At 51.5% G+C, this 141,876-nt stretch overlaps 1 protein-coding gene across 1 annotated transcript; it reads right to left on the reverse strand.

Annotated features, from left to right (window-relative positions):
• Positions 1-51,595: 51,595 nt before the first annotated feature.
• LOC131092453 (uncharacterized) lies at positions 51,596-96,834 on the reverse strand. The gene is made up of 17 exons (XM_058039137.1): positions 96,825-96,834; positions 93,553-96,245; positions 86,912-87,076; positions 86,643-86,755; positions 85,833-85,898; positions 85,103-85,244; positions 84,819-84,933; positions 83,441-83,520; positions 75,513-75,632; positions 73,582-73,716; positions 71,943-72,142; positions 69,843-69,910; positions 67,440-67,672; positions 65,750-65,850; positions 64,368-64,503; positions 63,756-63,818; positions 51,596-51,745 (listed from the first exon to the last, which is right to left on the reverse strand). The coding sequence occupies exons 1-17, from the start codon at positions 96,832-96,834 to the stop codon at positions 51,596-51,598; spliced, it is 4,590 nt and encodes a 1,529-aa protein (XP_057895120.1).
• Positions 96,835-141,876: the final 45,042 nt, after the last annotated feature.

Consider the following 141,876-nt stretch of genomic DNA (forward strand, 5'->3'; position numbering starts at 1 on the left):
CAATGCCAATTTCTTCAGGTGAAGGTGGAAACCTCCAGGAACACATGCCTTTGGATGTGCTGTGCTTCTGCAAAGGGAAAGCAGAGCACCATGTTGCTTTTGGAAAAGCTGAGCAGAGCTCGATGAAGCTGAGCAGGAGCCTCAAGTGGCACCTAAAGGCCTCTCACTGCTTCTGCTCCATCACTCTGATTGCAGGGCTCTTGCAGAACCCGGTTCCTGCAGGGCCAATGCCATTAATGAGAAGTGATTCCAGCATAAAGTGCAGAAGGCTCAGCCCCTGAGCTTTGGCTGTGAGCTGCACAAAGGGAGCCAAACTGGCTGAAAGAGGCAGAGATTCCTACCAGGAGCCAAGATGAACCAAGGAGACACAGGGTGTGCTATAGGCAAAAGGCAAAGCATGAGAGCAGGTAAGAACTGTACAGCCCTCAACATTCCAGTCAATCCAGAGCTTTCAAGAGAAGGAAACTCCTTTGGGATAGACACCATCAACGCCTGGCCAAAATCTGGGGACAATTCCCAGCACAGGAAGATTTCCACCATCTTGCAGAAGAAGGTGCCGAGATATTTTCTTCTGCATGTGCTGCAGCAGATAACTTGCTTTGCTGTACACTGCGGGAATGAGAGCACTCTCCTCTTCCAGCACAGCGTTAAAGCTCTGGGTGCCAGCACTTACCTTGTCCTTATTCCTGAGAGACAGCACCATTTCCGAGACCTCCCGAGCGACAAAGTCCTGAAATACCAGCTCTGGTGGGGAAACCCCAAACCAGCTCTGTTTCGGGGCAGCTGACGGCAGCTGGAGAGGAGAGAGAGCAGGGAGAGCTTCAGCTGCTGGGAGGAAGGTTCATGCAGGAGAATCTTCCTCTGATCCCCAGTGAAGTACAGACTCTGAGGGAGCACGTCTGCCCAGCCCACACTGGGCAAACAGTGGCTCACCCACCTCTGCTCTGAGCTCATCCACAGCTGCTGGGCCACACAGAGCAGGCTCAAGCCAAGCTGCTCTTTCGGCATGGATTTCTCCAGGTTTCTTTCTCCAGAATGCCAGGCAGCACTTTCCTAAAACACAGCCCTGTGCCCATGCGGTCACAGAGCTCTGGGGCACTGACTGAGCACTCATGGAGTAAGTAAAACCCATGAATTTACAGGAGACTCCATGGGAAAGGATTTGGGATGTCTTTTACTCTGAGACAGGGAAACCGAGGCCCACACAACTGCAAATATCTTTTTTTGCTCTAGAACTTAGACATCAGTAAGAAGAGCACAGGACCAGAGCAGGTGTGAGAGATGAGGTGACATTTGGCTGAAGCCAAAAGGTTATTAAGCAAAAGAATGGAATTTGTTGGTTCTGTGTGTTTTTTTTTGGTTTGGATTTGTTCAGGTTGGTTTGTTGAGTGTCACAGTGAGAGGGACAGGGTTGAAGACCTGACCAAAAGGAAGGAGGACGAGAAGGGAGCGGACAGAAAAGTTGGTGCTCAGCAGAGAATGGAAGCGCCTGAGTACCCATCCAATGGCAAAGGGCACAGGCACCGCCCCAGCCGGGTACAAAGGGGATATAAAGATTGCCATTTTCTCAGAGGGTGTGTGTGTGCGCTTGGCTCTCAGGGAGGGAGACACCCTCAGCTCAGCTGAATCGTTACTAAGAAACACTTTCCTTTTGCTTTGATGATTTTGTTCCTTTTCATTGTATTTAAAAGTTAGTGTGTTCCAAAGAGAGGAAAAGGCAAAAATAAAAAGACAAATGAGATGAAAAGAAAAAGACAAGTGAGGTGAATGCTGAATGTGGATAAGTTTCAGTTATTTTCTCAGCAACTTGGGTAAAAGCAGAGTTGGTATCTCCTTTTTCAATGGCCTTTAAATGGGTGCTCTCTTGTCATTACTGCAACCTTATTTCATGCCATTGTAGAGGCACGTCTGGAATGACACAACAACAGCAAATGCTTCTGGAGCAGAGACATTGCTTGGAGAAAACTCTGCCCTGCTTTGTCTGCCTTCTCCAGCCACACTGCTGTCACTGCAGAGACACAAGCAGGTCTCCTCTGTGACTTCACAGCAGACACATTCTGCTGAAGGGAGTGGCTGCAGCACACTGTCCCTTAGCTGTGCCCTTCCCTGAGGTGTTCCCAAGGCCCCTCTCCAGGACAATCCTAAACCTGGATTGTGTTCCGTGTCTCTTGCTGCCAATTTCCTGCTCAACAGCCCACCTCAGTCACCTACCCGTTTGGACTGTGCTTTATACTGAGCTAGTCCTGCCAGAAAAGCAGCTTTAAACACACCTCTGAGTAGGCACTGATCCAGACAAAGAACATCCATTCCCCTCTGCCCAGGGCCAGTCCCCTGTACATCTGGCAGCCTGCAAAATCTAACACCCCTTCAGGGTCCAACACATTGTTCCAGCCCAAAGCAGTAATGACATGTGTTTTGTTCAATCTGAAGTAATTCCTGCAGATCCTTGGCCTTCAAAGGCCAAGGCTGCCACTCTGCAGGGAATCCTGGGACCCCGAGCATTTGATGGTGACCACACCAAAGCAAGAGGTGGCTCCTTCAGCAGGAGAATGGCAAAGGGCAATTTTGGGCCTCTGTGTCCCCAGCCTTCCTCCCATTGTTTTAGCAATGGCAGCTGCACTCCAGCACACCCCAGCAGCTTCAGCAGAGGGTATTTGTGTTGGCTTAGTGCAGATCAGGACTCCCAGTCCACCACTCCCAGCACCTTGCAATGACAGCAGGACCTGGACACTGAGGCATTTTGCTGGAGGCAAGCCTGTCACAAACACACACCCTCTTCAAACTTCATGTGAAACAGAAAGGAAAAGAGCAGGAAAAGGCTACCTTTGGGCGAGTCTCACTCCTGTCTAGAAGTGGGCCAAGTCTGGGCAGAATACTCCCCCCAGTGCTGGCCTCCTTCTTCCTGCTGAGAAACTTCTCCCTCTGGAACTTACAGGGAAGCAGCTGAAAGGCAAAAGTAAACCAGCTAGAGCCTCAGAGTTGTGCTTGTTCAGAAAGGCTTTTCTTCAACAAGTGACACTGGTGAATAACTTGTGATCACAGCCACTAGGACATTCCTGGAAGCCCTGGGAGTTTCCTGCTGAAATACTTAGCATCAGGGAATTAATAATACACAGTGGAACACACATACTCCAGCCATATGGCTCGGTCCCATTGGCTTCTCCATGACTGGATGGGACATGGTTGGGCATTTCTGCTCTTTGGGCATTTGTTTCCTCTTACGTTTCATTGGATTGAGGCAGTGACCTTTCCAGAGAATGGGGAGGGGCTCTCAGAACTGCCTGAACTCCATCCCTGCACAACGCTCAGAACTCACAGCAAGGAGATATCGCTGCTGGATGAGTCCAAGAGATGCAAGAAAGGAACACTGTACCAAGAGTGAGGTGCACAGGAATGTCTCTAGGTTTTAGTTCTCCCTGTGAATTGTTTTTTCTGTCTGGGCTGACAGAGCCCTCCACAGAAGAAAACAGAGGCATCTCCTTGACAGAGCCTCAGCAGTGGGGCATCTTCAGCCAAGTGAGCTGCAGACAGCAAGGGACCTTTGTGGCCCTGGCTCCAGCGCTGCCTGCAGGGCTGCATCTGTGCCCACACAGGAGCTGGGAGAGAACAGCTGCTTTGGAAGCTCTTCCAGCTGGGACCAGCCGTGGCTCTCAAGGCTTTGGGCAGAGTTTGAGCTTCCCCCCCCCAACACGCCCAGGTGCCCAAGGGCAGCATGGTCAGAGCAGCACAGGTGAGTGGTGCCCAGCCTGACAGAAGGAATTCCTGTGGCACAGGGAAAGGGACAGAACACATGCTCAGGGCTTCAGCTGTACATTGGTTTCACTTGGCTCTGCTGGCACAGCCAGGCAAGACACAGCTGAAGCATCCCACAGTGTTCCCTATTGCACCAGGACAGCCCCAGCAACAGCAGCACAGCACAAAGGGCTGGGCAGGGGCTCTGCAGCTTCACAGCACTGCTGGACAACAGGGGCAGGGAGAGCAGGCACACCAGGGCAGTGCCAGCCTTAACACAGCCCCAGTGGGTACTCACAGCATTAGGCTTCAGCCCTTCCCTGGACAAAAGACGAGGTGTCGGTGTCTTCTTTGGCAATCCAGACGCCATTTCCAAGGGACGGTGTCGCAGGTGAGCGACAATGCCTCAACAAAACTGGAAGGAGCAACAATGGAACTCTGAAAATCCACAACCCAATTCATGGCAGATTCAAGGTATATTCTGGTGCTAAAAATGTTACATTACTTGAAAGTAGCTAAGTGCTTGTTTGGTGTAAGCAGCTAGTATAGTTAGGCCTCTAGTTGGACTTTATTTGAACTCGATGGCTACCTTGTGCAATTCAAAGTTAGATCATACTGAAACCTGGAGCTAAAAATCTGAACATTAATAACAGTTCAAACAGACAAAGCTGTAGCTTGAATATTACTCAAAAATAGCTAGAGTGGGCCTCCTCTTCTTTAGGCTAAAGCACCCTTGCTCTCTCAGCTGCTCCTCACAGCTGAGAGACTAATGAGAGACTGGAATATTATGGCTAATGGCTTAAATATCATTATAAAGGACTTTCTGCCCATTGTGACAAAACTCTATAAAGAAGCTGCGACCACCCAAGCCCACCCTTCCCTGAAAATGCCTCCTGACTGGAACTTGGCACTGTGAATTAAGCTGCCTAAGGGAACTTGAGACAAGATCAAGGTGACACTATTGTCCCATTAGCTCAGGTCTGGGGAGAAGTAAACAAGGCTGAGGAGAAAAACCTATCCACAACAAAGCCAAACCCAGCAGCTGTCCTGAAAATCAGCTCTGTCTGCGTTCAGGCTGGGGAAGTCACAGCCACTGACTCTTCTGCTGAGGCCAGCTTTGCACACAAACCTCCCAGCAAAGACCTCCGCAGTGCCTCCAGACCCATTCCTGAGGCCTCGCACCAGACGACTGCAGGGCATGCAAGCTAACAGAACAAATCTGAAAATCCAGAACCCAACTCATGGCAGACTCAAAGGATATACGGGTGCTACAGATTTTATATGATTTGAAAGTAGCAAGAGACAGAGTCCAACTTGCCCCACTCCTGGGAGGTACCTGGGCAAGGTATCACCTTGCCCAAATCTGCATTAATCCATTGGAGTCTTACATTTTGCCAGACCTCACCACAGAGAAGACCAGAAGAGGATTTAATGGTAGGCCAATGGGATCCATGAAATGGTGATATTTTCTACTAAATCTCTCTCTGTCACTCTCTTTCTCCTCCCCCCCTTCCCAACCTCCATCCCCCTCCCACTTTTTCTTTTCATTCTCTCTCTTTCTCCCTCACATTTACTGTTCCATAAAATCCAGACCATTGACTTTGGCATATGCTCTCCTTTGCACCTCAATACAGAGGCATCTCCCTAAAAGTTTTAAAACCCAGATGATAAAAACCCACTGAAACTTGAACAGAACTCATTCACCCTGCATTGCAGCCAGCTGGCCTCTCCTCCTCAGCCTAGTGTGACCCTGCTGCACGGTGATGGACACATCTCGAGGGGCCGTAATGACCAGCATCGCACGGCGATCAGGACACAGGATGCGTCAGACACAGCCCTGTCGGGGCAAGGGGGTCAGTGACGACAGGGGGCTGATTATCTGCAGGGTGCTAGCTGGGGGATGAGTGGGGCTCTGTGTAGTGAGCTGGGTAATGTGGCATGGGTATTTTGCGTCTGGGGTAAGAAGGAAGGGGCAGAATGGAGCAGGAGGACTGGCACATGGGGCAACTGAGCTTGGAGCCGGAGTTACGTGGGAGAATGGCCATGCCCAGTGTGGGACAAGACCTTGAGTCCTGGTGCGCTGGGGCCAGCACCTGTGGCAGCTCACCCTTGTCCTTCACCGCCCAGGCCCTGCCGCCTCAGGAGAGCACCGGCCAGGCACAGCTCCTTGACAGGTCTCATGGGCCCCAGGGCTCGAGCAGCCTCTCCAGCCCCGCCAGACATCAACAACCCCCGGCCAGCTGGAAAGGACTCAGCGCCCAATGCTCGGCCTGGGACATCTTGTCCGAAGCGAGAAACACCTGTGACAATGTCATAAGGAACTTGACTTTTTACTTGTATATAAGAACTAAGTTAGTTGTATATAGTTATTAGGTTAATAAAAACTGTTAAAATTATGGGCAGAGCCTTGTCTCACAGCCTGTCTCTCCCCGGGCTCCCTGGTGTTATTAAAACAAATTCGGTTAATATTTTTTTGTGAGAAAAAGTTACAAAGAGGCAGCCAGATCACTGGCCCTGCCCAAGTTCTGTGTGTTTTGTTATTGTAATCACGGGTCGTTGTGGCTAATTGCTCCTTTTGTATTAGCAGAGCCTTGCCCGAGGCTAAGTTTTACCTTTCTCAGAATAGGGAAGACACCTGAGAAGGTGGGGGGGTTATGCAAAGTGACTCCCAAGACCAGAATGCTTTGTGGGACCCCCGACTCCAAACTCACGGAGAAACCCCAAAAACAACGAGCCACCTAAGAGTTGAGAGACTAGAGTGATGTCTGGATGTGAGGAGCAGAGTGCTGGGCCTGCAAGAGATGCTGGAAACCTTCATCGTTCCTCACCCTGTGTTCGAGATCCCCCGGGCCAGGTCTGGGAGGGGAGCGAGACTCAGACCGAACTAACATCTGACGGAGATACCACGCCCTAAAGGCTCCCACGAGGACCGGATCCCCCAGCTCTGCCCCCAGTGGACAGAGCTGTGCATATCTTCCTCCTCTGAGTCGCCCTGGCAGACAACGGGACGCTGCAGACATGCCCGTCGAGACGCCCAATGGTGAGCTGATCACTTTTAATAAAGGCATTAAAAAAGGAGAAGAAGTCTCCTGGCCCTGTTTATTTCACCTGGTGCACCTTCAGCTCCTTCCCCCCTGCTGTGTCTCTGCCCCCGGGCTGAGCAGATGGAGCCCCGGGCCAGGCCCTGAGGCCGCTGCTGCTCCCGTGGCGCCTGCGGGGCAGCCCTGAGGCTCCGGGCCGGCTGTGGGAGCAGGAGCCGTGCTGCAGAGCCCGCGGCCCTCACGGGCTGCGAAGGCACGGGCAGATGGCCATGGGGCCTGGGTGGCAATGCCGGCGCTGCTGCTCTCGGCTGCCGCCTGCAATCCTTACAGGCAGCCCTCATGCGGCTCAGGAGCCGCTCGGAGCCGTGCCCGAGGGCTGGCACCGACCCGCGGCCCCCAAGGGCACTTGTCCCTTCATCTCTGCACTGCCACATTCCGAGCTCATTTGTCAGCTCCCTCCTCCCCTTCCTTTCTGCGGGGCAGCGTTAGGGGCCGGCCCAGCGGCTTTCCTCCCACACAGCCGGCAGCCCCCGGCCCACAGCTCCCTGGCGGGAGCCAGAGCTGCTTTCCAGCCGGGCAGCCCCGCCGTGTCCCACAGCCCAGGCCGGCTCTTGCCCGCCACCAGCGAGGCCCAGCGGCTGGGCCCGGCCATCCCGTGCCAGAGCAGCTCCCTGGCCGGGGGAACACAGCCGGACATGTGAGGACACACAGCAACACAAAGGGGACACACGACGGGAACCGTTTCCCGTGTCCCCGTTGCCGCAGAGCAGTGCTGTGTGCGGGGCTGGCATAGACAATGCAATGTCTGTGCTGTCACCGGAGAAAGGACACGGCAGGGGTGCTGCTCACGGATGAGGGTGCTTGGGGCTGGAGGGGCTCTCCGACCTTCTCACACCTGCGCAGGTCGGGGCAGTCTCTGTCCCTCTCAGCCCTGGTGTGACCCCACCATCATCGGGGTCAGAGGGACAGAGACACCCGCAAACCCCCAGAACGGCAGAACCTGGGATTTGGTTTGGGGCTGAGGATTTAGGAAGGGGCTGGAATTGGGGCTGGCTTGGAGTTGGGGCTGAGATTTGGATTAGAGCTGGGATTGGGGTTAAGACTAGACACGGGATTGGCTTTGGGCTGGGGTTGGGTTGTGGTCTGGGGCTAGACAAGTTTGGAATTGGGATGTGATTAAATACAGAACTGTGAGTGTGTCTAAATGTGGAGTGAGATTGAGACCAGGATCAAGGTCAGGTTTGGGACTGAGCTCACCCAGAGCGGGACAGAGGGGATGTCACTGCAGGATGTCCCTGGCATCATCCTAGCCCTCCTCAGGCACCTCCAAACATGAGGGGCAGCTGGGTGCCCCAAGATCCAGGTGCTCTCACGCTGCCCCTCAATACCAGGCAAGCATTCCCTGAGGGCAGCCCTGACTGTGACCCTTAGGGCTCTGGGATCAGCCCTCACATCCCTGTGGGAGCAGCTGCAGACAGGATGAGAGATTTCCCCCCCTCTTCCCTGTGGAAAGATGAAGCCCAGCTGCCCTTTCCTTCTGGTGCCTCCTCCTCTCCTCAGCTGAGGATGTCAAATTTCCCAGGAGCAGGAAAATCCCCATTCCCTGTTTCCTTGTGGCTGCAGCTTGGAACACCCACTCAGAATTAAGGACTTTCTGACAGCCCTGCTAAATGACACTGGGAGGAGATTTGTGAGAAAGGGAGGAAATTGTATTTCAATAGTAAATAAAAGGTGCAAAATTATTTCTTTCTGTAACATTTGTTTTCAGTCAGTTGCACTTCTGGTCCCAGGCCAGAGAAAAGGGTGGGGCTGGGGGCTGGGAAAAGGTTGCGTTGGTGCTGGATTAAGAGATGCAGGGGGGTGTGGGTTCTCAGGAATGGGGGTGCCAGGGGGGTCTCAAGGTCATGGGAATGGGGGGGGGTGGGCAGGGACGTGGAGAGGTAGAAGGGAGTTCCAGGGGGTCCTTGAGCCCAGGAAAGGGGAGTCCAGGTTTTCCCAGAAAGGGGGGACCAGAGTGGGGACACCCGGGATGTTCGGAAAGGGGGAGTTCAGGCTGTCTCTGGTTTTGCAGAAAGGTGTGCCTGGGAAAGGCAGGAATGGGAGACCAAGGCGTTCCAGGTTGTCCCAGAGTCAGGCCTACGCCAAGTCTGGAGGCTGGGAGCCACGGGATGGCCGGGAAAAGGGGAGCAGCGGGACCTGATGTCCAGAACAGGGCGATTCAGGGGGTCCCTGTGCAGGCTAAGGGGAGCAGGGGGGTTCCGGTGCTGGCAGTGGCGGTTCAGGGTCCCGGTGCCAGGGGTCCCACTCGCCCCTGGCCGCCCAGGAGCGCCCTCAGCCCCAGCGCTGGAGCCATCGCGCTGCTCCTCCTCACTGCCAGTGTGATCCCAGGATGATCCCAGTAGAACTGAGTCACCCAGGAGCTGCTCCCAGGATGATCCCAGTACAGCCCAGTCACTCCCAGTCCTGGCATCCCCCCAGGCCTCTCTGCTTTCCGGCCTGTCCCGGCTCCATCCCCGCCCCTGCCGGGGGCTGCGAGGGCTGCGGGAGCGGGGGAGGAGGAGGAGGAGGAGGGAGGAAGAGGCAGAGCGGGGGAGGAGAGGGGGAGCCAGGCGGCTCCCGCGCTGCCTGAACTTGCAGCAGCCTCTTGTCCCCTCCTGTCAGGGAGTTGTGCAGAGCCAGAAGGTCCCCCCTGAGCCTCCTTTTCTCCAGGCTGAGCCCCCTTCCCTGCTGCCTCAGCCCCTCCTGCTGTTCCAGCCAGGGTCGGATACTAGTGCTGCAAAGAGCAATGTACAGCCCTGGCATAGGTGCCTTTGTCACCACATTTTAACCTTTCATTAGTTACAGAAAGACTCTTGGGAAGCCCCAAACTGCAGTCAGTCGCTGCAGTGCCAATGTCCTTTGCAAAGCCCTGCGGCCCGGCCCGGCCCCGCCCGGCCCCGCACTCGGCGCCGCGGTTGCCCGGTAACCGCGGCCGGGCCCTCAGCGCCTGTGACAGCGGCGCGGCCTCAGCTGCCTGAGAGCGCGGCCCTGGCTGGGTGTGCGCAGCCCGGGCTCCTGCAGGCGGCTGCACCGGGCCCTTCGCCAGGTGAATTGTCGGCGTAGAGAATTGCTAAAGGTGCAGAGCATTGGCCTCTGCGAAAAGCTCCGCAGCGTGCAGAAGACTGGTGTCTGCTAGGGAGTCCTGAATTTCATTTGAAGGTAAAGACCGACTAAAGTTGAACTTTTTGGTTTTGTTTCATCTGTGATCTGAAAGAGATTGCCAAAGGGAAATAGAGGATGTGATCATGCCAGTGTTCTGGCGCAGTAGTTCACTGACATGTACGCCTGAGAGGATGAACAATAAATGGACTACTGATTGTGCTTTTTTTACTGAAGAAATGCAACATTTTCTAAAAATAGTAGTCTATACATTTTTTTCCTATGGTAAGTGCTTGAACGACTTAAAGGTGAATGAGTTCTGTTCAAGTTTCAATGGGTTTTTATCATCTGGGTTTTAAAATTTTGAGGGAGATGCCTCTGTATTGAGGTGCAAAGGAGAGCATATGCCAAAGTCAATGGTCTGGATTTTATGGAACAGTAAATGTGAGGGAGAAAGAGAGAGAATGAAAAGAAAAAGTGGGAGGGGGATGGAGGTTGGAAAGGGGGGGAGGAGAAAGAGAGTGACAGAGAGAGATTTAGTAAAAGATATCACCATTCCATGGATCCCATTGGCCTACCATTAAATCCTCTTCTGGTCTTCTCTGTGGTGAGGTCTGGCAAAATGTAAGACTCCAATGGATTAATGCAGATTTGGGCAAGGTGATACCTTGCCCAGGTACCTCCCAGGAGTGGGGCAAGTTGGACTCTGTCTCTTGCTACTTTCAAATCATATAAAATCTGTAGCACCCGTATATCCTTTGAGTCTGCCATGAGTTGGGTTCTGGATTTTCAGATTTGTTCTGTTAGCTTGCATGCCCTGCAGTCGTCTGGTGCGAGGCCTCAGGAATGGGTCTGGAGGCACTGCGGAGGTCTTTGCTGGGAGGTTTGTGTGCAAAGCTGGCCTCAGCAGAAGAGTCAGTGGCTGTGACTTCCCCAGCCTGAACGCAGACAGAGCTGATTTTCAGGACAGCTGCTGGGTTTGGCTTTGTTGTGGATAGGTTTTTCTCCTCAGCCTTGTTTACTTCTCCCCAGACCTGAGCTAATGGGACAATAGTGTCACCTTGATCTTGTCTCAAGTTCCCTTAGGCAGCTTAATTCACAGTGCCAAGTTCCAGTCAGGAGGCATTTTCAGGGAAGGGTGGGCTTGGGTGGTTGCAGCTTCTTTATAGAGTTTTGTCACAATGGGCAGGAAGTCCTTTATAATGATATTTAAGCCATTAGCCATAACATTCCAGTCTCTCATTAGTCTCTCAGCTGTGAGGAGCAGCTGAGAGAGCAAGGGTGCTTTAGCCTAAAGAAGAGGAGGCCCACTCTAGCTATTTTTGAGTAATATTTAAGCTACAGCTTTGTCTGTTTGAACTGTTATTAATGTTCAGATATTTTTAGCTCCAGGTTTCAGTATGATCTAACTTTGAATTGCACAAGGTAGCCATCGAGTTCAAATAAAGTCCAACTAGAGGCCTAACTATACTAGCTGCTTACACCAAACAAGCACTTAGCTACTTTCAAGTAATGTAACATTTTTAGCACCAGAATATGCCTTGAATCTGCCATGAATTGAGTTGTGGATTTTCAGAGTTCCATTGTTGCTCCTTCCAGTACCTGCGACACCGTCCCTTGGAAATGGCGTCTGGATTGCCAAAGAAGACACCGACACCTCGTCTTTTGTCCAGGGAAGGGCTGAAGCCTAATGCTGTGAGTACCCACTGGGGCTGTGTTCAGGCTGGCACTGCCCTGGTGTGCCTGCTCTCCCTGCCCCTGTTGTCCAGCAGTGCTGTGAAGCTGCAGAGCCCCTGCCCAGCCCTTTGTGCTGTGCTGCTGTTGCTGGGGCTGTCCTGGTGCAATAGGGAACACTGTGGGATGCTTCAGCTGTGTCTTGCCTGGCTGTGCCAGCAGAGCCAAGTGAAACCAATGTACAGCTGAAGCCCTGAGCATGTGTTCTGTCCCTTTCCCTGTGCCACAGGAATTCCTTCTGTCAGGCTGGGCACCACTCACCTGTGCTGCTCTGACCATGCTGCCCTTGGGCACCTGGGCGTGTTGGGGGGGGGAAGCTCAAACTCTGCCCAAAGCCTTGAGAGCCACGGCTGGTCCCAGCTGGAAGAGCTTCCAAAGCAGCTGTTCTCTCCCAGCTCCTGTGTGGGCACAGATGCAGCCCTGCAGGCAGCGCTGGAGCCAGGGCCACAAAGGTCCCTTGCTGTCTGCAGCTCACTTGGCTGAAGATGCCCCACTGCTGAGGCTCTGTCAAGGAGATGCCTCTGTTTTCTTCTGTGGAGGGCTCTGTCAGCCTAGACAGAGAAAACAATTCACAGGGAGAACTAAAACCTAGAGACATTCCTGTGCACCTCACTCTTGGTACAGTGTTCCTTTCTTGCATCTCTTGGACTCATCCAGCAGCGATATCTCCTTGCTGTGAGTTCTGAGCGTTGTGCAGGGATGGAGTTCAGGCAGTTCTGAGAGCCCCTCCCCATTCTCTGGAAAGGTCACTGCCTCAATTCAATGAAACGTAAGAGGAAACAAATGCCCAAAGAGCAGAAATGCCCAACCATGTCCCATCCAGTCATGGAGAAGCCAATGGGACCGAGCCATATGGCTGGAGTATGTGTGTTCCACTCTGTATTATTAATTCCCTGATGCTAAGTATTTCAGCAGGAAACTCCCAGGGCTTCCAGGGATGTCCTAGTGGCTGTGATCACAAGTTATTCACCAGTGTCACTTGTTGAAGAAAAGCCTTTCTGAACAAGCACAACTCTGAGGCTCTAGCTGGTTTACTTTTGCCTTTCAGCTGCTTCCCTGTAAGTTCCAGAGGGAGAAGTTTCTCAGCAGGAAGAAGGAGGCCAGCACTGGGGGGAGTATTCTGCCCAGACTTGGCCCATTTCTAGACAGGAGTGAGACTCGCCCAAAGGTAGCCTTTTCCTGCTCTTTTCCTTTCTGTTTCACATGAAGTTTGAAGAGGGTGTGTGTTTGTGACAGGCTTGCCTCCAGCAAAATGCCTCAGTGTCCAGGTCCTGCTGTCATTGCAAGGTGCTGGGAGTGGTGGACTGGGAGTCCTGATCTGCACTAAGCCAACACAAATACCCTCTGCTGAAGCTGCTGGGGTGTGCTGGAGTGCAGCTGCCATTGCTAAAACAATGGGAGGAAGGCTGGGGACACAGAGGCCCAAAATTGCCCTTTGCCATTCTCCTGCTGAAGGAGCCACCTCTTGCTTTGGTGTGGTCACCATCAAATGCTCGGGGTCCCAGGATTCCCTGCAGAGTGGCAGCCTTGGCCTTTGAAGGCCAAGGATCTGCAGGAATTACTTCAGATTGAACAAAACAAATGTCATTATTGCTTTGGGCTGGAACAATGTGTTGGACCCTGACGGGGTGTTAGATTTTGCAGGCTGCCAGATGTACAGGGGACTGGCCCTGGGCAGAGGGGAATGGATGTGCTTTGTCTGGATCAGTGCCTACTCAGAGGTGTGTTTAAAGCTGCTTTTCTGGCAGGACTAGCTCAGTATAAAGCACAGTCCAAACGGGCAGGTGACTGAGGTGGGCTGTTGAGCAGGAAATTGGCAGCAAGAGACACGGAACACAATCCAGGTTTAGGATTGTCCTGGAGAGGGGCCTTGGGAACACCTCAGGGAAGGGCACAGCTAAGGGACAGTGTGCTGCAGCCACTCCCTTCAGCAGAATGTGTCTGCTGTGAAGTCACAGAGGAGACCTGCTTGTGTCTCTGCAGTGACAGCAGTGTGGCTGGAGAAGGCAGACAAAGCAGGGCAGAGTTTTCTCCAAGCAATGTCTCTGCTCCAGAAGCATTTGCTGTTGTTGTGTCATTCCAGACGTGCCTCTACAATGGCATGAAATAAGGTTGCAGTAATGACAAGAGAGCACCCATTTAAAGGCCATTGAAAAAGGAGATACCAACTCTGCTTTTACCCAAGTTGCTGAGAAAATAACTGAAACTTATCCACATTCAGCATTCACCTCACTTGTCTTTTTCTTTTCATCTCATTTGTCTTTTTATTTTTGCCTTTTCCTCTCTTTGGAACACACTAACTTTTAAATACAATGAAAAGGAACAAAATCATCAAAGCAAAAGGAAAGTGTTTCTTAGTAACGATTCAGCTGAGCTGAGGGTGTCTCCCTCCCTGAGAGCCAAGCGCACACACACACCCTCTGAGAAAATGGCAATCTTTATATCCCCTTTGTACCCGGCTGGGGCGGTGCCTGTGCCCTTTGCCATTGGATGGGTACTCAGGAGCTTCCATTCTCTGCTGAGCACCAACTTTTCTGTCCACCCCCTTCTCATGCTCCTTCCTTTTGGTCAGGTCTTCAACCCTGTCCCTCTCACTGTGACACTCAACAAACCAACCTGAACAAATCCAAACCACAAAAAACACACAGAACCAACAAATTCCATTCTTTTGCTTAATAACCTTTTGGCTTCAGCCAAATGTCACCTCATCTCTCACACCTGCTCTGGTCCTGTGCTCTTCTTACTGATGTCTAAGTTCTAGAGCAAAAAAAGATATTTGCAGTTGTGTGGGCCTCGGTTTCCCTGTCTCAGAGTAAAAGACATCCCAAATCCTTTCCCATGGAGTCTCCTGTAAATTCATGGGTTTTACTTACTCCATGAGTGCTCAGTCAGTGCCCCAGAGCTCTGTGACCGCATGGGCACAGGGCTGTGTTTTAGGAAAGTGCTGCCTGGCATTCTGGAGAAAGAAACCTGGAGAAATCCATGCCGAAAGAGCAGCTTGGCTTGAGCCTGCTCTGTGTGGCCCAGCAGCTGTGGATGAGCTCAGAGCAGAGGTGGGTGAGCCACTGTTTGCCCAGTGTGGGCTGGGCAGACGTGCTCCCTCAGAGTCTGTACTTCACTGGGGATCAGAGGAAGATTCTCCTGCATGAACCTTCCTCCCAGCAGCTGAAGCCCTCCCTGCTCTCTCTCCTCTCCAGCTGCCGTCAGCTGCCCCGAAACAGAGCTGGTTTGGGGTTTCCCCACCAGAGCTGGTATTTCAGAACTTTGTCGCTCGGGAGGTCTCGGAAATGGTGCTGTCTCTCAGGAATAAGGACAAGGTAAGTGCTGGCACCCAGAGCTTTAACGCTGTGCTGGAAGAGGAGAGTGCTCTCATTCCCGCAGTGTACAGCAAAGCAAGTTATCTGCTGCAGCACATGCAGAAGAAAATGTCTCAGCACCTTCTTCTGCAAGATGGTGGAAATCTTCCTGTGCTGGGAATTGTCCCCAGATTTTGGCCAGGCGTTGATGGTGTCTATCCCAAAGGAGTTTCCTTCTCTTGAAAGCTCTGGATTGACTGGAATGTTGAGGGCTGTACAGTTCTTACCTGCTCTCATGCTTTGCCTTTTGCCTATAGCACACCCTGTGTCTCCTTGGTTCATCTTGGCTCCTGGTAGGAATCTCTGCCTCTTTCAGCCAGTTTGGCTCCCTTTGTGCAGCTCACAGCCAAAGCTCAGGGGCTGAGCCTTCTGCACTTTATGCTGGAATCACTTCTCATTAATGGCATTGGCCCTGCAGGAACCGGGTTCTGCAAGAGCCCTGCAATCAGAGTGATGGAGCAGAAGCAGTGAGAGGCCTTTAGGTGCCACTTGAGGCTCCTGCTCAGCTTCATCGAGCTCTGCTCAGCTTTTCCAAAAGCAACATGGTGCTCTGCTTTCCCTTTGCAGAAGCACAGCACATCCAAAGGCATGTGTTCCTGGAGGTTTCCACCTTCACCTGAAGAAATTGGCATTGTTTTGCAGTTTCCCAAGAGAGCTGAGAGGGAAAAAGTTGAAAAATGTCAATTGTGTTCCACTGTAAAGAGGAAAACTTGAGACCATTTGAATTTCAGTCCGGGAAACATTTTCTCAAGTGAGGCTTGTGCCAAGAGTGGGCTGGTGGGAGGAGACAGGAGGGAGTCCAAATCACCTGGTTTAGACTTTTGGAGAGCATTTTGGTGCTCAGGGGTTGATGAGATCAGTGTGCTAGAAAATGCATGTGTGCTGTGCATGTAGTAGCCCAGAGGGCCGAACCTGGCCTGCTGGCTGCAGGCAGGAATGCCCAGCAGCCCAGCTTGCCTGCACAGGCAGCAGGAAGCCCTGGAGAGCCAAGACTGGCTTTTCATACTGGAACCACACTGTCAGTCAGTGCTGGTCCTGTTTCTCCAGGCAGAAAATGCCTCTGAAGCCCCAAGGTCAATAGACACCGCCTGTCTGTGTTTCTGTCACTTCTGGCAAGCTGGTTGCTCTCATGGTTTTATGATTCTTGCTTGCTGCTTTACTGCCCATTTAAATTCTCTTTGCCATCTCCTTGTTTTCGGAATTGTCTTGCTGTGTTCATTCCTTCTTTTGCTTTTCAGGTTTGCTTTTATTCCCAGTGAGACCACAGTGTTTGGTCTCCTGTCTTGCTGCTCTGCCTGCCTGCCTGACTGTATCCCCAGAAGGTCCCTACCCAAAGCTGATCTGCTAGAAGGGAATTTCTTCCTTCCCCCACAGAAATGGGCTGGTTTGCTTTTAGGTAGCACATTCCCCCTCTGGAACATGACCACTTCATGGCTGTGTGCAGGCAGAAGCCAGCAGGTTTTTTGGCCTTGTTGAATATGCAGGTGACTTGGTTCAGGTGCTGTGTCTCCATGCTGCTGGTGCTGACCTGCTTGGCCCTTCCTTCCCAGCAGGCAGTGCCCTATTGCCCCTGGCCAAAATGCTGGAGCCAGAGAGAAGGGATTCAAGTTCAGCCTTGTGAATGATGTGCCTGTGCCTGCTCAGCTGAAAGTGCTTTGGAAAAGGGGCAGGGGAGGGATGTTAGCAGGCCATGGACAGGTCTCCTCTCGTCCTGTTTCCACAAGTGGCAAAATCATAATTTCATGTCTTTGCTGCAGTTTCTTCACGTGGTGAAGGTCTCCATGGAGAGCTCACCTTACTTCCAGCTGGTGAGCTCCAGCGATGCGTACCGTGCCGTGCCGCCGGGCGCCTCTGTCCCTGTGCGCATCCGCTTCACCCCCAGCAAGAACAAGGTGAGGCTGGAGGAGCCAAAGCACACAATGATCTCCACAGCCATTGTTTTCCCTGCACTCTGGCTGCAGCCCATTGCATGCTGTGAGCTGGGCTCCAGGCGTGGGCAGGCAGCCTGCAGCCAGTCACACCTTGGCACTGCTGGCAGGCACTGCGGCCAGGCCTGACAGGCTCTGCTTCCCCTCCCTGCACATTGCTGAGCATTGCCAAGGGAAGATGCGCGGGAAAGAGGATGAAAATGACAGAGGGCTCTTGATAGATGTTGGGCCATCTCTAGGTCCAGTGGAAGGGGTTTCATTCTGATGGAAAACACCAGAGGAACAAAGAGGTCAGAGAGCTTTCCTCCTTCCTGGACTGCAACAGCTTCCCTGCCTGCCCCTGGGCTGGAGCAAAGCCGGTGCTTTTTCACCCCCTCTGTTGTGCAGCCTTGCAGCTGTGCTGTCCCAGAGCACAAGTGAGCATGGCACAGCTGCAGGGCCAGGGCAGAGGATGTGCTGTGCCCGTGAGCCCGGCCTGGCACAGGCACGCTGGGCCCTGGGTGCCCTTGGTCAGCAGGAGGTTGCTGAGCTGCAGGGCACTTGGACACCTGCCTGAAGGAGCTGGTGTAGGGCAGGTACAAGCTGCAGGCAGAGCTGTGAGCCCAGAGCCCGTGGCAGTGACACTGCTGGGGCTCTGTCTTCATGCCTGTCCCTGTGCTTGCTCTGTCAGCTGGCACCCATTCCGTGCCAAAGGGGCTTTTGCGGGGAGGTTTGAACAGCAGTGCTGAGGCCCTGGCAAGTCTGATCTCAGTGCTGGGATCTGGAGGGTTCATGTTCTGATCTGGAGGCTTGTTCATACAGAAGGGTTGAGGGCATGGCATGGAAGGGAGGAAGCCTTGCAGGGAAACAAAGAGAGGCCCTTTCCAACATAATCCTGCTACCTCTTAGCACCGTTCTTCTCCTGACTTGGTTGGACAGGCAAAGTTAGAGGGGAGTTGTGAGCCAACTGATGTTTCTGCACCAGGCCGGAGGTGCAGGATGTCTTTGGGTGCAGCTGTTTTCTCCTCTTCCTTTTGCTGCTTAGAGTCAGTTGAACACTTTGTCCTGTTCTCAGAGAGTGGGAATATAGAAGCCTAAAGAGCAATGTCCTGTGTTCCCCAGCTCCAAGTTGCTTAGAAAGGGCTTAGGAATTCTTTAACATCATTAAAGTTTAGAGTAAAAATGATGGTGGCCTAGGGCTGTTATCTGTATGAGCCAAGTGACACAAGAGCTGAATGCCACTGAGACAGATTTTGCCAAGTGCGCTGGTGCCTTTAAAATGTGACATAGTAGTAGAACTTAGTGTTCATTTGAGGGTGCAATAGGTAAATTGATGCCCTTGGAGGGGTATAGGAAATGGTTTTTCTTCTGCCATGGGGATGGCACTAAATGTCCTGTGCTGAGCCAGTTTCTTTTCCTGCAGGATTATTGCCACGAGCTGGTGTGCCTCACTGGAAGGGAAAGGATCGTTGTGCCAATTCGGGCCATTGGTGCCCGAGCTGTGCTGGACTTCCCTGCCCAGCTGGACTTCTCCAAGTGTCCAGTCAAGGTCAGCACCCAGCAGACTCTGCTGGTGCGCAATGTCGGTGCCCGGGCAGCTCGGTACCAGCTGGGCACTCAGAGGTGAGGCAGCTCATCTGTCCCTGTGCAAACACCTTTGGTTGAGAGCGGAGTTGGGAAAGAGCTACAGAAGGAACCAAGCACCGGATCTGCTGCCCTGCAGCCTGGCTGGAAGTGAGCAGGATGGAAGGCATCTGCTCTTGCTTTCAGTGGCCTTGGAGCTTGCTGTGTCCCAGATTTCCTGGAGGCTGCTGGAACATGTTGGGAGCTGGCTTGCACCCTGCTGAGCACAAGCAGCTTCTGAAATGCCTCCTCAGCACTGTCAGGGCTGCCTGCTGCCCTGTGTGGTAGCGGGGAGCATGAATGACTCCTCCCTGCAGGGATCTCCCTGTGCCTTGGGCCATGGCAGGCAGTGGGATGGATCAGCTTTGGGCAGCAGCTGCTCTGGGATGTCCCACCTGAACACCCAGCAAGGCCCTCAGGGCTTTGCAGATGGGCCAGCCTGGATGATTCTGCAGCTGCAGCAGTGTTTGTAAAACCTCTTGTGAATAATCCGTGCCAGATGGGCAGCAGCAGCCTCAGCTCACCTCTCATGGCCATGCTGTGGGGCACAAGCTGTGCCCCCAGCTCCTGTGCACAGAGGGCTCTGGTGCCTCCTTTGCACAGCCAGCAAAGCGCTGATGTGGGAGTCAGGAACTGTGCCAAGGACTTGGGCACTGTCCCGTGGGCTGGTGCCATGGCAAGAGACAATCCTGGCCCAGGCACAGGGAGAAGGGCGGATCATAGGGGAGGCAGAGCTCAGTGCTCAGCACCACAGCAGCGTGAGGCCTTGTCCCTGCCAGCCTGAGCCATGTGCTGCAGGATAATGGAGTGGAAGCAGGAGAGCTGATGCTGGCTGCTCTGCAGCTTTGGAGCTGGGCTGCTGCTCCTGGGTGGCACTGGCTCAAGGCAGTGAAGAAATGAAAGCAATCTGCACTGGATGATAGCAAAGAGATAAGGGAGATGGGTAAAGAAGAACAAGGGAGTTATTCCTTAGCAAGAGAAAAGTGGTGAGCAGGTGCGCCCATAGTGGAGAAACAATGATGCTGCCTTTGTTTTTGGAGGAAAAGTGCTGCTTTTTTCATTTGGAAATCAAGAGGGAACCTTTCACCATCAAATAATTGATTCTCCTCTGTCCCTCCCCCAAAATGGCCATGGGGTGTTTCTGCATAAGCAGCTTTCTCCTTGAGCAGGGGCAGGTGTCTCTTGTTGAGATGTGCAGAGCAGAGCCAGGGGCAGTCCTGTGAGTACAATAGAGGACACAGCTCACTGGTTCTTGATTTTGAACCAAAAGGCAGAGTGGGCACTGATTGGCATCAACCATGAAATCAACTGGTGAATGTTGTGCAGCTTCAAGTGCTGATTTCAGTGGATGTTGGTGGCTTTTGGAGTGTGTCTGCTGAGTTCAAGGGCAGGTGAGGTGCTGTGCTAGATTCAGGACAGCCAAGTTTGGTTGTTGAAGCTCTTGCTCTTGGCTGTGCCAGCTGGTGCACTGCTGACAAGCTGGTCCTTTCCTCTAGGATTCATCTGTGCCCTGGGTAGAACTGTTGCTGCTCTTTTCAGAGGATGTTTGGGAATGCCCTGGATTGGTGTCTCAGAACAGTGTCTGTAATGATTGTGTGGGTCAAACTCTCTTGAGAAAGCTCCTCCATGGGAACAGCAGTTGCAGCTCAGAAGGAGCAAAGCAGGGAAGCTGTGGCTGGAAGGGCTGCTTTCAGAAGTTAGTGGGGACACCTTGATGTCCATGCCATTGCAGATGGGGAAACTGAGGCACGGAGCCATGTCTGGGTGTGTGTTCAGGGTCCTTCATGGGACCCGCAGCAACCCGGGGGCTTCTCCTGCCTGCCCTGTGCCCAGAGCCCATCAGGGGCTGTTGGCTGCTGCCCCTTGGCTGGAGCTGCCTCCTGTGCCCAGGGCCCTGTGCTGAGCACACGGGGCTGTGTTGGTTGGAAACCCAGGGTGCCCTGAGCCCGGGTTTTGTGCCCCCGAGCCACGACAGCCGGACCTGTGCAATGCCTTTAACCGAGCCATTGCCTGCTCTGTCCTCGGCCTGCAGGGGCAGCGTCACTGCACCGAGTTTACACTTCGACCTCGCTGAGCTCGACTTCGGGGACATCTCCTTTGGTGAGTGTTCCCTGGGCTGGGACACAGCCTCAGGGATCTGTGCCTTCCAACAGAAAAGCATCCCTCACTCCTGCTCTGCCCCAGCAGCCTCTTCAGGCTGTGAACTGCAGGGCGGCTGATGCTGCTGCTGCTGCTGCCTCAGGGGGCATCTTGCCATTGTGAGATCCAATGGAAGCAAGGAATAGAAAGGCAGAATTTTCTGATGTCTCTGTGCTGCTTTAAAAGACAGATGTCTGCCAAGGAAGGTGGGAATCTTGCTGCAATGGAAAGATGAGCCCCTCCCTCCAAATGATTATCCCTTTGAAATGACAGGGCTCCCAGGCAAAACTGTGGGAAAAGGAAGACCAGTTCTTTGCTAGACTGTCTCAGGAGAGCACAGACAAGAAGGCAAGAACAGACATTTCCCAGATGCCAAGTCCTGTTTTTCCCCTTTGGTGGAGGTCTGGTGACAGCAGGAGGAGCTGTGGGCTCTGGCAGGGCAGGGATCCCCCCCAGCCGGTGCGGGAAGGGAAGGGAAGGGAAGGAGGAAATGCTCCTTTTGCAGAGCCCCAGAGGGCAGGGGAATGCGGGCAGTGCCCAGCAGCAGCAGCAGCAGCAGCGGGGCAGGCAGGCAGGGTCGGTGCCAGCGCTGAGCTGCAGCCAGGGCAGCCCCGGGCCAAGCACAAACCCTCCCGCAGCAGCAGCGGCCGAGCTGCGAGCCCCGAGCGGGAGGAAGGGAAGCTCCGCTCCCTGCCCAGCCTCAGCTCCCACTGCACAGCCGCCCATGGCATCACGCCACAACTCCCAAAAACCCCCCAGGGAAAAGCCCAGCCCAGGGCCAAAACCGCCCAAAACCCCCCAGAACCCCTGTCCCCCTTCCCAGAGCCAGGGCAACGTTCACGGCCAAGCCTAAAGCCACAACAATGAAGTTCATGAACTTCTGAAGGAAACTCATTGCCTTTCTTGAGCTGCTTCTTCCCCAGCCTGCATCACCACGGAGGCGCTTGTCAAGTTGACTTTGGAAGGAATGAAACAAGAAAGGCAACAGATGGAAATATGGGTCTCAAGCAGGAGACTGATCCTGCTGAATCCACTTTCATGCCTAAGGGCTCTTCGGCTGAAGGCAGCTGTTGTATCTTTGCTTCTTTGTAAGCATTGACTGTTGTCTGCGTGTGCTGGCCTCAGTCTCGTTGGAGGTTTTGACATCTGGGTTTGTCCTTTTTGTGCCTCTCTTGCCTCCCTGCTGGAGTCCCTGCTGGAGCTGGCAGTGGTCACTTGGATGGGCACAGAGAAGCTCTGGGCTGCAGCTGCAGTTGTTTTTCCTCCCCATCTGTGTCCCAGTGACTCTTGGTGAGCAGGCCTGGGGAGAAGTCTCCTCCCCACAGAGCTGGCCAGCCCAGCCAGATGTGCAGTGCAGAGCAGGCTGTGGCTGCTCTGCGCGCTCTGCAGGACATCCCCTCCATGAGTGGCTCTATCTCTGGCTTTGCAGGATGGAAAGCAAATCTCAGAGCCAAAGTGGGGTAAACCCTTGCAGGCAGCACCCTCAGTGCGCAGCACGGCTGTGATGTCCCTGTGTGTGGGTGAGGTGGGACCTGGTTCCTGATTGCTAATCTCAAAGCAAGGCTGGGCTGTGCCCCCAGCTGAGTGGGCTCTGAGCTGTCACGTGCTCAGTCTGTTTGGCCCAAAGCAAGAGATGCCCTAAGGATCCTGCAGAGAGAAGCTGCATTAGGGTGCTTTGCATCACGTTCTAGTTCCTGATCCCATCCTCACTTTCTTTTGCTGTAGCTTCTTCTCACTGACAACTCACTCTTTATATGTGTTGAAAAAGGTGGGAGTGTTGGCAGGCTGAGCAGGGAATTGGACAGCTTGAATTCTCAGAGTAAATGCTGGCTCTGGGTGCACACTCATCACTGAGAGAGAACTGGTGCTGGTTTGGGGCAGGTGAGGGAGCTGGTCCCCATCACAAAGAGAGAAGCTTGCAGTGTTCAGCAGGGCTAGGAGTGGGCATTTTCAAGGCTGCAGTCTGGAATCTGTGTCAAAGGGAACTAAGTGACAATTAATTCCTCACGCAGCTTCTGGGTGAGCTGTAGTTCAGATCATAAAGAGCTCAACTCCAATCCCACTTTGATCCTGCCAGGATCTTGCCCCCAGGATCATGCCCTGCTGGGTGCCTGAATGGCTGTTTGTGTCCTTGCCCAGGCTTTCCCTACACGCAGCGCTGCCGCCTCACCAACAGCTCCGCGGTGCCCCTGACGTTCCAGCTCCGCATGTCGGACGATGGCACGCAGCCGGCTGTGGACAGCGTGGATCAGATCCGCAGGGACAGCGACCCAGCCTGGAGCAAGGGAATCCATTTACATGTGGAGCCCAGGGAGTTCACCATCAATCCCAGCAGAGGCACCATCCTCCCCCAGGGACACCAGGACATCGAGGTACGGCAAGAGCCCGGCCACAGCCGCTGCAGCACCAGGGCTGGAGCTGCACTGCAGGGTGGGAGGGCTTTAGCTCTGGTGCCAGCTTGGAGCATCGTGGCACTGAGAGATCTGCACTGCTGGGAGGCCTCTGCTGGCTGGCTTAGTCGGGATGTTCCTCAAGGAGCACTGTTTGCTTTCCAAAATCATATGCTGAGCTCACAGACCTTATGGTCAAGGCGTGAAACCATTCTTGTGTTTTTGAGAGCAATGGATTTGATTGCAGCGGGGCAGAGCAAGGATGAAGGCAGAAGGTGGCTGTTAGAGAGATGTCATTGTATCAAGCAGTGAGCTTTTCTTCTTGGTGTCATTTCCCCCCTCCTGGGGAGCAGAATGATTTGTGTTCACTGCAGGAAGCTCCAGTGGAGACAAAAAAATCTGCAGCCATGTGTAGCGGTTCAAATTTTTTGTATTGATTCCTTGTTAAGTGGTTTGTTCTGTTGTACCCCGTGTTGTCCCCGAGTTAGTTTACCCCTGGGTTTTACCCTCCCTCAAAGCTGTCCCTCATGCCATTCCCTGCCCCTTGTTCCAGCTCTTTCCCTGCCTGTCAAACCCAGCCCCTTTTGTTCCCCAACTTTCTTTGCCAATTTAACCTGGAGCCAATCCCTGTCTGCAACGCCCCTTTGGAATTCCCCTGTTCCTGGAGGCCCCATTGGCCCAAGTGAGCCATCCTCCCCACCCTCCAACCCAAAGTGGCCCCAGACACTTGATGTAATCCCCTCAGTGCTCCCCTGAGGATTCCCTTTTGGTTTGCTGTTTGTATCCACCTCCTGATTTGTGTCTGTACAAAAGCCCTTGCACAGGAGTGTCCAGGGCTCTTTTGTCTCTGATCCCTTTGCTTGGAATAAACCCTTTCTTGTGTAATTTCAAGACACAGATCCTCCTCCTTTCTCCTCTGCCTGGTCCCATTGGTGGCTTGTCACAGAATCACAGAATCACAGAATTTTCAAGACTGGAAGAGACCTATAAGTCTCTTGCAGTGTAGAGAAAGAGGCTCTGAGGGTTCTGCCTGTAGTCATTGCCCACCCTGGGCCAGTTCTGAGGATTCTGCCTGTGGTCAATGCCCACCCTGGGGCAGTTCTGAGGGTTCTGCCTGTGGTCATTGCCCACCCTGGGGCAGTTCTGAGGGTTCTCCCTGTGGTCAGTGCCCAGCCTGGGGCAGTTCTGGGGGTTCTGCCTGTGGTCAATGCCCAGCCTGGGGCAGTTCTGAGGGTTCTGCCTGTGGTCATTGCCCAGCCTGGGGCAGTTCCCCACTCCTGGCGTGGGGCCGGAGTTCTCAGAGCCAGCCCGGGCTCGGGGTCCCAGGGCAGCCATGAACTGCCCAGCACCTGCTGGGCCACACTTTGCCCTCAGCCTCCTGCTGTAAAGCTGAACTCGTTGTGGTCAAGTCAGATTTCCTCTGCATGGATGTCTTTGTAGTCAGATGAGAAATTGGCCCCTTCATTTGAATGCAGTGGTGCATGGAGCTGTAGTCTAATGTTTTAATGTAGCTGACCTGTGCCCTGATAGCAAGGTGTGTTTAACAAATGTGGTATTGCCAGAAGGCTTTTGTTACTCTGAGACTGTGCTCTACACATGGAGCAGCCGAAGAATGAAGGGCAAATCCTCCCTCAGGAACTGGAGGATATCACCCGTGGGTAATGAGCTTTTGGAAGGAAGCATTGACTGTTCTTCTCTTCCACCAGGTGACCCTGTGCTCCAACACGGTGATGGAGTTCTACCGGAGGTTGCTGGTGGACCTGGAGGGTGTTGGCAAGGGAGTGGCAGCCCTGATCATCACAGCCAGGTAGCAGCCCTTGCCTGGCCTCCCCCAGGCACTGCCTTGCCCAGGCTGTGCTGGCTGCAGCTGCCAAGGAGAAGTGCTGCTGAATGCCCTCATGTTGTGCCAGCTGGACACGAGAACAGCAGTGCTTGGGCAGCAGCCTGTAGTGAAAAGCACGTTTGCTGCCAGCCCAGCACGGTCCTGGGCCCTCTTCTAAAGGCACCAGGAATGATATCATTGATTGGCCTTGTTTTTGGTGCTTGAGGTGGAACAAATTTCCTGAGTGGCTCCTCTCCTTCTGGCTGCAAGAGGTGGAGTTGTGCTGGCTGTGAGCACCGTGCACTGGTTTGGGCCACACCAAGCAGCTGCTGAGAGTCAGGCTCTGGCTCTGTCCATGAGGGCACATGGCAGGGGGGAAGTGGCTCCCAGCAAGAGTGGGGAGGGCAAGGTCTGACAAGGGGAAAGCAGCCCTTGATGTGGCAGGTCAGCTCCAGTTGTTGTCCTTCCCTCTGCTTCCCATTTTGAGCTTTAGTGTTGTCAGAGTTGAGAGCAAAAGTCGTTGTTGCTGCAGCAGAATTCCATGCTGCTGTGCTGCTGTGGGTGTCAGTGTGATGCCCAGAGGGATGCAGCTCCCTGGTGCTGTTCCCTGTGCCAGGCAGAGCCATGCAGGCAGTGCCTGGGCTGCCACTGTGTACAGCAGGTGGAGCTGGGGCCAGGCAGTGCCTGGAGCTGTGCAGTGAAGGAGCCAGGGAGCTGCAGGGCCTGGCAGGGGCTGATCAGCCCCTCTGTGGGGCAGCTGCTGTCTCGTGCCCTCCAGGGCTGGGGCAAAGAGCTGAGTTCTCAGGCAGGGCAACAGCACCATGGCAGAGAAGGGAGTCATTTTTACTGAGACCCTGGAGCTGTGTGTTCCTTGAGCCTTAGGGAGCACTGATCCTTGTTGGGAAGGCTTCCCCAGAGCTCGTGGGTCACTCGCACCGTTGCAGGAGTCCTTGCAAGCCTTCTTGGGTAAAGGAGGGGCTGAGGCAGCTGTGGGGCAAAGTGCTCTGCCTGGGGCACTTGGCAGCCTCTGGGTGCTGCCTCTCAGGGTTTGCCCCTCCTTGACAAGACATGTTGGAGTGGGAAGAGGTAGAAGGCAATTTATCCCTGTAGGGCTCTTCAGTGTGCATTTGACAGTGACCAATGTGTTCTGCTCCATTTCACAATCTTTGCGGGTAGGCATTCTCCATTCTCTCAGGATCTCTGATTGTCCTGGGCTCATCTCTTTGCCCAGGTGTCTCGTTCCTGAGCTCCAAGTGTCCTCCCCAGTGCTGCTGTGTGATGAGTGCCACCTGAAGGTGCCCTATGAGAGGAAGATCCTCATTAGGAATCCCAGCCACCTTCCTGGCTGCTACGGGCTTATTCCCCAGGTTTGGCACCACATCCACCTCCTCCTGTCAAATCTTCCTGAGGAGATTATTAGGGGAACAAAGGGTTTGGATAAGACCTTGCTGGTTTCTATTCAGTCTTAAAGATCTGCTGAGAACAGGATCCTACCCAACTGTAAACTTGAGGAGGCAGTTTAAGCTCCTGAGGAAACAGTTGATGCTCTAGTCCTCAGGCTGTTTTCCTGTGGGAGATCTTAGAGGGTTGTGAAAAGCTGCTGCACCCACAGACACCAGTGCCTGTGCTGGCAGCCTCCTTGCAGGATGCCCTGGGAGTGCTAAGCCTACAATTCTTGCATCTTGTTTGTGCCTTTGACCTTTGTCCTGGGGAGCTTTAAAGGTGTGTGTAAGTTGCTGTTGTGGTGGATGTTAAGGAGCCTAAAGTTTCTGGAGAGGTCCCTCTGAATCTGCATTTCATTGTGTCCCTTCCAGAAGCGCAAGGAGGACTCTGCTGTGCTCTACTCCAGCCCCAAGCCCTGTGGGACTGTGCAGCCCCAGAGCACAGCAGAGATCCCAGTTGTGGTGGCAGTGCAGGCCCTGGGCACTCATCGCACCGACGTTCTCATCGGCGTGTTCGGGGATGAGAGGAACCCCCTGGTGAGGGCAAGGGGAGCTGTGAGCCTGTGTGCAGCTGCTCCTGGCAGGGTGCACGGGGACAGGGATTCTGCCGGGGAAAACAGGCACAGGCTGCTGGGGAGAAGGACAGGAGGGATGGGGGCACAAACAGCTCCTGCCTTAGAGGTGGGAATCTCAGTGTCTGACACAGAATGGAGTTGGGCTAAGCTGGAATCCAGGGGGATTTCAGGTCATTTTTCTTTCAAATGCTGTTAACTTTGGAAACATCTGTTTGACAATGTCATCTCTCTGAGCACAAGAGAGGATGTCAGAAGTCTTCTGGGAACCTTGGGCTTTCTGTAAAAGAAAGGAAAGCTGGCACTTGAAGAGTGGTTGCAAGGACTGAAGCTTCGATTAAAACATATGGAAATGGCAATGCCAAATTCCCTGGATGGCACCAAACATCTGAACCCGGGCCATCGTGGCACTGCCTGTAAATCAGTGAACAGGAAGGAATGGCAATGCAGGCTGTGCCAGGGAGCCTGAAGTTTGACCAAACAGTTGCTTTTAACTATCAGGCTGCTTCCCTTAAAGAGGAGGGTTTCTCCCCACCAGAAGAACCAGTTGTTTAACTGTCAGGCTGGTCTTACCTAGAGATTTCTTGCAAAGATGAAAGCTTTCGGACAGTAATTTTTAGTTTGAAAGGTTCTCTTACCTTAATCCTTTTCAATTTGGAGGTGAACATGTAATTTTCTTTTTCCCCAAAAGCCCAGCATTTCAGCTGGAGAGTGGTAGCTGTCCCTAAAGAAATAACTTGAGCAGGGTTGAGCTGTTGAAGGTTTTTTAGGTTTCTCTGTTGTGGTTTGTTTTGGGTTTTATAAACTCTTTCTTGCTTGCTTCCTGGAACAGAGAGCACAATTACGGAGCTCAGGACGGCTGGCAGAAATCTCCCCAAGCCCAAGGCTGGCAGAGCTTGGCAGGATCCCAGCACCACAGCCTGTGTATGTATGGATGGAAGGATGGATGGATGGATGGATGGATGGATGGATGGATGGATGGATGGATGGATGGATGGATGGATGGATGGGGAATGCGACCTGAGTCACCTGGGAGTGTTGTAAAATGTCAACCAAGCCCCCAGCGGTGTCAGGGGAACATTGCTGATAAATCCCTGGTGGAGCTGCAGAGTTTCTGGCCTTGGGCACTGGGTGGGCTGTGCTGGCTGGGCACTGGCTGGGTCTGCCCCTCGGTGTCTCAAATCTCACCTTTTTGCTGCCTTCTCTGTCTTTTCCTCTCCCACTGTGCTTTTTGCATCCCCACCAGGTGTAAATGCCTGTCCTCTGTAATTGCTCAATGCGAGCAGTTGCAGCTGCTGCAGCCCCTCAGTGCCATCCCTGGGCTGCCTTTAGAACAGACCTGCCCCAGCCTGGATTGGGATGGGCTGGATCAAAGCATTTCTCAGTTCAAGGAGCCAGCACCCAGCCAGGGGCTGCATCCTGGCCAGGAGCTGCTGGTGCAGGTGTCCCTCCCTCCCTCCCTCCCACTGCAGGTCCCTGTTGATAGTTATTTATTTTCCAGAGATGAGCTCCACCCACCTAAATTCAAACCCCAGCCACCAAAGGAGATGAGAACCAGTCTGGATTGCTCGGCAACTCGATGGAGGCACTTCAGGACTGGACAGGAGGAGGCAGCCAGGGCCCTGTCCAGGTTTACACCAAATTTGGGGAAGAATCCCCCGAAGCAGCTCCAGTGGGAAAAAAGCAGATCCAATCGGCCCCTCCCCCCTACTGGTGCAGCAGGAAAAAATACCTCCCTGGAGAAAGGTGGAAAACAACCTGTTTGTTAAACAATAAACCCAAAACAATATCAAACAATGAGACCCCTTGCCACTCTAAAAGAGATGACAAACTGAGAAAAGCCCCTCCCTGGGTTGCAACTCACTCAGTCTCTGATCAGTCCCTCCGGTGCTGGAATTGTCTCAGGCCAGGCCCGGCCCGGTGGGCCACAGGTGCAGCTGCAGGTGCTCTCCTGGGTGTTCAGTCCAGAGCAGGTTTCAAGAGGTCCAAAGAAAAGAAAATACACAGTCCAGGGAACTTCTTTGCCTCAGCTAGCTAACACTAACTAAAAAGCCAAAGAAGAGCTCTGTCCCGCTGTCTTGTCCACAGACAACAGCAGTCCAGGGGCAGGAATGTGGGGGAGTGGAGTGCAGTGTATGAAAACAAACTGCGCGCTTCTTCTCTCCCCCCTTCACTCTCTGGAACACTCTTAAAGGTGCAAAACTTATTATCCAACATAAACAGAATGAGACGACTGGGGATAAAAGCATCATATGGTCAAGCCAGGACATTCCACCCCTTATCCCCATATCATCTGCTCACTACTAAAACTAATATAAACTCTAACTCTACAAGTACATACATGATACATCCATTATACAGCTATACACAGACAATGGTCATAACATTCAGCAAACAGTGATATTTACAGAGGTTTTATCCAACATTCAGATCTCCCTGAGGTACTCATCGTGTTCTTCCATCTTTTTGCATTATCCACCATGTGCAACCCCACGAATGGGTTTGTCTGTATTCGAGGCAGGATTAATCCCAACTGTCTTCCCTAATAAACCTCTGACATGTACCACTGGGACTTTGTCTCCATCTACTCTCTGCAAAGGCTCAGATTGGGCAGGGCCCACTCGGTTAGTAGAGCCTCGGGTGTGAACTAACCAGGTGGCTTTTGCCAGAAGCTGCTCCCAGTTTTTGAAAGATCCCCCACCTAATGCTTTCAATGTGGTTTTTAACCGTCCGTTGTACCTCTCTGCTTTTCCTGCAGCTGGTGCATGGTAGGGGATATGGTACACCCCCTCAATGCCATGTTCCCTAGCCCAGGTGTTGATAAGGCTGTTCTTGAAATGAGTCCCATTGTCTGACTCAATCCTCTCAGGGGTGCCATGTCTCCACAGAACTTGCTTTTCCAGGCCCAGGATGGTGTTCCAGGCTGTAGCATGAGACACAGGGTAGGTTTCCAACCATCCCGTGGTGGCTTCCACCATGGTCAGCACGTAGCGCTTGCCCTGGCGTGTCTGGGGCAGTGTGATGGAGTCAATCTGCCAGGCCTCCCCATCCTTGTACTTGGACCACCGCCCACCGTACCAGAGGGGCTTCACTCCCTTGGCCTGCTTGATGGCAGCACACGTCTCACAGTCATGGATAACCTCAGCAATACTGTCCATGGTTAAATCCACCCCTCGGTCTCGTGCCCACTTATAGGTGGCATCCCTGCCCTGATGGCCTGAGGCATCGTGGGCCCATCGAGCTAGGAATAACTCTCTTTTATGTTGCCAATCTAAGTCTATCTTTGACACCTCTATCTTTGCCGCCTGGTCTACTTGCTCATTGTTTTGGTGCTCCTCATTGGCCCTACTCTTGGGAACGTGAGCATCCACATGGCGGACTTTCACAGGTAGCCTCCCTACCCTGGGAGCAATGTCTTTCCACTCTTCAGCAGCCCATATTGGTTTTCCTCGACGCTGCCAGTTAGCCTGTTTCCACCTCTCCGGCCATCCCCACAGAGCATTGGCTGCCATCCATGAATCAGTGTAGAGGTAGAGCTTTGGCCACTTCTCTCTCTCAGCAATGTCCAGGGCCAGTTGAACAGCTTTGAGTTCAGCAAGTTGGCTTGATCCACCTTCTCCTTCAGTGGCCTCTGCCACCTGTCGTGTGGGGCTCCATGCGGCTGCTTTCCACTTCCGGTTCATTCCCACAATGCGGCACCAACCATCAGTAAAGAGAGCGTATCGTGGATCTTCTGCTGGCAGTTGGTTGGATGGTGGAGCTTCCTCAGCCCGTGTCGCTTCTTGTTCCCCTTCATCAGTGAGACCAAAGTTTTCACCCTCCGGCCAGTTTGTAATTATTTCCAGAATCCCAGGGCGATTCAGGTTTCCAATACGGGCGCGCTGTGTGATAACAGCAATGCATTTACTCCATGTAGCACTGGTGGCATGTTGCGTAGAGGGAACTTTTGCTTTGGACATCCACCCCAGTACTGGTAGTCGGGGTGCCAGGAGTTGTGCTTCAGGGCCTATTACCTCTGAGGCAGCCTGGACTCCTTCATAGGCAGCCAAGATTTCCTTCTCTGTGGGAGTGTAGTTGGCTTCAGAGCCTCTGTAGCTTCGACTCCAAAATCCCAGTGTTCGGCCTCGAGTCTCCCCAGGCACCTTCTGCCAAAGGCTCCAGGACAAGCCATGGTTCCCGGCTGCAGAGTAGAGCACGTTCTTCCCCTCTGGTCCTGTCCTGACTGGGCCAAGGGCCACTCCATGAGCGATCTCCTGCTTGATCTGTGCAAAGGCTTGTTGCTGCTCAGGGCCCCAGTGGAAAGTGTTCTTCTTACGGGTGACCAGGTAGAGAGGGCTCACGATCCGACTCTATTCGGGAATGTGCATCCTCCAAAAACCGATGGCACCTAGGAAAGCTTGTGTTTCTTTCTTGCTGGATGGTGGAGACATTGCTGTGATCTTGTTGATGACATTGGTGGGAATCTGACACCATTCATCTTGCCACTTCACTCTTAGAAACTGGGTCTCTGCGGCAGGTCCCTTGACTTTGCTCTTCTTGATGGCAAAGCCAGCTTTTAGGAGAATCTGGATGATTTTCTCCTCTTTCTGGAACACATCTGCTGCTGTCTTCCCCCACACAATGATGTCATCAATACATTGCAGGTGTTCTGGAGCCTCACCCTTTTCCAGTGCAGCCTGGATCAGTCCATGGCAGATGGTGGGGCTGTGCTTCCACCCCTGGGGCAGTTGGTTCCAGGTGTACTGCACGCCTCTCCAGGTGAAGGCAAACTGAGGCCTGCGTTCTGCTGCCAGGGGAATGGAGAAAAATGCATTGGCAATGTCTATAGTGGCGTACCACCTTGCTGCCTTGGACTCCAGCTCGTACAGGAGTTCCAGCCTATCCGGCACAGCAGCGCTCAGGGCTGGAGTCACTTCATTCAATGCACGATAGTCCACTGTCAATCTCCATTCTCCTTCAGGTTTACCCACGGGCCAAATGGGGCTGTTGAAGGGTGAGTGGGTCTTGCTGAGCACCCCTTGGCTCTCCAGCTCACGGATCATTTTGTGCATGAGGATCACAGCATCTCGATTCGTTCGGTACTGTCGGCGGTGCACTGTTGAGGTGGCAATGGGTACTCGTTGCTCTTCCACCTTCAGGAGACCTACTGCAGATGGGCTTTCTGACAGTCCAGGCACGCTGTTCAACTGCTTGACACCCTCTGTCTCTACAGCAGCTATTCCAAATGCCCATCTGAGTCCCTTTGGGTCTTTGAAATACCCACTTCGGGGGAAGTCTGTGCCTAAAATGCATGGGGCCTCTGGGCCAGTCACAATAGAGTGTTTCTTCCACTCATTTTCAGTCAGGCTCACCTCAGCTTCCACCAAAGTAAAATCCTGTCATCCCCCTGTCACACCAGAAATAGAAACAGACTCTGTCCCCACATGTCTCGATGGGATTAATGTACATTGCGTACCAGTGTCAACCAAAGCTTTGTATACTTGCGGTTCAGATGTGCCAGGCCAATGAATCCACACAGTCCAAAAAACACGGTTTTCCCCAGCCTCTACTTGGCTAGAGGCAGGGCCCCCCTAAGCCTGGTTATCCTTCTTTCCCTAGGCATATGCCTTGGAGGGTCCTTCAAGGGGATCAAAAATATTGTCATTATCATCATATGTGACAGTTCGGTTACTGGCCACTGGAGCTGCTTCCCTTTTGGAACTTCCTCTCTGAGTCTTCAGTTCACACACCCATTGTGCCAGAGCAGCGGTAGGTTTTCTGTGCCATCTCCCCATGTCTTCTCCACAATCACGCAGGTAGAACCACAGCTCAGCTCGTTGGGTGTTCCTTCTCTCGCCATCTGGGGAACGTCTGCGTTGGGTACCAGAACCTCTGATCTGTACTGCCGAGATTTGGAGACAGCCCTCTTTAATCTCCTCCCTCAGTTTCTTGTGACCCTCCTCCGTCTTGTCTTCTAATTTTTGCAGACATGTTTCCACTGCTGTGATTCTGGCATGTGTTGGGCCATGCACAGCACCTGCATATGCTCAGAGCTTCCTTGCCATATCCAGAACAGTCTCCTCACCATCATCCTGCTTCATTATTGCTAACGCAGAAGCGTATTCTCGTGGCCCAAGTCGTACAAGTTTTCTCCACATCAGAGATGTGCATGGTACCAAGTCTGGATTTACAGTGTTTCCATCATCTGAGAAGACAATCTCGGCCACTGCCATTTCCCTCAAGCGTTGAATCCCTTGCTCCATGGTTTTCCACTGGGTTTGCTGCATATAGAGATCGTCTGCGCCCAGGTATCTTTGTGCTACACTCCTTAGGACCCGTTGCCCGAGGCTGTGAGGGTTAGCCCCGCTCATCATTCCTTGGTCGATGACAGGATCCTGTGACGGGGATCCCAAATGCTTGGCTTCAGTGCCATCCAGAATTGTAGCCTTGCCTGCAGCATCCCAGAGACGGACCAGCCAACAAATTATGGATTCATCAGACCTTCGAGTGTAATCCTTCCCTTGGCCACGAAGGTCCTTCAAGGAATAGGACTCAATATTTGCGTCTGATCTTGCACCTGCTGCTTTGACTCCTGATTTTATGTCAGGAGGCATCAAGGCTTCTTCTCCTGTATCACCATCATCATCATCATCCACTGGTTGATTAGTTTTTTCTGTGCATTTCCCACTTCTAGTACTGGTAGCAACAGCCATGGGTTTAGATGCTGGCTTAGGCTCACTATCTGGTTTGGCTGCTGGCTTCAAGCCTGGGCTGTTGGCTACAGCTCGAGTGACTGGGATAGCTGATTTATCTCCCTGCCCCCCTGCCTCTGTCTGCCGCCCTACACTATCTCACAGAGTGTGATAAGCATAGGGCAGGGCCCAGCTTATTGCAATGAGCCTTTTCTCCTTAGAATCGTCATGGCACTTCTCTTTTAGGTATTTCCCCACCTCAGCTGGGTTCTGAATTTGTTCCCATGGAAAATCTCGGTCTACAGCATCAGAAAATTCCTTCAGGGTTTGTCTTATATTTTCCCATTGTCCACAGCACTCAGGATTTTTCACGCCTGCATCTGCTTCTGGGTCAGGGGAGGGAGAAATAGGAGAGTTTTCCTTGGAGAAGCTGACTCAGATCCTACAGGCCTGTACTGAGTGTGGGATTTTTTGCCTTGTTTCCTTCCCCATGTAAGATGAGGCTTTTCTCTGCATCATCATGGTAACACCTCCAGCTTCCCTCCCAGAGCAAGCTGGGATGATCCTGGTCTCCATGGAGCCTCTTCCCAAGGCAGCCAGACTCCCTGTTTGCAGGGCTCTGCTTTCACCCAGAGCTGCTGTTGCACTGCTGGCCCTGGAGCTGTCTGACAAAGGCAGACTTTGCAGAGGGGCTGTCTCTTCCTCCCAGCATAGAAAATGGCTTGTTTTTCGGGTGCCAGCACCAAGTCCTGAGCACCCTCACCTGCCTCGAGGCTTGGAGGGATTCAGGTGCTCCCTGGACGTGGCGCACACTGCCCTGGGAGCGGAGAAGGCAAGAGGGAATCTGTCTCCCTTGCCCATTGTCAGTGTGGCAAGCAGGGCTGGAGCTGCCAGTGCCACTGGGGGCCCTCAGCATTGGCCACAGAGGGGCCTCCCATCCCTGCAGGCCCATCACCAAGTGCTGCTGGAGCAGCTGCTTGTTGGAGAGGCCGTGCAGGGCATGTTGCAGGGCTGCCCAAGGACGCTGTGCAGCACCTGTGGAGGGCACTGCTTCCTCTGCAACTCCTCAGGAGCACCACAGGAAATTTTTGCAGGAGCTTTTGCTGTAGCACCTTGAGAAAGCAGCATTTAAATCAGAGAGAGAGGGGAAGAGCCTCAGGAGTCAGATGAGCTGGGCTGGACTCCTTCCCTCAGCTCCAAGAGCTCTCACTCTGAGTCTCCTCCTTTTCTAAAAGCAGGAAGTTTTGAAACTTTGTAATGGCAAGTTGTGCATCAGAGAGAATTTCTGCTGCCAGGAGCCATCCCAGTTCACTTTCATGTGATGTACTAATTAATGCATTGACCCGTGAGTATGGGAGAAGATTTTCCCCATGGTCCCTGCACTGGTCAATGGCATGGATGCAGGATGAGGTGAGGGTGATTCTGGCGGTGTTTGGGGAATAGGCCCCTCTGGCTACAGCTGCAAGATGCTCTTCTGCATCCATTTCCATGCTCAACACCTCAATCTCTCCTGTCTTCCATCCAGGCTTTCAATATCCTGCCACTGCCAGGTGTGCTGCAGCCAGGAGAGAGCCAGCAGGTCTCCTCCACCTTCTCTGGCCACCTCACCACCACCTGCAATGTCCCGGAGCTGTGCCACATGGAGGGAGGCTCCACCTCCGAGGTGCCGGTGCCCGGGGAGGCCTCACGTGTCAGCTCCTCCCTGAGCCCCCAGGAGATCAACTGTGGCTCTCAGGCCCCTCTCAGGGACAGGTGAGTCAGCCTTCCGTGGGTTCCTGCTCTGCCATGGGTTATTGTCCCTGCAGGGCTTCCCTGCTCCAAGGCCTCTGAGCTCAGAGGAGCTGCAGAGCAAAGGCCAGCAGCAACACAGGGATGGCCACTCTGAGCTGCCTGGCTGCCAAGAGAGGAAGGACCTTCTTCTGTTGAGACAGAACATCTTCTTCTCTATTTGAGTGCTGAGCCCTGCTGGCTTAGCTGCTGCCTGCAGGGAGCTGGGCTCTGGGCTTGCCTTGGCACCGCCTCTAGAGGTGTCTTGAAGTCCATGGTGTTGAGTGGCATCGTCTTCATCACCTGCCTTCTTCACCAGAACAGTGGGATTGTGGTATGGGCAGGCGTGGGGCACAGAGCAAACCTTGCTTTGGGTCCTGCTCCTGCCACAGATGAAGTCCTTGCACTGCTGGTCTGCCAGGGTTCTCCTTATGGTGGCACAGCAGCCAGAAAAGCTCCTGTGCTTTAGGCTCCCCTGCAGCTGCAGCCGTAGGCAAGCACAGGAGAAGCTCAGCTCCAGCAAGGCAGCCCAGCTCAGGACACACAGGCCAAGTGTGGAGCTGGGAGTGGAGGCTGCTTAAAGCCAGCCTGTGCATCAGGACTTCTTCAGGCCAGGCTGAAGTTGGTTTCATGGGGAGGAGAGGGACGAGGCTGCTTCCAATGGTTTCCATGGCAGCCAGCACTGGTTTGCTTGGTCCCAGCTGGGTTCCAGCAGGAAATCTGCCTGACAAGAGCCTGTCTTGCAGGAGAGGAGTTCCTGCAGCCTTTGCTTTCTGACTGATAGGATTGTTCTCATGAAGGAGCAGGCTAGGAGTCGTTAAAACTGAAGATCACGGGCAGAGACTCTCTAACTAATTCAAGTTAGACAGTGGGATGTTTATTAACACTGGGGGGTGGCATCAGAGCCGTCCCTAAAAGGCGTGACCGCGCTGTCCAAGGTTCTTTGCCCTCTCTTTATTTCCCAAATCTTACACACAATACATCTGCACAACCCCAGCACCTCCCATCCCTGCTCTGTATTCAAATGAGGTCATTGGTCCTTCACTCCTGTGCACTTCTTCCCTTGAATTGGGTTGGTGGTCTCAAATTGGGTCAGTGGTCTTAAGGGATGAGGTCAGGAACGTCTTCATCAGGTCTCTGTGACCCTCTGGCACCATCCAAGGTCCCCAACATAGTGATTGATTGACATCAAGCCCAGGTGCTAACCATTGTTCTCCTGGTTTCAAGATGTTCTTATCACAGTTCACTTCCTCCACTTCCTTCTAGAAAGAAGCTCCTAATGGTAAACAATAGAACAATCAGCTCCAGCTTAAGCATCTCATAACCATTAACCTATGGTCTCCCTATCTAACTTACATCCTGATCAATGGGAATTGCTTCTAACCCTCAGCTGAAATCTGAACTCTTTAAAATCATGCTTCAGCTGTGCCCAGGGAGAAGGGGGCTGAATGAGTTGAGTAAGAACTGTAGGAGAGCTAAGCAGATGTCAGCAATCAGTGCTCTGCTTTAAACTGGGAAGCCAAGAGACAAAGGGCGTTTCCAGGCACCAGCGCAGAGAGCTGCTGGATCAGCCTTTGGCAGGAGCTGAGGGGTCTGGCTGTGCCTTCAGAGGGAGCGTGCACAGTCAACACCTTATGATGGCAAAGCTCAGGTTTGGCCGGTCCTGGAGGTCCCCTTCCACCCATGCCCTCACTTGGGATGTTCCCAACCTCTGTGGGTTGAGGAGAATTCACGGAAATGGCCTCAGGGTCAAGGAATGAAGTGCAGGGCCAGCCAGGACGAGGGAGCCCAAGGTTCTGGTGGGACTCTCAGCAGTGTTTTCTGTTTTGTCTGCACGAGAGAGCTGAAGGAGCCAGCTCAAAATGTCGAGGAGGAGGCAAAGGCCTTACAGGAGGAAGAGAGGAGGAAGGAGGATGAGAGGCAGAAGAAGGAAAAGAAGAGTGTCTCTGTTGGGAAGCAAGCTCCAAAACCAGCGAAGGGGAAAACCAAGCCCCGGGAGAAGAAAGAAGCCCATGCGAAAGCATCAGAGAAAGGAAAGCAGAATCCCAGAGAAGAAGGAAAGCAAAATCCCAGAGAGGAAGGAAACCAAAATCCCAGAGAAGGAAACCAGAGCACCAGAAAAGAAGGAAACCAAAGCCCTAAAGAAGAGCAAAACCAAAGCCCTAAAGAAGAAGGAACCCAAAGCTCCAGAGAAGAGCGAAACCAAAGCCCGAAAGAAGAGCAAAACCAAAGCCCTGAAGAAGGGGGGAACTGCAATCCCAGAAGACCCAGCTGAGCTGGAGAACTCTTTACTCTTTATTCACAAAACTCATTTTACACAGCTTGGCAGACCTCGTGTGCAACATTAGTTAGTTCATGGATTTCTTAGCAGTTCTTCTGTTATTGGTTAATAAATTAGATTTTACTTGTGCATCAAACCTCTCTATTGTATTGTTTACCTCTTCTCTTCACTGATTCTCATGGGACAAATCCCCTGATGCAGGTGCATTTGTTTTTCACCCTCAGAATAGATTGTTCACAAAGTCTCATTCTCAAAATAGCTTCACATGGGAACTTGTAACTGCTTAGCTGCACTCAGAATATGTTCTGCCATTATATGCTTTTAATAAGGCAGAACAAGGCCTGATTTCAAAAGGCCTTTCTTTTACCATTATTCTACCTGTCTACGACATCTCCCCCTTTTTGTTCATTTAAAAAGGCTCCTATGTTCTGATGTTGAAACAGCTCACTCTTGTGAGGGTATTATCTCATCACAGTTGTCACTGGTTATCTGTTAGATATGGGATAAGATAGACAAAAGACCAATTACAATCAACAAAACTTAGCAAATTCTATCAAGTCATTGACACAGGGTTTTGCAGCATGAGAAAACAAAAGAATAATGTCCAATGTCTCTTAGGGAAATGGAAAGAAATGACCATTGTTTCCAATGAGTTGAGAAGGATGAGAAAGTCTATGAGCTGAAAATGTTGATCTTTGACATCACTGAATGTCCTCCTGGGCGCTGGAACAGGGAATAACTGCAGAAGGTTCGTAGGAGCACTGTACCATGAGGATGCCATGAGGCTTTTGTTGGCAAATTGCCTCTGTCAGTTTCCAGCCACAGCCATGTCTTGGCAGTCCTCCTTCTGCTCCTGCTCTGGCCACAAAGGCTGCAGGGTGATGAGGTTATTTCTCCTTTCACTGGGCCTCATGTTTTCAGAGCTGATCAGTATCTGATGGAATGAGCAGGTGACTGCTTTGAACTGCTGATGATAAAACACAGGCACATCTTCTCCTGAAGTTAATGAATCAAGCAGGCTTCACTGTGGTACACTCAATTGGGATTTAGATGTGATGCTCTTTTTTCCAAATTTCTCATGTAAATATTGCATTATTCAAAATGATTAGTTGTCCAGATTTCTCATGTACACATTGCCTTATTTGAACGTTCTTAAGGTGTTCATTCCTCTTCTATTTTATTTTTTAAGAATGAGATGCATGTCTTTTGTTATGAGTATGAAACAACACCATTGCAAAATCTTACATGGAGTGGACAAGAAACTTACAGCAATTAGGAATAATATGGATACAACAATCTGGAATATTTCAAATAGTAGAGAAAGCTAACAACATAGGTGGAATTAGGTAAATAGCAATCTCTGAAATAATGTACCATCACCTCAGAGTCTGCAAACAGCTGACAAACCTCGATTCAGTGGGGACTTGGATAATTATTTCCAGATAATAATTCCCAAGCTCCCTTTAAAAATGGTTCAACTGTCATGTCTAGAGGGTCAAATTGCCAAGTCAAAGCAACTCAAATCTAGCTTTGATGCAGAAAACATCTGGGTCTGTTGGCAAATTCCCATCCAGGTAGAGCTAAGGCCTGGCCACCACCCAAGCTCTAAGTGGGAGAGAATTCCTTAAATGTAATTTTAAACAAGGCTCTTGAGAATAGCACTTAGGAGTAAAGGTCTAGGGGTGACAGACGAATGAAGCATCCAATAGCTGTCTCCTCCAAAATTTCCTCAGCTCAGAGATGCTTTAAACCCAGCAAACTGTTGGAGTGGTTCTGTAATAATAATTGGGGCAGCATCTGATTATTTAGAGTAGATGCCACAATACCATCAGTTTAGAGGAGACTTCCGACAAAGCTGAGATCTCATTTCTTGGAACTGTTAAAAATACTTAAAAATGATGAGACAGCACTGGGTCAAACCGCAGAGCCACAGTGTGAAGCCCAGCTAGAGGGGTAGTCTGGTCTGAGAGATACATAAGCAGCTAGGGAACAAAAGGAGGATCTTGAAATGACACGTGTCTTGTAGATAACTACACCAAAAGATGGTAAGGCATATGGAAAGCTGGCTATAAAAACAGTAATACAAACATTTATATATTTATGACAGAATAAATGCATCATAGGAAAACACTGAACACCTCACTATAAAATTGATGATACCTCAGATTAAATAACACTCAAACCTGATAGAAATTTATTTGGACAGCGCTAGAGCTTAACAAGAGGAACCTAAACTCAGCCTTAAAAGGATTTCAAATTAATAAACATCATTTCATTATCACCTTAGTAGAACAAAAAGCGCGCTCAAATGAACTCAAAGTTAATTCCTATTAATACCAAACATAACTGGATCCATAAAACCTGGAATAGAACATTGTTCAAACTTAGTAATACTGAAACTTAACAGAAATAAAATCTACCAAAATTAACCAAATAAAACTTTGCCTTATTTAATTTAACAGAACAAAACTGAGCATTGCAATATTGGACTTTAATTTAACAGAGTTAAAATGAACATCCTTAAAAGGTATAGGTATGACATGGTGTAATTTTGTCTAAGGTTATTAACACAAAAAGACTACTTCAAGATGAATAAGCCATAAGTGAAATAACAGCATGATGGTGTACTAGAGGGATTCAAGGTGTTACAAGCATATTAGAATTAAGTAATTATTAATAAATCAGTTATGAGAAAACCCATGGTAACTGCAAATTCCATGGAAACAGAAATTCAGTTAGACTTTTTAAAGTGCAGGGTTACTGGAAAATAAATATAATAACATGCAATTTAACATATTGCTGAACAACCCAACAGCTTTTTGTGACTGTATCTGGCATCATTTTATATGGCAAATTTGTTAGCATTCTTGTTAAAGAAATCAGACCATGTTAAAATTTGATAGGTAATAAGGCATTGCATTTACTGCTTTTCAATATAGTTGATATTTATCCATAGGGATAGTTACAGGCTTTGTTAATTGCTGATATGTCTTTTTGGTATGTGTTTTTTGCCTGGTCAATTTCTGGCCAATTGTTTTTCAGACGTCTCAAGTAAAATTTGACTCAGGATGTGGCCTTGGATGACTCCAACAGGTCCAGTTCTTGGGATTCCTCTGGAGCATTGGGCAGCATTTTTGTGCGCCTGTCCCAAGTATCTGCCAGGTATGGTCTCTTACCTGTGGTGCAGAGGAGCTCCGAGTTATAGACAGGCCAGGCATCTGCTGCAAAGGTGTCACGGTTTGACACAATGCCACTTTGGCACAATGCCAGTGCCCCCAGGAAAATACATTCTCCCTGGTGTCTGCTGTGAGATGGGACCAGGAATAGAGCAAAGCAGGCTCCAGCTTAGGAATAAAAAGCAAAAAAAACAACTTTATTAACTTAGAATATATAAGAGAAACACACAGAACTCAGGACGAAAACCTTCCAAATATTCCTCCTCCCCCCACCAAATTCCCAATACATCACAGTAAGCAAAACCTTGGATTCTCAATTCAGATACTACCCCTCAGATCGCCAACTCTCAGACCATCACCACCCTTTAGATAATCAATTCTGAATTCATCAAGAAGAGAGGAGTCCCTCTTGTGCCATAGGCTTCCCCTGGAAACACAGTTGAGACCTCTTGTGTTTCCATGTTACACATGGCACCGCCTGGAGATCATTTGCCATCTTGACATCTTCCTTCCGCGCCCAGTGCTCTCACCACTGCACATGGACCTGAGCTGCTTCCAGCGTTCCTCTTTTAAGGATGCTTTGCCCAGTTCCAAAAAAAGCACAGTCTCTCACTTTTAGGACACCTGTCAGCCCCAAATTCACCCCCTGGGTCCGATGGGTCTTGAGAACAGAGATCTTCTTCCCTGAAGACAGAGGGCACCACCACCCTCCTCACCCGTCGTCCCTGTTCACGCCACTCCTTCACATAACAACACCACACTTTCTTGGCTCCAAAATTGCCGCCCCCAAAATGCAGTCTCTATGTCACAGGAGAAATGCTTCTGTCCATGGCTATACAAGAGAAGTCCAGCCAAAGGCCACTCCATCATCTCCTCCCACCTAGGATTTTTCTCAACTCTTCTGATATCTTTCACTTGCACGGACTTTCATCACACTTGTCCATTTCCTTCTATTTCATCTCAATCTCTCTTGTCATTCAGATCCAGAAGGATCTGTATTTGTAAGGTTTCATCATCCAAGAAAGAGTTCAAATCTCAGGCTCTGCCTGTCCAGGACTCCCTGCCGTGCACCTGCTTGCCGCACCCTTGCTGCACGCCCCCCTTCTCCTTCAGCCGCGCTGCCAGCACATGATATCAAATTTCAAGGTGGCACAAGCATAGGCACAATCTCTCTCTCTCTCTGTCTCGGGGGCCGGGGGGCTGCCTGCTGCCTCTCAGTGCTCCTCCACCCTTCCATCCTGCAGGGGCCTTCACCTCCCCTGTCTGTACAAGGCCCCGGCCTACCTCACCCGGCTCCATGGCTTCCTCTCACCCGCCCAGCCCGCAGCTGGGCAGGGGAGCTCTGACCTCTTTCACCCACTGGAACCAAAAGACAGTTTTCTTGGCAGTTCTTTGCTTTTAACCCCCTGTGTTCTCAGAGGCGTATCCATGTCCTCAGTGGCCACACCACATGCCAATATTCAAATCTGAGCACCTATTAGTTTGACTACAGCATATCTCAGAAAACTTACTTCCTTTCAAACCACGACAGGTCCATTTACATATTGGGATTAATTGTCCAATTACAGCCTCAGGTTATGCAATCCCATCCTTCCGGTTTGCTCTCCTCAATTCACTGTTTTTGGTGCTTTTTGGGCCTGAAGCTGCAACAGTGTCCAGTTCTGGGTCTGGAAAAGAATTGTTTTGTCTAACTACACTGTGAAGAAAACTTGCTAACACTCTGTATGAAGTCCAGAGTTAGAGACTAATGCAGTACAGAATCTGGAAATATGCCAGCTAAAACTGAAGGCATCAGCCTGTTCCATGTTCCCTTGGTTCCATGGGGATCCAGAGCATCACAATGGCCGCTTGTTCCCATGAGGCTCCCGAGTGTCACCGTGGTGTCCTTGGACCCACCTGGTCACAACTGACCCAAGGTTCCATGAGGTTCCCCAGTGTCACATGGTCACTGTCAGAGGCTGGATGTGATCAGTGTCCTGAGACAGCCTGGGATGAGCTGTCAATCAGTCACACAGTGGGGACAGTGCTAACCCAGCCCTGATTGCCTGAGCGATCAGAAATCCCACCTGGGGGAGGCCCACAAGGGTCGGGGGCTTAAAAACACAGAGCACAAGGTGAGCCCCTGGTATGGACTCTGCCTTCTCCTGGGGTTTGTGTCTCACCCACACTGGAACCCTAGGAACTGATAGTCATGTGCGTGTCTTTCTATAGAGCTTCTGTCTTTCTGTCTCTCTCTCTTTCTTCTCCTTCTAATGGTCTTTATATGCAACATTTTTTGGTACCTCAACAGCTTACATATTTAAAGGTTTTTAGGTTAAATGAGCTAAGTTAATGAAGTTGCTGCTATGAAAAGTGTTTTCTGTGTAATTGGAGGTTGCATTAAATCCTCTTCCAAAGTTTCTTGGTTTTTTGCACTTTGCCAGTAGAATTTTGTGTCATTTTGACCTCTTGAAAATATCTGGCTGGTGTTTCTCCTGTGCACCAAACTCGAGTAAAGGAGCCTTTGGTTACCTCCAGCATTTCAGTGTTCTGGGCTGTTGCGCCCCACAGGCTCACAACGGCCTCTTGTTTCCACACTGGCCCCTTGGTTCCATGGGCCCCAACAGTGCCACGATGATCCCCCTGGTTCCGCAACGTCCCACAGTGTTGTAGAGAATTCATTGTTAAAGGAGTTAATATAAAGTTCCAATGATAGTTATAGATTGTTTGCTTAATGTTTTATAGTTATGTAATGTTCCAATGTTAGTTATTAATTGTTTGTTAAAGGTTTTATAATTATGTAAATCCCCTTACCGTTGGGTATTACCGCCGCTGCTCCCACTCTCCTCTAAAATGGCAAACCATCCAAGACCATAAAGAAGATGATTACGTCACCTAATAGGCAAATATGAAACTCCCATAAGACTTAGCAGAAAAGGATTACATAACAAAAACCTCTAGAACAATGAAGCACCATGCAAATAAAGAATCAAACTAACACCTCTAAACAGAGAGAAACTTGAGACAATATCAAAGACACAGGTCAGAACTTTTTGCCTACGTCACCCTTACCAGAGTGGGCCAAGAGCAGTATAAAGATTATGAACCTGAAACCAACAGCCGTCGACTCAGAGACTCTTATGAGGAAAGAAGACCCAGCTCTGCTGGACGACGGAGTTGACCTCCTCCTCCTCCTCCACGCCGTCTCGGGAGGAGCGGTGGTGTGCGCACACCCCCATGGGTCCCCTACCTAGACTGTTTCCAGTAAAGCTGAAATCACTAAAGAGCTGGACATGTGCCGTTCATAACAGTCTTGGGGACTGGTCCAGGCCAGACCACACCCGAAGAGGACTGAGGGCCTCCGGGATATCTGGCCCTATCTGGACCGGTCGGCAGCAGCCTAGGACCAGTGTGGAGGAGCATCGGTGAGTAAAGGCGGTGGCAGAAGTAGGAGGCAAGCGAAAGAAGTGTGTGTGAGACGGGGCCCAGCAGCTCGGAGCCCGAAGCAGCTGTGGCCCTCCGAGTACCACGGTTCCGGACTCCTGCGAGGAGACCGGCCAGAAAGAGAGGGAAGCAAGAGAAGCCTGAGTGAGTGAGACGCCTCCCAGGGGAATGAGGTGGGCCCCCCGTCTGGGCGTGGGGAGGAATAGAAAGGTGAGTGGCACACAAGGGGTCGGCCTTTCCCCTTAAGACTTGGTAGGTGCCCTCAGGGTGTGCTGAGGGTGGCAGACGCATTGGTGAGCTGGCACGCAAACCCCGAATGGCGCTCCGGGTGCGTGGAGGATCGCGGCAGTGTGAGTCGCGCACAATCCCTGCAGTGGGGGGACACGGGTCCCTAGCAGGGTTTAGGGTGCCCCGAGTACAGCAGCAGCACTGAGTAGAGCCAAGAGGGCCCCAGTGCCCAGGGTGGAACGGCGGTGCTGGGGGTTCAGTGTGCCGCGGTTCAGGTAGAAACCGTAAACCCACTGGAGGCCCCTGGAGGGATTGGGGTCACAGGGCAGGGCAGGGCTGGGCTCACAGGGCAGGGCAAGGCTGGACCTGCCCCTTCCTCCCCCACACACAAATGTTTAGAGCCAACAATCTCCTCCAGTCTGTCACAACAGGCAGTGTTGGAGGTGAAATCCCATTTGTGGCCATGGGCACCTGGCTGAGAAGGACAGTTCTTTTCCATGGGAAGGAAAACACAGAGCCCCAAGGTTTGGAAGGCAGGTGACAGCCTCAGCAGGCCAAGGCCAGCTAGACTTGTCAGTAATAGCATAGTTTGGATTTAGGGAATTTTGGAGGTGGAAACCCAATCTCGGCCACGGGCACCTGGAAAAGCAGGACAGTTCTTTCCCATGGGAAGGAGAGCATGGAGCCTCCCTCAGTGTTTTGGGGACGGATGAGAGGTGACCCTTGTGAAACCACTGCCAGCCAGACTTGTCCTGGCAATATTCCTATGGGAAGAATCCCTGGATATAAAGGAAATTTGGAGGTGAAATCCCACTTCTGGCCATGGGTGCCTGGAGCAGAAGGACAGTTCTTTTCCATAGGAAGGAAAGCACAGAGCCCCAGTGTTTCGGCAGCACATGAGAAGTGACACTCAACATGCAAAGGTCAGTTGGACCAGTCAGGCAGTCCATGGGAGGCCAAACCAGCCAGAGCTGTTCTGTGTTCCCTTGGTTTTATGGGGCTCCATAGTGTCACAATGGTGCCTTGGATCCATGGGGCCCCGCAGTGTCATAATGGTGACTTGATTCCATGGGTTCCAGCAGTGTCACAATGGCCCCTTGATTACAAGAAGACCTGCAGTGTCACACTGGCCCCTAGGTTCAATGGGGTCCCACAATGTCACAGTAGCCCCTAGGTGTCATAAGGCCCCGCAGTGTCACAATTGTCCCAAGGATTCCATGAGGCTTTGCAGTGTCACAATGGTCTCTGTAGTCCCCCAGGCCCCACTCTGTTCCATGAGGTCTGCAGTGTCACAATGGACCTTTGGACCCTGGGGGTTTGCTGTGTCTCAATGGTCTCCTTTGGTTGCCCAGTGTCACAATGGACCATTGATGACAGGAGGCCACTCTGTGTCACCCTGGAGCTTTGATTCCATGTAGCCCTGCAGTGTCACAAGGGTCTCCTTTGGTTGCCCAGTGTCACAATGGACCACCGATGACATGAGGCCCTGCAGTGCACAATGGACCTTTGGTTCCATGCAGCCCTGCAGTGTCACAAAGGCCTCTTGGTTTCACAAGGCCCCACAATAGCACAATGGTCCTCCCAGGGTCACAATGGTCTCACTGATTCCATGAGGCCTCACAGCGTCACAATGGTCTGCATGTTTCCATGAGTCCCCTGAGTGTCACAATGGTCTCTGTGTTTCCGTGGTGCCCCTCAGTGTCACAATGGCCCCTTGGTTCCATGAGGCTGTAAAGTGTCTTAATTGTCTTTGCATGGTTCCATGAGGCCTTGCAATGTCACAATGGACCTTTGGTTCCATGGAGTCTCGCAGTGTCACAATGGCCCCTTGGTTCCATAACACCCCACAGTGTCATAATGGTCTCCATGGTTCCATAAGGCCCCACGGTGTCGATGGAAGGGAACCAGGACATCAGTCTGATCATCACAGGCTTGATTTTATTGATCAGTACGGCAGGTTAAATACAGTTAATAATGAGCTTCATACATATTGCAAAAGTTGAGCTCAGGATTGGTCAGTTACATATCAGCACCTACGCCTACTTCTGCATTCCTATGGTTCTACTTTTGATACTTTCTACATATTCTTAGGATATATTCAGGACTAATCTCTACTCCCTATCCTCATGTTGCAGCAAGGTCACTGCTGACTTTTCCTTTCAGCTTGCTGACTGCTGACTTTTCTCCTTCAGCTTAACCAGCGGCATTATGTCAGTATGGCCTTTCTCAGCTAACCAATTATTAATAATACTCTCCACATTTCCCCCGTTTTCTTCTTGTGCAAAGAGATTAGTTTGCCATGTTTTTGCTATTGTATGGCTGACCATGTTTTGAATACAGTTAAAGATACATGGCAAAATAAGCAAAAACAGTAAAATTACACCCAGAAGTCCTATAGCATAGATCACAAGGTTCCTCAGCCACGGTCCAAGTCCTAAGCCTTTAAGCCATTCGTCAATTCCTAAACCGTCTTCTTCCTTAAGTTTGTGAAGTCCCTGTTGCAGATCTTTTATCTTAGTGTGAATGGACACCGAATGATCAGACAGATTCATGCAACACATTCCCTCAAACTCTTCACATCCATGCCCTTGTGCTAAGAGCAAAAAATCTACAGCAGCTCCATTTTGCAAAACAGCATGGTTAACACTTTGCACATCTGCGGTTAACATGTCTAGAATTTGTGATGTCTTGTTCAGCTCACCCCTTGCCCAGCATCCTAATTGTTTTGCTAAATTCATAGCTTTATTGGCAGATCCTCCTGGCAAGATAGTTGAAACCACCACCTGTTTGAATGTCCCCAACACCGTGGATCTCCTATCTGGCTGCAGTCTAAGTCATGTATGCTACGTTTTTTCCTGTTTGAATTTTGACTCAGCTGCATTAGCAAGGACACATTAGGGTGAAACAGTGACAATTTTCCCAAAAAACAGGGTCCACCCTGTGGTTTAGCTGGTATGCCATTCCACGCCCTGTCTCCACAAATCAAAAATATTCCTGTGGGTAATTTCATTGGTGCTGTGATATTTGTGCCGTTACATTGACTGTAATGCTGTGGAGAGAATTCACTCACATTCAGGGATGAATCTAGGGTGGCCCATGTTTCTTTAGGTTGGTTTAAATTCTGAGCACCCGAAAGTTTGAAGCTAAACCATCCACCAGCTGTAGTGTTAGATATACTGGCATTTGTACTTCCAAAAAGATCCAGTTCCTCAGGAGGAGAATGCAAAGAGGTGTTAAGTGATTGGATTAGTAAGCATTGACGATAGCCATCACTCTGACCTGCAGTATACCCTTGTTGTACTGGCAATGTGATGTTTGACATGTTAGACATGCATGAGGTTTGATTGTTTATCAAACTGCAAAATTCTCCAGGAGACCACACCGGAAATCCCACCAGGCATGTTCGAAATGGGTTAGTGACTCCTCCAAGACTAAGACAAAGTGATGATTGGTTAGTTTGATTAGCAAGTATCACCCATAAATTTTCCCTTGGTTGACTAAAGTGTGTTATTCCTACTGCTTCACTTGCTACAGCATTGAGCATTATAACAAAAACAAACCTCATTTTTCTTTCTGCTTGCTTTGCTTCTCTCTTTCTTCCTTCTGCTTGCGTTGTTTTTCCTTTCTTCGCTGTCTTTTCCCTGGTTTGCTAGATTGTCTATTGTAAGGCTGAGTCAATTTTTGAATATACTGATCTAATTCTAAAACAGCATCCTTGCTCACAGGTATAGCATGAGGTAAGTTTGAAGGCAAATCAGCTTTACAGCGAGCTGCTATGATGTGTGAGGCTTTATTAATTTCAAATATTCTAAGGTTTTCCTGCAACTTCCACCTAAGATATGCTATAACCACTTGTTCTGCACTCTCAAAGAGCTGTAATCCTGTCCGTCCTGGCAGGCCAGTACTTTGTTCAAGAGCTCTAACCCAGAAAAAATTTCGAATCCACCTTCCAGAACAAGGTGCACACCATAAATAATCTACTGACCTCTGTGAATACCAATAAACCTGATTACAATCTGCACAATGCAAAGCTACCCATGCATAGCACTTATCATTATCCCTTTTGCAAACATAACAAGGAAGTGAATATAAGTAAGGACCAGTATAAAAGTCTGTTTCTTCAGTCCAAAGCAACCAATTCAATGGTGGTGATCGCAAAGCCTCTTCAGCTTTTTTACTATATGAGGCTAACAGCTCAAGGTCTTTCTTTAACACAAGGCGTATCTTATTTCGTAATCGTAGTTCTTGTTCGTTATCCTCCTCAACAACTATATCCTCCTGAGGGTCCCACAACTGTAAAAGTGTTCTAATCATAGAAAATTAATTAGCAATCACTGATATCCTTGTTCAAATGAGACCGTTCCCTTTTTACCTTCTTTTTCTTATCTATCTTCAATCTTGCTGCTCCTGATTTTACTAGTCCTGCCTCTTGCAAACTTAATTTTTGCAACTTGTCAATGCAGCAATATAATGCCCTATCAGGATCCCCTTTGAAGGCTCCTACAATTGAATGCTGTGTTAAAGGCACTAATGTCCTACACCTTATAGAAACTATACGTGATTTACTTTGAACCTTAATTCTATTTACAATACATTGTACTTCCCATCGATAATAAGCAAGAATTTTCTGTTCAGGAGACTCATAAAGACTTAAAGCTATATATGCGTTTTGCCCTGTTTGTCTCCTTAATTCATCTTGCCAGCTTTTGCCCCACGTGTGCTCGTGTTCACAAGTGTGACACCACAAGTCCCACAATAATGATTGTTCTATCCAAAAAGTTCTTTCACGACCTCCACAACGTAGAGCTATCCAGGCAGCACAATGTGGATTGTGACAGTCAAGGCAATGTAGTTTCGCTGGATTTGTTAAGCGAAAAGTTGATAATGAGTCAATGAAACGAATCAACTCCTGGGCCGTCCGGTAGTGACGTGTCAGTGCTCTGTCCACCGCTTCCGAGTGCCCCTTCAATTGTAACAGTAGTGGTCATAGGACTAGAAGCAGTTTCTTCCCCAGTCCCTCCCTGTCCTCCTCCATAAGGCAATCCACCAGAGGCTGCATCAAAAACAGGTTTAGTCCACTTAGCAGGCACCCACAAAGGCCCTGTAGGTGAGGAAACACAAAGATACCCCCGACCCCAATGTAATACCTTTGCAGGTTTTTCCCATAGTACGGTACTTGGGTTCTTATACTTATCCCAGACCTCTGTTTCCTTAGTATTTTCCTGACCTGACCTCGGATGATGTTTCATTGCAGGAGGGGTATCATCTTCCCCAAAAATGCATAAATGATTAATCACATACAAAACCATAGCCAAACATGCTTGTGGATCTGCCAAATCTTGATGTTTTTCAATATACTGCTTAAGGGTACCGTTTGCTCTTTCCACTATTGCCTGTCCAGTAGGAGAGTGTGGAATACCTGTCACGTGCTTAACAGACCACTGATTCAAAAATTTCCGAACCCTAGCACTTACATAAGCTGGACCATTATCCGTTTTAATAGTCTTTGGAACTCCCATAACAGCGAAACAACTTAACAGGTGTCTGATAACCTGTATAGCTTTCTGTCCTCCCTGAGCCGTAGCCCATATGTAATGACTATATGTACCTATGGTGACGTGCACATGCTTGACTTTACCAAATCTGGCTATATGTGTGTAACATCCATTTGCCATTTCTCATTTATTTCTAAACCTCGAGGATTAACCCCGATGCCTAGACCTATCCCACCATTATGATAACTACATGTTGGACATGCTCTGACAATGGCCTTGGCTTCTGACAAACTCAGCTCAAAGTGTTTTGCTAAACCTCTTGCATTTTGATGATATCTACTATGTGCTTCTCTGGCCAATGTGTGCTTGTCAATAGGACAAGAATTATCAATGGGTAGGGTAACCAATTTATCTGCACGTTCATTCCCTTCTCCTAAACCTTCAGACCACTTATGACTCCTAATATGAATCACAGAATATGCTGCATTTCTCTCTCGTAAAGCCTTCCTTAACTGTATCAGTAACTCATACAATCGTTTATTATTCACTTCCTTAATTGCCGCTTCCTTTATTTGTTTGACTACTCCTGCAACATACATAGAGTCTGTGACCACATTTAAAGGTTCCTGTAAGTTGGACACTGCCCATACTTCTGCTAACAATTCCAGGGTTTGTAAGCTATCCCTGTGTGTATTGTTCCTTTACCAATTCATGGGCATGCATAAGACTCTCCCCTCTTAATGGCCATTGCTTAACCATCACCGGTGTATCCGTTTTCCAGGTGAGTGGAATGGGGAAAGTCCAAGCAATGGCAATTACCCCAAAGGGTGCTGATTAGTTAACACCACTCCCAATTGTGTTAAAATGTCCCTTCCAATTAAGCAGGAAACTGTAGGAGGCAGTTGAACAATTGAAAACACAGCAGACACTTGTTGATTCTCAATGCACACAGACAAAGACGGTGATCTGCTTGCCAATGTAAATCCTCCCACTCCTGTGAGCATGTTTGATGAAGGAAATAGGGGCCAATGTTGTGGCCATGCTTCTGGAGAAATGATGCTGGTATCTGCTCCTGTATCCAGTAATCCATAAAGGGTTATGCTTTGATGCCCATAGGTAATTTCAACCTTTTGCTTTGGTCTATTTTGTAAATCCGCAGTTAAAAGTGTAACACCAGTAGAGCCAAAACCTTTTTCATCCCGTGTTTGCCCAGTAAATGATTGTATTCCTGATGTCATTTGTGATAGTGGTACCAATTGTGCAATGCATTGTCCCTTTGTAATTTTAATCAGAGGATAAAGGGTGTAAGCCATGATTTGTATTTCCCCTGTAAAGTCCGCATCGATAACACCAGGGAAAACAAATAATCCCAACATAGTTATAGAGGAACGTCCCAGCAATAATGCTCCACATGTTTGTCCATTTAATATAAGAGGACCCTTTACTCCAGTGGGTATCCTCTCAGGCCGGTTCGTCATTAGTGTGACGTCTACTGCTGCTGATAAATCCAAGCCGAGGCTCCCGGTTGTTGCGGGTTGCAGACAGGAGGTGGCAGCGATGTCACGGCAGCTGCTGGTGTCTCCGATGTCACGGCGGCAACTTGTGTCTGGGCACGGCCCCCGAGATGCGCGCTCCGCGGATGGTTTCCCGACCGGCGCCTACAAGCCGTAGTGTTGTGGGAGCTGGATCGGCAGTGTTGACACCATACGCCAGTCGCTCGGCACGTTCGGCGTGTGTGTCCTTCGTTGCCGCATCGGTAACACTTGAGGAATGGCTTCGAACCTCCTTGCGTGAATGCCAGTGAGCCACTTCGGAGAGGAGCAAGAGCAGCTAACACCTGATTCTGAGTAGACTCTGCTTGCTTTTGCAACCCCAATCCTAATTCCTTTAAGGCTTCTGGTTTAAATGCCTGTGAAGCTGTTGGCATTAATGCCATTCGCTCTAGTGCTTCCTCAATAGTCTAATTTGCCCCTAAAGTAGCTAACACTCTTTGAGTTGCTGGATTGCTATTTTGCAAGGCATACCTGCCAATGTGCATTAAACAATAACTGCTGATGCTGAGTGAATATCAACCGAACTATTCCTCTTAAATCATTAGGACATAAAACCTGAGTATTAAAAAGATAATCTAACATTTGCCTAACAGGTTCACTTTTTACTCCAAACTGACTAACCGTAGAATGTAGCTGAGTAAACAGCTTCCAATCTAAGGGAGTATATTCTGCTATATTATGCGTAAGGTTCCCCTGTGCATCATACTGTGGTGTGTATGTGACTGGACATGCAAGACTAGAAGCTATTTCCACCGCTTCACCATCCCCCATTTGCATTACTTCCTTTGCCAAAGCAGCCCAAGCTTCCCTCCTTTGTTTAGCCATCTCCCCCCATGGATCACGGTGTTCCCCTGGGATGGGATCTGACTCTTTAAGGGTGCTATGCTGCTGGTGCTTCGGTGCAGACACCGAGGTTTCGCACGGGGAAGGCAGTGAAGCAGGGGCTGGCTCGCGCGGAGGAATCAGCCCCCCCGCTGAAGCCGTAACCGGAGCCGGCTCGCTGAGGGGAAGCGGCGTAGGCAAAGCTGGCGGCGGAGGCGAAGCTGGCTTGCTCCCACCCCCACCATCCGACCCGCCTGAAGCTGGTGGCGGAGGCAAAGCTGGTTTGCTCTTACCCCCACCATCCGACTCGCCCTCCCCCTCTGACAGGAAAGGTGCAGACAGTTCCACTGCGCCTATAGGAAAATCCTCCACACCACTTTGCTGGGGACTCTTAGGCATAAGTACCTTAGTTACAGAAGGTGCCAAGGGATCATCTTCACGACCATACCCTATATTCCTCTTATGAGCTTCTGTCGCCCTTTCTGCTGCCTTTCTCTCAGAGACCTGCTGAAGTAACATGTTATACACCACCCGCCATACCTTTCCGAATTTCTTTGCTGACTTATCATCATCTAGCACTGTATCCCACAGTATTTCCCCAAACTTCTTCCACTCTGCTAGCTCATGAACTGTATGAGGGTTAGAAAAGATACCCTTAGCATGGCCATAAGCTAATAACCCTGGTAACTCCTTTTTTAAATCTATCCCTTTTATCCCACACCGCTCTAAATAGGCGGTAAATAAATCATATGCCGCTTGCCTATCCATACCTATTAATCAGCGCGCGCTGTTGCAGCTCTCCAGGCTCCAGCGGACACGTATTGGCTTGAGTCACCGTTGTGAACCTCAAGGGTGCTTCGAATTCCTGCATCGTCCCGGCTGCAAGGACCCAAACACAACTTCCTTGACCGTGGTGTAATCCCTTTTTCTTTTAATCCAAGAGAAAAGGGCAGAGATTCAGCTTTGCCCGCATTCTCCACCATTTGTCGATGGAAGGGAACCAGGACATCAGTTTGATCATCACAGGCTCGATTTTATTGATCAGTACGGTGGGTTAAATACAGTTAATAATGAGCTTCATACATATTGCAAAAGTTGAGCTCAGGATTGGTCAGTTACATATCAGCACCTACGCCTACTTCTGCATTCCTATGGTTCTACTTTTGATACTTTCTACATATTCTTAGGATATATTCAGGACTAATCTCTACTCCCTATCCTCATGTTGCAGCAAGGTCACTGCTGACTTTTCCTTTCAGCTTGCTGACTGCTGACTTTTCTCCTTCAGCTTAACCAGCGGCATTATGTCAGTATGGCCTTTCTCAGCTAACCAATTATTAATAATACTCTCCACACCACGGTGCCACAATGGACCCTTGGTTGGAAGGGGCCTCTCAGTGTCACAATGATCCCTACATTCCATGGAGCCACACTGCATCAGTACAGTCCCCTTGGTTCCATGAGGCCCAGCAATGTCACAGTGCTCTCCATGATTCCATGAGGCCCCACAGTGTCACACTGGTCCCTTGGTCTCACACGGCCCCACAGTGTCCCAATGGTCCCTTGGTCTGACATGGCCCCACAGTGTCATAATTGTCCCTTGGTCTCACAGGGCTCCACAGTGTCACAATGGTCCCTTGGTTCCATGGCCCTGTGCTGCTGCATTCCCCCCTCCCCTTCTCAGGCCGCCCTGCCAGCTGAGAAATGCTCCCTGGGCGTCGACCTTGGCCAACAGCCCCTGGGCTCAGCTCCTCTGCAGCTCATCACAAACACTGTCTGCTCCAGGCACTGCTGCTGCCCAACCAGCTCCTGGTTCCTTTAGCAGCAGCCCTGGGAACTGTTTTTGTTCCCTCCGTGGCACAACAACCCTGTTCTCACACTGCCAAAGAAAGCTGTTGGTGCCAAGTGCGGCCAGGATGAACCATTGCTGGGACTGAAGCCCCTCTCTTGGGGCCCTGCAAACAGCGCTCCAAAAGGAGCCCTTGGAGCTCTCCTGGGCCAGCGGCTCCCTCTGAGTGGGGCCTCTCCCAGCCGGGAACTCTCCCGTTTGCAGCACCCGGGCATCCTGAACAACGATGGAGCCTGGGCCGATCCCCCCACTCCTCCAGGCTCAGCCCTTTGCCCTTTGCTGGGGAGATGCCAAAGCATCAGCAGTGAGCATTGCCTGCCCTCAGGGGAATTGCTCACTGCTGCCGTGCACTGACTCTTTGTGTCTGTGTGCACACAGGAGTGCCTGTGCTGGGGAAATGTGGCAGAAATGCCACAGAACTCTGAGGGGTTGGAGTGCCTTGGATAGCTGAGTCAGTCAGGCCTGTAGCTAAATTAAATCACACGATCTACGTGAAGATAAATGCTGCTAAGAGTTGTTCTTAGTTGCTGAGTTGTTACCTTTAATATAAGTTATAAGATAAGTATTGTAAAGTGTTATTCCTCTGTTAAATTGCAAAGTCATAGGTTTAAGTTAGGTTAAATGCCGTTAGACTCTGCTCTTTTGCTAAATTGTGAAGTTGAAAATATCAGTTAAGGTTAAGGTATCAGTTAAGTCCTGTTGAGTTTGAGCTCTGTTAAGCTTTTAGGCCGTATTCCTTTGATCCTTGCGCTCACTGTCCTTGTGTCACACACACACGCAGAGGGACAGTTCTGGGTTAATTTCTGGTTTGATTGCCTGGATTCTGTTTGGCGTTGCTGTTGCTTTGTTTCCCTGGTGTGCCTGAAGTGTCCAGTCATGAGCAAAGTGACTCTTGCCAAGGAACTCTGTGCTGCTGTCCCTTAATATTCAATCTGGTTTTTGCTGCTCCCTTGCTGGGGATTTTTTCAGCGCTCTCAAGCCCTTGTTCGTACCAGGGTGAAGGAGCCCTGGCCCAGGCTCTGGCCCTGGGGCACACGGGGACGCTGCCGGGGGGTCCCTGTCCCCCTGTGCCACCCCCAGGGCCCCGGCCCCCGTCCCCGTGTCAGGCTCTGGGGTCAATCTCGTGGAACATCCTCTGGGGGAGGCTGCGGGGCCGGGGGACCCGGGGGGACAGGGGACCCCACTGTGCACGAGCAGGGTTGGACTGCTCTGGGGGAACTGTGAGGGGGGCCGGGGCAGAGTGACCTCCCCGGGATGAAGCAAAGTGAAAATTTTCCAGGGTAGAAATCCATTTTAATTTAGGTGAAATGTACATTTTTGAGTTGTGTCTGTGGTAAGAAATCGTAGTTATTTAGCCAGACTGCAAGGCCTAAGCTCAGTGAAGTTACTTCAGCGAAGGACAGAGATAAAGGGGAGGAGACAGAAGATGATAGAGAGAGACAGGGATGGCTGTAAGGGCAAGTCAGCCTGACCTCGGAATTCTTGCTGATAAAAAGGAACTAGTGGTAAAAGTCGCACAAAACCTATAAAAATGAATATGTATGAACCCATTGTGAAACTGTATGCATATGTATTGGAGAGGGGGATAAAAGGAGATCTGAAGTTCTCAGAGGTACGCAGGCCTTTTTGAGGAGAGTTTTCTCCGCATGTGTCCGGCGCCCTAAATAAACATACCGAGCTTTACAACTTTTATAAAGTTGTGAGGTTTCTTCTTTTCTCTGCAAAACGGGGGACCTCACACTGCCCCTGTGATGTCACACTGCCCCCTGTGATGTCACACTGCCCCCTGTGAGTTCACACAGCCCATGTGATGTCACACAGCCCCCTGTGATGTCACACAGCCATTGCTGTGATGTCCCACAGCCATCTCTGTGATGTCCCACAGCCCCCTGTGATGTCACAGAACCAACTTTATGTCACCTTGTGATGTCATACAGCAGTGCTGTGATGTCACACAAGAGTGATGTCACAAAGTCACCCTGTGATGTCACCATCTGTTCTGTGAGGTCACAGCCTGCTCTATGATGTTCCACAGCCACCAGGTGATGTCACAACTCACTCTCTGATGCCACAGAGCCACCCTCTATGATGGCAGACTCTGCTCTATGGCCTCACACCCTACTCTGGGGTGTCACAGCCAGCACTGTGATGTCACCACCCACTCAGTGATGTCACAAAACCCTCAAGAACTCACTTCTATTGAAACACTGAAGTTCCTTGTACTTTGAAGAGATCCCTGTCAGGGACACGACTGAGAAAGTGTCCCCAGGCCCCAGGCAGAGCAGAGAACTGGAGGCAGTGATGACAGGTGGGGACAAAGAGAAGCCAGTTCTTGGTGCCCTGGGGCACAGCAGGGTCTGTGCCACCAAGGGCTGTGAGGACACACCTTGTCCTGAGGCCCTGGGGCCTCCTGGCACAGCCCCAGCCAGGCTGGGCACGGTCAGCCCCTTGTCCTGCCCTCAGCATCCCCCCCTAGCCCATATCCCAGTGGCCTCAAGGATCTGCTGGAAGGAGTCCCTGGGGAGCCTTGCTCAGCAATGGCCCTGGGGGCTCCTGAATGCTCCCTGCAGGGACTGCAAGTTTTTCAAAGGACCTTTTTTGGGTTTGGCTTTTGCCTTGGAGTCTCTGAGAGGTTTGTGCAATCATGGCCTCCAATTTTCTGCTGTAATTAGTCCCTGGAGAGGCTGGGCCCTGCCCTATGCTTATCACACTCTGTGAGATAGTGTAGGGCAGCAGACAGAGGCAGGGGGGCAGGGAGATAAATCAGCTATCCCAGCCACTCGAGCTGTAGCCAACAGCCCAGGCTTGAAGCCAGCAGCCAAACCAGATAGTGAGCCTAAGCCAGCATCTAAACCCATGGCTGTTGCTACCAGTACTAGAAGTGGGAAATGCATAGAAAAAACTAATCAACCAGTGGATGATGATGATGATGGTGACACAGGAGAAGAAGCCGTGATGCCTCCTGACATAAAATCAGGAGTCAAAGCAGCAGGTGCAAGATCAGACGCAAATATTGAGTCCTTTTTCCTGAAGGACCTTCGTGGCCAAGGGAAGGATTACACTCGAAGGTCTGATGAATCCATAATTTGTTGGCTGCTCCGTCTCTGGGATGCTGCAGGCAAGGCTACAATTCTGGATGGCACTGAAGCCAAGCATTTGGGATCCCCGTCACAGGATCCTGTCATCGACCAAGGAATGATGAGCGGGGCTAACCCTCACAGCCTCGGGCAACGGGTCCTAAGAAGTGTAGCACAAAGATACCTGTGCACAGACGATCTCTATATGCAGCAAACCCAGTGGAAAACCATAGAGCAAGGGATTCAATGCTTGAGGGAAATGGCAGTGGCCGAGATTGTCTTCTCAGATGATGGAAACACTGTAAATCCAGACTTGGTACCATGCACATCTCTGATGTGGAGAAAACTTGTACGACTTGGGCCACGAGAATACGCTTCTGCGTTAGCAATAATGAAGCAGGATGATGGTGAGGAGACTGTGCTGGATATGGCAAGGAAGCTCCGAGCATATGCAGGTGCTGTGCATGGCCCAACACATGCCAGAATCACAGCAGTGGAAACATGTCTGCAAAAATTAGAAGACAAGACGGAGGAGGGTCACAAGAAACTGAGGGAGGAGATTAAAGAGGGCTTTCTCCAAATCTTGGCAGTACAGATCAGAGGTTCTGGTGCCCAACGCAGACGTTCCCCAGATGGCGAGAGAAGGAGCACCCCATGAGCTGAGCTGTGGTTCTACCTGCGTGATTGTGGAGAAGACACGGGGAGATGGCACAGAAAACCTACCGCTGCTCTGACACAATGGGTGTGTGAACTGAAGACTCAGAGAGGAAGTTCCAAAAGGGAAGCAGCTCCAGTGGCCAGTAACCGAACTGTCACATATGATGATAATGACAATATTTTTGATCCCCTTGAAAGACCCTCCAAGGCATATGCCTAGGGAAAGAAGGATAACCAGGCTTAGGGGGGCCCTGCCTCTAGCCAAGTAGAGGCTGGGGAAAACCGTGTTTTTTGGACTGTGTGGATTCGTTGGCCTGGCACATCTGAACCACAAGTATACAAAGCTTTGGTTGACACTGGTACGCAATGTACATTAATGCCGTCGAGACATGTGGGGACAGAGTCTGTTTCTATTGCTGGTGTGACAGGGGGATCACAGGATTTTACTTTGGTGGAAGCTGAGGTGAGCCTGACTGGAAATGAGTGGAAGAAACACTCTATTGTGACTGGCCCAGAGGCCCCATGCATTTTAGGCACAGACTTCCCCCGAAGTGGGTATTTCAAAGACCCAAAGGGACTCAGATGGGCATTTGGAATAGCTGCTGTAGAGACAGAGGGTGTCAAGCAGTTGAACCACTTGTCTGGACTGTCAGAAAGCCCATCTGCTGTAGGTCTCCTGAAGGTGGAAGAGCAACGAGTACCAATTGCCACCTCAACAGTGCACCGCCGACAGTACCGAACGAATCGAGATGCTGTGATCCCCATGCACAAAATGATCTGTGAGCTAGAGAGCCACGGGGTGCTCAGCAAGACCCACTCACCCTTCAACAGCCCCATTTGGCCCGTGGGTAAACCTGAAGGAGAATGGAGATTGACAGTGGACTATCGTGCATTGAATGAAGTGACTCCAGCCCTGAGCGCTGCTGTGCCGGACAGGCTGGAACTCCAGTACGAGCTGGAGTCCAAGGCAGCAAGGTGGTACGCCACTATAGACATTGCCAATGCATTTTTCTCCATTCCCCTGGCAGCAGAACGCAGGCCTCAGTTTGCCTTCACCTGGAGAGGCGTGCAGTACACCTGGAACCAACTGCCCCAGGGGTGGAAGCACAGCCCCACCATCTGCCATGGACTGATCCAGGCTGCACTGGAAAAGGGTGAGGCTCCAGAACACCTGCAATGTATTGATGACATCATTGTGTGGGGGAAGACAGCAGCAGATGTGTTCCAGAAAGAGGAGAAAATCATCCAGATTCTCCTAAAAGCTGGCTTTGCCATCAAGAAGAGCAAAGTCAAGGGACCTGCCGCAGAGACCCAGTTTCTAAGAGTGAAGTGGCAAGATGGATGGTGTCAGATTCCCACCAATGTCATCAACAAGATCACAGCAATGTCTCCACCATCCAGCAAGAAAGAAACACAAGCTTTCCTAGGTGCCATCGGTTTTTGGAGGATGCACATTCCCGAATAGAGTCGGATCGTGAGCCCTCTCTACCTGGTCACCCGTAAGAAGAACACTTTCCACTGGGGCCCTGAGCAGCAACAAGCCTTTGCACAGATCAAGCAGGAGATCGCTCATGGAGTGGCCCTTGGCCCAGTCAGGACAGGACCAGAGGGGAAGAACGTGCTCTACTCTGCAGCCGGGAACCATGGCTTGTCCTGGAGCCTTTGGCAGAAGGTGCCTGGGGAGACTCGAGGCCAACCACTGGGATTTTGGAGTCGAAGCTACAGAGGCTCTGAAGCCAACTACACTCCCACAGAGAAGGAAATCTTGGCTGCCTATGAAGGAGTCCAGGCTGCCTCAGAGGTAATAGGCCCTGAAGCACAACTCCTCCTGGCACCCCGACTACCAGTACTGGGGTGGATATCCAAAGTAAAATTTCCCTCTACGCACCATGCAACCAGTGCTACATGGAGCAAATGCATTGCTGTTATCACACAGCGCGCCCGTATTGGAAACCTGAATCGCCCTGGGATTCTGGAAATAATTACAAACTGGCCGGAGGGTGAAAACTTTGGTCTCGCTGATGGAGGGGAACAAGAAGCGACACGGGCTGAGGAAGCTCCACCATACAACCAACTGCCAGCAGAAGATCCACGATACGCTCTCTTTACTGATGGTTGGTGCCGCATTGTGGGAATGAACCGGAAGTGGAAAGCAGCCGCATGGAGCCCCACACGACAGGTGGCAGAGGCCACTGAAGGAGAAGGTGGGTCAAGCCAACTTGCTGAACTCAAAGCTGTTCAACTGGCCCTGGACATTGCTGAGAGAGAGAAGTGGCCAAAGCTCTACCTCTACACTGATTCATGGATGGCAGCCAATGCTCTGTGGGGATGGCTGGAGAGGTGGAAACAGGCTAACTGGCAGCGTCGAGGAAAACCAATTTGGGCTGCTGAAGAGTGGAAAGACATTGCTCCCAGGGTAGGGAGGCTACCTGTGAAAGTCCGCCATGTGGATGCTCACGTTCCCAAGAGTAGGGCCAATGAGGAGCACCAAAACAATGAGCAAGTAGACCAGGCTGCAAAGATAGAGGTGTCAAAGATAGACTTAGACTGGCAACATAAAAGAGAGTTATTCCTAGCTCGATGGGCCCACGATGCCTCAGGCCATCAGGGCAGGGATGCCCCCTATAAGTGGGCACGAGGCCAAGGGGTGGATTTAACCATGGACAGTATTGCTGAGGTTATCCATGACTGTGAGACGTGTGCTGCCATCAAGCAGGCCAAGGGAGTGAAGCCCCTCTGGTACGGTGGGCGGTGGTCCAAGTACAAGGATGGGGAGGCCTGGCAGATTGACTCCATCACACTGCCCCAGACACGCCAGGGCAAGCGCTACGTGCTGACCATGGTGGAAGCCACCACGGGATGGTTGGAAACCTACCCTGTGTCTCATGCTACAGCCCGGAACACCATCCTGGGCCTGGAAAAGCAAGTTCTGTGGAGACATGGCACCCCTGAGAGGATTCAGTCAGACAATGGGACTCATTTCAAGAACAGCCTTATCAACACCTGGTCTAGGGAACATGGCATTGAGGGGGTGTACCATATCCCCTACCATGCACCAGCTGCAGGAAAAGTAGAGAGGTACAACGGACTGTTAAAAACCACATTGAAAGCATTAGGTGGGGGATCTTTCAAAAACTGGGAGCAGCATCTGGCAAAAGCCACCTGGTTAGTTCACACCCGAGGCTCTACTAACCGAATGGGCCCTGCCCAATCTGAGCCTTTGCAGAGAGTAGATGGAGACAAAGTCCCAGTGGTACATGTCAAAGGTTTATTAGGGAAGACAGTTTGGAGTAATCCTGCCTCGAATACAGACAAACCCATTCATGGGGTTGTTTTTGCTCAGGGACCAGGTTGCACATGGTGGATAATGCAAAAAGATGGAAGAACACGATGTGTACCTCAGGGAGATCTGAATGTTGGATAAAACCTCTGTAAATATCACTGTTTGCTGAATGTTATTACCATTGTCTGGGTATAACTGTATAATGGATGTTTCATGTATGTACTTGTAGAGTTAGAGTTTATATTAGTTTTAGTAGTGAGCAGATGATATGGGGATAAGGGGTGGAATGTCCTGGGTTGACCATTTGATGCTTTTATCCCCAGTCGTCTCATTCTGTTTATGTTGGATAATAAGTTTTGCACCTTTAACAGTGTTCCAGTGAGTGAAGGGGGGAGAGAAGAAGCGCGCAGTTTGTTTTCATACACTGCACTCCACTCCCCCACATTCCTGCCCCTGGACTGCTGTTGTCTGCGGACAGACAGCGGGACAGAGCTCTTCTTTGGCTTTTTAGTTAGTGTTAGCTAGCTGAGGCAAAGAAGTTCCCTGGACTGTGTATTTTCTTTTCTTTGGACCTCTTGAAACCTGCTCTGGACTGAACACCCAGGAGAGCACCTGCAGCTGCACCTGTGGCCCACCGGGCCTGGCCTGGCCTGAGACAATTCCAGCACCGGAGGGACTGATCAGAGACTGAGTGAGCTGCAACCCAGGGAGGGGCTTTTCTCAGTTTGTCATCTCTTTTAGAGTGGCAAGGGGTCTCATTGTTTGATATTGTTTTGGTTTTATTGTTTAACAAACAGGTTGTTTTCCACCTTTCTCCAGGGAGGTATTTTTTCCTGCTGGACCAGTTGGGGGAGGGGCCGATTGGATCTGCTTTTTTCCCACCGGAGCTGCTTCGGGGCATTCTTCCCCAAATTTGGTCTAAACCTGGACAGGGCCCTGGCTGCCTCCTCCTGTCCAGTCCTGAAGTGCCTCCATCGAGTTGCCGGGCAATCCAGACTGGTTCTCATCTCCTTTGGTGGCTGGGGTTTGAATTTAGGTGGGTGGAGCTCATCTCTGGAAAATAAATAACTATCAACAGGGACCTGCAGTGGGAGGGAGGGAGGGAGGGAGGGACACCTGCACCAGCAGCTCCTGGCCAGGATGCAGCCCTTGGCTGGGTGCTGGCTCCTTGAACTGAGAAATGCTTTGATCCAGCCCATCCCAATCCAGGCTGGGGCAGGTCTGTTCTAAAGGCAGCCCAGGGATGGCACTGAGGTGCTGCAGCAGCTGCAACTGCTCGCATTGAGCAATTACAGAGGACAGGCATTTACACCTGGTGGGGATGCAAAAAGCACAGTGGGAGAGGAAAAGACAGAGAAGGCAGCAAAAAGGTGAGATTTGAGACACCGAGGGGCAGACCCAGCCAGTGCCCAGCCAGCACAGCCCACCCAGTGCCCAAGGCCAGAAACTCTGCAGCTCCACCAGGGATTTATCAGCAATGTTCCCCTGACACCGCTGGGGGGTTGGTTGACATTTTACAACACTCCCAGGTGACTCAGGTCGCATTCCCCATCCATCCATCCATCCATCCATCCATCCATCCATCCATCCATCCATCCATCCTTCCATCCATACATACACAGGCTGTGGTGCTGGGATCCTGCCAAGCTCTGCCAGCCTTGGGCTTGGGGAGATTTCTGCCAGCCGTCCTGAGCTCCGTAATTGTGCTCTCTGTTCCAGGAAGCAAGCAAGAAAGAGTTTAAAAAACCCAAAACAAACCACAACAGAGAAACCTAAAAAACCTTCAACAGCTCAACCCTGCTCAAGTTATTTCTTTAGGGACAGCTACCAGTCTCCAGCTGAAATGCTGGGCTTTTGGGAAAAAAGAAAATTACATGTTCACCTCCAAATTGGAAAGGATTAAGGTAAGAGAACCTTTCAAACTAAAAATTACTGTCCGAAAGCTTTTATCTTTGCAAGAAATCTCTAGGTAAGACCAGCCTGACAGTTAAACAACTGGTTCTTCTGGTGGGGAGAAACCCTCCTCTTTAAGGGAAGCAGCCTGATAGTTAAAAGCAACTGTTTGGTCAAACTTCAGGCTCCCTGGCACAGCCTGCATTGCCTTTCCTTCCTGTTCACTGATTTACAGGCAGTGCCACGATGGCCCGGGTTCAGATGTTTGGTGCCATCCAGGGAATTTGGCATTGCCATTTCCATATGTTTTAATCGAAGCTTCAGTCCTTGCAACCACTCTTCAAGTGCCAGCTTTCCTTTCTTTTACAGAAAGCCCAAGGTTCCCAGAAGACTTCTGACATCCTCTCTTGCGCTCAGAGAGATGACATTTTCAAACAGATGTTTCCAAAGTTAACAGCATTTGAAAGAAAAATGACCTGAAATCCCCCTGGATTCCAGCTTAGCCCAACTCCATTCTGTGTCAGACACTGAGATTCCCACCTCTAAGGCAGGAGCTGTTTGTGCCCCCATCCCTCCTGTCCTTCTCCCCAGCAGCCTGTGCCTGTTTTCCCCGGCAGAATCCCTGTCCCCGTGCACCCTGCCAGGAGCAGCTGCACACAGGCTCACAGCTCCCCTTGCCCTCACCAGGGGGTTCCTCTCATCCCCGAACACGCCGATGAGAAGGTCGGTGCGATGAGTGCCCAGGGCCTGCACTGCCACCACAACTGGGATCTCTGCTGTGCTCTGGGGCTGCACAGTCCCACAGGGCTTGGGGCTGGAGTAGAGCACAGCAGAGTCCTCCTTGCGCTTCTGGAAGGGACACAATGAAACGCAGATTCAGAGGGACGTCTCCAGAAACTTTAGGCTCCTTGACATCCACCACAACAGCAACTTACACACACCTTTAAAGCTCCCCAGGACAAAGGTCAAAGGCACAAACAAGATGCAAGAATTGTAGGCTTAGCACTCCCAGGGGATCCTGCAAGGAGGCTGCCAGCACAGGCACTGGTGTCTGTGGGTGCAGCAGCTTTTCACAACCCTCTAAGATCTCCCACAGGAAAACAGCCTGAGGACTAGAGCATCAACTGTTTCCTCAGGAGCTTAAACTGCCTCCTCAAGTTTACAGTTGGGTAGGATCCTGTTCTCAGCAGATCTTTAAGACTGAATAGAAACCAGCAAGGTCTTATCCAAACCCTTTGTTCCCCTAATAATCTCCTCAGGAAGATTTGACAGGAGGAGGTGGATGTGGTGCCAAACCTGGGGAATAAGCCCGTAGCAGCCAGGAAGGTGGCTGGGATTCCTAATGAGGATCTTCCTCTCATAGGGCACCTTCAGGTGGCACTCATCACACAGCAGCACTGGGGAGGACACTTGGAGCTCAGGAACGAGACACCTGGGCAAAGAGATGAGCCCAGGACAATCAGAGATCCTGAGAGAATGGAGAATGCCTACCCGCAAAGATTGTGAAATGGAGCAGAACACATTGGTCACTGTCAAATGCACACTGAAGAGCCCTACAGGGATAAATTGCCTTCTACCTCTTCCCACTCCAACATGTCTTGTCAAGGAGGGGCAAACCCTGAGAGGCAGCACCCAGAGGCTGCCAAGTGCCCCAGGCAGAGCACTTTGCCCCACAGCTGCCTCAGCCCCTCCTTTACCCAAGAAGGCTTGCAAGGACTCCTGCAACAGTGCCAGTGACCCACGAGCTCTGGGGAAGCCTTCCCAACAAGGATCAGTGCTCCCTAAGGCTCAAGGAACACACAGCTCCAGGGTCTCAGTAAAAATGACTCCCTTCTCTGCCATGGTGCTGTTGCCCTGCCTGAGAACTCAGCTCTTTGCCCCAGCCCTGGAGGGCACGAGACAGCAGCTGCCCCACAGAGGGGCTGATCAGCCCCTGCCAGGCCCTGCAGCTCCCTGGCTCCTTCACTGCACAGCTCCAGGCACTGCCTGGCCCCAGCTCCACCTGCTGTACACAGTGGCAGCCCAGGCACTGCCTGCATGGCTCTGCCTGGCACAGGGAACAGCACCAGGGAGCTGCATCCCTCTGGGCATCACACTGACACCCACAGCAGCACAGCAGCATGGAATTCTGCTGCAGCAACAACGACTTTTGCTCTCAACTCTGACAACATTAAAGCTCAAAATGGGAAGCAGAGGGAAGGACAACAACTGCAGCTGACCTGCCACATCAAGGGCTGCTTTCCCCTTGTCAGACCTTGCCCTCCCCACTCTTGCTGGGAGCCACTTCCCCCCTGCCATGTGCCCTCATGGACAGAGCCAGAGCCTGACTCTCAGCAGCTGCTTGGTGTGGCCCAAACCAGTGCACGGTGCTCACAGCCAGCACAACTCCACCTCTTGCAGCCTGAAGGAGAGGAGGCCCTCAGGAAATTTGTTCCACCTCAAGCACCAAAAACAAGGCCAATCAATGATATCATTCCTGGTGCCTTTAGAAGAGGGCCCAGGACCGTGCTGGGCTGGCAGCAAACGTGCTTTTCACTACAGGCTGCTGCCCAAGCACTGCTGTTCTCGTGTCCAGCTGGCACAACATGAGGGCATTCAGCAGCACTTCTCCTTGGCAGCTGCAGCCAGCACAGCCTGGGCAAGGCAGTGCCTGGGGGAGGCCAGGCAAGGGCTGCTACCTGGCTGTGATGATCAGGGCTGCCACTCCCTTGCCAACACCCTCCAGGTCCACCAGCAATCTCCGGTAGAACTCCATCACCGTGTTGGAGCACAGGGTCACCTGGTGGAAGAGAAGAACAGTCAATGCTTCCTTCCAAAAGCTCATTACCCACGGGTGATATCCTCCAGTTCCTGAGGGAGGACTTGCCCTTCATTCTTCTGCTGCTCCATGTGTAGAGCACAGTCTCAGAGTAACAAAAGCCTTCTGGCAATACCACATTTGTTAAACACACCTTGCTATCAGGGCACAGGTCAGCTACATTAAAACATTAGACTACAGCTCCATGCACCACTGCATTCAAATGAAGGGGCCAATTTCTCATCTGACTACAAAGACATCCATGCAGAGGAAATCTGACTTGAGCACAACGAGTTCAGCTTTACAGCAGGAGGCTGAGGGCAAAGTGTGGCCCAGCAGGTGCTGGGCAGTTCATGGCTGCCCTGGGACCCCGAGCCCGGGCTGGCTCTGAGAACTCCGGCCCCACACCAGGAGTGGGGAACTGCCCCAGGCTGGGCATTGACCACAGGCAGAACCCTCAGAACTGCCCCAGGCTGGGCGTTGACCACAGGCAGAACCCTCAGAACTGCCCCAGGGTGGGCGTTGACCACAGGCAGAACCCTCAGAACTGCCCCAGGGTGGGCATTGACCACAGGCAGAACCCTCAGAGCCTCTTGCTCTACACTGGAAGAGACAAGCCACCAACGGGACCAGGCAGAGGAGAAAGGAGGAGGATCTGTGTCTTGAAATTACACAAGAAAGGGTTTATTCCAAGCAAAGGGATCAGAGACAAAAGAGCCCTGGACACTCCTGTGCAAGGGCTTTTGTACAGACACAAATCAGGAGGTGGATAAGAACAGCAAACCAAAAGGGAATCCTCAGGGGAGCACTGAGGGGATTACATCAAGTGTCTGGGGCCACTTTGGGTAGGAGGGTGGGGAGGATGGCTCACTTGGGCCAATGGGGCCTCCAGGAACAGGGGAATTCCAAAGGGGCGTTGCAGACAGGGATTGGCTCCAGGTTAAATTGGCAAAGAAAGTTGGGGAACAAAAGGGGCTGGGTTTGACAGGCAGGGAAAGAGCTGGAACAAGGGGCAGGGAATGGCATGAGGGACAGCTTTGAGGGAGGGTAAAACCCAGGGGTAAACTAACTCTGGGACAACACGGGGTACAACAGAACAAACCACTTAACAAGGAATCAATACAATAAATTTGAACCGCTACACATGGCTGCAGATTTTTTTGTCTCCACTGGAGCTTCCTGCAGTGAACACAAATCATTCTGCTCCCCAGGAGGGGGGAAATGACACCAAGAAGAAAAGCTCACTGCTTGATACAATGACATCTCTCTAACAGCCACCTTCTGCCTTCATCCTTGCTCTGCCCCGTTGCAATCAAATCCATCGCTCTCAAAAACACAAGAATGGTTTCACGCCTTGACCATAAGGTCTGTGAGCTCAGCATATGATTTTGGAAAGCAAACAGTGCTCCTTGAGGAACATCCCGACTAAGCCAGCCAGCAGAGGCCTCCCAGCAGTGCAGATCTCTCCGTGCCAGGATGCTCCAAGCTGGCACCAGAGCTAAAGCCCTCCCACCCTGCAGTGCAGCTCCAGCCCTGGTGCTGCAGCGGCTGTGGCCGGGCTCTTGCCGTACCTCGATGTCCTGGTGTCCCTGGGGGAGGATGGTGCCTCTGCTGGGATTGATGGTGAACTCCCTGGGCTCCACATGGAAATGGATTCCCTTGCTCCAGGCCGGGTCGCTGTCCCTGCGGATCTGATCCACGCTGTCCACAGCCGGCTGCGTGCCATCGTCCGACATGCGGAGCTGGAACGTCAGGGGCACCGCGGAGCTGTTGGTGAGGCGGCAGCGCTGCGTGTAGGGAAAGCCTGGGCAAGGACACAAACAGCCATTCAGGCACCCAGCAGGGCATCATCCTGGGGGCAAGATCCTGGCAGGATCAAAGTGGGATTGGAGTTGAGCTCTTTATGATCTGAACTACAGCTCACCCAGAAGCTGCGTGAGGAATTAATCGTCACTTAGTTCCCTTTGACACAGATTCCAGACTGCAGCCTTGAAAATGCCCACTCCTAGCCCTGCTGAACACTGCAAGCTTCTCTCTTTGTGATGGGGACGAGCTCCCTCACCTGCCCCAAACCAGCACCAGTTCTCTCTCAGTGATGAGTGTGCACCCAGACCCAGCATTTACTCTGAGAATTCAACCTGTCCAATTCCCGGCTCAGCCTGCCAACACTCCCACCTTTTTCAAGACATATAAAGAGTGAGTTGTCAGTGAGAAGAAGCTACAGCAAAAGAAAGTGAGGATGGGATCAGGAACTAGAACGTGATGCAAAGCACCCTAATGCAGCTTCTCTCTGCAGGATCCTTAGGGCATCTCTTGCTTTGGGCCAAACAGACTGAGCACGTGACAGCTCAGAGCCCACTCAGCTGGGGGCACAGCCCAGCCTTGCTTTGAGATTAGCAATCAGGAACCAGGTCCCACCTCAGCCCACACACAGGGACATCACAGCCGTGCTGCGCACTGAGAGTGCTGCCTGCAAGGGTTTACCCCACTTTGGCTCTGAGATTTGCTTTCCATCCTGCAAAGCCAGAGATACAGCTACTCATGGAGGGGATGTCCTGCAGAGCGCGCAGAGCAGCCACAGCCTGCTCTGCACTGCACATCTGGCTGGGCTGGCCAGCTCTGCGGGGAGGAGACTTCTCCCCAGGCCTGCTCACCAAGAGTCACTGGGACACAGATGGGGAGGAAAAACAACTGCAGCTGCAGCCCAGAGCTTCTCTGTGCCCATCCAAGTGACCACTGCCAGCTCCAGCAGGGACTCCAGCAGGGAGGCAAGAGAGGCACAAAAAGGACAAACCCAGATGTCAAAACCTCCAACGAGACTGAGGCCAGCACAGGCAGACAACAGTCAACAGTTACAAAGAAGCAAAGATACAACAGCTGCCTTCAGCCGAAGAGCCCTAGGCATGAAATTGGATTCAGCAGGATCAGTCTCCTGCTTCAGACCCATACTTCCATCTGTTGCCTTTCTTGTTTCATTCCTTCCAAAGTCAACTTGACAAGCGCCTTTGTGGTGATGCAGGCTGAGGAAGAAGCAGCTCAAGAAAGGCAATGAGTTTCCTTCAGAAGTTCATGAACTTCATTGTTGTGGCTTTAGGCTTGGCCGTGAACGTTGCCCTGGCTCTGGGAAGGGGGACAGGGGTTCTGGGGGGTTTTGGGCGGTTTTGGCCCTGGGCCGGGCTTTTCCCTGGGGGGTTTTTGGGAGTTGTGGCGTGATGCCGTGGGCGGCTGTGCAGTGGGAGCTGAGGCTGGGCAGGGAGCGGAGCTTCCCTTCCTCCCGCTCGGGGCTCGCAGCTCGGCCGCTGCTGCTGCGGGAGGGTTTGTGCTTGGCCCGGGGCTGCCCTGGCTGCAGCTCAGCGCTGGCACCGACCCTGCCTGCCTGCCCCGCTGCTGCTGCTGCTGCTGGGCACTGCCTGCATTCCCCTGCCCTCTGGGGCTCTGCAAAAGGAGCATTTCCTCCTTCCCTTCCCTTCCCGCACCGGCTGGGGGGGATCCCTGCCCTGCCAGAGCCCACAGCTCCTCCTGCTGTCACCAGACCTCCACCAAAGGGGAAAAACAGGACTTGGCATCTGGGAAATGTCTGTTCTTGCCTTCTTGTCTGTGCTCTCCTGAGACAGTCTAGCAAAGAACTGGTATTCCATTTCCCACAGTTTTGCCTGGGAGCCCTGTCATTTCAAAGGGATAATCATTTGGAGGGAGGGGCTCATCTTTCCATTGCAGCAAGATTCCCACCTTCCTTGGCACACATCTGTCTTTTAAAGCAGCACAGAGACACCAGAAAATTCTGCCTTTCTATTCCTTGCTTCCATTGGATCTCACAATAGCAAGATGCCCCCTGAGGCGGCAGCAGCAGCAGCAGCAGCAGCCCTGCAGTTCACAGCCTGAAGAGGCTGCTGGGGCAGAGCAGGAGTGAGGGATGCTTTTCTGTTGGAAGGCACAGATCCCTGAGGCTGTATCCCAGCCCAGGGAACACTCACCAAAGGAGATGTCCCCGAAGTCGAGCTCAGCGAGGTCGAAGTGTAAACTCGGTGCAGTGACGCTGCCCCTGCAGGCCGAGGACAGAGCAGGCAATGGCTCGGTTAAAGGCATTGCACAGGTCCGGCTGTCGTGGCTCGGGGGCACAAAACCCGGGCTCAGGGCACCCTGGGTTTCCAACCAACACAGCCCCGTGTGCTCAGCACAGGGCCCTGGGCACAGGAGGCAGCTCCAGCCAAGGGGCAGCAGCCAACAGCCCCTGATGGGCTCTGGGCACAGGGCAGGCAGGAGAAGCCCCCGGGTTGCTGCGGGTCCCATGAAGGACCCTGAACACACACCCAGACATGGCTCCGTGCCTCAGTTTCCCCATCTGCAATGGCATGGACATCAAGGTGTCCCCACTAACTTCTGAAAGCAGCCCTTCCAGCCACAGCTTCCCTGCTTTGCTCCTTCTGAGCTGCAACTGCTGTTCCCATGGAGGAGCTTTCTCAAGAGAGTTTGACCCACACAATCATTACAGACACTGTTCTGAGACACCAATCCAGGGCATTCCCAAACATCCTCTGAAAAGAGCAGCAACAGTTCTACCCAGGGCACAGATGAATCCTAGAGGAAAGGACCAGCTTGTCAGCAGTGCACCAGCTGGCACAGCCAAGAGCAAGAGCTTCAACAACCAAACTTGGCTGTCCTGAATCTAGCACAGCACCTCACCTGCCCTTGAACTCAGCAGACACACTCCAAAAGCCACCAACATCCACTGAAATCAGCACTTGAAGCTGCACAACATTCACCAGTTGATTTCATGGTTGATGCCAATCAGTGCCCACTCTGCCTTTTGGTTCAAAATCAAGAACCAGTGAGCTGTGTCCTCTATTGTACTCACAGGACTGCCCCTGGCTCTGCTCTGCACATCTCAACAAGAGACACCTGCCCCTGCTCAAGGAGAAAGCTGCTTATGCAGAAACACCCCATGGCCATTTTGGGGGAGGGACAGAGGAGAATCAATTATTTGATGGTGAAAGGTTCCCTCTTGATTTCCAAATGAAAAAAGCAGCACTTTTCCTCCAAAAACAAAGGCAGCATCATTGTTTCTCCACTATGGGCGCACCTGCTCACCACTTTTCTCTTGCTAAGGAATAACTCCCTTGTTCTTCTTTACCCATCTCCCTTATCTCTTTGCTATCATCCAGTGCAGATTGCTTTCATTTCTTCACTGCCTTGAGCCAGTGCCGCCCAGGAGCAGCAGCCCAGCTCCAAAGCTGCAGAGCAGCCAGCATCAGCTCTCCTGCTTCCACTCCATTATCCTGCAGCACATGGCTCAGGCTGGCAGGGACAAGGCCTCACGCTGCTGTGGTGCTGAGCACTGAGCTCTGCCTCCCCTATGATCCGCCCTTTTCCCTGTGCCTGGGCCAGGATTGTCTCTTGCCATGGCACCAGCCCACGGGACGGTGCCCAAGTCCTTGGCACAGTTCCTGACTCCCACATCAGCGCTTTGCTGGCTGTGCAAAGGAGGCACCAGAGCCCTCTGTGCACAGGAGCTGGGGGCACAGCTTGTGCCCCACAGCATGGCCATGAGAGGTGAGCTGAGGCTGCTGCTGCCCATCTGGCATGGATTATTCACACAAGGTTTTACAAACACTGCTGCAGCTGCAGAATCATCCAGGCTGGCCCATCTGCAAAGCCCTGAGGGCCTTGCTGGGTGTTCAGGTGGGACATCCCAGAGCAGCTGCTGCCCAAAGCTGATCCATCCCACTGCCTGCCATGGCCCAAGGCACAGGGAGATCCCTGCAGGGAGGAGTCATTCCAGCTCCCACCTACCACACAGGGCAGCAGGCAGCCCTGACAGTGCTGAGGAAGCATTTCAGAAGCTGCTTGTGCTCAGCAGGGTGCAAGCCAGCTCCCAACATGTTCCAGCAGCCTCCAGGAAATCTGGGACACAGAAAGCTCCAAGGCCACTGAAAGCAAGAGCAGATGCCTTCCATCCTGCTCACTTCCAGCCAGGCTGCAGGGCAGCAGATCCGGTGCTTGGTTCCTTCTGTAGCTCTTTCCCAACTCCGCTCTCACCCAAAGGTGTTTGCACAGGGACAGATGAGCTGCCTCACCTCTGGGTGCCCAGCTGGTACCGAGCTGCCTGGGCACCGACATTGCGCACCAGCAGAGTCTGCTGAGTGCTGACCTTGACTGGACACTTGGAGAAGTCCAGCTGGGCAGGGAAGTCCAGCACAGCTCGGGCACCAATGGCCCGAATTGGCACAACGATCCTTTCCCTTCCAGTGAGGCACACCAGCTCGTGGCAATAATCCTGCAGGAAAAGAAACTGGCTCAGCACAGGATATTTAGTGCCATCCCCATGGCAGAAGAAAAACCATTTCCTATACCCCTCCAAGGGCATCAATTTACCTATTGCACCCTCAAATGAACACTAAGTTCTACTACTATGTCACATTTTAAAGGCACCAGCGCACTTTGCAAAATCTGTCTCAGTGGCATTCAGCTCTTGTGTCACTTGGCTCATACAGATAACAGCCCTAGGCCACCATCATTTTTACTCTAAACTTTATTGATGTTAAAGAATTCCTAAGCCCCTTCTAAGCAACATGGAGCTGGGGAACACAGGACATTGCTCTTTAGGCTTCTATATTCCCACTGTCTGAGAATAGGACAAAGTGTTCAACTGACTCTAAGCAGCAAAAGGAAGAGGAGAAAACAGCTGCACCCAAAGACATCCTGCACCTCCGGCCTGGTGCAGAAACATCAGTTGGCTCACAACTCCCCTCTAACTTTGCCTGTCCAACCAAGTCAGGAGAAGAACGGTTCTAAGAGGCAGCAGGATGCTGTTGGAAAGGGCTTCTCTTTGTTTCCCTGCAAGGCTTCCTCCCTTCCATGCCATGCCCTCAACCCTTCTTTATGAACAATCCTCCAGATCAGAACATGAACCCTCCAGATCCCAGCACTGAGATCAGACTTGCCAGGGCCTCAGCACTGCTGTTCAAACCTCCCTGCAAAAGCACCTTTGGCACGGAATGGGTGCCAGCTGACAGAGCAAGCACAGGGACAGGCATGAAGACAGAGCCCCAGCAGTGTCACTGCCACGGGCTCTGGGCTCACAGCTCTGCCTGCAGCTTGTACCTGCCCTACACCAGCTCCTTCAGGCAGGTGTCCAAGTGCCCTGCAGCTCAGCAACCTCCTGCTGATCAAGGGCACCCAGGGCCCAGCGTGCCTGTGCCAGGCCGGGCTCACGGGCACAGCACATCCTCTGCCCTGGCCCTGCAGCTGTGCCATGCTCACTTGTGCTCTGGGAGAGCACAGCTGCAAGGCTGCACAACAGAGGGGGTGAAAAAGCACCGGCTTTGCTCCAGCCCAGGGGCAGGCAGGGAAGCTGTTGGCAGTCCAGGAAGGAGGAAAGCTCTCTGACCTCTTTGTTCCTCTGGTGTTTTCCATCAGAATGAAACCCCTTCCACTGGACCTAGAGATGGCCCAACATCTATCAAGAGCCCTCTGTCATTTTCATCCTCTTTCCTGTGCATCTTCCCTTGGCAATGCTCAGCAATGTGCAGGGAGGGGAAGCAGAGCCTGTCAGGCCTGGCTGCAGTGCCTGCCAGCAGTGCCAAGGTGTGACTGGCTGCAGGCTGCCTGCCCACGCCTGGAGCCCAGCTCACAGCATGCAATGGGCTGCAGCCAGAGTGCAGGGAAAACAATGGCTGTGGAGATCATTGTGTGCTTTGGCTCCTCCAGCCTCACCTTGTTCTTGCTGGGGGTGAAGCGGATGCGCACAGGGACAGAGGCGCCCGGCGGCACGGCACGGTACGCATCGCTGGAGCTCACCAGCTGGAAGTAAGGTGAGCTCTCCATGGAGACCTTCACCACGTGAAGAAACTGCAGCAAAGACATGAAATTATGATTTTGCCACTTGTGGAAACAGGACGAGAGGAGACCTGTCCATGGCCTGCTAACATCCCTCCCCTGCCCCTTTTCCAAAGCACTTTCAGCTGAGCAGGCACAGGCACATCATTCACAAGGCTGAACTTGAATCCCTTCTCTCTGGCTCCAGCATTTTGGCCAGGGGCAGTAGGGCAGTGCCTGCTGGGAAGGAAGGGCCGAGCAGGTCAGCACCAGCAGCATGGAGACACAGCACCTGAACCAAGTCACCTGCATATTCAACAAGGCCAAAAAACCTGCTGGCTTCTGCCTGCACACAGCCACGAAGTGGTCATGTTCCAGAGGGGGAATGTGCTACCTAAAAGCAAACCAGCCCATTTCTGTGGGGGAAGGAAGAAATTCCCTTCTAGCAGATCAGCTTTGGGTAGGGACCTTCTGGGGATACAGTCAGGCAGGCAGGCAGAGCAGCAAGACAGGAGACCAAACACTGTGGTCTTACTGGGAATAAAAGCAAACCTGAAAAGCAAAAGAAGGAATGAACACAGCAAGACAATCCCGAAAACAAGGAGATGGCAAAGAGAATTTAAATGGGCAGTAAAGCAGCAAGCAAGAATCATAAAACCATGAGAGCAACCAGCTTGCCAAAAGTGACAGAAACACAGACAGGCGGTGTCTATTGACCATGGGGCTTCAGAGGCATTTTCTGCCTGGAGAAACAGGACCAGCACTGACTGACAGTGTGGTTCCAGTATGAAAAGCCAATCTTGGCTCTCCAGGGCTTCCTGCTGCCTGTGCAGGCAAGGTGGGCTGCTGGGCATTCCTGCCTGCAGCCAGCAGGCCAGGTTCGGCCCTCTGGGGTACTCCATGCACAGCACACATGCATTTTCTTGCACACTGATCTCATCAACCCCTGAGCACCAAAATGCTCTCCAAAAGTCTAAACCAGGTGATTTGGACTCCCTCCTGTCTCCTCCCACCAGCCCACTCTTGGCACAAGCCTCACTTGAGAAAATGTTTCCCGGACTGAAATTCAAATGGTCTCAAGTTTTCCTCTTTACAGTGGAACACAATTGACATTTTTCAACTTTTTCCCTCTCAGCTCTCTTGGGAAACTGCAAAACAATGCCAATTTCTTCAGGTGAAGGTGGAAACCTCCAGGAGCACATGCCTTTGGATGTGCTGTGCTTCTGCAAAGGGAAAGCAGAGCACCGTGTTGCTTTTGGAAAAGCTGAGCAGAGCTGGATGAAGCTGAGCAGGAGCCTCAAGTGGCACCTAAAGGCCTCTCACTGCTTCTGCTCCATCACTCTGATTGCAGGGCTCTTGCAGAACCCAGTTCCTGCAGGGCCAATACCATTAATGAGAAGTGATTCCAGCATAAAGTGCAGAAGGCTCAGCCCCTGAGCTTTGGCTGTGAGCTGCACAAAGGGAGCCAAACTGGCTGAGAGAGGCAGGGATTCCTACCAGGAGCCAAGATGAACCAAGGAGACACAGGGTGTGCTATAGAGCCAAGGCAAAGCATGAGAGCAGCTAAGAACTGTACAGCCCTCAACATTCCAGTCAATCCAGAGCTTTCAAGAGAAGGAAACTCCTTTGGGATAGACACCATCAACGCCTGGCCAAAATCTGGGGACAATTCCCAGCACAGGAAGATTTCCACCATCTTGCAGAAGAAGGTGCTGAGACATTTTCTTCTGCATGTGCTGCAGCAGATAACTTGCTTTGCTGTACACTGAGGGAATGAGAGCACTCTCCTCTTCCAGCACAGCGTTAAAGCTCTGGGTGCCAGCACTTACCTTGTCCTTATTCATGAGAGACAGCACCATTTCCGAGACCTCCCGAGCAACAAAGTTCCGAAATACCAGCTCTGGTGGGGAAACCCCAAACCAGCTCTGTTTCGGGGCAGCTGACGGCAGCTGGAGAGGAGAGAGAGCAGGGAGAGCTTCAGCTGCTGGGAGGAAGGTTCATGCAGGAGAATCTTCCACTGATCCCCAGTGAAGTACAGACTCTGAGGGAGCACGTCTGCCCAGCCCACACTGGGCAAACAGTGGCTCACCCACCTCTGCTCTGAGCTCATCCACAGCTGCTGGGCCACACAGAGCAGGCTCAAGCCAAGCTGCTCTTTCGGCACGGATTTTTCCAGGTTTCTTTCTCCAGAATGCCAGGCAGCACTTTCCTAAAACACAGCCCTGTGCCCATGCGGTCACAGAGCTCTGGGGCACTGACTGAGCACTCATGGAGTAAGTAAAACCCATGAATTTACAGGAGACTCCATGGGAAAGGATTTGGGATGTCTTTTACTCTGAGACAGGGAAACCGAGGCCCACACAACTGCAAATATCTTTTTTTGCTCTAGAACTTAGACATCAGTAAGAAGAGCACAGGACCAGAGCAGGTGTGAGAGATGAGGTGACATTTGGCTGAAGCCAAAAGGTTATTAAGCAAAAGAATGGAATTTGTTGGTTCTGTGTGTTTTTTGTGGTTTGGATTTGTTCAGGTTGGTTTGTTGAGTGTCACAGTGAGAGGGACAGGGTTGAAGACCTGACCAAAAGGAAGGAGGACAAGAAGGGAGCGGACAGAAAAGTTGGTGCTCAGGAGAGAATGGAAGCTCCTGAGTACCCATCCAATGGCAAAGGTCACAGGGACTAAGAAACACTTTCCTTTTGCTTTGATGATTTTGTTCCTTTTCATTGTATTTAAAAGTTAGTGTGTTCCAAAGAGAGGAAAAGGCAAAAATAAAAAGACAAATGAGATGAAAAGAAAAAGACAAGTGAGGTGAATGCTGAATGAGGATAAGTTTCGGTTATTTTCTCAGCAACTTGGGTAAAAGCAGAGTTGGTATCTCCTTTTTCAATGGCCTTTAAATGGGTGCTTTCTTGTCATTACTGACACCTTATTTCATGCCATTGTAGAGGCACGTCTGGAATGACACAACAACAGCAAATGCTTCTGGAGCAGAGACATTGCTTGGAGAAAACTCTGCCCTGCTTTGTCTGCCTTCTCCAGCCACACTGCTGTCACTGCAGAGACACAAGCAGGTCTCCTCTGTGACTTCACAGCAGACACATTCCGCTGAAGGGAGTGGCTGCAGCACACTGTCCCTTAGCTGTGCCCTTCCCTGAGGTGTTCCCAAGGCCCCACTCCAGGACAATCCTTAACCTGGATTGTGTTCCGTGTCTCTTGCTGCCAATTTCCTGCTCAACAGCCCACCTCAGTCACCTACCCGTTTGGACTGTGCTTTATACTGAGCTAGTCCTGCCAGAAAAGCAGCTTTAAACACACCTCTGAGTAGGCACTGATCCAGACAAAGCACATCCATTCCCCTCTGCCCAGGGCCAGTCCCCTGTACATCTGGCAGCCTGCAAAATCTAACACCCCGTCAGGGTCCAACACATTGTTCCAGCCCAAAGCAATAATGACATTTGTTTTGTTCAATCTGAAGTAATTCCTGCAGATCCTTGGCCTTCAAAGGCCAAGGCTGCCACTCTGCAGGGAATCCTGGGACCCCGAGCATTTGATGGTGACCACACCAAAGCAAGAGGTGGCTCCTTCAGCAGGAGAATGGCAAAGGGCAATTTTGGGCCTCTGTGTCCCCAGCCTTCCTCCCATTGTTTTAGCAATGGCAGCTGCACTCCAGCACACCCCAGCAGCTTCAGCAGAGGGTATTTGTGTTGGCTTAGTGCAGATCAGGACTCCCAGTCCACCACTCCCAGCACCTTGCAAAGACAGCAGGACCTGGACACTGAGGCATTTTGCTGGAGGCAAGCCTGTCACAAACACACACCCTCTTCAAACTTCATGTGAAACAGAAAGGAAAAGAGCAGGAAAAGGCTACCTTTGGGCGAGTCTCACTCCTGTCTAGAAATGGGCCAAGTCTGGGCAGAATACTCCCCCCAGTGCTGGCCTCCTTCTTCCTGCTGAGAAACTTCTCCCTCTGGAACTTACAGGGAAGCAGCTGAAAGGCAAAAGTAAACCAGCTAGAGCCTCAGAGTTGTGCTTGTTCAGAAAGGCTTTTCTTCAACAAGTGACACTGGTGAATAACTTGTGATCACAGCCACTAGGACATTCCTGGAAGCCCTGGGAGTTTCCTGCTGAAATACTTAGCATCAGGGAATTAATAATACACAGTGGAACACACATACTCCAGCCATATGGCTCGGTCCCATTGGCTTCTCCATGACTGGATGGGACATGGTTGGGCATTTCTGCTCTTTGGGCATTTGTTTCCTCTTACGTTTCATTGAATTGAGGCAGTGACCTTTCCAGAGAATGGGGAGGGGCTCTCAGAACTGCCTGAACTCCATCCCTGCACAACGCTCAGAACTCACAGCAAGGAGATATCGCTGCTGGATGAGTCCAAGAGATGCAAGAAAGGATCACTGTACCAAGAGTGAGGTGCACAGGAATGTCTCTAGGTTTTAGTTCTCCCTGTGAATTGTTTTCTCTGTCTGGGCTGACAGAGCCCTCCACAGAAGAAAACAGAGGCATCTCCTTGTCAGAGCCTCAGCAGTGGGGCATCTTCAGCCAAGTGAGCTGCAGACAGCAAGGGACCTTTGTGGCCCTGGCTCCAGCGCTGCCTGCAGGGCTGCATCTGTGCCCACACAGGAGCTGGGAGAGAACAGCTGCTTTGGAAGCTCTTCCAGCTGGGACCAGCCGTGGCTCTCAAGGCTTTGGGCAGAGTTTGAGCTCCCCCCCCCCCCCAACACGCCCAGGTGCCCAAGGGCAGCATGGTCAGAGCAGCACAGGTGAGTGGTGCCCAGCCTGACAGAAGGAATTCCTGTGGCACAGGGAAAGGGACAGAACACATGCTCAGGGCTTCAGCTGTACATTGGTTTCACTTGGCTCTGCTGGCACAGCCAGGCAAGACACAGCTGAAGCATCCCACAGTGTTCCCTATTGCACCAGGACAGCCCCAGCAACAGCAGCACAGCACAAAGGGCTGGGCACGGGCTCTGCAGCTTCACAGCACTGCTGGACAACGGGGGCAGGGAGAGCAGGCACACCAGGGCAGTGCCAGCCTGAACACAGCCCCAGTGGGTACTCACAGCATTAGGCTTCAGCCTTTCCCTGGACAAAAGACGAGGTGTCGGTGTCTTCTTTGGCAATCCAGACGCCATTTCCAAGGGACGGTGTCGCAGGTACTGGAAGGAGCAACAATGGAACTCTGAAAATCCACAACTCAATTCATGGCAGATTCAAGGCATATTCTGGTGCTAAAAATGTTACATTACTTGAAAGTAGCTAAGTGCTTGTTTGGTGTAAGCAGCTAGTATAGTTAGGCCTCTAGTTGGACTTTATTTGAACTCGATGGCTACCTTGTGCAATTCAAAGTTAGATCATACTGAAACCTGGAGCTAAAAATCTGAACATTAATAACAGTTCAAACAGACAGAGCTGTAGCTTGAATATTACTGAAAAATAGCTAGAGTGGGCCTCCTCTTCTTTAGGCTAAAGCACCCTTGCTCTCTCAGCTGCTCCTCACAGCTGGGAGACTAATGAGAGACTGGAATGTTATGGCTAATGGCTTAAATATCATTATAAAGGACTTTCTGCCCATTGTGACAAAACTCTATAAAGAAGCTGCGACCACCCAAGCCCACCCTTCCCTGAAAATGCCTCCTGACTGGAACTTGGCACTGTGAGTTAAGCTGCCTAAGGGTACTTGAGACAAGATCAAGGTGACACTATTGTCCCATTAGCTCAGGTCTGGGGAGAAGTAAACAAGGCTGAGGAGAAAAACCTATCCACAACAAAGCCAAACCCAGCAGCTGTCCTGAAAATCAGCTCTGTCTGCGTTCAGGCTGGGGAAGTCACAGCCACAGACTCTTCTGCTGAGGCCAGCTTTGCACACAAACCTCCCAGCAAAGACCTCCGCAGTGCCTCCAGACCCATTCCTGAGGCCTCGCACCAGACGACTGCAGGGCATGCAAGCTAACAGAACAAATCTGAAAATCCAGAACCCAACTCATGGCAGACTCAAAGGATATACGGGTGCTACAGATTTTATATGATTTGAAAGTAGCAAGAGACAGAGTCCAACTTGCCCCACTCCTGGGAGGTACCTGGGCAAGGTATCACCTTGCCCAAATCTGCATTAATCCATTGGAGTCTTACATTTTGCCAGACCTCACCACAGAGAAGACCAGAAGAGGATCTAATGGTAGGCCAATGGGATCCATGGAATGGTGATATTTTCTACTAAATCTCTCTCTGTCACTCTCTTTCTCCTCCCCCCCTTCCCAACCTCCATCCCCCTCCCACTTTTTCTTTTCATTCTCTCTCTTTCTCACTCACATTTACTGTTCCATAAAATCCAGACCATTGACTTTGGCATATGCTCTCCTTTGCACCTCAATACAGAGGCATCTCCCCCTAAAAGTTTTAAAACCCAGATGATAAAAACCCACTGAAACTTGAACAGAACTCATTCACCTTTAAGCAGTTTAAGCACTTACCATAGGAAAAAAATGTATAGACTACTATCTTTAGAAAATGTTGCATTTCTTCAGTAAAAAAAGCACAATCAGTAGTCCATTTATTGTTCATCCTCTCAGGCGTACATGTCAGTGAACTACTGCGCCTAAGACTGGCATGATCACATCCTCTATTTCCCTTTGGCATTCTCTTTCAGAGCACAGATGAAACAAAACCAAAAAGTTCAACATTAGTTGCTCTTTACCTTCAAATGAAATTCAGGACTCCCTAGCAGACACCAGTGTTCTGCATGCTGCGGAGCTTTTCGCAGAGGCCAATGCTCTGCACCTTTAGCAATTCTCTACGCCGACAATTCACCTGGCGAAGGGCCCGGTGCAGCCGCCTGCAGGAGCCCGGGCTGCGCACACCCAGCCAGGGCCGCGCTCTCAGGCAGCTGAGGCCGCGCCGCTGTCACAGGCGCTGAGGGCCCGGCCGCGGTTACCGGGCAACCGCGGCGCCGAGTGCGGGGCCGGGCGGGGCCGGGCCGGGCCGGGCCGGGCCGCAGGGCTTTGCAAAGGACATTGGCACTGCAGCGACTGACTGCAGTTTGGGGCTTCCCAAGAGTCTTTCTGTAACTAATGAAAGGTTAAAATGTGGTGACAAAGGCACCTATGCCAGGGCTGTACATTGCTCTTTGCAGCACTAGTATCCGACCCTGGCTGGAACAGCAGGAGGGGCTGAGGCAGCAGGGAAGGGGGCTCAGCCTGGAGAAAAGGAGGCTCAGGGGGGACCTTCTGGCTCTGCACAACTCCCTGACAGGAGGGGACAAGAGGCTGCTGCAAGTTCAGGCAGCGCCGGAGCCGCCTGGCTCTCCCTCTCCTCCCCCGCTCCGCCTCTTCCTCCCTCCCTCCTCCTTCTCCTCCTCCGCTCCTGCAGCCCTCGCTGTCCCCGGCAGGGGCGGGGATGGAGCGGGGACAGGCCGGAACGCAGAGAGGCCTGGGGGGATGCCAGGACTGGGAGTGACTGGGCTGTACTGGGATCATCCTGGGAGCAGCTCCTGGTTGACTCAGTTCTACTGGGATCATCCTGGGATCACACTGGCAGTGAGGAGGAGCAGCGCGATGGCTCCAGCGCTGGGGCTGAGGGCGCTCCTGGGCGGCCAGGGGCGAGTGGGACCCCCGGCACCGGGACCCTGAACCGCCCCTGCCAGCACCGGAACCCCCCTGCTCCCCTTAGCCTGCACAGGGACCCCCTGAATCGCCCTGTTCTGGACATCAGGTCCCGCTGCTCCCCTTTTCCCGGCCATCCCATGGCTCCCAGCCTCCAGACTTGGCGTAGGCCTGACTCTGGGACAACCTGGAATGCCTTGGTCTCCCATTCCTGCCTTTCCCAGGCACACCTTTCTGCAAAACCAGAGACAGCCTGAACTCCCCCTTTCCGAACATCCCGGGTGTCCCCACTCTGGTCCCCCCTTTCTGGGAAACCCTGGACTCCCCTTTCCTGGGCTCAAGGACCCCCTGGAACTCCCTTCTACCTCTCCACGTCCCTGCCAACCCCCCCCATTCCCATGACCTTGAGACCCCCCTGGCACCCCCATTCCTGAGAACCCAGACCCCCCGGCATCTCTTCATCCAGCACCAACGCAACCTTTTCCCAGCCCCCGCCTCTCCCAGCCCCCAGCCCCACCCTTTTCTCTGGCCTGGGACCAGAAGTGCAACTGACTGAAAACAAATGTGACAGAAAGAAATAATTTTGCGCCTTTTATTTACTATTGAAATACAATTTCCTCCCTTTCTCACAAATCTCCTCCCAGTGTCATTCAGCAGGGCTGTCAGAAAGTCCTTAATTCTGAGTGGGTGTTCCAAGCTGCAGCCACAAGGAAACAGGGAATGGGGATTTTCCTGCTCCTGGGAAATTTGACATCCTCAGCTGAGGAGAGGAGGAAGCACCAGAAGGAAAGGGCAGCTGGGCTTCATCTTTCCACAGGGAAGAGGGGGGGAAATCTCTCATCCTGTCTGCAGCTGCTCCCACAGGGATGTGAGGGCTGATCCCAGAGCCCTAAGGGTCACAGTCAGGGCTGCCCTCAGGGAATGCTCGCCTGGTATTGAGGGGCAGCGTGAGAGCACCTGGATCTTGGGGCACCCAGCTGCCCCTCATGTTTGGAGGTGCCTGAGGAGGGCTGGGATGATGCCAAGGACATCCTGCAGTGACATCCCCTCTGTCCCGCTCTGGGTGAGCTCAGTCCCAAACCTGACCTTGATCCTGGTCTCAATCTCACTCCACGTTTAGACACACTCACAGTTCTGTATTTAATCACATCCCAGTTCCAAACTTGTCTAGCCCCAGACCACAACCCAACCCCAGCCCAAAGCCAATCCCATGTCTAGCCTTAACCCCAATCCCAGCTCTAATCCAAATCTCAGCCCCAACTGCAAGCCAGCCCCAATTCCAGCCCCTTCCTAAATCCTCAGCCCCAAACCAAATCCCAGGTTCTGCCGTTCTGGGGGTTTGCGGGTGTCTCTGTCCCTCTGACCCCGATGATGGTGGGGTCACACCAGGGCTGAGAGGGACAGAGACTGCCCCGACCTGCGCAGGTGTGAGAAGGTCGGAGAGCCCCTCCAGCCCCAAGCACCCTCATCCGTGAGCAGCACCCCTGCCGTGTCCTTTCTCCGGTGAAAGCACAGACATTGCTTTGTGCCCGGGTCTGTGCCAGCCCCGCACATAGCATTGTTCTGCGGCAACGGGGACACGGGAAACGGCGCCCGTCGTGGGTCCCCTTTGTGTTGCTGTGTGTTCTCCCATGTCCGGCTGTGTTCCCCCGGCCAGGGAGCTGCTCTGGCCCGGGATGGCCGGGCCCAGCCGCTGGGCCTCGCTGGCAGCGGGCAAGAGCCGGCCCGGGCTGCGGGACACGGCGGGGCTGCCCGGCTGGAAAGCAGCTCTGGCTCCCGCCAGGGAGCTGTGGGCCGGGGGCTGCCGGCTGTGTGGGAGGAAAGCCGCTGGGCCGGCCCCTAACGCTGCCCCGCAGAAAGGAAGGGGAGGAGGGAGCTGACAAATGAGCTCAGAATGTGGCAGTGCAGAGATGATGGGACAAGTGCCCTTGGGGGCCGCGGGTCGGTGCCAGCCCTCGGGGACGGCTCCGAGCGGCTCCTGAGCCGGCATGAAGGCTGCCTGTAAGGATTGCAGGCGGCAGCCGAGAGCAGCAGCGCCGGCATTGCCAGCCAGGCCCCATGGCCATCTGCCCGTGCCTTCGCAGCCCGTGAGGGCCGCGGGCTCTGCAGCATCGCTCCTGCTCCCACAGCTGGCCCCGAACCTCAGGGCTGCCCCGCAAGTGCCGCGGGAGCAGCAGCGGCCTCAGGGCCTGGCCCGGGGCTCGATCTGTCAGCCCGGGGGCTGAGACACAGCAGGGGGGAAGGAGCTGAAAGTGCACCAGGTGAAATAAACAGGGCCAGGAGCCTTCTTCTCCTTTTTAAATGCCTTTATTAAAAGTATCAGCTCACGATTGGACGGCTCGACGGGCGGGTCTGCAGCGTCCCGTCGTCTGCCAGGGCGACCCAGAGGAGGAGGATATGCACAGCTCTGTCCACTAGGAGCAGAGCTGGGGGAATCCGGTCCTCGTGGGAGCCTTTAGGGCGTGGTATCTCTGTCAGATGTTAGTTCGGTCCGAGTCTCCCTCCCCTCCCAGACCTGGCCTGGGGGATCTCGAAGACAGGGTGAGGAACGATGAAGGTTTCCAGCATCTCTTGCAGGCCCAGCACTCTGCTCCTCACATCCAGACATCACTCTAGTCTCTCAACTCTTAGGTGGCTCGTTGTTTTTGGGGTTTCTCCGTGAGTTTGGAGTCGGGGGTCCCACAAAGCATTCTGGTCTTGGGAGTCACTTTGCATAAGCCCCCCCACCTTCTCAGGTGTCTTCCCTATTCTGAGAAAGGTAAAACTTAGCCTCGGGCAAGGCTCTGCTAATACAAAAGGAGCAATTAGCCACAACGACCCGTGATTACAATACCAAAAACACACAGAACTTGGGCAGGGCCAGTGATCTGGCTGCCTCTTTGTAACTTTTTCTCACAAAAAAATATTAACCGAATTTTTGTTCATAACACCAGGGAGCCCGGGGAGAGACAGGCTGTGAGACAAGGCTCTGCCCGTAATTTTAACAGTTTTTATTAACCTAATAACTATATACAACTAACTTAGTTCTTATATACAAGTAAAAAGTCAAGTTCCTTATGACAGTTGTCACAGGTGTTTCTTGCTTCGAACAAGATGTCCCAGGCCGAGCATTGGGCGCTGAGTCCTTTCCAGCTGGCCGGGGGCTGTTGATGTCTGGCGGGGCTGGAGAGGCTGCTCGAGCCCTGGGGCCCATGAGACCTGTCAAGGAGCTGTGCCTGGCCGGTGCTCTCCTGAGGCGGCAGGGCCTGGGCAGTGAAGGACAAGGGTGAGCTGCCACAGGTGCTGGCCCCAGCGCACCAGGACTCAAGGTCTTGTCCCACACTGGGCATGGCCATTCTCCCACGTAACTCCGGCTCCAAGCTCAGTTGCCCCATGTGCCAGTCCTCCTGCTCCATTCTGCCCCTTCCTTCTTACCCCAGACGCAAAATACCCATGCCACATTACCCAGCTCACTACACAGAGCCCCACTCATCCCCCAGCTAGCACCCTGCAGATAATCAGCCCCCTGTCGTCACTGACCCCCTTGCCCCGACAGGGCCGTGTCTGACGCATCCTGTGTCCTGATCGCCGTGCGATGCTGGTCATTACGGCCCCTCGAGATGTGTCCATCACCGTGCAGCAGGGTCACACGAGGCTGAGGAGGAGAGGCCAGCTGGCTGCAATGCAGGGCCCAATCCAGCACCCGCCAATAATCCTCCTAACCCAGGTCTCCCTGGGGACTGAAGGCACAGATTCCTCCTGGATAGTCAGCAATGCTTAAAGCCTCAGTCACCATTCTGTGTCTCTACCTTCATCACACCTACCTTGTTGTGGTGTACCAGGAGACGCTGCAGCTGTGCACTTGTATGTGGGGAAGCCTTGATGTTCTGCATCGTGAAACTGCTGCTTTGATGGTCCCCAGAGATCTGAGGCATACGGGGGACACTGGCACAGACCAGCGGCCTCCTGTGGGATGGGACACAGGAGGCTCAGTGCCCAGCCCTGTGGCATGCAGGGCATCACCCTGCTGTGCCAGGGAGGGCACTAGCAGTGCTGCTTGCAGGGGCATGTCCCTGCCAGCTCCTGTCCACCTGCTGCAGGAGCCCCAAGCCCATCCCACCAGGCTTGATCTGCTGGCTCTGTCCCCACAGCAAGGTGTGCTGGCCATGGCCATGGCAGGTCCCTGTGCATAGGACACCAGCTGGCAGGAGCTGCGCTGTCCCAGCTGCAGGGATTGGTTTTGGGAACTCCTTTCACAGGAGGCACACAACTCCCCACCAAGCCTGAGCTCAGACTGAAAACAGACACAGCTCATCAGATGTGCTTTCAGCAGCCTTGGGACAGAGAGGTGGGCCAGACAGGGCAGTGCAAGGCAAGGAATGCAAAAGCCCCCAGCCCTGGGGCAAGCACTGGCCCTCCACAGCTGCCTTCTGCTCCCCTACCCTGCCCCGTCCCCCCAGGCTCCTCTGCCCCAGCCCAGGTGCAGAGCCCTCCTTGCTGTGTCAGGGCTACCCTGCACCCCAGGCGCGGGGAATGTGTCCTCAGAGCCCTTACCTTTGGCTGGGCGGTGGCTCCTTGCTAGGGGACATCGGCTGCAAATACGGGAGTTTTTTGGGGTACCTGGGGAGGGCAGGAGTCACAGGTGTGTGGCAGGGGACAACGAACCTGTTCCTGTTGGAGGCAGCCCCCCCAAAGCCATGGGATTGTAGCCCATGGCATCTCGCTGCCTGTAGCTCTTGGGATGAGCCCCCACAGGCCCTGCTGATGGGCAGGGCCGCAGAGGGGGCTCCCCACATCAGCCCCTCCCAAGCCGACACTGTCACCCCTGTGCCCAGCACAGCGGGTCACCGCTGGCACCCATCTCCCCCCATGCCAGCCCCGCTGCCCCCCATGCACGGGAGCTACTCACTGGCCAGGAACCTGCACGCTGAGCATGCGGTCACAGGACAGGCATGTGAAAGGGACTGGCAGCTGCCTAAGGAGGGTGAGGGAAGAGGGCCGGCTGAGCTCCTGGGGCCACAGGCCTGCAGCACACAGGCAGCAGCTCCCTGCAGCAGCCAGCTGCTGGGCAGGTCACTGCACAGGGTCACGGCCATTGCAGGGTGAACCGTGGGCTGTTGAGCCTGTTTCTCCCCATCCCCAAGGTGCTGGCTGATGCCAGGTGAAGGGCACAGGCACCCATGCCACCATCTCAAGCAGCCCCTGCAGCGCTTTCAGCCCCTCTCTGGCACCAAAGTCCCCCCGTGTGCACGGCCAGAAGGCAGGGCACGGCCCAGCTCAGGGACATAGTGTGTGACAGCCCTGCCTGGGAGGAGCAGTTGCCGTCTCTGTTCCCAAAGCCATCAGAATCTCCATCGCACTCACTTCTTAATCCCAGCGGCGTTTTCATGCAACAGCCTATCCTCGACTTCCTCCATGTTCCTGTTCCAGGAATCCTCCAGGTGTTTACAGAAAGTCTTCAGCTCCAGGCGATCCAGCTGTGAACAGGTGCACAGCCTCAGCCAGCTGCTCCAGGATGTGACATGGAGCTCTCCAGGGAAAAGCCTGGAGGGGGATCCTCAGAGGGATGCTGCCGCAGGCTGTCAAGTCCCAAAGGTGCCAGTTCCTCATGGTGGGGTCGAAATACCCCTCACCTTGTCTTCAATTGCATTGCTGAACTGCTGCTGCATATTGTTCCAGTGCTGCTCCTGGCCTGAAATCTGGCTCTGCAACTCCTGCATTCTCTCATCCAGCTCCTCCATGTTCTCTTCAAACTGGCTGCAATTGACTTTGCTGTCCAAGGCAGCTTTGTCCGCCTTCTAGCAGAGGGGAACGGCAGGAGAGTGGCGGGGAAAGGGATGAGGAATGCCAGTGTCCTGGTTTAGGACAAATTAGGGAAAATATCCAAAAGGGAGCCTATTGGAAAAAAAAAGGCTCCCAATATTACCAGTTAGATTGTGCCTGGGCCAGTCTGACCCTCGCTGCTGGGCCAAAGGCAGCAACTGCGGTGTATCACCCCAGTGATGCCTCGGCTTGCTCGTGGTTGCAGCTGGGCACTGAACAAGTCCAGGCTTGTAAGGGACCCCGTTACCTCAGGAGGGATAGCTTCAGGCGATGGTGAAGAGAAAAAGGAGATGGATTCTGCTGGAGGGTTTAATGTCCAGAGGTTTATTCCATGGTTACAGAGGTCTGAACGTGAGGACCTGCTCCAACAGAACCCAGACCGCATGCTCTGATCACCTTTTAAGCTCAGGGACAGGGGGAGGGGAGGTGCAGGTGAGCCACCAACCAGGTGAGAGGGGCAGGGTCTCAGGGGAAGATGACACCCAGACAGGCCAATGACCTCTGGGCATAGGGGCATTCTTTAAACTTGACCAACCACACGACGCCTTGCTGGAACTTTTAGCCTGATTGACAGGACTCACTCAGCATGGGGGCAAGGGGGAAGGGATAGACGTATAGGCACACCTGGGAAAGTGACCTGGAAGGCCAAAATGGGACATCACAGCACACCACAACATCTCCCCCTAGTTTTGTTTAAAAAGAAGAGGGCTGTGTTTGTGGTGCAGAATGATTGCCAAACCATGGTTGGTAAATCAGTTCTTCCTCTACAGGAGGGTCAGTGTTTTCCACTGAGGCTTCTAGGTCATCCATTGGAGCACTGAGGGCTTCCAAATGGTAGACCTCAGGAGGGGGAGATGAGCTTGAAACTAACTTGAGAACCATGCGTTTGATTAGTCCAAAAACAATGCTAAAAACTACAATAACTATAACTAAAATAAACAGCACTAAAAACACAGTTTTCAGAATAGATCCCAACCAGCCCGAGAGTCCCCAGCCTTTGAACAGTCCATTCAGCCAGTTGTCAGTTTCTCTGTTGATGTCCGAGAGCCTTTGTCAAGGTAGTCCATATGTGGTTTGGGCTGCGGCACTATGAAGGAGATCGCAGGTGGGATGATCACGAGTAGGACGAGAAGCAGGCTCGGTCTCATGGCGTCTCAAGGCTACGCATGAACAGCGGGATCTAAACTGGCACAAAAACTTGAAACAAGCATATATTATAAACTATTCCAGATAGGAGGCTTAAATGGAATTTCCTCCAGAGAACGCGTGCGGCGTTTTCTTCTCCAGGCAGCATGAGCAACCTGGGGTGCTTCTGTAGATTTCTCTGAGACCTTGGGAACATAGGGCTTTACCCATTTGGAAGGAACCCACCTTAAACCAGAGGGGGTGGACACACAGGCATATCCACATCCCCAAGTAACCAATTTGTAGGGTCCCACCATTTTCCAAGTCTCAGGGTCCTTTACTAAAACTGGAGGTTTTTCCTTAATTAACCTATGATTGCTCCCCCCAAAGTGGCGTAGGATGGGTGGGTTCAGGCTGTCAAAAGAACAATTCAGAAAATTTATTGTGAATAGTGCCCTGGATAACCGGATGTGGGGAAGTTCTACCTTCAGAACCTGTTATGCTGGTCCAGGACCCTTTTAATATCACGGTGAGTTCTTTCTACAATGGCTTGACCTGTAGGGGAGTAGGGGATGCCAGTTTTGTGCTCTACTCCCCATTGCTGCAGGAAGCTCCCGAATTCCTTGGATTTGTAAGCAGGCCCATTATCAGTTTTCAGCTCCTTGGGGATGCCCATGAAAGAAAAAGCCTGTAAGAGGTGCTTAATAGCATCAATAGATGATTCTCCTGTGTGGGCAGAAGCATAGACCGCTCCAGAAAAGGTATCTACACTAACATGAACATATTTCTGCCGTCCAAAAGACTGTATGTGTGTTACATCTGTTTGCCACAGTTCACAACTGTTCAGTGATGCCAAATTTTGCCCCAAACAGGCAGAGTGACTGCCTAATCAAACTCAGCTTAAGTCAATTAAGCAGGAGGTATTTTTATTAGCGACGCGTCGGAGAAATCACAAAATGGATTTCTGAGTTCACATAGCAAAAGCAAGCCTTATATACAATTTTGGGTATAGGATTACATCAGATCAGATACATAATCATGCATATTCATATGGGGCGTGATGTAGGCGGGGCGTGGGCGGAGCGTAGGTGGAGACATCTCTTTTGGGGAATCTTCAGGTGGTCATTCCTGTTGCCTTCATCCTAGACGGGGTCTTTCCGATGAGTCTTCCTCTTTAAACTTTTGAACTCCTTTCCTAATTTGGTCAATTCCCGGTGTATTTGGCTTAGATCCCGTGGCTTGGCAAAACCCTTAGGGTCGTTTCAACATTGCTGGCTCTAAACCTGCTTAGCCCATTAGTTTCTCCTATACCTATCTCTTCCCCTGTCATGATGCTCTACCTCTTATCTAATTTGTTGCTCTGTTTTCCTAGTGCTGTGCTTTCTCCGTGTGTTCTAGTGCTAGGCCCTTCTTTACATGCCTCTCATTCCATGTTTTAACCCATTATTTCTGGAAGGCTATCTGCTTTAGGGCTTCATTTCCCCCCTTTTCTTGTAACTTACGAATTCTTTCGTCAAGTTCTGGTCCCACAGGACGCTGATAGGCTCGTACCATTGCCCAAATCATTTGGGTCCTTTTCATTATGCTCCTTAGTCTCCACCACAAACAAATGTTTGTAAGGGTTAGTAATAACAAAGCTACAATTACTATTAGCATTGGGTGCACTAGGTAATGGAAGACCTGTGTAGCTGTTGGGGAATATCCTGTAAAGATGTCCCACCAGTGATGCTGGCCTACTTGTTCTACTTCAGTCAGGACATTCTTTATTCTTTCGGAATTGTGTTCTATCTGCCATACCATTCGTTTAGTTGTTTGATTCACCTTTTGCACCAATTTCTTTACTTCAGGGTGTGCAAGCATTGCTTTGAGAATCTTGACGTCCATCCCTATTTGTAATTTCGGTATTTCTTGATATAGGTTGAAATTTGCGTTAATTAGCTGTTGGGTAGGTTTTGGGACAGTGTAATGAAAATCACAACCTACGATCTTGGTAAAGTTACATACACAAAAGTTAGTATTGTTAGTCTCTTCTTGGCAATTATCTATAGTGACGTTGTCACAAGCTGTCCTTACGCAAGCACACCCATTTCCTATATAGTAAGCTTGTGATTGTGTTCTATCCTGCGGAAGCATTTCTAAGGTACATACACTATTTTCAGCATCTAAGCATAAATCTTCGGCTTCTACCACAGCATTTTCGCAAACATAGCCTAATTGTCCTCTAGGGATACATGCTTCTGTGCTAACCGATTGCCACCTATTTTTGGTGTAATCATAACTGGCCCAGACGTTATGGTTTATCGGCCTGACAATGACATCTTGGTGCATTGTCCCTAGAGTGAGGATGGGAAAGATAGCTCTTTCTTCAGCCGCACTAATGGTGAGGACATAAGCTTCAATGTGTTTTTGTTGAGGCTCATAAGTGAAGTTCACTAACTGCCACCAAGCCTGATGGTCCCTCTCAAATTGTGTAGTATGATTGTCCTTTAATATCGTTTCCCTTATTTCTTGAGGTAATATACCTGACGTTCCTTCTCTCATTATTCCTGCCGCTACTGATTGCACCCATTGTTGCGTCTGAGAGCATTGGATAGCGAGTGCAATGTCTCTGCTAAGTTCCCCTGTGTAGTTAGTGAGTTTTACAAAATCCTCTGCAGTATGGTTTGCTACCATGGTTAGTAATTTCACCACTAGCGATTGTGTTTCAGCTAATGTAAGCATGGATGAACTGAGGGGCATCTTAAGCTTTCCTAAATTCGATGTGACGGTACTTAATTTGTTTACTAATACCTCTTGATCTATTGTGTTTACTATGCCAAATCCGGTGCCAATCCACCCACTTAGATCTCTTTTTGTTCTTCTGTGATGAGACCTTGTCGCTAGCCATGCATTCCATCCCTTAAGGCTTTGCTGTATAAATGGTCGGCAATCCTTTTGCAAATAAGTAATATCGGTGTGAATGTTCATTTGCACCTTTTTCAGGGAATAAGTGGGGTCTAACAATAATTTTAGTTCGTTAGATTTTCTTATCACCTGAGGCCCTATAAAGGTTAGGTTATGTACTGCTTTACATTCCACTGGTAGGGTGGTTTCTTGGGGCAAGTCTAGATCTGGATACAATGGGATCACGTCTCCTGGTAATTCTATCCTATATTCGACAGCACGCCCGGGGAAGCTAAAACCCTGTCCCAGTGTTTTCAACTCCCTTTCACATGTGAACGTCATTGACTGATCCAATCTAAATGCCATCTCACACTGTGCTTTTCCTTCCTCAGGACCACTAGATGCTACAATTTCTCCCGGAGAATGGAGAAGGGGGTGAGGGTTATAGGTTATGTTTTGAGGGTGTAGCTCCCCAAGTGAATCTTCTCTATAAATCACCGAGTTTCGCGGTTGTGATCCAGGTGGATCTTCCCTGAAATCGCTCCACTGACATGAAATTGGGCCCTTTTGCTGAGTCCAGGCAATAGGCTTGCCCATTTTCACTAGACTAAAGGTAATTAGGTTATGTTCAGAGGCTGGCATCGAGGGTTGAATTGTTAATACCAGCCGCCTTGTTTTTCCTTCTCTTCCTTCTGCTGGGTCAAGTTCTCGGCACCCAATTTGGATTTGGTCTCCCTTGTATGCTATCATGGAGGGCTGATCCCATACTTCACTTGCATATGGCTGATTATTACGTAAGGCATAAACCTCGAAATAGGGTCCGCTCATTCCCAATTCTGGGTGGATACACTGATGTGCATGAGACCATGGGTCTATTGGGGAAGAGTCTTGGGGAAGAGCTATACTTATCGAGAGTCCAATGATCAGAGTTGTAAAGGTTTGAGGTGGAGTCGGGGTCATGATGTCTGGCTGTCAATTTTGTTTCTTTTGGCGCTCTCGTTGCTTGATGTGAATTTGTTCTACCCGCAAAATAACCTTTTCTAGTTCAGTGTCTAAATCTCTTTGTTTTTTAAAGGGTCCAATTTGGTCACTTGTTAGTGGATGTCGTGGGACAGAAGAATAGCAACGGGTCGATAAAACCTTAGAATGACTAAGTTTCAAACAATATTGTAACCAGCGGTGTACTTTCCAATGGCACCACCCTAATACAATTTGTTCGGGAGCTTCAAACAATTCCCTAGCCTCTAAAATGGGTCTGTTGGCGAATTTCTCTAAGGCCAAATAGTCGTCATTTTCCCTTGCTTCTTTGCAGCTACACTCATAACATTGGAGGTCCAGTAAACAACTTTGTACGTTCCAAAATTTTCTATCACAACCTCCACAAAGAAATCCAATTAGTCCCACACAATTTCTTTCCCCACACCCAAAACACGGCTGATCGTGAATAGGGTCCTGTGGATCAGGTCCTTGTTGACTGTATGTTTCAACCCACCCTATCCACTGTATTGGCGTGCTACGCAATGCAGCTCTAGCTTCGGCATTAAATTCAGCTATGAGAGATAAAGGTTTTGGCAAAGTCAATGTTAGTTTATGTTGGATTCTCACGTGATCCTGCGGAGACAGCTGACTCAGAAGTCTGTACATCTAGGGCAGGTTTAAGCTCCTCTTGTTTGTTTTCCGGAGCTCTCTTGACCCGTGAATAGTGGATCCATGTAGGTCGCTCCTTGATCCGAACCGCGGTGAAGGTAGTCAGCAGCACTTGGAAAGGTCCCTCCCACTTTTCTTGTAGGGGTTTTCCTAAAAGATTCTTAACATACACCCAATCACCGGGGTTAAACGGATGCAATTTACAATCAGGTTGTTTAGGTTGGTGCTCGATCATCACAGTAGCATTCTTATCAAACTGTTTCCCCACCGCAATTACATAATCGTAAATGTATTGATTACCGATCTGGTCTATGACATCCCCATTTACAACTTGCATAGCATAAGGTCTTCCATACAAAATTTCAAAAGGACTTAACTTTTCCTTCGATCTTGGCTTGACTCTCAGTCTCAGCAGAGCAATAGGCAAAGCTTGATACCACTGCAAATTAGTCTCTTGGCATATTTTAGCAATTTGCTGTTTGATAAGATGATTCATCTTTTCCACTTGCCCACTGGCCTGTGGACGGTAGGGTGTGTGCAATTGCCATTTGATTTGTAATGCTTTGCTTATTGCTCTCACTACTTTTGCACAGAAATGTGTACCTCTATCCGAAGAAATGCTCTTCGGTACCCCAAACCGTGGAATAATTTCATTCAACAGTACTCTAGTTACCTCTCTTTCCTTATTTGTCCTACAGGGGAATGCTTCAGGCCACCCAGAAAATGTGTCAGTTAATACCAACAAGTACCGAAACCCCCCTTTTCTTGGGAGTTCAGAAAAATCAATTTGCCATACCTCACCTGGGAATTTACCTCGGCTTATGGCTCCTTGGTGTACTTTGGTTCCTGTATTCGGGTTGTTCTTCAGACACCGTTCACACTGGGACGTAACGTGTTTTATAGTAGTAAATAATTTTGGTCCTGCTATTCTGGTCTGCAAATATTGGTAAAGCGAATCTAGGCCCCAATGGGCCTTCTCATGTTCTGCCTTCACAAACTGCCACATCACGTTTCCTGGTATCACTAACTGTCCTGTTTCTAATTGACCCCAACCATTTTCTAGTATTTTGCCCTTATTCCTTTGAATCCATCTATAATCTGATTCTTGGTAATCTGGCTGGATATTGATATCCAGCTCCCCTGGTATTAGGGCCGCTATTTCCGCTTCCTTATTTCTTGCGGCCGCCAATTTAGCTTCTGTATCTGCCTTCCTGTTCCCTATTTCTGGAATAGTATTGCCTTTCAAATGCCCCTTGCAATGCATTATGGCCACCTGTGTTGGGAGTTGGACCGCCTCCAGCAGTCGCAGAACCTCTTCTGCATGTTTGACTGTTTTTCCTTGTGTAGTCAGCAGTCCTCTTTCTTTCCAGATGGCTCCATGAGCATGTACGACAGAAAAGGCATATTTAGAGTCTGTCCATATATTAATTTGCATGTTCTCTGCTAATTCCAGGGCTCGGGTCAGAGCTATCAGCTCTGCCTTTTGAGCTGAAGTCCCTGCAGGCAGGGGGTTTGACTCAATTACCCTTTCTGTAGTGGTGACTGCATAGCCAGCCATTCTTACCCCTTGCTTCACGAAGCTGCTGCCATCCGAAAACCAGTTGTCCGCGCCTTCGAACGGCTCTTCTTTGAGATCTGGGCGACTGGAGTAGACGGCTTCAATTGTTTCCAGGCAGTCATGCTCGATGGGTTCTGCCGGTGCTCTTCCTTCTAAGAATGAAGCTGGGTTCACAATATTAGTTACCTGAATGGTTACATCATCTGATTCAGCTAGGATGGCCTGGTACTTTAAGAATCTGGAAGGCGACAACCAATGGTTGCCTTTCTGTTCCAGCACGGCTGACACAGTGTGGGATACTAACACAGTCACCTTTTGGCCCAGCGTGAGCTTCCTGGCCTCTTCTATGTTAATTATCACTGCGGCCACTGCCCTCAGACAGCCTGGCCATCCTTTACTTACTTCATCCAATCGCTTGGAGAAGTAGGCCACAGCCCTCTTGTGTGGTCCCAACTGCTGGGCTAGGACTCCTAGGGCCATCCCTTGCCGCTCATGGGAAAATAGCCAGAATGGTTTTGACACATCTGGGAGACCTAAGGCTGGTGCTCTCATCAGCTCCCGCTTCAGCCTCTTGAAGGCCCCTTCCGCCTCGGGAGTCCAAACTAGGACATTCTTGGTTTCCTTCAGCAAATCATACAGTGGTTTAGCGAGTATCCCATACTGATAGATCCATAGCCGACACCAACCTGTCATCCCCAGAAAGGCGCGCAGGTCTCTCACCGTCTCTGGTTTGGGCATCTGGCAGATGGCCTCTTTCCTGGCTGCTCCCAGGGATCGCTGTCCTCTGGAGATTTCGTATCCCAGGTACACCACTTCCTTTTGCACCAGTTGTGCTTTCTGTTGAGAGACTCGATATCCACTTAAACCCAGGAAATTCAACAAGGAAATAGTCCATTCAATGCATTCTTCCTCCGTCACTGTCGCTATTAGGAGGTCGTCTACGTACTGCAGGAGGGCGCCATCTCCCGGTGGCCCTTCCCATTGTTCTAATTCTTTGGCTAACTGATTCCCAAAGATCGTGGGCGAGTTAGACCAGCCTTGGGGCAACCGTGTCCAGGTAAGTTGGGTCTTTCTCCCCCTATCTACTGATTCCCACTCAAAGGCAAAAATCCTTTGACTCTCGGGGGCTAAGGGAAGGCAGAAGAATGCGTCTTTCAAATCTAATACGGTGAACCAGGCCAGGCTATCCTTTAGCCTAGTTAAAAGCGTATATGGATTAGCAACCACCGGGTGTAATGTCTTGGTTATTTCGTTTACTGCCCTCAGATCCTGAACGAGCCTATATGTTCCATTAGGTTTCTTTACTGGCAAGATCGGTGTATTAAAATCCGATTCACATTCTACCAATAACCCCAGTTCTAGAAACCTTTTGATTATGGGCTCAATTCCCTTTCTGTCTTCTATCCTCAGAGGGTATTGTTTTCTTACCACCGGTCTTGCCCCGACCTTAAGTTCGACAACAATCGGTGTCGCTCGTTTTGATTTTCCAGGTATATCCGTAGCCCATACTAATGGATAAGTCTTGCTCAGGATTCGCTCGAAGTTGTGGTTCTCAGATTTGGGTTCCACACAACTGATTGTTAGGCTTAGGGCTGTAATCAGTTGTTCATCGTTTACTTGAAATTCCAATCTGTCTTTATTGAATTTTATTGTGGCTCCCAAGTTCTCCAATAAATCTCTCCCTAATAGAGGCTTTGGTGAATTTGGCAAATACAGGAACTGGTGAATTCCCATTTGTTTCCCAATTTTGTATTTGATAGGTTTCAAAAAGTAAGCTTTTTCTGGTTGGCCTGTTGCTCCCACAACTTGTACAAATTCATCACTTTTAGGTACCAGTTGTTGATTTAAAACCGAAAAAGTCGCTCCCGTATCAATCAAAAAGTCCAATTCCTGTTTACCTTCCCCTAGCTCCATTTTAACCAGTGGGTCTGCTAGGGTATGGCCCACCGGTCCCCCTCATTCACTTTCTTGCCGTGTGGTGGTAGTAGTGGCCATTAGCCTTTTCTTTAACTGGGGGCATTCTTGTTTCCAGTGCCCAGTCTGTAGGCAGTATGCACATTGATCTGGCCCCACTCTAGCTGGGTGGGGTTGGAACCTCCCTCCCCCTCTCACTGGGTAACCTCTACCCCTACCCCTGGCTCCAGGTTCCGGGTAACCTGTCTTCTGAGCTGCTACTGCCACAGCCACTACTCGAGCTATCCTCCTGTCCTCTCTTTTCTTCTCCTCAACTTCTCTATTATTATATACCTTCCATGCCTCATTCAGCAAGGCCTCCAGGTTTTTATTTTCTGGATGCTCAAGTTTTTGCAATTTCTTCCTAATGTCTGGGTTACTTTGTCCCATCATTAATCCCAACAGGTGTTGTTTTCCTTCTTCCGTTGCTGGGTCCAGGGCTGTGTATTGTCTCATGGCTGCCCTAAGTCTATCCAAAAACTCTGACGGGGTCTTATCCTTTCCCTGCCTAATGTCATATAGCATCGACCAATTGATAGCCTTAGGGATCGCATTACGCAGGCCCATCGCGATCAGCTTTCTATACTGCACCAGTCGTCGATAGTGTTCTTCGTTGCCCGGGTCCCATTCTGGTTTACTGCTGGGGAAATTATCCTCTAGTCTCCCTGACAATACTTGGGCATGTCGTTTTCCTGTTTCCAATACGAGTTCCCTTTCTGTATCTGTCAGTTCTGACAGCATCACCTCTATATCTTCCCAGTCAATATCTAAATTCTTCGCCATTAGCTCAAACCTCTTTGCTACTCCCTCTGGATTCCTCCTGAAGTTTCTTGCTTCATCTCTCCAATTGTTCAAATCACTTGTCGAGAACGGCACCTTTACTCTAGTCTTTTCCCCTACCATTGGCATAATTTGTCGGAGAGGAGCTATCGTATGGTTCCCTTCCTCTCTTCGCTTTGCCTCCCCTCGTGCCACAGATCTGGTATAATACGAGTGACTGGTCCTTGCCCCGGGGTCCTCTTCCTGTGCCTCTATGTCCAGTTCCTCATTTTCACCTCCTATCTCTATTACACAGTCCGTCCGACTCCCGTCCTGGGTCTGTCGTCCCCCTAATATCTGTCGGCTCCTATCCTGCCCCGGGCTACTACCCCTCTCGTCCTCTGCTGCTTTCCCATCTCTTTTATCCTCTATCTGTATTATTATACTCAGTCTCTGCAAGTTGTTCTCTGTCTCCTTTTCGCATTTCACATTACCACTCCCCTTACTATATTTTAATTCAGAGACGTCGCCCCCCAATGAACCGCTCTTGTCCCCAGCCTTTGGCGTGCTGGTTTCCATTCTGCAAACACCAGTCCTTGGTGTGCTAGTTTCTATTCTACAGTCACCCCCATTTCTGGATGTGTTACTATCCCCATATGGACTAAGCTCGGGCGGGCTGCGTGTCTCCCCCCGCCTCTCTACTCCCGACGGACTGCCTTCTTCCCTTTCGAGTTCCAGTCTGGGTGGGCTGTCAGCATAGCTCCCCGACCCCTGTGGGCTACCTGGTTCCTGAGGGCTGCCTTTCCCCTCGCTAATCCCCGATTTTGATGGGCTACCCTCCTCCCAGCCGTTGTCTAGCTTCTGAGGGCTGCATCCAAACTTAGATTTCCACCACTGCTCCAATTCCTTTAATGGGCTAGGATCCCCTTGTTCCTCTTTTGGTCTGGGAAGGGGTCCTTCCCGCCCTGGAGCGAATGGATGGTATTCCCACAAGCTTATTTCGCTCTCCTTTCCACTATCTCTCCTTGTTAACTTGAGACACTGCTGTCCAATACTGCATGCATCACAGCAACGGTCCTTTGACTTCGGACCCTTCTTATCTCTTTCCAAAGCCAATACTAGGGGGTCCTGTGGGGCTACATTAATTCCACATTCCTTTTGCCACTCAGGTTTATTCCTTAGGGTGAAAAACATGTCTGCGTATATTACCTCATCCCATTTATTGAGCCGCCGGAGGAAGAGCATAAGTTGTAAAATGGTATTATAGTTAGTTGTCCCCTCCGGTGGCCATTTTTCTCCGTCATCAAGACGGTACAGGGGCCACCATTGTGTGCAATACTTAAGAAGTGTCTTTTTACTTATGTTTCCCCCTGGAATCCCTCCCAGGTCCTTCCAGTGTTTTAGGATACATCCTAAAGGGGTTTTCATATTTATATCTTTACTCTGTTGGCTTCCCATGGCTATTCTCTGTATTCGTGCTCTTTTCCACAAGTACTATATGCCAATATACCTTAACACTTCATTCACACAATTTCCATTCACTTCGTCCAGAAAATGCGGATCGAGACTCCGCTCTCGTTTCGCAGCAATGCTGCGTCTCACTCACTCCACACACACACCCGTACAGTGAAAGGCTCCTACCTTATGGTCTTATGTCAGAACAGACTGTTTTACCAGGTTTGGTCACGAGAGGTCGCCTACTGACCGCGAGATACCGGTTTGCCAGACTCATGCAATCACAACTGTAGACAGTATAACAACTGCAGGGGGTGACAAATTTCTTGCCGGACGTCTATCAACTTAGTCTTTTCTAAAAGATTACAGAGAGAGCGACAAGATATTTCCTGTAAGATTTTGCAACAGGCACATAGAACAGACACAAAAGGATCTCTGGCTGATAGACCTCTCAGAAAGCAATCCACAGTGTTATAACGCAGTGCACAATGTTTAAAACAGTTCCCACACAGTAAAAACAGATCGAAGATACCAAGATAAACAAATACTCCCTCCGGCAGGACTTTAGCCTGTGTTTTTTTGGGGTTTTTTTTTTTTTTTTTTTTTCAATTAATTTTAACCGAAGCTGGGATTTTTAACCCCAGCAAAACCAATGCTAGCCAACCAATGCTAGCTAACCAATGCTAGCAAACCAATGCTAGCTGACCAATGCTAGCAAACGCAAACCAATGCTAGGATTTCAACCCAGCGGGGATTCTTTACTGGGGCGTCCCCCAGCTTTCCCTTCGGGCGGTCACGTCTGACCCCCGTTTCCCAATAAAAGCGCTTTATTCTAAAACCAATAAAGAATTTGAATACCTCTTAATTGGAGCAGGAGATGCAGGGTACTCTTCGTCCACCGAGAGCACTGGTCCGGGGGGGGAGTCTCTTCTGACAAACGTTAGTCAGGGGCGCCCGAGGGTCCCGACACCGGACCCGGCTCAGGGAGGACCCCTCAAGTCCTGGATCTCCTGTCTGGTCCCATCTGGGTCGCCAGAAATTATGCCAAATTTTGCCCCAAACAGGCAGAGTGACTGCCTAATCAAACTCAGCTTAAGTCAATTAAGCAGGAGGTATTTTTATTAGCGACGCGTCGGAGAAATCACAAAATGGATTTCTGAGTTCACATAGCAAAAGCAAGCCTTATATACAATTTTGGGTATAGGATTACATCAGATCAGATACATAATCATGCATATTCATATGGGGCGTGATGTAGGCGGGGCGTGGGCGGAGCGTAGGTGGAGACATCTCTTTTGGGGAATCTTCAGGTGGTCGTTCCTGTTGCCTTCATCCTAGACGGGGTCTTTCCGATGAGTCTTCCTCTTTAAACTTTTGAACTCCTTTCCTAATTTGGTCAATTCCCGGTGTATTTGGCTTAGATCCCGTGGCTTGGCAAAACCCTTAGGGTCGTTTCAACATTGCTGGCTCTAAACCTGCTTAGCCCATTAGTTTCTCCTATACCTATCTCTTCCCCTGTCATGATGCTCTACCTCTTATCTAATTTGTTGCTCTGTTTTCCTAGTGCTGTGCTTTCTCCGTGTGTTCTAGTGCTAGGCCCTTCTTTACATGCCTCTCATTCCATGTTTTAACCCATTATTTCTGGAAGGCTATCTGCTTTAGGGCTTCATCAGTCCCCTTGGGTTTGCTCCCGTACTCACTGTAGGGAGTGCATGTTGTTGGCAATTTGGGCATGTGGCCACAATCGCTTTGGCCTGTTCTCGAGTGATGTTAAACTGACGAACCAGGCCAGGTGCATTTTGGTGGAAAAGCTGGTGGCTGATTTTTGCCTGTTCAAAAACATTTGGGAGAGTGGCCATCACTGCAGGTGCAGCAAGAGCATCTGCCCTTCTGTTGCCTTCAGCGATAAACCCTGGCAAGTCAGTGTGCGATCTGACATGCATCACATAAAATGGGTGCTCTCGGTGAGTGACTAACTTCACCAGTTTTGAGAGCAATTCGAAAAGTGCGATGTTAGACACATCTTGCAGTATTGCTTGATCTGCCCTGGATACTACTCCTGCCACGTATGCAGAGTCTGTAATCAGATTAAATGGTTCTGAGAACCTTTCAAAGGCCCTAACAACCGCAGCCAATTCAGCAACCTGAGGTGAACCTTCCACCTCAGCAATGTCTGTCTGCCACTGCTGGGTTTGAGAATCCTTCCAAGTCATAACGGACTTGTGGGACCTCCCGGATGCATCTGTGAAGACAGTTAGAGCCCTTTTTAAAGGTCTCCTACTTAGAGCACTTCTCAGTTTTAAGGTAAATTGAACATCTTGTTCGAACAATTTGTGAGCGGGCCGCGCTACCGAAATTTGTCCTGAGTAGGAATCCAGAGCAAACTGCAACACTTCATTTTCTTGAAACAATTGTTCCAGTATTTTCATAGTATTTTGACCTGATTTTAACTCAACTGGAATGTGAATGCACTTAAAATCACATCCTGCTAACTCCCTGATCCGGGTCCTTGCCTTTCGGATCAGTTCTGCTACCAGCTCCTGAGGCTTTGTCAGTCTCTTGGACCTTTTGTGACTGAGGAAAACCCATTCTATGATCAAGAGAGGGTCCCTCTGGTCCCAGTCCTTTTTTGGTGTGTTCTTTGCCTTAGGTGTTTGTTTTTCCTCCCACTGGAAAATAATTCCATGGAGGTGTGGCAACTTACCTAGGATGATAAATTTGAATGGTAGGTCAGGCCGGCACCGGTTGGCCTGTCTTGTGGACATTGCAATCTGAACCTTTTCTAGAGCTTTCCGTGCCTCTGGGGTAACAGACCTAGGAGCACCTGGGTCCTCTCCCCCTTTCAATAAATTGAAAAGAGGGGCAAGGTCTTCATTAGTCAGACCGAGCCATGGTCTTACCCAATTCAAAGACCCACACAACCTGTGGACATCCGCAAGGGTCTTGATCTTTGGATTGATTTCTAATTTTTGAGGAACAATGGTCCTATTTCCAATTTCTAAGCCCAAATACTTCCAAGGTGGCATCTTTTGAATTTTCTTTTCCTGGAGCTCGAACCCTGCAACAATCAATGCATCGATCGTTAGGTCAAGCGCATGTGTGAGTAAATCATCATTGGGGGCACACACAAGGATATCATCCATATAATGATAGATAATGGCCTTCTCTGCGGCTGCACGTACTGGGGAAAGCAGGGAAGACACATACCACTGGCAGATAGCTGGAGAGACCTTTAATCCCTGAGGAAGAACGGTCCAATGGTACCTTTTCATAGGTGATTCCATATTAATAGAAGGAACTGAAAATGCAAAACACGGTGCATCGTCAGGGTGCAAGGGGATTTGGAAAAAACAATCCTTAATATCAATAACAGCTAATTTCCAATCTTGGGGAAGCATTGTTGGGGATGGCATACCAGGTTGGGGAGAACCCATATCTTCAATTACATTATTAATTTGTCGGAGATCACAGAGGAGCCGCCATCTCTTTTTGTCAGCTTTTTGGATGACAAACACTGGAGAGTTCCATGGGGACATGGTCTCCACAATGTGGCCCTTTGTTAGTTGCTCTTCCACTAGTTCTTCAAGCACCTTTATTTTTTGTTTACTGAGCGGCCACTGTTTCACCTGAACTGGTTTGTCTGTTATCCACTTCAGTTTTTGGGTGGGGCGCTGTTGTTCAATGGCTGCTGTACAAATATGCTGTGGAGAGTCTGGAATATCAATTGTGACACCCCACTGGGCCATTAAATCTCTCCCTAACAAAGGTTCTGAATAATCCAACACAAATGGACGGATATTAGCCAATTGTCCGTTTGGTCCCTCAAATTGAATAATGCTTTTGGATTGTCTTGCCAATTGTAGACCTCCTACACCTTGAAGGTGACCGGCAACATTTTGCAAAGGCCAATGTGCTGGCCAGTCTTGTACTGGAATCACTGTGCAGTCTGCACCTGTGTCTACAAGCATCTCAATGCGTTTAGACTCCCCACCCCCACTGACATTACACCATAATTTGGGTTTGTCTTTTCCAATAACTTGGACCTGGGCGACTGTGGGCCCTTGTTTTTTGATATTTTCAGGTAAAGATGGCACAGGGATAGCTTGTGCAACAATTTGTCCCTTGGGAAGAAACAGGGGTGGGTGGAAACAATGCAGGCCGAGAACGAATTGCTCAGGATCTGATGTTGTCATTCCCGGAGCAATTTCGATCTCTTGTGGTGTGTGTTTGGTGTCCCCAATGACGATGTACTTACAACGAATCCGGTTCCAAGTACCTTTCTGTTCAGGATTTACAGACACAAAATGCCAATCAGTGTCCTCCAGATGGAGTGACTCAGTCAGCTGCAACCTGTAAGGCTCATTGACAGAAGATGTGGTTAACACAGGATCACTTAAATCGTACACAGTCTTTGAAGCACCTGCTTCACTTACACAATCATTAATATTATCGCGCGTTTGATTTGTTTTGCTACCCTTATTCCCTTGGCCTGCTCTTTTTGTGTCTATGCGCCTGGCAGGCCGGCGCTGGCTTATCAGTTTTTTTGTTGTTGTTGACTCCCAGGGAGGGCTTGTAGTTCTCCTCTCCTGCCATTTCTAAATTCATCAAATTCCCTTTTCAGGGGGCACTGGTTACTCCAGTGTCCTAGGTTGTTACAAAGCAGGCATGGTTTTGTGGGCTCAGCCAGTGCTGGTCTCCGCTGCTGCCCAGGGTACTGCTGTGATGAGGGGAAAGGCGCAGGGCTGGCAACGGCGACACGCTGAGGTGGTCTTGGCAGCAGCCTTGGTCTGGTGTCTTCAGCTACACTCATCAGAGGCACTTTCCTGTTACACACTAGAAGCATGTCCTTTAACGTAGGGGTAGGTTCGAGAGGAAGTCTGAGGATTGTCGCTTGACACTGTTTATTAGCATTTGTAAATGCCATTTCTTCTAAAATTGCTTCTCTAGCATTCTCTTTTTAAACTTGTATTTCAATAGCTCTAGTTAACCTTTCTACAAATTTCAAAAAAGGCTCTGATGGTAGCTGTTTAATTTTACTATAGGGCTCAAAAGGCCCCTCAGGTTGTAGGGAAAAGAACGCTTTTTCAGCTGCTTCCTTTACTTTTTCGAGTGTTTCTGCAGGAATTGCAGTAGCTTGGATCAAGGGAGAAGACCATTGGCCCTCACCACAGAGGTGCTCAATGGTGATAGGGTTACCACTGTTGTCTTTGGCTGTGTTTGGATCAGCATGCAAGCCTGGGAGAGCATCATTCAGCATTTGTTTCCATGCTATTTCCCATAATTTAAATTCCGTGGAGGTCATGAGACAGGAAAAAAGCTGTTTTAAATCATGTGGAATCACTACAGTCCTACTCAATTCAGAATTTAAAAGGCCACGGAAATGTGGACTGTGTGGACCATATTCTTTATGAGACTTACAGATCTCTTTAATCAATTGCCGTCCAAAAGAACTCCAATTAGCAGTTGGAGCTGCTCCCCCCTGAGCTGCAGGCTGAAAGGTAACAGGAGCCAGTGACAACATGGGACTATGCATTGGGTCTGCTGTTTCCTGCTCTGTATCCCTTGAAACAGAAGCATTGGGATCACAGATACAGGTTTGGGGGATGGCAGTGGGTGTGTCCCCACCTTGGGAACCCGGGGAGGGGGTGGGGACAGGGGGCCGGCAAGGGGCGGGGATACCGTGGGAACAAGGGGCGGGGTCAAGGGGCAGGCAGGGGGCGGGGACACCTGGTGACATCACATCAGCAGACGCCCCCTGGGAGGAGTAGAGGGGCGGAGCTGAGGGTACTGCAGGAAATGGAGGGGGAGGGGGGAAGGTGTCACGAGGAACAGGAGGAGAGGGGGATGGGGCTGGAGTTTCAGGATGCTTAAGGGGATTTTGGGAAGAAGACCAGGTTTGGGAAGATGCCACGTGGCATCCACCATCTTGTGAACCCCCTAGGGGCTGGGGGCCATTTTGGGTAACACTACTCTCTGCAAAGCTAACACGTGCTGTGGGTTTCTGAGGATGGGACACAGGGGATTGGGAAAGGTTCCATGCAGCCTGGCCAGGGCCTTGTGGACAGGGCAACTCAGGCATTTCAACAGACTTTGGGCGTCGACTTCCCAATGAGTTTGATCTGTTTAAAATACTAAGTTTTGGGGAAAGAGGTTTAGGGGTTTTAGAATTAGGAGAGGGAGAAACAGGGAGAGCAGAGGTACATGGCTTTACATTTGGCTTTTTCTCCATTTCCTTTTGTTTGAGCAATGCTGTACGAATTTGTAAACTCCAAAACACAAATTTAGCTGAGGGGGCATTGCCAGATTGTCCTAAGATTATCAATTCATTTCCAACTTTATCCCAGAATTGAATATTGTGGATTTCTTCAGGGGAGATTTGTGGGAAGTGGAGGAAAAGCCATCTTATAAACTGTTTCAATTTTCCCTTTGAGAACTTCACATTACCACTATTTAAAATGCTAACAATATTATAATACACTCCTTTTTGTACAATGCTGAGTTTCAAACCCATGTTAGATGTAAAAAGCAAAGTACTAAATCCCACCTGACCAAAAACAAAGCCAAAATCAGCTACCGATTTCTAAAAAAAACCACAGATGGAAAGGGATAACGAGCCGACAAAAGCTTCACAATGCAGCTGTATATACTGCTTTTAAAATTCCCGGGCAGCAGCAGCAGGGCACGCCCTGCCGAGCAAAGGCAGAAACAAAGCCTCCCCCCCCCCGCCGTGGAATGCACCCCTCCGCGGAGCAGAGAGAGCAGCCACGCCACGTGGCAAGCCGAAACCGGGCCCCCCTGCGCCGCGTCTGCAGAGAACCCCCCTTCCTCCACAGAGAGAGAGAAAGAGAGTCCCCCGCGGCAAGAGAGCCGAGAACCCCCCCTCCCCCGCACAGAGAGAGAGAGAAAGATCTCCCGACCACGTGGAGAGAGCCGAGCACGCTGCGCTGCAGAGCCTGGGGGAAGGGCAGAGAGCACTCCCACTCCGGCGCGAATTCCAAAAGACAGCAAAACACGCGGCAGAAAGCTAATAGCTAGAAATCAATGAATTCCCGTCTGTGGGGCTGCGCAGCCAAAAATGCAAATGCAAAAAGGAACAGAACTCACGGCAGAGTCTGTTTTTGAGCTCCTGCCCTTCCGAGAGCAGAGATACTCACCCGAAATGGAAGCTGTAGCTGGCTGGGTACAGGCAGGTCTCTTCACCGGAACAGGACCTCTCTTGGGCGAGAGAGGCTCCCCTGTCCTCCCTCTGGAAAATCCGCTCACCAGAAAGGAGCTGGGCTTTCCAGAGGCGCCGAACAGTCCACGAAACTTCTTCTGGGAATATTCCCTAAGTCTCTAGCCGAGGGCGTTGCAACCAAAGCCCCTTTCAGCTGGATGCACGGCTGCCAGAAGCTTCTCCAAGGTACTGCAGGTCCGTCTCAGGCTGCAGAGTCACTTTGCCCGCCTCAGGGACGCCAAATATTGGAAAAAAAAAGGCTCCCAATATTACCAGTTAGATTGTGCCTGGGCCAGTCTGACCCTCGCTGCTGGGCCAAAGGCAGCAACTGCGGTGTATCACCGCAGAGATACCTCGGCTTGCTGGTGGTTGCAGCTGGGCACTGAACAAGTCCAGGCTTGTAAGGGACCCCGTTACCTCAGGAGGGATAGCTTCAGGTGATGGTGAAGAGAAAAAGGAGATGGATTCTGCTGGAGGGTTTAATGTCCAGAGGTTTATTCCATGGTTACAGAGGTCTGAACGTGAGGACCTGCTCCAACAGAACCCAGACCGCATGCTCTGATCACCTTTTTAAGCTCAGGGACAGGGGGAGGGGAGGTACAGGTGAGCCACCAACCAGGTGAGAGGGGCAGGGTCTCAGGGGAAGATGACACCCAGACAGGCCAATGACCTCTGGGCATAGGGGGATCCTTTAAACTTGACCAACCACACGACACCTTGCTGGAACTTTTAGCCTGATTGACAGGACTCACTCAGCATGGGGGCAAGGGGGAAGGGATAGACGTATAGGCACACCTGGGAAAGTGACCTGGAAGGCCAAAATGGGACATTACAGCACACCACAACAGGAGCCCCCCAAACAAAACAAACCTCCAACCACCCGTCCCCCAACACCGGGTTTGGGAAGGAATTTCTCGGAGGAGCAAAGTGGAAAACAAAACCTATTTATTTACAAGTAACAAAAGAACACTCCCCAACACAAGAAAAGAAGAGAAAACAGACTGTGTTGTGAGGGCGCCAAGCTTCTCTCAAAAGCTCCGGGTGTCCTGGACGTCTCAGGTCAGGTCCGGAGCCGGTCCAGTATCTTCAGGGGAGGGTAAGAAAGAGGGAAGAAAAGAAAAGGAAAAAAAAACAGCGCAAAAAGCAGAAAGCAAGCAAGCAAAGCGGCCAGCCAAGCCAAGCAGCCAAAAGCCAAAAGCAAAAAAAAAGGACCTGGTCAAACACTCCGCCCCTCTCTTCCCCGCCCCGCCGCAGCAAGACGGCCGGGGGCGGGGGGGGGGGAAGAGAGAAAAGGCACAGCTGCCAGACACAACACAGGATATTGGGATAAAGGCTGTCAACCCACGACAGCCAGGCAGGGCCAGCGTGTGAGGGGCAGAGGGAGGAGTGCTTCCTCCAGGCCATCATGCCCCTTTCAGGCTGCTGTGGCCCCATTTGCCCCATCACCCTGGTGAGCTTGGTCCCACCATGTGAAGGGTGAGGGACCCCATGAGCTCAGGAAATTCCCTCTCCCAAGGGGACAATTTCTGCCACCCAGCCCCCAAGGGACAAGGGGCATTTGTCACCCTGCCTGGGAAGCCCTGGGCTGGCACGGAGGCCCCTTAGACTGTACCATGTCCATGGCAGCCATCATGTCCTGCTGATCTGCTTTGTCCTTCTGCAGCTTCTCCAGGAACTGGGACAGCATCTTTCAGCACAGAAAGGAACCCATGACACCACAGCAAGGTTGGGGCACACCCCAGGATGTAGGAGCACACTCCTCTCCCCCTGTCTGCACACACTCTGTCCCTGATTTGTCACAAGCCTTCTGCCCAGTTGGGTCTGTCAGAGACGAGCAAAATGGACGACAAACAGGGTGAACAAAAGGGTGATAGAAGCAATGAGCAAAGCAATGATAAAAAGGACGAGCAGCCCGCAGGCTCCTTCTCCTTCCACATCCCTTGCAGGACTGAGGCCCTCCTCAACACAACTCCTGTTGCCAGGAAACGCACCCCACTCCACTCCTGGGAGCCAGTGGGGCCCATGAAGTCATAGATTAATGGAGCCTTGGAATGGCATGGGCTGGAAGAGACCTAAAAGATCATCTTGTTTCACCCCCTGTCAGGGACAGGTAAAGGAACATTTTCCACTAGACCTGGTTGCGGCAAGATCCCATCTAAGCTGGTCTTAGACACTTCCAGGAATGGGGCAGGCTCTGTTAAGGCATCACCATGCTCACAAGGAAGAATTTCTTCCCAATATCCCACCTATCGCTCCCCTCTGTCATTGTGACGCCATTTCCATGCCAAGCCCTTGTACAAAGTCCACCTCCAGCCCTTTGATAGTCCTTTTAATTCCCATAAAGTGCTCAAAGTTCTCCCAGGAGAGTACAGCCTCATTGTTTTTCTTTTGATCAGTTTAAGATGTGCGTCACATCTGAGCCAGTTCCCCCACTGCTTCAAACCCTCAGCCTGGTTTGGAGAATCCATTGGGATCAGCCTTTGCCAGGGGGGCTGTGCATGAGCCCCTGGCTGAGCTATGGGGTTGTTGGGGCTCAGAATCCTTTCTTCTCAGGAGTTCGGGCAAAAAGTCTCTGTGGGTGAAGCCTTTGGACATTTTCCTTCAAGTCAGGTTTTATGTCAGCTTGACAGTCCATAAAGAAGACAATGACATCATTTCTCCTGCCAATGTCCCCAAGACTGTTGGGGAAGACAGATCAAGTTCTTCCCTTCAATACCTGCCATTTACTAAACGTTCTACTTTAGGTGTCCACAGAGCCCCAGAATTACCTTGGGCCGCCTTGATTTGTTACTGAGCTCTCAAGGTAGCGCTGACTGTTCCATTAACTGCCACTTTTGCAAAATTTGCTCAACTTCAGCGAGGTGTTATTGTCCCCTGGGGAATGGCCTGGGGTGACAGGGACAGGGACAACCCTCCCAAGCCCCTCCCAAGCATCCCCCAGGGCCAGAGGCACAGAGACCCCTTGAGCATCTCCTGGGCACTGGACAAAATAAACTTGGCAGAAATCAAACTTAACTCTGCATAAATCACTTTGAAGAATATTTGCTCTTCCCACAAGTAACTTGTGATGGAAATGCAAACAAATCCCAAATATGAATAAACCGACAATCCAAGCAGTCGTGGCAATTCCAAGTTTCATTGGTTCCTGCACAGCTCCAGCTCAGCTGCTGGCAGGTTCTGATAGAAGAAAAGAGAAAAACTGGCCCAATACAGATTATTAAAAGGAAGGGGAAGCTCTGTGTAGCTGTCACAAAGGTGACAGGGATCAAGAGAAAAATGATTCTCACATTTGGCAAAGAACCCAAGCCTGGGAATTCAGGAGATATTCAGGAATTTAGGTACTTGAGCTGGGCTTCTTGTAGGAAGGACTTTCAGCAGCCTTATGTTCCTCACCGTGGGGTGAATGAACCTTGTCAGTCTCGCTGGTAACATTTGCTCCCTTTCCTCCAATGATTTTAACACACTTTTCAAGGAAGGACAACAAAATATTTTCTTTTCACTGGCCACCCACAACAGCCATTTTCCTCATCAGTTCTCCCATAAGTTGCTCAGAGGAAGCTGTGTCCAAGTTTCCAAGAGTTCCTCCAGAGAGAACCACAACCTCCTCAGAGGACGGGAACCATGCTGTTGTCAAAGGCAGCTGGGGACAGACAACAGTGCCCTGAACTCACTGTGCCAAAATCATGTGGCAATCTGGTTAAGAAAATTGTTAGAGAGATGCCTCAGCCCCAATTAAGGCGCTAATGAGACCAAATCCAAAGTGGATTTTATTGAACAGTAAATGTGGGGTAGAGAGAGAGCTGGAAAGAAAGAGAAAAGGGGGGGAGAGCAAGGGAGTGACAGGGACAGAGACCTCCCCTTGAGCAGGTGTAAGAGTCTGTCCGAATTTTCCCTCATCTGCCTCATGATCATCATTTGAGGACCACTGAAGAGAAGATCCCCCCCCGTCTCCTCTGTAGGAGAAAGTCATATGCCACAAGGCCCTGAGACCTGAGAGCATTGCTAAGCTACTGTTTCCACAAGTGTTGTTTGCTGTATGCTACACTGAGCCCAATGAGAAGAAGGGGGCACCGTGCCCTTTTTGCAACAACAGCCTTGGAAGCTGCCCCACCTCTCGGTCTGGCTGGACTTCTCCTGAGTGGTGGAACCCTGCAGAAGACCCCTCTCACTCGTTTGCAACCACCGTGACACACAGACTGAGATGTAAGAAGCCTCTTCATCAAGAGACCGAGACATCAAACCCCCATGTGAGAAGTCCCCCTCTTATACTTTCCAAGGACTGGGACTGAGACCCCCAACCCGGGGGAGGTGTGTGGGGAGAGGCAAGCTGACCAAAGCGAGATGGATGTTGCAGGTGTGAGCATTGGGCCACAAAAACAATGGCTCACGCCCACTGCTGAACATGGACTGTGTGTACCCTTTGGAAGCACCATTCTTTCCCCAAAACTACCTTTTGATTCGGTTGCAAAATTCATTCTCCCTTCCCCCATTGGAAAAGAGTACAATTGGGGTCCAGATGAACTGCGCCTCTGAGATCTCCCCGACGTAACAGGCGGATCCTCAAGTGGACTGGACCAAAGGACTTCATCTTTACGTTTGGTAGCTATATCCCTCTCTCTCTCTCTCTTTTCTCTCTCTTTCTCTGTATTTTTCTCTCCCTTAATCCCTCTATCGCATTTTGTTGTGGTCATTCAATAAAGGTGCGTTTGTTTTGATTATTACTGCAAATAATAATCAATCCTGATTATTATTTGCAGTAATAATCAATCCATGAGATCAATCCTAAGGACGGATCGTGACGCTGGGGTTACTGGGAGCTACCAGGCCCATGCTGGGAGCTCTCTGTGCACACACTGGGAGCAACTGGGAATGACAGGATGCATGCTAGTGACAATTGGGATGTCCTGGCAGTGACTGGGATAAAACTGGGGGCAGCTGAACCATGCTGAGGTAACTGGGAGTACCTGGCGATGACTACGAGAATGTTCAGGACAGCTGGGATATATTGGGAGTGCCTGAGACCATGCAGGCGATGACTGGGACTGGACTGGGAGCCACTGGGAGCCACTGGGAGCGTGCTGCGGGGAACTGGGACCATGCTGGGGGCAACTGGGGGCAAGTGTGAATGACTGCAGCCCTGCTGGGAGAGACTGGCATCATACTGGGAGTTACTTGGGGCTACGCTAGGGGTAACTGGGAGAACTGGGAACACACTGGATCAAAGGGGGAGCAACTGAGACCAACTGGAACTGTGCCAGAGGCAAATTGTATCATAATAAAGAATGACTGGGAGCAACCGGGATCATACTAGGAGCAGCTCCTGGGTGACTCAGTTCTACTGGGATCATCCTGGGATCATCCTGGGAGTGAGGAGGAGCAGTGCGATGGCTCCAGCGCTGGGGCTGGGGGCGCTCCTGGGCGGCCAGGGGGGAGTGGGACCCCCGGCACCGGGACGCCCCTGCTCCTCTTATCCTGCACAGGGACCCCCTGAATCCCCCATTCTGGACATCAGGACCCCCTGCTCCCCTTTTCCTGGCCTTCCCATGGCTCCCAGCCTCCAGACTTGCCATGGCGTCACCCTAGGATGCTCTGGAGAACCTTGGATCCCCATTCTTGCCTTTCCCAGCCCCCAGCCCCACTTTCTGCAAAAACAGAGACCCCCTGAACTCCCCCTTACCGAACATCCCGAGTGTTCCCACCCTTGTCTCCCCTTTTTGGGAAACCCTGGACTCCCCTTTCCTGGGCTCAAGGACCCCCTGGAACTCCCTTCTACCTCTCCACGTCCCTGCCCCTGTCTCCTGTCCCTCAGCTGTCCCCTGTCCCTCGGCTCTGTGGGGCCAAGGACAGCAGCAGGACCCAGGGCAGCCCTGGGGGAGAACAACCCTGAGCCCCAGCTGGGCCAGTTCCCCCCAGGTCACTCCCAGCATGGGCCCTGTGGCTCCCAGTCACCCCCAGGATGGTCCCAGTCACTTCCAGTTACACTCAGTGTGATCCCAGTATCATCCCAGTCACTCCCAGTATGATCCCAGCATGGTCCCAGCACAGTCCCAGCTCTTCCCATTCACCCCTACCATAGTTCCAGGCACTCCCAGTATGGTTCCAGTCCTTCCCAGTATGATTCCAATATGAACCCAGTCACTCTCAGTACAGTGCCATTTGCCCCCAGTATGATTCCAGTCACTCCCAGATACTCCCAGTATCATTCCAGTAACTTTAAGCTTCCTCTGTGGTCCCAGTCACTCCTGGTCTCCCCCAGTATATCCCAGCTGTCCTTAACGTGTTTCCACTCACTCCCAGTTGCTCCCAGTAGTTTCTAGCATTATTCCAGTTGCTCATAACCACTCCCAGTCACCTCCAACATGATTCCTGTCACTTCCTGTATATCCCAGTTGCCCCACCATGGTCCCAGTTGCCCTCAGCCTGCTCCCAATCACTTCCAGTATGATTCCAGAAGGATCCCAGTCACCCTCAGTATGGTGCCAGTTGCTCCCAGTATGATCCCATTTGTCCCCAGCATGTCCCCATTTCCTCCCAGTGTGATCCCAGTTGCCTCTAGCACAGACCCAGTCCCTCTCAGTATGATCCTACTCTGATGCCATGATAATGCCAGTTGCTCCTAGTATGGTCCTGGTTGCTCCCAGTTGCTCCCAGTCTGATCCCAGTTGCTCCCAGCGGCCCTGTGTTATGCTTTGGAGTGGGAGGAAATTTAGGGAAGTGATGCAAAGTTTTTTGTGTATCTGACAGTCTGTTGAGCTACTGAAAAGCTAGACACGCTTTTGTGAAACACACATGGTAAAGATGAAAAAATTCAGAAACTTTTTTTCTTTGTTGGTCGGCAGGGAGCTGCTGGGTTTGGCTTCTGCTCTGTGTCTGGGCTGGGCTGGCAGTCTTGCTGCAGGCTGGGCTTCTTTTCTATTTCCTGGGCTGCTTGCTGGCTTCTCTCTCCATGGGCTCTGGTTTGGCCGGGCTGGGCTTCAGCAGCTGCCGGGCAAGGAGACAGGGGAGGCTGCAGAGCTTTAGCCAGAGCAGGGCTGGCTGTGGCTGTGAAGATCTCGCTGTCAGGCTGCTGCTTCTTCTTCTTCTTAGCATGGCTGAGACCAGAGACTTCTGTGGCTGGTGTAGAAAACTAAACACTAACTATAAAGCTGATCTGAACACAACTGAGCCACAGCTTTCTGTTACAAGTTATTGGTGGGTTAGGTAGGCCTCATGCGTGATGTTAAGTTTTTCAGTACTTCAGTCTTCTTCTGAGTGAGAGAAAAGAACAAAATGCAAGGATGTAAAAAACAATATGAAGACGCTAAAGGCAATAAAGAAGAAGTTAAGTCCTAGATGAGAGGGCTGAGAAGATGCTTTGTTTTTAGAGCTGAAATCTTCTTGTAAGCTGTAAAGGAGAGGAATAGTGGATTTGGTTTTACTAAAAATCTGTGGGTCTGCTCGTAGATAAAACTAGCTCTGGAAGATAAAAGAAACAATGGGAAGGATTCCACTGATCGATGAAGGGAAAAAGATATTTGCTTTTACAAATACACTTTAGGTTTGCAGATAAACAAAATAAGCCATTGAGAAAAGAAAGAAACAATGGGGAAGAAAAACCCCTAAACTCCGTAAGAATTAAAAACTAAAAGGGAGGGTTATACATTAGAGGGAAATCTTTGGGAAATCTTCGGTGTCAGGCGTATCAGGGCATCTGTACCTCTCAAGCACCTCAGCCAAGGGGAAAGAGAGAAGGGAAATGTGGCCAGGAAATTAGGATAAAAAGAAGGCTGCATCCTGCAAAAATTCAAAGATCCCAGGGGAATGCCCCATGGCCTCTCCCTTTATTGGAATAAAGCCAGAAAGGACTCCTCTGTCTTCTTTCTGAACAAAAACTTCTGGTGTTTCTGGATTAATTTTCCTAACAACAAGAAAATACTCTTTTTCTTCATAACGCATAAAACTATAAGGAGATTAAATGTTCAAATTGATATCAAATAAAGGCTTCTATGTTAAAGTAAGCAGATGTTAAAATAGCGGTAATTCCATGAGAAGTTCGAACAGAGAAAGAGTAGTCTTGTGCTTCAAAAAACGAAGAAGGGGCTGGGAAAAGGTTGACTTGGTGCCGGATAAAGGGGTGTAGGGGGGTCTCAGTACTGCGCAAAGGGGTAAAATGGTATCTGGGTTCTCAGGCATGGGGGTGCCAGGGGGGTCTCAGAATCATGGGAGTGGGGGGGTGGGCAGGGACGTGGAGAGGTAGAAGGGAGTTCCAGGGGGTCCTTGAGCCCAGGAAAGGGGAGTCCAGGTTTTCCCAGAAAGGGGGGACCAGAGTGGGGACACCCGGGATGTTCGGAAAGGGGGAGTTCAGGCTGTCTCTGGTTTTGCAGAAAGGTGTGCCTGGGAAAGGCAGGAATGGGAGACCAAGGCGTTCCAGGTTGTCCCAGAGTCAGGCCTATGCCAAGTCTGGAGGCTGGGAGCCACGGGATGGCCGGGAAAAGGGGAGCAGCGGGACCTGATGTCCAGAACAGGGCGATTCAGGGGGTCCCTGTGCAGGCTAAGGGGAGCAGGGGGGTTCCGGTGCTGGCAGTAGCGGTTCAGGGTCCCGGTGCCGGGGGTCCCACTCGCCCCTGGCCGCCCAGGAGCGCCCTCAGCCCCAGCGCTGGAGCCATCGCGCTGCTCCTCCTCACTGCCAGTGTGATCCCAGGATGATCCCAGTAGAACTGAGTCACCCAGGAGCTGCTCCCAGGATGATCCCAGTACAGCCCAGTCACTCCCAGTCCTGGCATCCCCCCAGGCCTCTCTGCTTTCCGGCCTGTCCCGGCTCCATCCCCGCCCCTGCCGGGGACTGCGAGGGCTGCGGGAGCGGAGGAGGAGGAGGAGGAGGGAGGGAGGAAGAGGCGGAGCGGGGGAGGAGAGGGGGAGCCAGGCGGCTCCGGCGCTGCCTGAACTTGCAGCAGCCTCTTGTCCCCTCCTGTCAGGGAGTTGTGCAGAGCCAGAAGGTCCCCCCTGAGCCTCCTTTTCTCCAGGCTGAGCCCCCTTCCCTGCTGCCTCAGCCCCTCCTGCTGTTCCAGCCAGGGTCGGATACTAGTGCTGCAAAGAGCAATGTACAGCCCTGGCATAGGTGCCTTTGTCACCACATTTTAACCTTTCATTAGTTACAGAAAGACTCTTGGGAAGCCCCAAACTGCAGTCAGTCGCTGCAGTGCCAATGTCCTTTGCAAAGCCCTGCGGCCCGGCCCCGGCCCCGCCCGGCCCCGCACTCGGCGCCGCGGTTGCCCGGTAACCGCGGCCGGGCCCTCAGCGCCTGTGACAGCGGCGCGGCCTCAGCTGCCTGAGAGCGCGGCCCTGGCTGGTGTGCGCAGCCCGGGCTCCTGCAGGCGGCTGCACCGGGCCCTTCGCCGGGTGAATTGTCGGCGTAGAGAATTGCTAAAGGTGCAGAGCATTGGCCTCTGCGAAAAGCTCCGCAGCGTGCAGAACACTGGTGTCTTCTAGGGAGTCCTGAATTTCATTTGAAGGTAAAGAGCGACTAAAGTTGAACTTTTTGGTTTTGTTTCATCTGTGCTCTGAAAGAGAATGCCAAAGGGAAATAGAGGATGTGATCATGCCAGTCTTCTGGCGCAGTAGTTCACTGACATGTACGCCTGAGAGGATGAACAATAAATGGACTACTGATTGTGCTTTTTTTACTGAAGAAATGCAACATTTTCTAAAGATAGTAGTCTATACATTTTTTTCCTATGGTAAGTGCTTGAACTGCTTAAAGGTGAATGAGTTCTGTTCAAGTTTCAGTGGGTTTTTATCATCTGGGTTTTAAAATTTTTAGGGAGATGCCTCTGTATTGAGGTGCAAAGGAGAGCATATGCCAAAGTCAATGGTCTGGATTTTATGGAACAGTAAATGTGAGGGAGAAAGAGAGAGAATGAAAAGAAAAAGTGGGAGGGGGATGGAGGTTGGGAAGGGGGGGAGGAGAAAGAGAGTGACAGAGAGAGACTTAGTAAAAGATATCACCATTCCATGGATCCCATTGGCCTACCATTAAATCCTCTTCTGGTCTTCTCTGTGGTGAGGTCTGGCAAAATGTAAGACTCCAATGGATTAATGCAGATTTGGGCAAGGTGATACCTTGCCCAGGTACCTCCCAGGAGTGGGGCAAGTTGGACTCTGTCTCTTGCTACTTTCAAATCATATAAAATCTTTAGCACCCGTATATCCTTTGAGTCTGCCATGAGTTGGGTTCTGGATTTTCAGATTTGTTCTGTTAGCTTGCATGCCCTGCAGTCGTCTGGTGCGAGGCCTCAGGAATGGGTCTGGAGGCACTGCGGAGGTCTTTGCTGGGAGGTTTGTGTGCAAAGCTGGCCTCAGCAGAAGAGTCTGTGGCTGTGACTTCCCCAGGCTGAACGCAGACAGAGCTGATTTTCAGGACAGCTGCTGGGTTTGGCTTTGTTGTGGATAGGTTTTTCTCCTCAGCCTTGTTTACTTCTCCCCAGACCTGAGCTAATGGGACAATAGTGTCACCTTGATCTTGTCTCAAGTTCCCTTAGGCAGCTTAACTCACAGTGCCAAGTTCCAGTCAGGAGGCATTTTCAGGGAAGGGTGGGCTTGGGTGGTTGCAGCTTCTTTATAGAGTTTTGTCACAATGGGCAGAAAGTCCTTTATAATGATATTTAAGCCATTAGCCATAACATTCCAGTCTCTCATTAGTCTCCCAGCTGTGAGGAGCAGCTGAGAGAGCAAGGGTGCTTTAGCCGAAAGAAGAGGAGGCCCACTCTAGCTATTTTTCAGTAATATTCAAGCTACAGCTCTGTCTGTTTGAACTGTTATTAATGTTCAGATTTTTAGCTCCAGGTTTCAGTATGATCTAACTTTGAATTGCACAAGGTAGCCATCGAGTTCAAATAAAGTCCAACTAGAGGCCTAACTGTACTAGCTGCTTACACCAAACAAGCACTTAGCTACTTTCAAGTAATGTAACATTTTTAGCACCAGAATATGCCTTGAATCTGCCATGAATTGGGTTGTGGATTTTCAGAGTTCCATTGTTGCTCCTTCCAGTTTTGTTGAGGCATTGTCGCTCACCTGCGCACCGTCCCTTGGAAATGGCGTCTGGATTGCCAAAGAAGACACCGACACCTCGTCTTTTGTCCAGGGAAGGGCTGAAGCCTAATGCTGTGAGTACCCACTGGGGCTGTGTTCAGGCTGGCACTGCCCTGGTGTGCCTGCTCTCCCTGCCCCTGTTGTCCAGCAGTGCTGTGAAGCTGCAGAGCCCGTGCCCAGCCCTTTGTGCTGTGCTGCTGTTGCTGGGGCTGTCCTGGTGCAATAGGGAACACTGTGGGATGCTTCAGCTGTGTCTTGCCTGGCTGTGCCAGCAGAGCCAAGTGAAACCAATGTACAGCTGAAGCCCTGAGCATGTGTTCTGTCCCTTTCCCTGTGCCACAGGAATTCCTTCTGTCAGGCTGGGCACCACTCACCTGTGCTGCTCTGACCATGCTGCCCTTGGGCACCTGGGCGTGTTGGGGGGGGGGGGGAGCTCAAACTCTGCCCAAAGCCTTGAGAGCCACGGCTGGTCCCAGCTGGAAGAGCTTCCAAAGCAGCTGTTCTCTCCCAGCTCCTGTGTGGGCACAGCTGCAGCCCTGCAGGCAGCGCTGGAGCCAGGGCCACAAAGGTCCCTTGCTGTCTGCAGCTCACTTGGCTGAAGATGCCCCACTGCTGAGGCTCTGTCAAGGAGATGCCTCTGTTTTCTTCTGTGGAGGGCTCTGTCAGCCCAGACAGAGAAAACAATTCACAGGGAGAACTAAAACCTAGAGACATTCCTGTGCACCTCACTCTTGGTACAGTGTTCCTTTCTTGCATCTCTTGGACTCATCCAGCAGCGATATCTCCTTGCTGTGAGTTCTGAGCGTTGTGCAGGGATGGAGTTCAGGCAGTTCTGAGAGCCCCTCCCCATTCTCTGGAAAGGTCACTGCCTCAATCCAATGAAACGTAAGAGGAAACAAATGCCCAAAGAGCAGAAATGCCCAACCATGTCCCATCCAGTCATGGAGAAGCCAATGGGACCGAGCCATATGGCTGGAGTATGTGTGTTCCACTCTGTATTATTAATTCCCTGATGCTAAGTATTTCAGCAGGAAACTCCCAGGGCTTCCAGGGATGTCCTAGTGGCTGTGATCACAAGTTATTCACCAGTGTCACTTGTTGAAGAAAAGCCTTTCTGAACAAGCACAACTCTGAGGCTCTAGCTGGTTTACTTTTGCCTTTCAGCTGCTTCCCTGTAAGTTCCAGAGGGAGAAGTTTCTCAGCAGGAAGAAGGAGGCCAGCACTGGGGGGAGTATTCTGCCCAGACTTGGCCCATTTCTAGACAGGAGTGAGACTCGCCCAAAGGTAGCCTTTTCCTGCTCTTTTCCTTTCTGTTTCACATGAAGTTTGAAGAGGGTGTGTGTTTGTGACAGGCTTGCCTCCAGCAAAATGCCTCAGTGTCCAGGTCCTGCTGTCTTTGCAAGGTACTGGGAGTCCTGATCTGCACTAAGCCAACACAAATACCCTCTGCTGAAGCTGCTGGGGTGTGCTGGAGTGCAGCTGCCATTGCTAAAACAATGGGAGGAAGGCTGGGGACACAGAGGCCCAAAATTGCCCTTTGCCATTCTCCTGCTGAAGGAGCCACCTCTTGCTTTGGTGTGGTCACCATCAAATGCTCGGGGTCCCAGGATTCCCTGCAGAGTGGCAGCCTTGGCCTTTGAAGGCCAAGGATCTGCAGGAATTACTTCAGATTGAACAAAACAAATGTCATTATTGCTTTGGGCTGGAACAATGTGTTGGACCCTGACGGGGTGTTAGATTTTGCAGGCTGCCAGATGTACAGGGGACTGGCCCTGGGCAGAGGGGAATGGATGTTCTTTGTCTGGATCAGTGCCTACTCAGAGGTGTGTTTAAAGCTGCTTTTCTGGCAGGACTAGCTCAGTAGAAAGCACAGTCCAAACGGGTAGGTGACTGAGGTGGGCTGTTGAGCAGGAAATTGGCAGCAAGAGACACGGAACACAATCCAGGTTTAGGATTGTCCTGGAGAGGGGCCTTGGGAACACCTCAGGGAAGGGCACAGCTAAGGGACAGTGTGCTGCAGCCACTCCCTTCAGCAGAATGTGTCTGCTGTGAAGTCACAGAGGAGACCTGCTTGTGTCTCTGCAGTGACAGCAGTGTGGCTGGAGAAGGCAGACAAAGCAGGGCAGAGTTTTCTCCAAGCAATGTCTCTGCTCCAGAAGCATTTGCTGTTGTTGTGTCATTCCAGACGTGCCTCTACAATGGCATGAAATAAGGTGTCAGTAATGACAAGAAAGCACCCATTTAAAGGCCATTGAAAAAGGAGATACCAACTCTGCTTTTACCCAAGTTGCTGAGAAAATAACTGAAACTTATCCTCATTCAGCATTCACCTCACTTGTCTTTTTCTTTTCATCTCATTTGTCTATTTATTTTTGCCTTTTCCTCTCTTTGGAACACACTAACTTTTAAATACAATGAAAAGGAACAAAATCATCAAAGCAAAAGGAAAGTGTTTCTTAGTCCCTGTGACCTTTGCCATTGGATGGGTACTCAGGAGCTTCCATTCTCTGCTGAGCACCAACTTTTCTGTCCGCTCCCTTCTCGTCCTCCTTCCTTTTGGTCAGGTCTTCAACCCTGTCCCTCTCACTCAACAAACCAACCTGAACAAATCCAAACCACAAAAAACACACAGAACCAACAAATTCCATTCTTTTGCTTAATAACCTTCTGGCTTCAGCCAAATGTCACCTCATCTCTCACACCTGCTCTGGTCCTGTGCTCTTCTTACTGATGTCTAAGTTCTAGAGCAAAAAAAGATATTTGCAGTTGTGTGGGCCTCGGTTTCCCTGTCTCAGAGTAAAAGACATCCCAAATCCTTTCCCATGGAGTCTCCTGTAAATTCATGGGTTTTACTTACTCCATGAGTGCTCAGTCAGTGCCCCAGAGCTCTGTGACCGCATGGGCACAGGGCTGTGTTTTAGGAAAGTGCTGCCTGGCATTCTGGAGAGAGAAACCTGGAGAAATCCATGCCGAAAGAGCAGCTTGGCTTGAGCCTGCTCTGTGTGGCCCAGCAGCTGTGGATGAGCTCAGAGCAGAGGTGGGTGAGCCACTGTTTGCCCAGTGTGGGCTGGGCAGACGTGCTCCCTCAGAGTCTGTACTTCACTGGGGATCAGAGGAAGATTCTCCTGCATGAACCTTCCTCCCAGCAGCTGAAGCTCTCCCTGCTCTCTCTCCTCTCCAGCTGCCGTCAGCTGCCCCAAAACAGAGCTGGTTTGGGGTTTCCCCACCAGAGCTGGTATTTCGGAACTTTGTTGCTCGGGAGGTCTCGGAAATGCTGCTGTCTCTCATGAATAAGGACAAGGTAAGTGCTGGCACCCAGAGCTTTAACGCTGTGCTGGAAGAGGAGAGTGCTCTCATTCCCTCAGTGTACAGCAAAGCAAGTTATCTGCTGCAGCACATGCAGAAGAAAATGTCTCAGCACCTTCTTCTGCAAGATGGTGGAAATCTTCCTGTGCTGGGAATTGTCCCCAGATTTTGGCCAGGCGTTGATGGTGTCTATCCCAAAGGAGTTTCCTTCTCTTGAAAGCTCTGGATTGACTGGAATGTTGAGGGCTGTACAGTTCTTAGCTGCTCTCATGCTTTGCCTTGGGTCTATAGCACACCCTGTGTCTCCTTGGTTCATCTTGGCTCCTGGTAGGAATCTCTGCCTCTCTCAGCCAGTTTGGCTCCCTTTGTGCAGCTCACAGCCTAAGCTCAGGGGCTGACCCTTCTGCACTTTATGCTGGAATCACTTCTCATTAATGGCATTGGCCCTGCAGGAACCGTGTTCTGCAAGAGCCCTGCAATCAGAGAAATGGAGCAGAAGCAGTGAGAGGCCTTTAGGTGCCACTTGAGGCTCCTGCTCAGCTTCATCCAGCTCTGCTCAGCTTTTCCAAAAGCAACACGGTGCTCTGCTTTCCCTTTGCAGAAGCACAGCACATCCAAAGGCATGTGCTCCTGGAGGTTTCCACCTTCACCTGAAGAAATTGGCATTGTTTTGCAGTTTCCCAAGAGAGCTGAGAGGGAAAAAGTTGAAAAATGTCAATTGTGTTCCACTGTAAAGAGGAAAACTTGAGACCATTTGAATTTCAGTCCGGGAAACATTTTCTCAAGTGAGGCTTGTGCCAAGAGTGGGCTGGTGGGAGGAGACAGGAGGGAGTCCAAATCACCTGGTTTAGACTTTTGGAGAGCATTTTGGTGCTCAGGGGTTGATGAGATCAGTGTGCAAGAAAATGCATGTGTGCTGTGCATGGAGTACCCCAGAGGGCCGAACCTGGCCTGCTGGCTGCAGGCAGGAATGCCCAGCAGCCCAGCTTGCCTGCACAGGCAGCAGGAAGCCCTGGAGAGCCAAGATTGGCTTTTCATACTGGAACCACACTGTCAGTCAGTGCTGGTCCTGTTTCTCCAGGCAGAAAATGCCTCTGAAGCCCCATGGTCAATAGACACCGCCTGTCTGTGTTTCTGTCACTTTTGGCAAGCTGGTTGCTCTCATGGTTTTATGATTCTTGCTTGCTGCTTTACTGCCCATTTAAATTCTCTTTGCCATCTCCTTGTTTTAGGGATTGTCTTGCTGTGTTCATTCCTTCTTTTGCTTTTCAGGTTTGCTTTTATTCCCAGTGAGACCACAGTGTTTGGTCTCCTGTCTTGCTGCTCTGCCTGCCTGACTGTATCCCCAGAAGGTCCCTACCCAAAGCTGATCTGCTAGAAGGGAATTTCTTCCTTCCCCCACAGAAATGGGCTGGTTTGCTTTTAGGTAGCACATTCCCCCTCTGGAACATGACCACTTCGTGGCTGTGTGCAGGCAGAAGCCAGCAGGTTTTTTGGCCTTGTTGAATATGCAGGTGACTTGGTTCAGGTGCTGTGTCTCCATGCTGCTGGTGCTGACCTGCTCGGCCCTTCCTTCCCAGCAGGCACTGCCCTACTGCCCCTGGCCAAAATGCTGGAGCCAGAGAGAAGGGATTCAAGTTCAGCCTTGTGAATGATGTGCCTGTGCCTGCTCAGCTGAAAGTGCTTTGGAAAAGGGGCAGGGGAGGGATGTTAGCAGGCCATGGACAGGTCTCCTCTCGTCCTGTTTCCACAAGTGGCAAAATCATAATTTCATGTCTTTGCTGCAGTTTCTTCACGTGGTGAAGGTCTCCATGGAGAGCTCACCTTACTTCCAGCTGGTGAGCTCCAGCGATGCGTACCGTGCCGTGCCGCCGGGCGCCTCTGTCCCTGTGCGCATCCGCTTCACCCCCAGCAAGAACAAGGTGAGGCTGGAGGAGCCAAAGCACACAATGATCTCCACAGCCATTGTTTTCCCTGCACTCTGGCTGCAGCCCATTGCATGCTGTGAGCTGGGCTCCAGGCGTGGGCAGGCAGCCTGCAGCCAGTCACACCTTGGCACTGCTGGCAGGCACTGCAGCCAGGCCTGACAGGCTCTGCTTCCCCTCCCTGCACATTGCTGAGCATTGCCAAGGGAAGATGCGCGGGAAAGAGGATGAAAATGACAGAGGGCTGTTGATAGATGTTGGGCCATCTCTAGGTCCAGTGGAAGGGGTTTCATTCTGATGGAAAACACCAGAGGAACAAAGAGGTCAGAGAGCTTTCCTCCTTCCTGGACTGCCAACAGCTTCCCTGCCTGCCCCTGGGCTGGAGCAAAGCCGGTGCTTTTTCACCCCCTCTGTTGTGCAGCCTTGCAGCTGTGCTGTCCCAGAGCACAAGTGAGCATGGCACAGCTGCAGGGCCAGGGCAGAGGATGTGCTGTGCCCGTGAGCCCAGCCTGGCACAGGCACGCTGGGCCCTGGGCGCCCTTGGTCAGCAGGAGGTTGCTGAGCTGCAGGGCACTTGGACACCTGCCTGAAGGAGCTGGTGTAGGGCAGGTACAAGCTGCAGGCAGAGCTGTGAGCCCAGAGCCCGTGGCAGTGACACTGCTGGGGCTCTGTCTTCATGCCTGTCCCTGTGCTTGCTCTGTCAGCAGTGCTGAGGCCCTGGCAAGTCTGATCTCAGTGCTGGGATCTGGAGGGTTCATGTTCTGATCTGGAGGCTTGTTCATACAGAAGGGTTGAGGGCATGGCATGGAAGGGAGGAAGCCTTGCAGGGAAACAAAGAGAGGCCCTTTCCAACAGCATCCTGCTACCTCTTAGCACCGTTCTTCTCCTGACTTGGTTGGACAGGCAAAGTTAGAGGGGAGTTGTGAGCCAACTGATGTTTCTGCACCAGGCCAGAGGTGCAGGATGTCTTTGGGTGCAGCTGTTTTCTCCTCTTCCTTTTGCTGCTTCGAGTCAGTTGAACACTTTGTCCTATTCTCAGACAGTGGGAATATAGAAGCCTAAGGAGCAATGTCCTGTGTTCCCCAGCTCCATGTTGCTTAGAAGGGGCTTAGGAATTCTTTAACATCATTAAAGTTTAGAGTAAAAATGATGGTGGCCTAGGGCTGTTATCTGTATGAGCCAAGTGACACAAGAGCTGAATGCCACTGAGACAGATTTTGCAAAGTGCGCTGGTGCCTTTAAAATGTGACATAGTAGTAGAACTTAGTGTTCATTTGAGGGTGCAATAGGTAAATTGATGCCCTTGGAGGGGTATAGGAAATGGTTTTTCTTCTGCCATGGGGATGGCACTAAATGTGCTGTGCTGAGCCAGTTTCTTTTCCTGCAGGATTATTGCCACGAGCTGGTGTGCCTCACTGGAAGGGAAAGGATCGTTGTGCCAATTCGGGCCATTGGTGCCCGAGCTGTGCTGGACTTCCCTGCCCAGCTGGACTTCTCCAAGTGTCCAGTCAAGGTCAGCACCCAGCAGACTCTGCTGGTGCGCAATGTCGGTGCCCGGGCAGCTCGGTACCAGCTGGGCACCCAGAGGTGAGGCAGCTCATCTGTCCCTGTGCAAACACCTTTGGGTGAGAGCGGAGTTGGGAAAGAGCTACAGAAGGAACCAAGCACCGGATCTGCTGCCCTGCAGCCTGGCTGGAAGTGAGCAGGATGGAAGGCATCTGCTCTTGCTTTCAGTGGCCTTGGAGCTTTCTGTGTCCCAGATTTCCTGGAGGCTGCTGGAACATGTTGGGAGCTGGCTTGCACCCTGCTGAGCACAAGCAGCTTCTGAAATGCTTCCTCAGCACTGTCAGGGCTACCTGCTGCCCTGTGTGGTAGGCGGGAGCCGGAATGACTCCTCCCTGCAGGGATCTCCCTGTGCCTTGGGCCATGGCAGGCAGTGGGATGGATCAGCTTTGGGCAGCAGCTGCTCTGGGATGTCCCACCTGAACACCCAGTAAGGCCCTCAGGGCTTTGCAGATGGGCCAGCCTGGCTGATTCTGCAGCTGCAGCAGTGTTTGTAAAACCTGTGTGAATAATCCATGCCAGATGGGCAGCAGCAGCCTCAGCTCACCTCTCATGGCCATGCTGTGGGGCACAAGCTGTGCCCCCAGCTCCTGTGCACAGAGGGCTCTGGTGCCTCCTCTGCACAGCCAGCAAAGCGCTGATGTGGGAGTCAGGAACTGTGCCAAGGACTTGGGCACCGTCCCGTGGGCTGGTGCCATGGCAAGAGACAATCCTGGCCCAGGCACAGGGAGAAGGGTGGATCATAGGGGAGGCAGAGCTCAGGGCTCAGCACCACAGCAGCGTGAGGCCTTGTCCCTGCCAGCCTGAGCCATGTGCTGCAGGATAATGGAGTGGAAGCAGGAGAGCTGATGCTGGCTGCTCTGCAGCTTTGGAGCTGGGCTGCTGCTCCTGGGCGGCACTGGCTCAAGGCAGTGAAGAAATGAAAGCAATCTGCACTGGATGATAGCAAAGAGATAAGGGAGATGGGTAAAGAAGAACAAGGGAGTTATTCCTTAGCAAGAGAAAAGTGGTGAGCAGGTGCGCCCATAGTGGAGAAACAATGATGCTGCCTTTGTTTTTGGAGGAAAAGTGCTGCTTTTTTCATTTGGAAATCAAGAGGGAACCTTTCACCATCAAATAATTGATTCTCCTCTGTCCCTCCCCCAAAATGGCCATGGGGTGTTTCTGCATAAGCAGCTTTCTCCTTGAGCAGGGGCAGGTGTCTCTTGTTGAGATGTGCAGAGCAGAGCCAGGGGCAGTCCTGTGAGTACAATAGAGGACACAGCTCACTGGTTCTTGATTTTGAACCAAAAGGCAGAGTGGGCACTGATTGGCATCAACCATGAAATCAACTGGTGAATGTTGTGCAGCTTCAAGTGCTGATTTCAGTGGATGTTGGTGGCTTTTGGAGTGTGTCTGCTGAGTTCAAGGGCAGGTGAGGTGCTGTGCTAGATTCAGGACAGCCAAGTTTGGTTGTTGAAGCTCTTGCTCTTGGCTGTGCCAGCTGGTGCACTGCTGACAAGCTGGTCCTTTCCTCTAGGATTCATCTGTGCCCTGGGTAGAACTGTTGCTGCTCTTTTCAGAGGATGTTTGGGAATGCCCTGGATTGGTGTCTCAGAACAGTGTCTGTAATGATTGTGTGGGTCAAACTCTCTTGAGAAAGCTCCTCCATGGGAACAGCAGTTGCAGCTCAGAAGGAGCAAAGCAGGGAAGCTGTGGCTGGAAGGGCTGCTTTCAGAAGTTAGTGGGGACACCTTGATGTCCATGCCATTGCAGATGGGGAAACTGAGGCACGGAGCCATGTCTGGGTGTGTGTTCAGGGTCCTTCATGGGACCCGCAGCAACCCGGGGGCTTCTCCTGCCTGCCCTGTGCCCAGAGCCCATCAGGGGCTGTTGGCTGCTGCCCCTTGGCTGGAGCTGCCTCCTGTGCCCAGGGCCCTGTGCTGAGCACACGGGGCTGTGTTGGTTGGAAACCCAGGGTGCCCTGAGCCCGGGTTTTGTGCCCCCGAGCCACGACAGCCGGACCTGTGCAATGCCTTTAACCGAGCCATTGCCTGCTCTGTCCTCGGCCTGCAGGGGCAGCGTCACTGCACCGAGTTTACACTTCGACCTCGCTGAGCTCGACTTCGGGGACATCTCCTTTGGTGAGTGTTCCCTGGGCTGGGACACAGCCTCAGGGATCTGTGCCTTCCAACAGAAAAGCATCCCTCACTCCTGCTCTGCCCCAGCAGCCTCCTCAGGCTGTGAACTGCAGGGCTGCTGCTGCTGCTGCTGCTGCCGCCTCAGGGGGCATCTTGCCATTGTGAGATCCAATGGAAGCAAGGAATAGAAAGGCAGAATTTTCTGGTGTCTCTGTGCTGCTTTAAAAGACAGATGTGTGCCAAGGAAGGTGGGAATCTTGCTGCAATGGAAAGATGAGCCCCTCCCTCCAAATGATTATCCCTTTGAAATGACAGGGCTCCCAGGCAAAACTGTGGGAAAAGGAATAACAGTTCTTTGCTAGACTGTCTCAGGAGAGCAGAGACAAGAAGGCAAGAACAGACATTTCCCAGATGCCAAGTCCTGTTTTTCCCCTTTGGTGGAGGTCTGGTGACAGCAGGAGGAGCTGTGGGCTCTGGCAGAGCAGGGATCCCCCCCAGCCGGTGCGGGAAGGGAAGGGAAGGAGGAAATGCTCCTTTTGCAGAGCCCCAGAGGGCAGGGGAATGTGGGCAGTGCCCAGCAGCAGCAGCAGCAGCAGCGGGGCAGGCAGGCAGGGTCGGTGCCAGCGCTGAGCTGCAGCCAGGGCAGCCCCGGGCCAAGCACAAACCCTCCCGCAGCAGCAGCGGCCGAGCTGCGAGCCCCGAGCGGGAGGAAGGGAAGCTCCGCTCCCTGCCCAGCCTCAGCTCCCACTGCACAGCCGCCCACGGCATCACGCCACAACTCCCAAAAACCCCCCAGGGAAAAGCCCAGCCCAGGGCCAAAACCGTCCAAAACCCCCCAGAACCCCTGTCCCCCTTCCCAGAGCCAGGGCAACGTTCACGGCCAAGCCTAAAGCCACAACAATGAAGTTCATGAACTTCTGAAGGAAACTCATTGCCTTTCTCGAGCTGCTTCTTCCCCAGCCTGCATCACCACGGAGGCGCTTGTCAAGTTGACTTTGGAAGGAATGAAACAAGAAAGGCAACAGATGGAAATATGGGTCTGAAGCAGGAGACCGATCCTGCTGAACCCAATTTCATGCCTAAGGGCTCTTCGGCTGAAGGCAGCTGTTGTATCTTTGCTTCTTTGTAACTGTTGACTGTTGTCTGCCTGTGCTGGCCTCAGTGTCCTTGGAGGTTTTGACATCTGGGTTTGTCCTTTTTGTGCCTCTCTTGCCTCCCTGCTGGAGTCCCTGCTGGAGCTGGCAGTGGTCACTTGGATGGGCACAGAGAAGCTCTGGGCTGCAGCTGCAGTTGTTTTTCCTCCCCATCTGTGTCCCAGTGACTCTTGGTGAGCAGGCCTGGGGAGAAGTCTCCTCCCCGCAGAGCTGGCCAGCCCAGCCAGATGTGCAGTGCAGAGCAGGCTGTGGCTGCTCTGCGCGCTCTGCAGGACATCCCCTCCATGAGTGGCTGTATCTCTGGCTTTGCAGGATGGAAAGCAAATCTCAGAGCCAAAGTGGGGTAAACCCTTGCAGGCAGCACTCTCAGTGCGCAGCACGGCTGTGATGTCCCTGTGTGTGGGTGAGGTGGGACCTGGTTCCTGATTGCTAATCTCAAAGCAAGGCTGGGCTGTGCCCTCAGCTGAGTGGGCTCTGAGCTGTCACGTGCTCAGTCTGTTTGGCCCAAAGCAAGAGATGCCTTAAGGTTCCTGCAGAGAGAAGCTGCATTAGGGTGCTTTGCATCACGTTCTAGTTCCTGATCCCATCCTCACTTTCTTTGGCTGTAGCTTCTTCTCACTGACAACTCACTCTTTATATGTGTTGAAAAAGGTGGGAGTGTTGGCAGGCTGAGCAGGGAATTGGACAGCTTGAATTCTCAGAGTAAATGCTGGGTCTGGGTGCACACTCATCACTGAGCGAGAACTGGTGCTGGTTTGGGGCAGGTGAGGGAGCTCGTCCCCATCACAAAGAGAGAAGCTTGCAGTGTTCAGCAGGGCTAGGAGTGGGCATTTTCAAGGCTGCAGTCTGGAATCTGTGTCAAAGGGAACTAAGTGACAATTAATTCCTCACGCAGCTTCTGGGTGAGCTGTAGTTCAGATCATAAAGAGCTCAACTCCAATCCCACTTTGATCCTGCCAGGATCTTGCCCCCAGGATCATGCCCTGCTGGGTGCCTGAATGGCTGTTTGTGTCCTTGCCCAGGCTTTCCCTACACGCAGCGCTGCCGCCTCACCAACAGCTCCGCGGTGCCCCTGACGTTCCAGCTCCGCATGTCGGACGATGGCACGCAGCCGGCTGTGGACAGCGTGGATCAGATCCGCAGGGACAGCGACCCGGCCTGGAGCAAGGGAATCCATTTCCATGTGGAGCCCAGGGAGTTCACCATCAATCCCAGCAGAGGCACCATCCTCCCCCAGGGACACCAGGACATCGAGGTACGGCAAGAGCCCAGCCACAGCCGCTGCAGCACCAGGGCTGGAGCTGCACTGCAGGGTGGGAGGGCTTTAGCTCTGGTGCCAGCTTGGAGCATCCTGGCACGGAGAGATCTGCACTGCTGGGAGGCCTCTGCTGGCTGGCTTAGTCGGGATGTTCCTCAAGGAGCACTGTTTGCTTTCCAAAATCATATGCTGAGCTCACAGACCTTATGGTCAAGGCGTGAAACCATTCTTGTGTTTTTGAGAGCGATGGATTTGATTGCAACGGGGCAGAGCAAGGATGAGGGCAGAAGGTGGCTGTTAGAGAGATGTCATTGTATCAAGCAGTGAGCTTTTCTTCTTGGTGTCATTTCCCCCCTCCTGGGGAGCAGAATGATTTGTGTTCACTGCAGGAAGCTCCAGTGGAGACAAAAAAATCTGCAGCCATGTGTAGCGGTTCAAATTTATTGTAATGATTCCTTGTTAAGTGGTTTGTTCTGTTGTACCCCGTGTTGTCCCCGAGTTAGTTTACCCCTGGGTTTTACCCTCCCTCAAAGCTGTCCCTTATGCCATTCCCTGCCCTTTGTTCCAGCTCTTTCCCTGCCTGTCAAACCCAGCCCCTTTTGTTCCCCAACTTTCTTTGCCAATTTAACCTGGAGCCAATCCCTGTCTGCAACGCCCCTTTGGAATTCCCCTGTTCCTGGAGGCCCCATTGGCCCAAGTGAGCCATCCTCCCCACCCTCCAACCCAAAGTGGCCCCAGACACTTAATGTAATCCCCTCAGTGCTCCCCTGAGGATTCCCTTTTGGTTTGCTGTTCTTATCCACCTCCTGATTTGTGTCTGTACAAAAGCCCTTGCACAGGAGTGTCTAGGACTCTTTTGGCTCTGATCCTTTTGCTTGGAATAAACCCTTTCTTGTGTAATTTCAAGACACAGATCCTCCTCCTTTCTCCTCTGCCTGGTCCCGTTGGTGGCTTGTCTCTTCCAGTGTAGAGCAAGAGGCTCTGAGGGTTCTGCCTGTGGTCAATGCCCACCCTGGGGCAGTTCTGAGGGTTCTGCCTGTGGTCAATGCCCACCCTGGGGCAGTTCTGAGGGTTCTGCCTGTGGTCAGTGCCCACCCTGGGGCAGTTCTGAGGGTTCTGCCTGTGGTCATTCCCCACCCTGGGGCAGTTCTGAGGGTTCTCCCTGTGGTCAGTGCCCACCCTGGGGCAGTTCTGAGGGTTCTGCCTGTGGTCATTGCCCAGCCTGGGGCAGTTCCCCACTCCTGGCGTGGGGCCGGAGTTCTCAGAGCCAGCCCGGGCTCGGGGTCCCAGGGCAGCCATGAACTGCCCAGCACCTGCTGGGCCACACTTTGCCCTCAGCCTCCTGCTGTAAAGCTGAACTCGTTGTGGTCAAGTCAGATTTCCTCTGCATGGATGTCTTTGTAGTCAGATGAGAAACTGGCCCCTTCATTTGAATGCAGTGGTGCATGGAGCTGTAGTCTAATGTTTTAATGTAGCTGACCTGTGCCCTGATAGCAAGGTGTGTTTAACAAATGTGGTATTGCCAGAAGGCTTTTGTTACTCTGAGACTGTGCTCTACACATGGAGCAGCCGAAGAATGAAGGGCAAATCCTCCCTCAGGAACTGGAGGATATCACCCGTGGGTAATGAGCTTTTGGAAGGAAGCATTGACTGTTCTTCTCTTCCACCAGGTGACCCTGTGCTCCAACACGGTGATGGAGTTCTACCGGAGGTTGCTGGTGGACCTGGAGGGTGTTGGCAAGGGAGTGGCAGCCCTGATCATCACAGCCAGGTAGCAGCCCTTGCCTGGCCTCCCCCAGGCACTGCCTTGCCCAGGCTGTGCTGGCTGCAGCTGCCAAGGAGAAGTGCTGCTGAATGCCCTCATGTTGTGCCAGCTGGACACGAGAACAGCAGTGCTTGGGCAGCAGCCTGTAGTGAAAAGCACGTTTGCTGCCAGCCCAGCACGGTCCTGGGCCCTCTTCTAAAGGCACCAGGAATGATATCATTGATTGGCCTTCTTTTTGGTGCTTGAGGTGGAACAAATTTCCTGAGGGCCTCCTCTCCTTCAGGCTGCAAGAGGTGGAGTTGTGCTGGCTGTGAGCACTGTGCACTGGTTTGGGCCACACCAAGCAGCTGCTGAGAGTCAGGCTCTGGCTCTGTCCATGAGGGCACATGGCAGGGGGGAAGTGGCTCCCAGCAAGAGTGGGGAGGGCAAGGTCTGACAAGGGGAAAGCAGCCCTTGATGTGGCAGGTCAGCTGCAGTTGTTGTCCTTCCCTCTGCTTCCCATTTTGAGCTTTAATGTTGTCAGAGTTGAGAGCAAAAGTCGTTGTTGCTGCAGCAGAATTCCATGCTGCTGTGCTGCTGTGGGTGTCAGTGTGATGCCCAGAGGGATGCAGCTCCCTGGTGCTGTTCCCTGTGCCAGGCAGAGCCATGCAGGCAGTGCCTGGGCTGCCACTGTGTACAGCAGGTGGAGCTGGGGCCAGGCAGTGCCTGGAGCTGTGCAGTGAAGGAGCCAGGGAGCTGCAGGGCCTGGCAGGGGCTGATCAGCCCCTCTGTGGGGCAGCTGCTGTCTCGTGCCCTCCAGGGCTGGGGCAAAGAGCTGAGTTCTCAGGCAGGGCAACAGCACCATGGCAGAGAAGGGCGTCATTTTTACTGAGACCCTGGAGCTGTGTGTTCCTTGAGCCTTAGGGAGCACTGATCCTTGTTGGGAAGGCTTCCCCAGAGCTCGTGGGTCACTGGCACTGTTGCAGGAGTCCTTGCAAGCCTTCTTGGGTAAAGGAGGGGCTGAGGCAGCTGTGGGGCAAAGTGCTCTGCCTGGGGCACTTGGCAGCCTCTGGGTGCTGCCTCTCAGGGTTTGCCCCTCCTTGACAAGACATGTTGGAGTGGGAAGAGGTAGAAGGCAATTTATCCCTGTAGGGCTCTTCAGTGTGCATTTGACAGTGACCAATGTGTTCTGCTCCATTTCACAATCTTTGCGGGTAGGCATTCTCCATTCTCTCAGGATCTCTGATTGTCCTGGGCTCATCTCTTTGCCCAGGTGTCTCGTTCCTGAGCTCCAAGTGTCCTCCCCAGTGCTGCTGTGTGATGAGTGCCACCTGAAGGTGCCCTATGAGAGGAAGATCCTCATTAGGAATCCCAGCCACCTTCCTGGCTGCTACGGGCTTATTCCCCAGGTTTGGCACCACATCCACCTCCTCCTGTCAAATCTTCCTGAGGAGATTATTAGGGGAACAAAGGGTTTGGATAAGACCTTGCTGGTTTCTATTCAGTCTTAAAGATCTGCTGAGAACAGGATCCTACCCAACTGTAAACTTGAGGAGGCAGTTTAAGCTCCTGAGGAAACAGTTGATGCTCTAGTCCTCAGGCTGTTTTCCTGTGGGAGATCTTAGAGGGTTGTGAAAAGCTGCTGCACCCACAGACACCAGTGCCTGTGCTGGCAGCCTCCTTGCAGGATGCCCTGGGAGTGCTAAGCCTACAATTCTTGCATCTTGTTTGGGCCTTTGACCTTTGTCCTGGGGAGCTTTAAAGGTGTGTGTAAGTTGCTGTTGTGGTGGATGTTAAGGAGCCTAAAGTTTCTTGAGAGGTCCCTCTGAATCTGCGTTTCATTGTGTCCCTTCCAGAAGCGCAAGGAGGACTCTGCTGTGCTCTACTCCAGCCCCAAGCCCTGTGGGATTGTGCAGCCCCAGAGCACAGCAGAGATCCCAGTTGTGGTGGCAGTGCAGGCCCTGGGCACTCATCGCACCGACATTCTCATCGGCGTGTTCGGGGATGAGAGGAACCCCCTGGTGAGGGCAAGGGGAGCTGTGAGCCTGTGTGCAGCTGCTCCTGGCAGGGTGCACGGGGACAGGGATTCTGCCGGGGAAAACAGGCACAGGCTGCTGGGGAGAAGGACAGGAGGGATGGGGGCACAAACAGCTCCTGCCTTAGAGGTGGGAATCTCAGTGTCTGACACAGAATGGAGTTGGGCTAAGCAGGAATCCAGGGGGATTTGAGGTCATTTTTCTTTCAAATGCTGTTAACATTGGAAACATCTGTTTGAAAATGTCATCTCTCTGAGCGCAAGAGAGGATGTCAGAAGTCTTCTGGGAACCTTGAGCTTTCTGTAAAAGAAAGGAAAGCTGGCATTTGAAGAGTGGTTGCAAGGACTGAAACTTCGATTAAAACATATGGAAATGGCAATGCCAAATTCCCTGGATGGCACCAAACATCTGAACCCGGGCCATCGTGGCACTGCCTGTAAATCAGTGAACAGGAAGGAAAGGCAATGCAGGCTGTGCCAGGGAGCCTGAAGTTTGACCAAACAGTTGCTTTTAACTATCAGGCTGCTTCCCTTAAAGAGGAGGGTTTCTCCCCACCAGAAGAACCAGTTGTTTAACTGTCAGGCTGGTCTTACCTAGAGATTTCTTGCAAAGATAAAAGCTTTCGGACAGTAATTTTTAGTTTGAAAGGTTCTCTTACCTTAATCCTTTTCAATTTGGAGGTGAACATGTAATTTTCTTTTTCCCCAAAAGCCCAGCATTTCAGCTGGAGAGTGGTAGCTGTCCCTAAAGAAATAACTAGAGCAGGGTTGAGTTGTTGAAGATTTTTTAGGTTTCTCTGTTGTGGTTTGTTTTGGGTTTTTTAAACTCTTTCTTGCTTGCTTCCTGGAACAGAGAGCACAATTACGGAGCTCAGGACGGCTGGCAGAAATCTCCCCAAGCCCAAGGCTGGCAGAGCTTGGCAGGATCCCAGCACCACAGCCTGTGTATGTATGGATGGAAGGATGGATGGATGGATGGATGGATGGATGGATGGATGGATGGATGGATGGATGGATGGATGGATGGATGGGGAATGCGACCTGAGTCACCTGGGAGTGTTGTAAAATGTCAACCAAGCCCCCAGCGGTGTCAGGGGAACATTGCTGATAAATCCCTGGTGGAGCTGCAGAGTTTCTGGCCTTGGGCACTGGGTGGGCTGTGCTGGCTGGGCACTGGCTGGGTCTGCCCCTCGGTGTCTCAAATCTCACCTTTTTGCTGCCTTCTCTGTCTTTTCCTCTCCCACTGTGCTTTTTGCATCCCCACCAGGTGTAAATGCCTGTCCTCTGTAATTGCTCAATGCGAGCAGTTGCAGCTGCTGCAGCACCTCAGTGCCATCCCTGGGCTGCCTTTAGAACAGACCTGCCCCAGCCTGGATTGGGAAGGGCTGGATCAAAGCATTTCTCAGTTCAACGAGCCAGCACCCAACCAGGGGCTGCATCCTGGCCAGGAGCTGCTGGTGCAGGTGTCCCTCCCTCCCTCCCTCCCACTGCAGGTCCCTGTTCATAGTTATTTATTTTCCAGAGATGAGCTCCACCCACCTAAATTCAAACCCCAGCCACCAAAGGAGATGAGAACCAGTCTGGATTGCCCGGCAACTCGATGGAGGCACTTCAGGACTGGACAGGAGGAGGCAGCCAGGGCCCTGTCCAGGTTTAGACCAAATTTGGGGAAGAGTCCCCCGAAGCAGCTCCGGTGGGAAAAAAGCAGATCCAATCGGCCCCTCCCCCCAACTGGTGCAGCAGGAAAAAATACCTCCCTGGAGAAAGGTGGAAAACAACCTGTTTGTTAAACAATAAAACCAAAACAATATCAAACAATGAGACCCCTTGCCACTCTACAAGAGATGACAAACTGAGAAAAGCCCGTCCCTGGGTTGCAGCTCACTCAGTCTCTGATCAGTCCCTCCGGTGCTGGAATTGTCTCAGGCCAGGCCCGGCCCGGTGGGCCACAGGTGCAGCTGCAGGTGCTCTCCTGAGTGTTCAGTCCAGAGCAGGTTTCAAGAGGTCCAAAGAAAAGAAAATACACAGTCCAGGGAACTTCTTTGCCTCAGCTAGCTAACACTAACTAAAAAGCCAAAGAAGAGCTCTGTCCTGCTGTCTGTCCACAGACAACAGCAGTCCAGGAGCAGGAATGTGGGGGAGTGGAGTGCAGTGTATGAAAACAAACTGCGCGCTTCTTCTCTCCCCCTTCACTCTCTGGAACACTCTTAAAGGTGCAAAACTTATTATTCAACATAAACAGAATGAGACAACTGGGGATAAAAGCATCATATGGTCAACCCAGGACATTCCATCCCTTATCCCCATATCATCTGCTCACTACTAAAACTAATATAAACTCTAACTCTACAAGTACATACATGAAACATCCATTATACAGCTATACACAGACAATGGTAATAACATTCAGCAAACAGTGATATTTACAGAGGTTTTAGCATACATTCAGATCTCCCTGAGGTACACATCGTGTTCTTCCATCTTTTTGCATTATCCACCATGTGCAACCTGGTCCCTGAGCAAAAACAACCCCACGAATGGGTTTGTCTGTATTCGAGGCAGGATTACTCCAAACTGTCTTCCCTAATAAACCTTTGACATGTACCACTGGGACTTTGTCTCCATCTACTCTCTGCAAAGGCTCAGATTGGGCAGGGCCCACTCGGTTAGTAGAGCTTCGGGTGTGAACTAACTAGGTGGCTTTTGCCAGAAGCTGCTCCCAGTTTTTGAAAGATCCCCCACCTAATGCTTTCAATGTGGTTTTTAACAGTCCGTTGTACCTCTCTCCTTTTCCTGCAGCTGGTGCATGGTAGGGGATATGGTACACCCCCTCAATGCCATGTTCCCTAGCCCAGGTGTTGATAAGGCTGATCTTGAAATGAGTCCCATTGTCTGACTCAATCCTCTCAGGGGTGCCATGTCTCCACAGAACTTGCTTTTCCAGGCCCAGGATGGTGTTCCGGGCTGTAGCATGAGACACAGGGTAGGTTTCCAACCATCCCGTGGTGGCTTCCACCATGGTCAGCACGTAGCGCTTGCCCTGGCGTGTCTGGGGCAGTGTGATGGAGTCAATCTGCCAGGCCTCCCCATACTTGTACTTGGACCACCGCCCACCATACCAGAGGGGCTTCACTCCCTTGGCCTGCTTGATGGCAGCACACATCTCACAGTCATGGATAACCTGAGCAATACTGTCCATGGTTAAATCCACCCCTTGGCCTCGTGCCCACTTATAGGTGGCATCCCTGCCCTGATGGCCTGAGGCATCGTGGGCCCATCGAGCTAGGAATAACTCTCTTTTATGTCGCCAATCTAAGTCTATCTTTGACACCTCTATCTTTGCCGCCTGGTCTACTTGCTCATTGTTTTGGTGCTCCTCATTGGCCCTACTCTTGGGAACGTGAGCATCCACATGGCGGACTTTCACAGGTAGCCTCCCTACCCTGGGAGCAATGTCTTTCCACTCTTCACCAGCCCAAATTGGTTTTCCTCGACGCTGCCAGTTAGCCTGTTTCCACCTCTCCAGCCATCCCCACAGAGCATTGGCTGCCATCCATGAATCAGTGTAGAGGTAGAGCTTTGGCCACTTCTCTCTCTCAGCAATGTCCAGGGCCAGTTGAACAGCTTTGAGTTCAGCAAGTTGGCTTTGATCCACCTTCTCCTTCAGTGGCCTCTGCCACCTGTCGTGTGGGGCTCCATGCGGCTGCTTTCCACTTCCGGTTCATTCTCACAGTGCGGCACCAACCATCAGTAAAGAGAGCGTATCGTGGATCTTCTGCTGGCAGTTGGTTGGATGGTGGAGCTTCCTCAGCCCGTGTCGCTTCTTGTTCCCCTCCATCAGAGAGACCAAAGTTTTCACCCTCTGGCCAGTTTGTAATTATTTCCAGAATCCCAGGGCGATTCAGGTTTCCAATACGGGCGCGCTGTGTGATAACAGCAATGCATTTGCTCCATGTAGCACTGGTTGCATGGTGCGTAGAGGGAACTTTTACTTTGGATATCCACCCCAGTACTGGTAGTCGGGGTGCCAGGAGGAGTTGTGCTTCAGGGCCTATTACCTCTGAGGCAGCCTGGACTCCTTCATAGGCAGCCAAGATTTCCTTCTCTGTGGGAGTGTAGTTGGCTTCAGAGCCTCTGTAGCTTCGACTCCAAAATCCCAGTGTTCGGCCTCGAGTCTCCCCAGGCACCTTCTGCCAAAGGCTCCAGGACAAGCCATGGTTCCCGGCTGCAGAGTAGAGCACGTTCTTCCCCTCTGGTCCAGTCGTGACTGGGCCAAGGGCCACTCCATGAGCGATCTCCTGCTTGATCTGTGCAAAGGCTTGTTGCTGCTCAGGGCCCCAGTGGAAAGTGTTCTTCTTACGGGTGACCAGGTAGAGAGGGCTCACGATCCGACTGTATTCGGGAATGTGCATCCTCCAAAAACCTATGGCACTTAGGAAAGCTTGTGTTTCTTTCTTGCTGGATGGTGGAGACATTGCTGTGATCTTGTTGATGACATCGGTGGGAATCTGACGCCATCCATCTTGCCTCTTCACTCTTAGAAACTGGGTCTCTCAGGCAGGTCCCTTGACTTTGCTCTTCTTGATGGCAAAGCCAGCTTTTAGGAGAATCTGGATGATTTTCTCCCCTTTCTGGAACATATCTGCTGCTGTCTTCCCCCACACAATGATGTCATCAATATATTGCAGGTGTTCTGGAGCCTCACCCTTTTCCAGTGCAGCCTCGATCAGTCCATGGCAGATGGTGGGGCTGTGCTTCCACCCCTGGGGCAGTCGGTTCCAGGTGTACTGCACGCCTCTCCAGGTGAAGGCAAACTGAGGCCTGCATTCTGCTGCCAGGGGAATGGAGAAAAATGCATTGGCAATGTCTATAGTGGCGTAGCACCTTGCTGCCTTGGACTCCAGCTCGTACAGGAGTTCCAGCCTGTCCGGCACAGCAGCGCTCAGGGCTGGAGTCACTTCATTCAATGCACGATAGTCCACTGTCAATCTCCATTCTCCTTCAGGTTTACCCACGGGCCAAATGGGGCTGTTGAAGAGTGAGTGGGTCTTGCTGAGCACCCCTTGGCTCTCCAGCTCACGGATCATTTTATGCATGGGGATCACAGCATCTCGATTCGTTCGGTACTGTCGGCGGTGCACTGTTGAGGTGGCAATTGGTACTCGTTGCTCTTCCACCTTCAGGAGACCTACTGCAGATGGGCTTTCTGACAGTCCAGACAAGTGGTTCACCTGCTTGACACCCTCTGTCTCTACAGCAGCTATTCCAAATGCCCATCTGAGTCCCTTTGGGTCTTTGAAATACCCACTTCGGGGGAAGTCTGTGCCTAAAATGCATGGGGCCTCTGGGCCAGTCACAATAGAGTGTTTCTTCCACTCATTTCCAGTCAGGCTCACCTCAGCTTCCACCAAAGTAAAATCCTGTGATCCCCCTGTCACACCAGCAATAGAAACAGACTCTGTCCCCACATGTCTCGATGGGATTAATGTACATTGCGTACCAGTGTCAACCAAAGCTTTGTATACTTGCAGTTCAGATGTGCCAGGCCAACGAATCCACACAGTCCAAAAAACATGGTTTTCCCCAGCCTCTACTTGGCTAGAGGCAGGGCCCCCCTAAGCCTGGTTATCCTTCTTTCCCTAGGCATATGCCTTGGAGGGTCTTTCAAGGGGGATCAAAAATATTGTCATTATCATCATATGTGACAGTTCGGTTACTGGCCACTGGAGCTGCTTCCCTTTTGGAACTTCCTCTCTGAGTCTTCAGTTCACACAACCATTGTGCCAGAGCAGCAGTCGGTTTTCTGTGCCATCTCCCCATGTCTTCTCCACAATCACGCAGGTAGAACCACAGCTCAGCTCATGGGGTGTTCCTTCTCTCGCCATCTGGGGAACGTCTGCGTTGGGTACCAGAACCTCTGATCTGTACTGCCGAGATTTGGAGAAAGCCCTCTTTAATCTCCTCCCTCAGTTTCTTGTGACCCTCCTCCATCTTGTCTTCTAATTTTTGCAGACATGTTTCCACTGCTGTGATAATGGCATGTGTTGGGCCATGCACAGCACCTGCATATGCTCGGAGCTTCCTTGCCATATCCAGCACAGTCTCCTCACCATCATCCTGCTTCATTATTGCTAACGCAGAAGCGTATTCTCGTGTCCCAAGTCGTACAAGTTTTCTCCACATCAGAGATGTGCATGGTACCAAGTCTGGATTTACAGTGTTTCCATCATCTGAGAAGACAATCTCGGCCACTGCCATTTCCCTCAAGCGTTGAATCCCTTGCTCTATGGTTTTCCACTGGGTTTGCTGCATATAGAGATCGTCTGCGCACAGGTATCTTTGTGCTACACTTCTTAGGACCCGTTGCCCGAGGCTGTGAGGGTTAGCCCCGCTCATCATTCCTTGGTCGATGACAGGATCCTGTGACGGGGATCCCAAATGCTTGGCTTCAGTGCCATCCAGAATTGTAGCCTTGCCTGCAGCATCCCAGAGACGGAGCAGCCAACAAATTATGGATTCATCAGACCTTCGAGTGTAATCCTTCCCTAGGCCACGAAGGTCCTTCCGGGAAAAGGACTCAATATTTGCGTCTGATCTTGCACCTGCTGCTTTGACTCCTGATTTTATGTCAGCAGGCATCAAGGCTTCTTCTCCTGTATCACCATCATCATCATCATCATCCACTGGTTGATTAGTCTTTTCTATGCATTTCCCACTTCTAGTACTGGTAGCAACAGCCATGGGTTTAGATGCTGGCTTAGGCTCACTATCTGGTTTGGCTGCTGGCTTCAAGCCTGGGCTGTTGGCTATAGCTTGAGTGACTGGGATAGCTGATTTATCTCCCTGCCCCCCTGCCTCTGTCTGCTGCCCTACACTATCTCACAGAGTGCGATAAGCATAGGGCAGGGCCCAGCCTCTCCAGGGACTAAGTACAGCAGAAAATTGGAGGCCATGATTGCACAAACCTCTCAGAGACTCCAAGGCAAAAGCCAAACCCAAAAAAGGTCCTTTGAAAAACTTGCAGTCCCTGCAGGGAGCATTCAGGAGCCCCCAGGGCCATTGCTGAGCAAGGCTCCCCAGGGACTCCTTCCAGCAGATCCTTGAGGCCACTGGGATGTGGGCTAGGGGGGGATGCTGAGGGCAGGACAAGGGGCTGACCGTGCCCAGCCTGGCTGGGGCTGTGCCAGGAGGCCCCAGGGCCTCAGGACAAGGTGTGTCCTCACAGCCCTTGGTGGCACAGACCCTGCTGTGCCCCAGGGCACCAAGAACTGGCTTCTCTTTGTCCCCACCTGTCATCACTGCCTCCAGTTCTCTGCTCTGCCTGGGGCCTGGGGACACTTTCTCAGTCGTGTCCCTGACAGGGATCTCTTCAAAGTACAAGGAACTTCAGTGTTTCAATAGAACTGAGTTCTTGAGGGTTTTGTGACATCACTGAGTGGGTGGTGACATCACAGAGCTGGCTGTGACACCCCAGAGTAGGGTGTGAGGCCATAGAGCAGAGTCTGCCATCATAGAGGGTGGCTCTGTGGCATCAGAGAGTGAGTTGTGACATCACCTGGTGGCTGTGGAACATCATAGAGCAGGCTGTGACCTCACAGAACAGATGGTGACATCACAGGGTGACTTTGTGACATCACTCTTGTGTGACATCACAGCACTGCTGTATGACATCACAAGGTGACATAAAGTTGGTTCTGTGACATCACAGGGGGCTGTGTGACATCACAGAGATGGCTGTGGAACATCACAGCAATGGCTGTGTGACATCACAGGGGGCTGTGTGACATCACATGGGCTGTGTGAACTCACAGGGGGCATTGTGACATCACAGGGGCAGTGTGAGGTCCCCCGTTTTGCGGAGAAAAGAAGAAACCTCACAACTTTATAAAAGTTGTAAAGCTCGGTATGTTTATTTAGGGCTCCGGACACATGCAGAGAAAAGTCTCCTCAAAAAGGCCTGCGTACCTCTGAGAACTTCAGATCTCCTTTTATCCCCCTCTCCAATACATATGCATACAGTTTCACAATGGGTTCATACATATTCATTTTTATAGGTTTTGTGCGACTTTTACCACTAGTTCCTTTTTATCAGCAAGAATTCCGAGGTCAGGCTGACTTGCCCTTACAGCAATCCCTGTCTCTCTCTATCATCTTCTGTCTCCTCCCCTTTATCTCTGTCCTTAGCTGAAGTAACTTCACTGAGCTTAGGCCTTGCAGGCTGGCTAAATAACTACGATTTCTAACCACAGACGCAACTCAAAAATGTACATTTCACCTAAATTAAAATGGATTTCTACCCTGGAAAATTTTCACTTTGCTTCATCCCGGGGAGGTCACTCTGCCCCGGCCCCCCTCACAGTTCCTCCCAGAGCAGTCCAACCCTGCTCGTGCACAGTGGGGTCCCCTGTCCCCCCGGGTCCCCCGGCCCCGCAGCCTCCCCCAGAGGATGTTCCACGAGATCGACCCCAGAGCCTGACACGGGGACGGGGGCCGGGGCCCTGGGGGTGGCACAGGGGGACAGGGACCCCCCGGCAGCGTCCCCGTGTGCCCCAGGGCCAGAGCCTGGGCCAGGGCTCCTTCACCCTGGTACGAACAAGGGCTTGAGAGCGCTGAAAAAATCCCCAGCAAGGGAGCAGCACAAACCAGATTGAATATTAAGGGACAGCAGCACAGAGTTCCTTGGCAGAGTCACTCTGCTCCTGACTGGAAACTTCAGGCACACCAGGGAAACAAAGCAACAGCAACGCCAAACAGAATCCAGGCAATCAAACCAGAAATTAACCCAGAACTGTCCCTCTGCGTGTGTGTGTGACACAAGGACAGTGAGCGCAAGGATCAAAGGAATACGGCCTAAAAGCTTAACAGAGCTCAAACTCAACAGGACTTAACTGATACCTTAACCTTAACTGATATTTTCAACTTCACAATTTAGCAAAAGAGCAGAGTCTAACGGCATTTAACCTAACTTAAACCTATGACTTTGCAATTTAACAGAGGAATAACACTTTACAATACTTATCTTATAACTTATATTAAAGGTAACAACTCAGCAACTAAGAACAACTCTTAGCAGCATTTATCTTCACGTAGATCGTGTGATTTAATTTAGCTACAGGCCTGACTGACTCAGCTATCCAAGGCACTCCAACCCCTCAGAGTTCTGTGGCATTTCTGCCACATTTCCCCAGCACAGGCACTCCTGTGTGCACACAGACACAAAGGGTCAATGCAAGGCAGCTGTGAGCAATTCCCCTGAGGGCAGGCAATGCTCACTGCTGATGCTTTGGCATCTCCCCAGCAAAGGGCAAAGGGCTGAGCCTGGAGGAGTGGGGGGATCGGCCCAGGCTCCGTCGTTGTTCGGGATCCCCGAGTGCAGCAAACGGGAGAGTTCCCGGCTGGGAGAGGCCCCACTCAGAGGGAGTCGCTGGCCCAGGAGAGCTCCAAGGGCTCCTTTTGGAGCGCTGCTTGCAGGGCCCCAAGAGAGGGGCTTCAGTCCCAGCAATGGTTCATCCTGGCCGCACTTGGCATCAACAGCTTTCTTTGGCAGTGTGAGAACAGGGATGTTGTGCCACGGAGGGAACAAAAACAGTTCCCAGGGCTGCTGCTAAAGGAACCAGGAGCTGGTTGGGCAGCAGCAGTGCCTGGAGCAGACAGTGTTTGTGATGAGCTGAGCCCAGGGGCTGTTGGCCAAGGCCGAGGCCCAGGGAGCATTTCTCAGCTGGCAGGGGTGGCCTGAGATGGGCAGGGGGGAATGCAGCAGCACAGGGCCATGGAACCAAGGGACCATTGTGACACTGTGGAGCCCTGTGAGACCAAGGGACAATTATGACACTGTGGGGCCCTGTGAGACCAAGGGACCATTGGGACACTGTGGGGCCGTGTGAGACCAAGGGACCAGTGCGACACTGTGGGGCCTCATGGAATCATGGAGAGCACTGTGACATTGCTGGGCCTCATGGAACCAAGGGGACTGTACTGATGCAGTGTGGCTCCATGGAATGTAG

The sequence above is a fragment of the Melospiza georgiana genome, chromosome 22, assembly GCF_028018845.1.
Source record: "Melospiza georgiana isolate bMelGeo1 chromosome 22, bMelGeo1.pri, whole genome shotgun sequence".
NCBI lineage: Eukaryota > Metazoa > Chordata > Aves > Passeriformes > Passerellidae > Melospiza > Melospiza georgiana.

Bases quoted from the DNA above. Each gene is read 5' to 3' on its own strand.
- LOC131092453 (XM_058039137.1), bottom strand. The intron at 87,077-93,552 runs GTATGGCAAATT...CCCCTCTGCTAG, and splicing joins GAGGTAAATTCCCAGGTGAG to AAGGCGGACAAAGCTGCCTT. The intron at 51,746-63,755 runs GTGAGGGCAAGG...TCCTCTCCGAAG, and splicing joins GGGATGAGAGGAACCCCCTG to TGGCTCACTGGCATTCACGC.